This window comes from Maniola hyperantus, chromosome 11 (assembly GCF_902806685.2).
Source record: "Maniola hyperantus chromosome 11, iAphHyp1.2, whole genome shotgun sequence".
NCBI lineage: Eukaryota > Metazoa > Arthropoda > Insecta > Lepidoptera > Nymphalidae > Maniola > Maniola hyperantus.
This window is the reverse complement of record NC_048546.1, coordinates 2,724,412-2,868,590: the sequence shown is the minus strand read 5'-3', so window position 1 is coordinate 2,868,590 and position 144,179 is coordinate 2,724,412. Positions and strand designations below refer to the sequence as shown.

Here is a 144,179-nt window from a genome sequence, read left to right as displayed (position 1 = left end):
GCGCTGTCCGTCCGTCTATCTGTCCGCGTGTCTATCCGTCTGTCTGTCCGTCTGTCCGTCCGTCAGCGGTATGTATCTCATGAACCGTAATAGGTGAGAGTTGAAATTTTTGCAGAGTATGTACGTAAGAAAGAAAGAATGAAAGAAAGAAAGAAAATGCATTTATTTGTTACTAACTTATGCGACTTCGTCCGCATGGACTACACAAAATATTTCAAACCCCTATTTTACCCCCTTGAATTTTCAAAAATACTTTCTTAGCGGATGCCTACGTCCTAATAGCTATATGCATGCCAAATTTCAGCCCGATCCGTCGAGAAGTTTGAGCTGTGCGTTGATAGATCAGTCAGTCAGTCCTGACTGACCTTTTCCTTTAATATAATATTTAGATTCGTGTCAGAGATAAAAACAAAGCATACAACCGAACATTTTCATTTGTGACACCATACCACACCCATTGTGTGGTACCAGGTACAGCTCAGCATAATGTCTTGTACTTATAGGTAATATGCGTCAACACGCGTAAAATACTGGACGCTGATTTTCAGCTGGCTGGTACTTCTATTGCCGGCATTGCCACTCGCTCTAAAAATAAATAGTAAAAAGGTGCTTTGAAAATATTCAGGTTCCTACTTTTCTTTTATGTGCTGTTTTTTTTTCTTTAAAATTATATGCGTATGGCTCTGGCTAAACAAATGATATTTTTTTATTTTATTTTTACTTTATCGAATTATAACAATTCCTGTTCCGTCAAAAAAATCTGTTTGTTATTGTCCCAAAAATTTTGTTAGCGACTGATAGTTTCAAAAGTTTCAATCACTACACGTGATAGGTTTCAATGCAGCTAAGACTAAACTTGCGATTAAAGATGGTACAATAATTATTTCTTGTTTAGCGTTAAGTTATGCCTTGTGAGTTGTGACTCCTACTTGGAACGTCTTCTTAGTTTAGTTTACAACTTTTACGTTTGCAGTTTAATGCGATTACACTTTCCTACATCCTACCTTGGACGTCCTATTTCAGGTAGGTGTAACAAACCTTTAAGAAAGGGGTTTCAAAAATTACACCCAAGCGAAACCGGGGTCTGCTAGTGTCTAACATTAAATTAGATTTATGTATAAGTATGTTTTCTAGAATGCAATACTTATTAAATATTTTTACTTATTACATAATTTCGTCTGCATAGATTTAGGTTTCTAAAATTCCGTGGGAACTCTTTGATTTTTCGGGATAAAAAGTAAAAAAAAAATTGTAGAAAATTTTGACAAAATCGGTTTAGCATAATATGGGCCTTGAAAAGGTAACAGAGAGACAGACGTATACCTACTTTAGCATAATTTTAGTATGCACTGTATATATTTGGGTTAATAAATCTAATCTACCTTCGATTCAATAATAATATTAATTTTGCTAGGATAATAATTATTGTAGGTAATATAAGTCTCATTAGGTACTCAGTTACTCAAAGGCAATTTGCAATTGAATTGAATTGAATTTCGTATTATATATGAAGTGGATTTAAGTGGATGGATCAGTGGATTTGTCTTAGAAGGGAAATTCAAAATGCATCTGATATCAACATTGAAGCGTATTTGGCAATAATATACTTATTTGAAACCAGATTTTGCTCGCAATTTCGTATTTAAGTTCTTTATTAATGTTTTCAAATGATGTGTAATTTTGCCAGTCCTCACTTGATCAGCAAAGACTATGGTCTCACCTAAATCCTTTTTAGGGTTCCGTACCTCAAAAGGAAAAACGAAACCCTTATCACTTTGTTGTCTGTCTGTCAAGAAACCTAGGGGTATTTCCCGTTGACCTAGAATCATGAAATTTAGTAGGTAGGTAGGACTTATAGCTCACTTTAGGAGAAAAATCCGAAAACCGTGAATTTAAATTAAAATGTGTTCATGAACAAATATTAGTATTTTCAACTTTCAAAATAAGATTAGTATAACAAGTGGAGTATCATAATAATATTATGAAAGGACTTTACCTGTACATTCTAAAACAGATTTTTATTTATTTTTATGCATTCTTTAATGTACTAAATTTCTCTTCTAGTTTAAAAAAAAATGATAAATGAACAGACAGACTGGACGAAATTATAAGAGTGTCTTGTTTGACAACGGAACCCTAAAAATAGTAGTAGTAGGTACGGCTTTATTTCTCCTACCGCAATCTCTCCAAACTAATTCCCCTTTTTTAATCTGCACATTTTTCCAATTGGACATTAGTACTGTTCCAATTGGTGGTGCGCTGTTAGCGAGTAATTTACTGTCACGATCAGATCCTCGGAGCCTTACGTTCTGCGATACCTCTATTCCGTGTTAAGACAACCGATTATAATAGTTTTATTACGATTGTTATTAAAGTAGGTACAATCAACTCGAACAAAACGTTTTTGCGCAACGTTTCTGATACAAACCTCTAAGGTGTGGAATGCCTTGCCGGCGTCCATGTTTCCGGCCATGTATAACCTAAATACCTTCAAAACAAGAGTGAATAGGGATCTTCTAGGCAAGCGCGCTCCAACCTAGACCTTATCATTACTTTTCTAAGCATGAGTCGTCAAGCGAAAGCCCATAATAATATAATCAACAAAAGCGTGTTGGTGTCGTAGTGAGATAGTGTCATTATAAATAGCATTCCTAAAATAATTAATTAACTTTTGCTTTTGCTTGAATAGTTTAATGCTGTGAAATTCAATTTTAAGTTAGACCTGTTACATTACTTGAGCGTGTTTTCAGAATAGCACATCTCCGTAAGTCTATAATCGAATTTAAATTTAGAAAAATGCCAAAATAATCGACGCCAATGTAATGTAAGTTTTACAATAAATTTTAAGATGTGTATAAAAATAAAGTGACTATAGTTGAGCCATTAAGAATGCGCGCCTTACAAGCATTAAGGAACTCGAACATGATGCTCTTGTGTTGTGTGTAACAGTAAAAAAAGGATTTTTCGATAGTCGATGACAGTTTATAAAGAGCTAGGGGAAACAATACAAAAATAGCAACCAGCTGGTGAAGCTACCTGCGGTTGAACGGCATCCCTTTATCGATAACGACATTTGCCGAATTCTCTCCTATGATCGTAATGATTCATACATCAATGTTTATGATTCCGTTCGCACGTTCATATTGGCCCAACTATAAGAGCAATCGCTAAGAATGTCCCGACACGTAATACAATCTCTAACTCCGCTATAGTAGGTAGGTACGTACCTTGTGATTGAAGATTCCTGGTAAGCCTCACTTCTATTTCTTTTGTCTCGTGGCTTGTGTCGATATGTCAACCATTGTAATGAATTTGTTCTTTCAGCGACAGTAAGGGCGCTTACACACTAGGCCGATTCAAATCCTAGATTTTTTACCTACTACCTACGACCTACTTAGCTTATGCGTGGCACGCGTCGAATCTAACTCGCGTGCCACTGTAATTTATACGTTGATATAACCATGTCAGTACACGCAACTGCCAACAACACTTGTACAAAGTTTCAACTCAATCAGATGAAGTGTGCGCGAACACATAATATAGTAGAAACACCCAAAATTAAAAGAAAAAATTGTAGATATTTTATACAAAGAAAAATATAAAAATAAGTAGGTACCACGTAAAATTCTCTGCATTACAATTACATACATACATTTCGCTTTCCCCTTATTCCGAGAAAATCTTGAAATTATCTTACCAGGCAAACATGCAGACGCGGGAAGAGGATATTAAATTCCAACATGGCAGATTTGTACGTAAGATGCCTCAACTCAACCTGTGGCGCCCTCTGCCGCATACCTCATTCCGTTTCACAGATGTTTATACAACAACTCGCATGAATAATTTCAACAAAAGTCCGGATTATGGTAATATTGAGAAGCAGTCTGAAAGTTATTAGCTTGAGAGCCAGTCAACAGTTTGTTCACTCCTTTTTCTCTCTTTCTCTATTACACACACACACACACACACACACACACACACACACACACACACACACACACACACACACACACACACACACACACACACGCGCGCGCGCGCTTTTTTAAGTTTCATATTCTAAGCTAGCTTATGCCCGCGACTTCGTCCGCGTGGACTACACAAATTTTAAACCCCTATTTTACACCCTTAGGGTTGATCTTTAACTATGACATTTTAACATATGAGCTTAATAAAATATGTAATACTGCTAATTGCAAAAATAGTAACTATAAAACTTCTTTATAGACACTTCAAAACTGACAGAGTTTCATACAAACTTCAAACCCCTTTTACCCCTTCAGGGGTTGAATTTTGAAAAATTCTTTCTTACTGGACGCCTACGTTATAATAGCTATCTGCATGCCGAATTTCAGCGTGATCCGTCCAGTAGTTTGAGCTGTGCGTTGATAGATCAGTCAGTCAGTCAGTCAGTCAGTCAGTCAGTCAGTCAGTCACCTTTTCTTTTTATATATATAGATTTAGTTTTTGTAGAAGTAAGAGGCACCAACTAATCACAAACATGCTTCCTAAAAACATTCGAAATTCAATTGGGAAACAGTTTCAACGGGCTTCAACCATTTTGAATCAACAACTAATCATCAGATTATTTATTTTTGAACGGTTGTGAGTTCAGTTTAATTGGATCGCGAATCTTATGATGAAAATAATAAAATGAATCGAGTTGTCTAGTCTATTTTTACTTTTATGAATACTTAACTGTAAATAAATTATTTGCCTATTTTACTTTTACTTATATAATAGCTGATGCCTTCAACAGCGTGGATTTAGATCTTCAAAAATCCCGTGGGAACGCTTTGATTTTCCGGGGAAAAACTATAGGCTACTTTTCAGATCTTCAATTATACCTATACATGTAAAAATTCAGATCAATCCCTTGCAGCTTTGTAGGGTGATTGAAGGATAAACCAACAAACAACCACACCTTACGCTTTTATAATATGGGTAGTGATAATATCTTCTTACTTATTTCTATTTGAAACTAACTGATGCCTGCGACTTCGTCCGCGTGGAAGTTGGTTTTTTTTTTTAAATCCCGTAGGAACTCTTTGATTTTCCGGGATCAAAAGTAGCCCATATCACTCTCCAAGTCTTTATATATACTAATGCAAAAATCACGTCAATCCGTTGCACCGTTGCGACGTGATTGAAGGACAAACCAACAAACAAACACACTTTCGCATTTATAATAAGGGTAGGTACTGTTGGTTGTGAGTTCAGTTCATATTGGAGCACGTATCGTTTAATGAAAATAATAAAATGAATCGAGTCGTCTAGTCTATTTTCAGTTTTATGAATAACTGCAAATAAATTGTTTGCCTTCTCTTTGTCTATTTTGTCCTCTGCGCAATTTATAACACAAAACATTATTGTGTTAGCAAGTTTAGGACGGGTGTGTACTGTGTGTACAAGTAGTAATATAGCAATCTAAAGTCGAAACTTTCGTAGGTATGATGATGTAATAAGGAAACTTATGAAATGTAATATTATATTTTCATAACATTTTAGATTGTTTATAGGATACTTAGTAATGCCCGCGACTTCGTCCGCGTGAGATTCGGTTTTTAAAAATCCCGTGGGAGTTCTTTCCGGGATAAAAAGTAGCCCATGTCCTTCGCCATGATGTAAGCGAACTCTGTACCACATTTCGTCAAAATCGGTTAAACGGCTGGGCCGCTATCCCGTATCAAAAAACGAAGTGATGCTATAAGGGTTCCTATTTTCCTATTTGAGGCATGGAACCCTAAAAAAGTTATAAAATGTCAGTCACTATTGAACATTAATCTTGTCTAAATTTATTTTCCCGTAGGTAGTTGAAATAATGGATTAATAACAAAAAAAAAGTAGAAAGGCGAATATTCTGTTGATTGTGCTTGTGACATGTGAATTGATTTCCTTTGTTCTCAATGGAAAGGAAATTGTAATCAATTCCCTTTATTCGGAGCTAATACCAAAAGCTTCAAAGGAATTAGGTACAGTTCGAAGAAAAATATTGGACCCATTTATTTTAATCTACATATATAAAAGGACAAGGTGACTGACTGACTGACTAATCTATATCAACGCACAGCTGAAACTACTGGACAAATCGGGCTGAGCATGATGATAGCTATTATGACGTAGGCATCTGCTAAGGAAGGATTTTGAAAATTCAACCCCTAAGGGAGTAAAATAGAGGGTTGAAATTTATGTAGCCCACGCGGACGTAGTCGCGAGCATAAGCTAGTAGGTACATAAAAGGAAAAGGTGACTGACTGATCTATCAACGCATAACTCAAATTACTGGACGGATCGTGCTGAAATTTGGCATGCAGATAGCTGTTTTGACGTAGCCATCCGCTAAGAAAGGATTTTTGAAAATTTCTATCCTTTTCAGTGGGTACAATTGGGGTTTGAAATTAGTGTAGTCCACCAGTCGCGGGCATAAGTTAGTTACTAGTCCACGCTACTTCGGCCACTTGGATTTGTTTTTAAAAAGTCCCCTGAGAACTCATTGATTTCCGGTCCTCCTACTCATTTCTGGTATTTTGATAACCTAGAAAATTTGACATAGGCATTGATCCGAGACATGGTTGCTAACTATGGGCCTCATAAGAAAGAGTCACTCAGCGGGCGATGGAGAGAGCTATGCTTGGAGTTTCTCTACGTGATCAAATCAGAAATGAGGAGATCCGTAGGAGAACTAGAATAACCGACATAGCTCAACGAGTTGCGAAGCTGAAGTGGCAATGGGCAGGGCACATAGTTCGTAAAACCGATAGACGTTAGGTTTTCAAGGTGCTGGAATGGCGACCCCGCACTAGGTGGACGGACGACATCAGACAAGTCGCAGGGAGCCGCTGGATTCAGGCGGCGCAAGACCGTGGCTTGTGGAAGTCCCTACAAGAGACCTATGTCCAGCAGTGGACGTGTATCGGTTGATGATGATGAGAGAAATTGATAATAATTATTATGATATTATATCTGTGTGTAGCAGCTGTGGTCATGCTTGCGGTTGGATGACATTATTGCCTGTCTGATGGTCTGGCCACATTGAATTATGTCTACCTTTGAACCTACATTTGCATAAGCTCTGTGGCGGTATATATGGTATAATGTATGACCAACTACATTCTTCATATTACCACATTTTGCACGATAAATCATAAATGCATAAATATAAAATATAAAAACCTGTTTTAGAATGTACCCTTTCAATTATGATACCCCACTTGGTATAGTAATCTTACTTTGAAAATTGAAAATAGGTACTAATTATTAGTTCATGAACACATTTTAATTTTTGGGGTTCCGTACCTCAAAAGAAAAAACGGAACCCTTATAGGATCACTTTGTCACTAGACAACAAAGTGATCCTGTAAGGGTTCCTTTTTCCTTTTGACCTCAAAACGAAAAAAGAAACCCTAAAAAATGACTTAAGAACTTGTGTGGTTTCCTTATGACGTAGTACATTCTACAAAGAAAATATTTTGAATAATTCTAACCAAGCGAAGCCTGTTTTAGCAGCTGCTAGAAAGATATTCAATATAATAATTAAAACAAATAATTCCATTCAATTTAATATGAATCTCATTGGTAGAGGTGTCGTAAAAGTATCATGATAAAGATAACTAGAAGGCGATTCTGCCGAAACGGTGATGAAATTCGTCTCGTAAAATGAATAGACTGGAGACTTTATAGGGTCATAAATTCTAGGGACCGGGGACCGTCATGCCGGAGGGTACAACTTAATCTCTAAAAACATAGAGATGCCCCTATTTGCATAAGAAATGCTAAACCCAAAGGTATTCGCAAGGAGACTAGTTTGTAACGAATTTAGAACCTTTCCAGATAACCGCCTAGAACAAAGGATCAGACTTTATTGACTCCATTTGTAAAAGTATCTAGAAGTTTCAAATTAAATTTTCTACTGGTTTTTTCTTTAAAAAAATATAACTAGATGATTCCCGCGAGTTTGTCCTCATGGATTTATATTTTTAGGGTTCCGTACCTTAAAAGGAAAAAGGAACCCTTATAGGATCACTTCGTTGTCTGTCTGTTTGTCCGTCTGTCTGTCGTGTCTGACACGAAACCCTTAAGGGTACTTTCCCATTGACCTAGAATCGAGAAATAATGGGGTATTTTTTATTTATTCATTTATTTATTATGGAATACAAACAGCTTTTACATTTTTACTTAGTTACTTATTTCTAGTTTGTACATATGCCTATTAAGTGTTCACTCATTTACATTATATCTATTGAATTTTGTATTATATTTTTATGCATAACAGTTATTGATTCATAGTGTAAAATGTCGAAAAAAACACCCGAGTACGGAACCCTCGGTACACGAGTCTGACTAGCACTTGGCCGGTCTTAAATAATTCAGTGGATTAGATTTTCCGGGATAAAAATTAGGCTCTGCCCGTCTCCAAGTTGCAAGCTTATATTAAACTAAATAGATGATGCCCGCGACTTAATCCACGTGGATTCAGGTTTTTTAACAATCCCGTGGGAACTCTTTAGCGGCTATCTAAAGCTATCCCTGCATCAAACTTCAACAGACAGACAGTAAAAATAAATAAAATAAAATAAAAATCTTTTTTATTCGAATAAACTTTTAAAAGTACTTTCGAATAGTCGGATGCATCTACCACTGGTTCGGAATGCCTTTGCCGTTTTGTAACGTTAAATATGGATTTAATCCAGAGTGTGAACTTTTCGGATAACGACAGTAAGGCCCGGTATCCACCTGAGCGGAGAGAAGAGGAGAGGAGAGGAGAGGAGAGGAGAGGAGAGGAGAGGAGAGGAGAGGAGAGGAGAGGAGAGGAGAGGAGAGGAAAGGAGATGCGTCCAATCGACCAATCAGATTCAAAATAGATGACGTGAAAAAATTATCACGTCATTTTTTTAAAAGCGGATTGGTTTACTGTACCTACACATCTCCTCTCCGCTCCGCTTGGGTGGATATCGGGCCTTAGGTCGAGAAAGTGAAGCCTCTAAAGTTATTCAAATAAAATAAGCTTCGGTGTTTCGAATAAATACATACTTGAGTTTGCTTGCGTTTGCCAAGCAAGGCATAGGCCGTACACTTATTTGAATATGAATGAACTATCTCGATGTTATTGGCTCAGTGATACTATCTTTAGGTCTGTTCGTCCATCTGTTTAACTGTTTTTGAGGTTTAGCTCAGCGAGGTTTGTAAATATAGGTTCTTCCAGTTATACACACGTATTAAGTCGACGTAAGCCCGACTAGTTGTCCTTTCGTAGTCGTAGTCAACCCAGATAAGGGTTGTTCTCGTTGAGTCACACTGTGACACAAAGGGGGGGGGGGGGGGGGGAAATTGCTGTGACACAAGAGGAATTTTATTTTCCCGATGTGTCACACCACATCTGAAAAGATTTATTTAAAGTTAAGACTAAGTAGGTGGGTGGGTTGTCGTTCTAGATCCTAGACGATAATTAACAGTTTATCTCTTTTTTATTTATGCTCGAGAATGACACTTAATTAATTAGTAGTAAAAAAACCGGCCAAGTGCGAGTCAGGCTCGCGCAATGAGGGTTCCGTACTACAGTCGTATTTTTTCGATATTTTGCTCGATAATTCAAAAACTATAATGCATAAAAATCAATAAAAATTTGGTTTAGAATGTACCTACAGGTGAAGACCTTTCATATGATACCTCACTTGATATAGTTATCTTACTTCGAAAATTGAAAATACTATTTAATAGTTCATGACCACAATTTAATTTTGTTTTGTGTGATGTAACCACAAATTCACGATTTTCAGATTTTCCCCGAATGTCTGCTATAAGACCTACTTACCTGCTAAATTTCATGATTCTAGGTCAACGGGAAGTACCTGTAGGTTTCTTGACAGACCTACAGACAGACAGACAACAAAGTGATCCTATAAGGGTTCCGTTTTTCCTTTTGAGGTACGGAACCCTAAAAACATCATAATTTGGTAACTAACAGCCATTAATTAACCAAATGGTTAATTAATTTCAAATATTATGTTAGGTTTGTTTGAAAATATTGATTAAGTAGTTTTAAAATAAGTCCATCCAGTCTATTGAGTATGTCCAGCCCGTAGGTAAATGTTATAGGTGTATGTATAAATAATTAGAACTGCAGCATCCGCTGACGCTTGACTTGGAGCAACCATGGAGAGCACATCTTAAGGTACCTATACAAAGAAACAAGCCTGGATGCTCGGAATAAATACATACTGAATTCGGTTGCGTTTGCTAAAGTAAGGATCGGGGATGGGCCACTCCCTATTTGAATTCGAATCTTCGATCTCCATGTTATTGCTTCCTGCGCTTTTTGGGAAGAAACAAGGATTTTGTTCGTAGTTTAAAAAGCTTTATAGGCAACTTAAAAAAAACCGGCCAAGTGCGAGTCAGGCTCGCGCAATGAGGTTTCCGTACTACAGTCGTATTTTTTAGACATTTTGCAGGATAATTAAAAAACTATGATACATAAAAATAAATAAAAATCTGTTTTAGAATGCACAGGTGTAGAACTTTCATATAATACCACTTGATATAGTTATCTTACTTAGAAAATTGAAACTAATAATTATTAGTTCATGACAACAATTTAATTTTTTTTGTGTGATCTAAACCCTAAATTCACGGTTTTCAGATTTTTCCCCAAATGTCAGCTATAAGATCTACCTACCTGCAAAATTTCATGATTCTAGGTCAACGGGAAGTACCCTGTAGGTTTCTTGACACACAGACGGACCGACAGACAGACAGACAACAAATTGATCCTATAAGGGTTCCGTTTTTCCTTTTGAGGTACGGAACCCTAAAAAGGAGAAAGTTCTCAATTTAACAGTATGTATTTTAGCGTTCAAACTAGCGTGCGCAAACTGAGTCCCTATGAAAAAGGACCCCGGATGGGTTCGTAACTAGTTGGGCTAGCGTCGACTAAACACGCGAGTAAAGCCAGGTGTGATATACGTATGTATTTCTTGTATTGAAGCAGGTGTTATTTTGCGGAAATCCATTATAATATACAATGTCGGGGCGAAAAGTGCGTCGTGTGTTTTTGGGAATGTGTGTGGTGTGGAATGTGGGGGGGGTTTGCATATCGCATGATGCATGTTGCACCATACAGATTTGATTTGTTTCAGCGGATTATGGCAAATTGAGCTTCTGGTTCATTGTATGTATTTTGTACATTATCGTCAGCCCGTGGACGTTCACTCTTGTATACATAGGTCTTTCATACAAAGTTCCATCACACTCGGGTCCTCAACTTTTCTCATCCAGTCACTTTCCACCAGCCTCTTTATACTGTCGGTCCATCGTGCTGGAGAGCGCCCACAATACGCTTGCTTTAGGGATGTAACGAATGTCATATTTTGGACATCCGCGGATGCGAATGCGAATATTCGTTACATCACTAGCTTGCTTATACCTACGCGGTATCCACTCTAGGACTTTTCAGCTCCAATAGCCCTAGACCCAAGCATGGCCTGCCCACTGCCACTTCAGCTTGCTAATGGTCTGGGCTATATGCACCTTGGTTCTCCTGTGGATCTCCTCATTACTGATCTTATCCTCAGAAAAACTCCTAACATAGCCCTCTCCATTACAAATAACATGAAAAAGACAACAGCGTAACAGTTTTTTATTGCGTGTCAGTTTTTATCATGTTTGGTTAATTACCTACTGTCCTTTAAAAAGTAAAAGGAAATCCTTTGTTCTGTAAAAAACGGCTCTTAAATGTTAACTGTTTTAGGCATCGTTCCAAAAGCGATTCTACGACCAATGACACTTGTTGGTTTGTTTGTTGTTCATGTTTGTTAAGGTTGTATCAGTACACTCGGCAGCGGAAAAGCCCTTTTAGGGTAATGTTGTTCTCAAGTGTTTTAATAGTACTCTGAAAGCGGGGGCCTCTGTAAATGAGACAACTATAATTTTAAACCTGCTTAATTAGAAAACTGGATTATTGGAAACCCTCAATAATTGGAAAATATGTCTTGGTCCCTTGAGATCCCAATTAACCAGGTTTCACTTACCTTTACTAGATGATGCTCGCGACTTTACGTGGAGTTAAACAGATGGGACTTTTTTTATACAATCTTTATTTTAAGAGATTATTCGCTTGGCGAATATAATTATACTCTATATCGCTACGAATGGGACTTGAAAAGCTAGGAGATGGATAGACAGACACACTTTCGCATTTATAATAATATTCGTATGGATATGGATGGATACATGGTAATCCATGAAGATAAAAATAAAAAGTAGAAAAAGCTAATTTTCTATTTTGAACAAACCTATGGCAAGCCTTTGTTTTTTCAGGATAAAAATAAAGTAATTTATGCGAGAAAATATTTTTTATGTTAAAAAATTGAAAAATATTTGTCGTTTACGTCATGTGGCGTCATTAATCTCTTTCCGTACAGAGCGTGACGTTACCTAATTATTTATTCACTTAAAAAAAAATCTAGCCCCATAAACTACCGCTTTACAAAAAATCCCGTCATTTTATTGCTACAGTCCAAAACTTATTGTGCCAACATTTACTTTCCTAATCACTTACATTGTACCTACAATGAATGGCGTTCACCATAAATAAAGTAAAGTACTACATCTGGGTAGAGCCTTAGTAAATTACCGACAACTGTTTTTGTCTTTGCTCTCGTACAAAAATAAATTAGTTTTATCGTTTTCTCTGAGAAAGAAACTAGTAATTATTGTTTTGACGACCTCCCTGGCGCAGTGGTAAGCGCTGTGGTCTTATTAGTGGGAGGTCCCGGGTTCGATTCCTGGCAGGGATTTGGAATTTTATCATTTTTAAATTTCTGGTCTGGTCTGGTGGCAGGCATCGGTCGTGGCTAGTTACCACCCTACCGGCAAAGCCGTGCCGCCAAGCGATTTAGCGTTCCAGAAGTTAGGTAGAAACCAAAGGGGCATGGGTTTATTAAAAACTGCCATACCCCTTCTAGGTTAGTCCGCTTACATCTTAGACAGCATCATCACTTACCACCAGGTGATATTGATATCTTAATTTGAAAAAAAATGTAAAAGAGGGGAAAAGGGTCGTGTAAAACGACAAGACAAAAGTTTTTTCAGCGATGTAATTTTTCAATGAATCGTGGGAATACAATCATCACCTTTGTGACAAGCACTTGCATCTTCGGCCACGTCATCAGCACTTACCTTATCCGCGGAAATAAGTTTTAGTATGGCGGTCTCTCTGTTACGTAATCCCATACAAATGATAGAGACAAAAGTCTCAGTGTGCGTTAACCATTTTGAAACACCAACCAATCAAAAACATGTTTTCTAAAAACATTTGAAATTCAATTCAAAAACGTTTTTAACAAAACATTCGAAATTCAATCATAACAAAACATAGTTTCGTTTAGTTAGTGATTGCTTGATGAAGTCTCAGTTGGCGGGCACCATTTTGAGACACCAACCAATCACAAACATATTTTCTAATAAATTTTTTTTACAAAAAAAATAAAAACCGACTTCGATACACAAACACTAAAAATTGAAAAAAATTTAATTTATTACCGAATATATTATGTATACAAGAGTTAATATAGTTCCATAATAATACTTTTTGGTGCCGGTGCCAATTAGCTTTAGCTGCGCGAATCGTCTAGACTTCATATTTTTATGAGACTCCACAATGGCACCTCATTGGCACCGACCCCAAAAAATATTATCATGGAACTATATTAACTCTTGTATACATAATATATTCGGTAATAAATTAAATTATTTTTCAATTTTTAGTGTTTGTGTATCGAAGTCGGTTTTTATTTTTTTTGTAAAAAAAATTTATTTCACAATTTTTAGTGGTCCCATGGAATTATGCTATGACTGGTTAAAAATCTACTGTTTACTAAGCTATTACACTGATCGCGAGCAATTTACTCTTATCCGTTGAGGAGTTCCATTATCTATCTTCGAAGATGTTGATCAGATCTTCACCAAATTTAAATGGGACCAACTTTGAAGTATACCCTTTCAAACAAAAAAATAATTTTCAAAATCGGTCCAGGCGTCTTCGAGTAATCGGGGAACATACATAAAAAATAAAAAAATAAAAAAAATATAAAAAAAGATTCCGACGAATTGAGAACCTCCGCCTTTTTTTGAAGTCGGTTAAAAACATTTGAAATCCAATTCGAAAACGTTTACAAAACACATTCGAAATTCAATTATTAGAAAACTTTAGTTTCGTGAAGAAAATGAAAAATTTTCTTACTTGCATTGTTGGTTAGAAAATTACACTACGCTTTAGTATTGTTTGAAAAGCGCTGAAATGAAGTGCAGGGTGAATTCCTTACTTTTGGCCAAATTATTCATAATGCAAGAGCGCAGTTGCATGAACATCCGGGCCAGACCAAACGGAATGAGGTATGAGATGAGCGCCACAGGTTGAGACATCTGCCATATACGAATTTAATATCCTCTTCTTGAGGGTAAGACGAATTTGTAGAGTGGTTGGTTCGTACAAGTTCATATCCAAGAAATAATAGTCAAAAAGCCAAAAGTCAAATGTTTTATTCAAAATCCATACTGGTATTATAAATGCGAAAGTGTGTCTGGCTGTCTGTTTGTCTGCTAGCTTTTCACTGCCCAACAGTTTAACCGATTTTGATGAAATTTGGTACAGAGTTAGCTTACATCCCGGGGAAGGACATATACTACTTTTGTACCGGAAAATTAAAGAGTTCCCATGGGATGTTTAAAAACTAAAACCACGTGGAAGTCGCGACCATCATCTAGTACGTAATAAATTACACTTCTTGATGGTCGGTTGCATTTGTAAGATGATGATATTAGTGGGGATAATAATTTTCACGCGAATAATTTAAAACTAAAGCTACGAGAGTTCCAAACGTGGCCAGGTCTGAGAAGAGCTCACAACAAACTCAGATAAATAGAACTTGGATATTATAATATCTTATGTTTCAAGTTTGTGAGTTTACAATCTGCGAAAGTTTATTTAACTTTGTTATTAAATTTGAACACTAGAATACATAAACGCATGCATGGGATGGATTTCAGATTTATTAAAGTCTGGAGTTGTGTATTTTACCCGATTCAAAAAGAACTCCTTTTTGGAATGCAGAATTCTGAGATAGACGCATATTTTCAGGGTTCCGTACCTTGAAAGGAAGAAATGAACGCTTATAGGATCACCTCGTTGTTTGTCTATCAAGAAACCTATGGGGTACTTCCCGTTGGCCTAGAACCATGAAATTTGGCAGGTAGATACGCCTTATAGCACTCGTAAGGGGAAAAATCCGTAAACCGTGAATTTGTGGTTACATTAAAAAAATGTGTTCATAACCCACTTGGTATTATCGCAATCTTACTTTGAAAATTTAATTTTTTTTGTGATTTTTTTTTTGTTGTTTTAGTTCTAAGTATGGGGAACCCCCAAAAATTATTGTTTTTTTCTATTTTTGTGTGAAAATCTTAATCCCGTTCACAGAATACACCTACTTACCAAGTTTCAACAGTATAGCTCTTATAGTGGCTGTGAAATACGGACGGACAGACAGATGACGAATCTATAAGGGTTCCGTTTTTTGCTATTTGGCTACGGAACCCTAACTACGACGTTGCGTAGGTACTTGGACGATCTAACCTATGGACTTGTAACGCGCCTAATATTACGAATAAAAATTTCTGTCACTTTTGGTGCGGGACGAGGAAACACTACATAGACAACTTGACACACTCACTCAACAAAGTTTTGTGTCATTATTAACACACTCATATCTAAATTTAATTAATCCCATTTACACACACACACACATGCACACACGCTCACACATACTCATAAGCACACACTCACACACGCATACACACACACACATACAATCATACACACACTGTTGTAATTTTATTTTATTATTGTATATACCTACATTTATTCTAACTCTATTCTGTTAAAATAGTTTAATTATAATTTTAAGTAATCTCTTTTGGCCTTCTGTTATACCTAGATTTAAATTTAAATAATAATTATGTATTTACGCTGTTGATTACTTTCAAATAAACAAAATAAAATAAAATAAAAAAATCTTCAACACTACTACATTTTACGCACACTAATAAGTTATATACATCAACATACAAAGACATTACGAGTGTAAGACAGTCAAATTGATTTGCGATGCTACCGTATCGATATTTTAAAATATATCGATAGTTTTTCAGAAACAAAAGTAGAAGTAAGAATTTATTTCTCGTATTTAATTACTTAAAACCAGTGTTTGGTCAGCGTAGCGTATTCTTGCATACATTCACCTCACTTAATAGGTAATTATCCCAAAAACTAATAATGCAACGTAAAAATAAGAAAAATATTTATTTAAAAAATATGCACATACTTTTTTACTTATTTTATATCATTTTTAATCTTTTGTATTTTTTTATATAACGAAATTTTCATTTAAAATTTCGATAGTGAAAATGTGCTTATTAATGACCTTGGACGATCTAACCTAGGTTAGATCGTCCAAGTTAATGACTTATATTATTATATAATACAAAATAAACCTGACCGCGCAAAAGCCTACCAAACATAATTAGTAGTTATATCAATCAATAAAATGTTTTTTTCTTTCCAATCAATCATTTATTTATTGCACATTGGGTTTACATGGTAATTCCAATATGGTGTACTCTTTGTCCAAAAAAATTGGGACGAATCAAAGTGCGCCGAACAGATAGTACTTGTGCGGGTAGGTTCCCAACTACGTTTTCGATCGCACAATTGTGCCCACTTCATTTTAAAGTGGGCGTCTTTAGGAAATCTGTAAAAATAAAACGATTATGATAAATTATTACCTAATCCTCATCCTTGAGAAAGGTACACCTTTTAGCTACATATTACCCAGTTCAGAGACACCCTACCCCGTTTCGCGCCTATCACTAAAATTGCGTTGCTTTAATTTTTTTTTTAATGTATTAAGTACGTGAAATCACAGAAATCGACCAGTTTTATTACAAGTATAGGTAGCGAGAAAATTGTGGTAATTAATAATAACTATTCTTTACTTGACTTGAAGACGGTAATTTAGTCGTTAATAATAAAGAAAATGTTTTCATCGATATCGATAATCGAACCGCAATCACTATCACATGATTCTTAAAAATCGAACCTTATGTCCTATGCAATTAAATCTAATACTGAATTTTTTTGTAAAAATAACACTATAGTCTCGTGGGGAGTGCGGTATACTATAGACGGAGAGCCAGGGCCCAAAATACTGTTTGAATTTACTAAGGCTAATTTTTTTATAGTTCATTAGAATGGTTGCGTACACAAACAAACTGCGGTCAGTCAAGTGAACCTGAGAACAGTGACTCAGGTGCGCTATCAAAGGTGTCGTACCTGCGAGGTAATAAAATGAATTTACTAAGGCTGAAAATTCTTATATAACTTGTATATTGCATATAAATAAAAGTTGTAATGGTTAGTCAGCAGAATATGGGGACAGAGCTGGTCAGTATGCGCAAAAAATTAGCCTTAGTAAATTCAAACAGTTTTTTGGGCGCTGGCTCTCCGTCTATAGTATACCGCACTTCCCACGAGACTATAGTGTTATTTTTACTACTACGTAATTTCATGCTGTTCACGCGTATTCAAATTTTAACCTAATTTGTATATAACGAGGGTTGCAATTGTTTAGAAAAAACAAAATATAGTCTCGTGAGGAGTGTGACTCGTTTCTACCGAATTATTACGTACTCAATTACTGAATCGGTAAAGTTCTCGATTGTTATTTTATTATAATAATTTATGTAATTTAATTTATAGAAAGCGTTTATTACACCAAAAATACTTACTTATGAAATGAAATTCCATCTTTTTGTAAATTTGATGTGTTTGATTTGTTCTTGCACTCACTAACGGCACAAACAGGCATTTTTCACCCAGCGTGTAAGACGTCGTCACACATCGAAAACGATTCTGACAATGACAAAATCGATTCCGCAAACAATGTTTATAAACGCAGTGGATTAAAAATCCATTACTATTGACAGAGGGGAATAATCATGCGAGGCGCGTCCTTAGGTTAGATCGTCCAAGCGTAGGTACAAAGGATTTAAATCACTTCGTCAGAAGTCGTCGATTTGTAAACTAACTTACTAAACCGTTTCTGATTCTCAATCAGGCCTCACCAAATAAAGTTGTCAGCCACAATACTCGATCGAAATTTTAATTAATCCCTTTTAGGGTTCAATAAGATTGAAACATGGAAAGAGCAAAGGGTATTAAGCAAAGGTTTCTTGGAAAAATCATCGAGATGTAGTTGCCTTTCCTCGAATTCAGACTTTGATTTCTTTCATATCTTTTACCAGTACTAATCTATCTATATCCAGTATCCATACTAATATTAAAAATGCGAAAGTACGTCTGTCTGTTTGTCTGTCTGCTAGCAAAATTTTTCAAGGTTTTGGAACCAAATAAATCAGCGCCACCTCTAAGATACTAATGAAGGACCCGTTTGAAATCCAGGCGTCACTGAGGTTGCATTGGTGCTAAAGCACCAATGAGTCGGTGCCATTTTGTTTATTCAATGACCCTGTTCATACGAAGTAACATATAAGTCAATGTCTGCTAGCCTTGTCGTTATTATTTCGTCGATATTAGGTATAGATATCATCCCACAAAAGGTTCAAATATAATGTTATACCATTTTAGTTCACCACCGTGTCCTGCAGCAGTTAAGAGTTTTTTTTTACTTTCACATAATTGTTAATTTCATAAGGTAAAAAAACCGGTCAATTGCGAATCAGGCTCGCGCTACGAGGGTTCCATACTACAGTCGTATTTTTCGACATTTTGCACGATCATTCAAAAACTATGATGCATAAAAATAAATAAAATTCTGTTTTAGAATGCACAGGTGAAGCCCTTTCATATGAAATCCCACTTGATGTAGTTATCTTACTTCGAAAATTGAAAATACTAATTATTAGTTTATGACCACAATTTAATTTTTTTGTGTGATGTTACCACAAATTCACGGTTTTCAGATTTTTCCCCTAATGCCAGCTAAAAGACCTACCTACCTGCCAAAATTAATGATTCTAGGTCAACGGGAAGTACCCTGTAGGTTTCTTGACAGACCGACAGACAGAAAACAAAGTGATCCTATAAGGGTTCCGTTTTTCCTTTTGAGGTACGGAACCCTAAAAAAGACATTTTTACTGTATAAACCCCAATCTGTTCAGCATGCCCACGCAAATTAAGAGTACAAAAATCCAAACCCGGCTTATTTTTCGCGAGCCTTTAAAAATTGGAGTGAACAGGAGTTTTTGATAATGTCGCTACATTTCGATGTGGAGCACTCGCCATTTTGCCGCACTTTTATACAAGTTATAATTAAAAGGATCATCCAGTGCGATTCAGCGCTGATGGAATTTTTAAACAAACACTTACTCCTACCTCGCCAACTCTGCGATTTTTCAATGTATTTTTTTCAGACAATTAAAAACAGTAGCTAGGTAAATAGTAATTTTTTTGTTTGAATTTTGTACTATTCTTTAAAAAAACTTTACTATTTCGTGATTTGTTGAAAGTTAATAATATAAGTAACCCATATTAATATCCATACTAATACTATAAATGCGAAAGTGTGTCTGTCTGTCTACTGCCTTTCACGGCCCATCCGTTCAACCGATTTTGATGAAATTTTGTACAGAGATAGCTTGCATCCCGGGAAAGTACATAGGCTACTTTTTATCCCGGAAAATCAAAGGGTTCCCACAGGATTTTTAAAAACCTAAATCCACACGGATGAAGTCGGGGCGTCATCTAGTTAATAATAAATTACCCCTTAATACTATGTGAATTATTTACATTGAGATTATACAATATATGACTTGTGTTTATATCAGACCAAATGAGGAGATCTGCAGGAAAACTAGAGTAACCGATATAGCTAAATGGACTGCAATGCCGAAATGGCAATGGGAGTGGACGTCTATTGGTTGATAACAATGATGATAATCATGATGATAATATTATAACCCGCTCTAAGAAAATAGTTCCGGAAATCCGTCATCATCCTGTAATTATCGTGTAGCCAGTAGCACAAGTGTTAAGCCTCCCAAGCATTTCTTTGTACGAAAAACTATTACCAACATAATCTTTCGTAAAAATGTGGCTCAAAGGACATGTATCCGATACGTATATAAATTGGTCGGCATCGAAACCAATAAAGTGAGGGGATTTCCTCGGGCTCTTTTGTCCTTTGCTGATATCATTATCTTTTTGCGGACGTGATTGCGTTTATTGCTCAGTCTCCGCAAGAACGGATATTATTAAGGCCCTGGGTGATCGTACTTACCTACTACAAACCTACTACTTGTAGTCTAAGAGACTAGTTGTCTCCCGCGCATTCACGTGAATCCCTGTGCGATATTGAATGAATATTCTATAACATCGACCTAAGATACCTGGCATCAACATATTTCATGACTCAGCTACTGCATTCAAAAAAAAGCTCTTATCATTTTACGGTGGGTTCATCTCCTAAGTAACTTAATTATTAATTGTTTAGTTAAGTAGTTAGTTAAGTTCTTTTTATTTGTCTAGATATTTTGCAAATGCTGTGTACACATTTTATAGATACATTTATCAGCCTGTGTTTGTCTATAAGTGTCGTAGTTTGTGTTAAATTAATGTATTGTGTGTGTTCCTAGTAAATAAAATAAACAGCCTAATCCTTAGAATATATAATAATCCTGTACCAGATTGAAGATAGTTTGCCAATCCGCACCTGGCAAGCGTGGTGGACTATGACCAATCCCCTTCTCATTTTAAGAGGAGACCCTTACTCAGCAGTATGCTGGCGACGCAACGGGTTGATCATGATCACCAAGGCCCTGGGTGATCGTACTTACTACATAATACAGTACGCGGCCGAAAGTAATGTACATCGACCTTTAGAAGGAGATAGCAGATTTGTAGAGCGTTGTCTCTGTCGTTGAGACCGACAAAACGCCTTATGGGTATGAGTGAAAGAGACAACGCTCTACAAAGCCGAAATTCATGTACAGTATTTTCTGCCGCGTGCTGTACCTGATAATTGATGTTACCTAGAAAATCCTAAATACCTGCCTATTAAGTTTCATATTTTATCGCCCTCAATATTTTAGCTAAGCAAGTTAAATTGATGGGACTAAAAATAGAACGATCGATTCTTTTTAGAATATCCGCTGTGAAAATAGGTTGATTTTCAGTTCCATCTATTTGGTTCGTTAAATTTCCTGTCCATTAGAATAAAACCGGTAAATGCGAGTCGAGCTCGCATACGAAGGGTTCCGTACCATGGCGTGCCAGCCAGGCAACCTCCCAGTGTGCCTAGGTGCTGGTCCCTTTTAGATGCATCAGAGGTGAAGAGTATATTATAGCAGTATCCGGGCCGGTGCACCCCGGTAACATGGCTAATAATTTCTCTTCGGGGATATTGTTGGCTATGGCTAATGACCTGGCAGGGGGGAGGTTTTTCCGCGTGCCCCTCTAACTAGAAGAGGGCACAGTGGACGAGGCGGAGGATAGGTCGCGGGCGACGTGCGCAGGGTCTGCAGTTGTCGTCCGTTGGGTCCCCGGGTCGGCAGGTGCACACACTTTGGTGATGCGCCTCGGACATGCGGTGGGGGGACCTTGTGAGTGGGTCCCCGGTGGAGGGTTCGCCTCGGCGGATGTCGCTGGCTGGGTCGCGGTTGATTGCTTCGGTGGTCCGGTGACCCAGTCGCCAGGCGACGCGCAGGAGCGCCGCTGGGTTTTATTGGGTATTCCGGTCACCTCTCCGGTACCACATACCTTCCCTCCAGTTGGTTGGCCGGCTGGTTAACTGGCTGGCCTCCAGGAGGGGAGGACGCGTAAACGCATTTCCCAGCGTTAAAAAAAAGGTAGGTACGTAATATCGTACAAGATATGCCTATTTTTTTTTGTGTAGAACTAGATTTAATTAATAAACTGTATACCTACTAAAACTAACATATTATATGTATCTTCGGTAGCACCGAAGCACCTTTTCACCCAGTCAACCTAGCACCCCAAGTTTTTTTTCGATATTGTAAACAAGACCATTTTAATATCAACTTTTACTTCTTTACCCATTTTATTTCAAGGGAATGGAAAATTGTATCCACCCAAAGATCTCAGTAGACAATCTTTCATCAGAATTGAAACAAAATGAATGTTCAATAAAAAAAATCGTATTTCACTTTCTGTAGCGGTTCTCGAAATTTTAATATTGCCCTTTCTAACAAACGGAATACGAAATTGAAGTATTTATTAAAATGCAAATCTCTTGTACTCGTTACAAAGGCATTGTACCTACTTTAATATTACGAACGAAAAAAGAATAGAGAGCTTTCAAAGCTTAATTTGATACAACTATGTTCAATGCCTACATCTAATTCATCTCAAGCAAGACTATAATTTTATATTGCTACAAATCCTAATAATAATATTATAAATGTGAAAGTGTGGATGTTTGGATGTTTGGATTTTTGTTGCTCAATCACGCAAAAACTACTGGACGGATTTGGCTGAAATTTGGAATAAGATAGATTATACCCTGGATTAAAACATAAGCTACTTTTTATCCCGAAAAATCAAAGAGTTCCCGCGGGTTTTTGAAAACGTAAATCCACGCGGACGAAGTCGCGGGCATCAGCTAGTTAGTGATAATATAAAAAATAGTGCATACCATGACGCGTAGTAAATCCATTGAACGCCAAAATCAAAGAAGTTTTTCTTCATCTTTCTCCAATTTTTTAATTGATAAGCCAACAAAACTCTTGCGAGTACGTGCAGACAGTTTTATCTTTCAGTACTCCCTTTTTTAAGTGTCCGATAAGCGTCCACTCGTATACTAACAAAATATTTTACGGGTGAAAGATAAAATGCTTACAAAAAGTGACCTTTTCAGAGGTCAAGGTTCATTCAATTTCGTCACTCACATTTTCATTTTATCGTTGAAAATTATTATTGAATTTGAATATTTTGACATTGAGAAAAGATGCAGAATAATATTATGAATCTCATTTTATAATTTTATTCGATAACGAGGTAACGCTAGAATGCAATTTTTCAACGAATTATATTAGTCTCTGTTGCAATTAACGGTGTTAATCTTAATCTATATATATAAAAGGAAAAGGTGACTGACTGACTGACTGACTGACTGACTGATCTATCAACGCACAGCTGAAATTACTGGACGGATCGGGCTGAAATTTGGCATGCAGATAGCTATTACGACGTAGGCATCCGCTAAGAAAGTGACAGTTCAACCCCTAAGGAGGTGAATTAAGGGTTTGATGTAGTCCACGCGGACGAAGTCGCGAGCATAAGCTAGTAAACGATGCAGTCTAAATTGTATCTTAGAAGCGTGCTGACCCGCAAGAGGTGCCTATGGGTAGTTATTTTAATCTTTATTATATAAAAGGAGGAACTGACTAACAGAAAAACCAAAAAACACCTAAAAATAATCAATCAGCTCCATTTTTTCCATCCGCCTGTATGCGTCCACAGCTGGACATAAGCATTCCCAAGAGCGTATATAATAATTATTATTACCTATCAGCTTGGAAATAATCTTGTTATATTGACGTAAGTTACGCTTATGATTTAAACTAGCTTATGCTCGTGACTTCGTCCGCGTGGACTACACAAATTTCAAACCCCTATTTCACCCCCTTAGGGGTTGAATTTTCAAAAATCCTTTCTTAGCGGATGCCTATGTCATAATAGCTATCTGCATGCCCAGCCCGATCCGTCCAGTAGTGCTGTGCGTTGATAGATCAGTCAGTCAGTCAGTCAGTCAGTCACCTTTTACTTTTGTATATTTAGATTAAAAGTAAATACAAATATGTGAATAAATAAAAGGGATATCCAATCAATTTTATCTATGCCACTCTCGAGATGGATCACCCAATTCCCGACTCATCTTAATTCTACCGAGGACAATCAATCAAGTACAAAGACAAAGGCGTTTTTGTGGACTCTCCCGAAATTAGGTCCTTATGCCTTTGATGCCTACTTAGGTATAAACCCAAGATGGTCTTGTACTTGTACTTGATGGATGTCCGTAGTCTAGATTTTCTTAATAGAATATTCGAAAAGGTTTTTAGCAGTAGAAACTCGATTATCCGGCACTCGGTTATACGGATTCGCGATTATCCGGACTACCAACCGAAAATTGTTCGGCCAAGTGCGAGTCAGACTCGCGCACCAAGGGTTCCATCGGGTATTTTTTCCGCCAATTTGTACGATAAATCAAAAATTATTATGCATAAAAATCTGTTTTAGAATGTACAGGCAAAGCCCTTTCATGTGATATCCCACTTGGTATAGTTAGTTATCTTACTTTGAAAATTGAAAATACTATTATAGTGAACTACATAATTAGCACAAAACCCGCTTTTCTTCATACATTCGATTATCCGGATTTTCGATTATCCGAATCCCTAACGACAACAATTAATCCGGTTAATCGAGTATTTGGGTGAAATAAACTTATCTATGGGTTTTGTTTTTTGTCTCCAGGATGGAAGCTATGTGTACCCACAATAATTATTATGCCAAGATTCGCTGAGCGAATGGACCCTAAAACGGTAGCAGACAGACAGACAGAAATACTTCTGCATTTATTTATTTGTCGTTGAACTTTTATTTTTGTTTCTAATTTAATAGTTTGTTATGGGTTGTAATAAAATTCCTGAAATAAAATTCATTTATTTATTTATTATTTAATTATGAAGTAAGGAGTCAAACCCGCAGCAATGAGAAATACGATGCAACGCAACGAGACTAGATCCAAGTAGGTGGGAGAAATCGTACACATTATAATCAAGGTTTTACCTAACAGAAATACTACATTTCAACGAACATTTTCATCACGCTTTTTTGTGCCTACTATCTATATTCTATAGGCATAAAATACACTTATGTACTCGTATATTATACTGACATGACAAGGGCCAACAGAAATCCTTATTTCCCCCCGGAACGTAGACATTTCCACGACAAGTGTGTGAAAGCCCTGTGTATTGTTTCTAGCAAAGATTAATACATTAAATTTCAGTGACAGATAGGATAAAATCACAAAAGTCATAAACTACAAAAGCATATAAATAAGTAATAACATATTCACAAGATATAACATTTAAAACAAAAAGGGTAAGTACTAGCATGCCGACTGTAACATTGATAATTATGTAATATTCCTACCTTAAAAAATTACACACTAATTTCAGTAAGAAGCAACCTTTTTAAGAAACACAAGTGTTTAATAAATTACTTACACAAATATCACGCAGAGAATCTCCGAGCACAGCTCTCTCCATTGCCTGCTAAATGACTCTGAGCTTTCTTATAAGACCTATAGTTTGCTAAGATAGCTGCAATGTTAGAAATTAGCGACAATAATATTATTATAGTCAAAGATGAAAGGGCGCTCACCTGGAAGACAAAGTACTCAATCCAGATAAACGAGTTTTTATGACAAGTATAAAACATTAGATTGCTTTTTAATTTTTCATACACACACATACACACATACACACACACACACACACACACACACACAAGCACACACTTTTTAGATAAGATTCTCCGAGACACGGTTTCAACTAGTTCGGAAAATAGGTGCACATTTAGTAATTAGGTACAACTAAGTAATTTACGTCACAGTCATATCCATGTTTATTTTATAATATTTGAATTTTACATTTTGTTGAGCCCAATAAATTTTATCTTTATCTATAACGCAATTGGCCGCTCTAACAGTTAAATCTCTTTGGTTTTGAAGTTGTTTGTGCGTGTACCGGCCGAGAGCACATAAAGTGCGTTTCATGACAAGTGGCAACAGTCACCACAATGCATAGTGAACAGCAAGGCTTTTATATGCCTTTGACATTTAGTGTTGCACCATAGACAAGTACTACAGCAGGTGAACAAGAAAAACAGTAAATTATAGAATCCGCTAAGAAAGGATTTTACAAAATGCAACCCCTTAGGGAGGTAACCCTTAAGGTTTGCATTTTGGGGGTACTAATAAGGGTTTGAAATTTGTGTAGCCTACGCGGAAGTAGTCGCAGGCATAAGCTAGTAATAAATAAATAACTTAAGAAAAAAATTACATGTATTTAAAGATTAAAATTTACAGAATATATTAAATGTTATAAAATAATTATAAATTAATTTATTTGGTAAGGTAGGTATAATAACAGACAACTCTATAAAATCAACTTAAATCTAAATTAAAAGAAAAAAATGTATTAAATTGAAACTAAATTAAATTAAATCTAAAACCTCATCGAGAGCACCGCAGTGAGGCATTGTACCTACCCAAGATGCTGGCAGCATTTACCGATTTGTATGGCCAAGCGAATTTTTTTCCCAAGGTAGCTGCCAGCTCTCGGGTCCCCGGTTGACTCGATAACCATTTTCGAAATTCCCTCAAAAAGAGCTCGAGCCACCGGGCTTCCCGACCTCAAGGTCTCCACACCAAAAGGCACGAATAAAATTGTAACTCAGTACATATTATAGCAATTCAATCACGCATTTGTATTGTCCAAATTTCATTCCGAAACGAAAAATATTTCGGATTGTGGGTCGGTGTATAGAATTTTCTAAAAGCTAACATTTTGTTCAAAAGTGAATCGATCAAACTTTTCTGGTATTTTCAAACTAAACGCTATACAGACTGATTTTTCTTTGTTTGCGTTTTATTCCAAGCACTCAACGAATAGTCGGCAAATATTTGCAAAAACCGGCCAAGTGCGAGTCAGACTCGCGCACCGAGGGTTCCGTCCTACAGTCGTATTTTTTCGACAACCAGGACTTAGCAACCAATTGCACGATATTAGAATGAATAGTTTCATACAACATCTAGTCGACGCCTAGTAATCTTTGACTTGGACTACAGGTATGCGAGATACCTTATTACCAGATTGATCTCAGCTATACGTCGTAAACCTTTCTACCGAAAATCGAACGAGCCTACTTAGACTTATCTATGCTATATCTATGTGGTCGACATCCAACCCACTCGCACAAAACGTTTTTGATCAACGTTTCTGGTATAAGTCCCGCAAATTGCTTTTGCGCTGGAACCATGTCTCATCAACATCGAAATGACGTCATTTTGACGTCAGCCGAATATACCATCAGCTCGAAACTTCAGTCTAGTTCTGACTTCACTAAAATGGCAGCCACACGCGCATTAGCAATTTGCGGGACTTATACGAACCGGTAAGGTGTGGAAAAAAAATTACAAGTTTTACAAGTGTTGTTTATCAATAATTAAATTAGTTAAAGTTAATAATAATTACGACGTCTCTCAGGTCGTAATAATAAGGGTCATTATAATTGTGTATTATACAATTATAAACACTCACAGCTAGACATTTTTCATTTAGCCTTAAAAAATGGTTGCAAGGGAAAAATTTTTACTCCTTAGAAGAATTTTTCCAACATGATAAAAAGCGTTTTTGACATTCTATTGTTGGACATTATTTAAAAAAAAAAAAGCTTATTACAGTGCCTATATTCGCTTGGTTTTGACATTTTAGTTTGAGTTTAATTTTATGATTTGCCTGTATTTTATAAACAAATAGTCACACTCAATAATCACAACTGTTAACTATATTTGTACGCCGGCCGCCATGGCTAATGTGCTGGACTGTTTCTTAGATTTAACATCTTATGTACCACATTATGCAAATAAAGAATTATTCTATTCTATTCTATTCTATAAAGTGGGCACAGATCAAAGGGTCACTATAATATTATTATTATTAAAATGGCCACAGCTCAGATTGTTGCGCGTTTCGTTTATCTTTGTAGCCATTCTCAGAAACCAACCTAAAGTCAAGTAAAGCAACTGCTCTGCATTCTCCGGAAGTTTGAGCGTTACTTGGTACAGATCGTTCACTATAACTTGTCCCCTGCCGTCAGGTTGGCACCATTGCTTTGTATGCTTTATTCCTAAGATCTTAGGGTTCATTATTGTGTGATTTGCAATGGTGCCAACATAACGTCAGGGGACAAGTTACAGTGAACGGTCTGTATGTATGTGTATCGTATGCGTACCTACAACCTATATATGAAATTGTTTAGAATATTATGTACTAGATTATGCCCGGGACTTTGTCCGCGTGGATTTGGGTTTTTAACTATCCCGTGGGAAATCTCTGGTTTTCCGGGATAAAAAGTAGCCTATGTCACTCTCCAGGTCTTAATCTATACCCATGCAAAAATCACGTCAATCCGTTGCACCGTTGCGACGTGATTGAAGGACAAACCAACAAACCAACAAACAAACACACTTTTGCATTTATAATAAGGGTACTGATGAAGGTCATTAAGTTTTTTTCAAAATTAGAGGCATTTAAGCATTTTCATGAATACACTTAAACTGATTTAAGTAGTTAAAGAGCCTCAATAGCTCAACGGGTAAAGGAGTGGACTGAAAACTGAAAGGTCGACGGTTCAAACCCCGCCCGTCGCACTATTGGCGTACCTACTCCTAGCACAAGCTTCACGCTTAGTTGGAGAGGAATGGGGAATATTAGTCATTTAACATGGCTATAATTCATTAAAAAAAATGTTTAACATTTTGGTAACAAGCACAGACTTCATCATTGAATTATAGGTCCTTACTCCTCCAACCAGATGCTGCACATTACACTGCACTGAACTAGAGGTGTCAAAAAATAATGTACCTAATAAATTTATTAAATATATAAATGTATTCAAGATATTCGTTTTTAGATTAAAACAAAATTGAATACAATATATAATAAGTAGTGAAAATTTGAGAAAATGTTTCCTAAAAAATAACTCAAGCGTTCGATCTTTGATACGCCGCGCGCGGCGCGACCGAGCGACGATATTAGAGTAAATATTAGGTACAGCTGTTACAAAATACAAATATCGTCGCGACTCGACGGTGAATAATTATTACATCGAATTTTCGTATTGGCCTGTTACATGTTGACTGTGATGATACGAGTATGCGGCTAGTATTTTTATCATTTTGTTTGTTTCGTAATAAATTTTGAATGCAGTTTTATTTATTTGTGAACTTGAGTGTCGATAAATATTTAATGCGAATAATTGTAATGTAGATTAGGCAAAATAATGTAGATTAGGTACATTTTTGTGTTGTGATAGATTTGTGTCGCGCGTTAATAATACCTATTATAGTAGATTTGTTCTTTTTGGAAATACTTGCGTCATTTTATAAATCGTATGAGAAAATGTTTTTCAAAGTGTAGGTATTATCATACATTTAAGTATTATAGGTAATAGGTTAGGTACGTGAAGTGGTATTGTTCTTTTTAGAAATCATCATCATCATTTTATAATTCGTATGATAATAAATATGTAGAAATGTATGATAATAAATATAGTAGTTGCCTACTAAAAAGATTTTTTTATAGGTAACTAGGTAAACTTACCTACCTATTGTATTGTAGGTATCTACTTGACATTGCTTTATCGTTCTACTTGTTTTTATTTTTACATACATAGGTAGGTACTAGGTACTGTAGTCCGCGACAGGTTGAGATGGCAATCGGGGTATGAGGCGGGGGTGACACCCCGCACACCCGCACGTCACCCTCGCTCGCCCGCACTGGGTTAGCACAGGAGCCGTGCGGGTGTGCGGGGCGTTCCCTCCCCGATTGCCATTTCGACCTGTCGCGAAGGTATGGATTGGGTACCTATTAAGAGTAAAATTTAAAATTTAAATCAATCGAGTTAAATACAAGCTATACCCTAGTTCTCGACCTTATTGACGGTTATGAGAAAGTTGTTTTTTGTCATATTCTTGTTCAGTAGGTATCATTCATAGATTGTTAAAATGTTGTTCCCTATGTCAATAAGGTCGGAAATCGCTTGCACCCATTTATCTGCTTGCGCCTCATGGTGAAATCGGTGCAAGCAAATCTCGACCTTATTGACGGTTATGAGAAAGTTGTTTTTTGTCATATTCTTGCTCAGTATAATTCATAGATTGCTAAAATGCTGTTTTCTGACGTATGTCAATAAGGTTGAAAATCGCTTGCACCCATTTTTCTGCTTGCGCCTCACGGTTCAAGCAATTTGTTTTTGTAACAAAATAATGTAACGTTAATAATTATTAAATATTTGTCTGTAACACGTGATAATATTGTGATACACACATGAACCTGTATTTGACACCTCTACACTGAACTACGTATGGGGACTCAGAAAATACTTGACTAGAAAGCTTGAAATAAAAATTATTTAAGTAGGTATAGTCCGCGACAATCCGAGATGGCGATCGTGGTATGAGGCAGGGGCGGGGGGTGTGCGAGGCGTTCCCTCCCCGATTGCCATTTCAACTGGTCGTGTACTACAGGTACTTAAATTAAAATCAACTTTCAAAACCACCACAAAGTAAAAATTAATTTTTGTTTCAACTTTCAACACGTACCATGCTAAAGTAGGGTGAGCATAAAAAAAAACCGGCCAAGTGCAAGTCAGGCTCGCGCGACGAGGGTTCCGTACTACAGTCAGCCGATAATTCAAAAATTATGATGCATAAAAATAAATAAAAATCTGTTTTAGAATGTACATGACGTGAAGACCTTTCATATGATACCCCACTTGAGATAGTTGAAAATTGAAAGTACCTACTAATTCATCACCACAAAATATTTTTTTCTGTGTGATGTAACCACAAATTCACGGTTTTCAGATTTTTCCCCGAATGTTTGCTATAAGACCTACCTGCCAAATTTCATGATTCTAGGTCAACGGGGAGTACCCTGTAGGTTTCTTGACAGACCGACAGACAGACAGACAGACAGACAGACAACAAAGTGTTCCTATAAGGGTTCCGTTTTTCCTTTTGAGGTACGGAACCCTAATAAACTACAATTAAACGCGTGACGCTCACCCGGAGCTGCGCTGCACGGACGGGGAGCAGCAGCAGCTCAGCGCGGCGCCGTGGGCGAGGAGAGGCGGCGCGGAGAGATGGCGTGCCTCGCAAGCCGCACGCTGGCAGCGTGCATAGAGCTGCGGCGACGCGCGCTGGCGCGGCGCGAGCGCACCGACGGTGAGCGCGCACCCTCCGGCGGTGTGCTCTCCTCCAGTGGTGTGCCGTCCTCCGGTGGTGTGGTCAGGCCAGAACGTTCTGAAGCGTCGGGTGGTGGCGTGAGCGGGCCGCGCACTGGCTTGACGGAGTGTGCGAAGCGGAACGCGAAGCGCAGCTCGCTCAGCAGACTGGCACCGAAGGAGCCGGCGCGTGGGTGGCACCACGCCACGCGCGCCAGGTCCAGCAGCGCCAGCAGCACGCCCAGCGCGCAGCCTACGGCAAGCACCAGGAACAGCCCCCAGAAGTTGGACATGTTCAGCTTCTGCGCGTCGTGCTCGTCCGGCTCCTGGCACGCGCCGCCGCCGTGCCTCTCCTTCCACCAGCGCCGCTTCATGTCGCCCAGCTTGCCTTGCTCTTGCAGGCCCAGCAGGGCCAGGTTCAGCGCGTGCCGGTACGTCGAATCTGCCAACAAACGACCACGGTATAAGAAGAGACACAGTACTCCGACGCCTTTGATCTTGCGGTAAATAACGACCACAATGACTCTGTCATGACCTCTGCATTATAGGTCCCGGAATTACTCGGGCCGTCTCGGATCGGCTTCTCTTACAGCACGGATCCCTTACAGCACGTTTGCTTAGTATAGACTCTTGGTAGGTAATACATACTACCTTACTCTGTGACATGACGGTGTTTCTACAGGCACCATGACAACACAAGGATCGGTGTGAGTGACGGACATTACTGTTCGATCCGAGTTCATACCGTGAATTGTGCAAGGTTAAAAGTGAGTTGAGGAGTTGAGCAGATCCGCAGGAGAACCAAGGTCACTGATATAGCCCAAACTATTAGCAAGCTGAAGTGGCAGTGGGCAGGTCATGCCTGTCGTAGAAGCGATGGCCGTTGAAGCTGGAAAGTCCCTGATGGGAGACCGCGTTTAAGCAAGCGTAGTGTGGGACGAACTCCAGCACGATGGACCGTCGATATAAAGAGGCTGGTGGGAAGTGGCTGGATGAGGAAGGCTGAGGACTGGGTGTGGTGGCACTCTTTAGGGAAGGCCTATGTCCAACAGTGGAGATCCACAGGCTGATGATGATGATGATGGTTAAAAGTGAGTTGACAGGTACTCACTTTTTTTCATTGCGATGCCATAACCTTTGCTGTCTAGTGGGTCTCCCACCTGCAAAGAGACATGTAATGAGTGCACCGGGCAGACCTTAGGGGGCAAGTACATGGGCAAGTACGGGGCGAGTGACTCACGCTAGTGACGTCGCAGTTCCGCTCGGTCGTGTACTCGATGGTGGTGGACTCCGCGAAGTACGCGTAATTGCCTTCTAGCACTCTACGAACATATAAATAATGACAGCACTAAATAATTTAAATATTATACAGAAGGAAAAGGTGACTGACTGACTGAGTGATCTATCAACGCACAGCTCAAACTACTGGACGGATCGGGCTGAAATTTGGCATGAATATAGCTACTATGACGTAGGCTTCCGCTAAGAAAGGATTTTTGAAATGTCAACCTCTAAGTGGGTGAAATAGGGGTTTGAAATTTGTGTATTCCACGCGAACGAAGTCCAGACAAGACACTTCAATTTTATTTATTAGGTAGGTACTAGATGATACCCGCAACTTCGTTCGCGTGGATTTAGGTTTTTTAAAAATCCCACGGGAACTCATTGGTTGTCCGGGATAAAAAGTAGCCTATGTGTTAATCTTCATTCCAAATTTCATCCAAATCCGTTCAGCCGTTTTTGCGTGATTGAGTAACAAACATCCAAACATCTACACTTTCACATTTATAATATTAGTAGGATAGATTCAAACGACCATCTAGCAGGACATGTTGTAGTTAGAGAAACTACTTTTCCTAGGCAGCTCTTTGATTTCAACGAGAAATCACTCATTGCTCTAAACTATTTATAAGTACTTAGTTTCTATGATACAGATAGTGTACACTTCAAAGATATTTCTAAATAATTTTAAAATCCCGCAACTTTTGATATGCTAGCTATCTAATTTTTTTTAGAAATTTCCTTGAAGTGTAGGTAAAAACACTATTGTAATTATAAAATAACAGCAGTAATTTTTAACCGACTTCCAAAAATGAGGTGGTTCTGAATTCGGCCCGTTTTTTTAGACTTTTTTTTATGTATGTACATTGTACATTGTACATCGATTTTTTCCAGGTTTCTGGACCGATTTGCAATTTTTTTTTAATCAACAGAGGATGTTAAGGTGTTGGCCATTTAAATTTCTGGATCAAACTCCTCAATCCTGATGCTGCAGGGTTACTGGCTACTACTGCACGCTTTGATTTCTAGTTTCTTTTATGCTCGCCCGACTTTATACATACATACCTACACGTGTAGAAACTAGAAACAAAAGTTATGTTTTACTTTGTAGTGCCGTCTTACTTGTATAAGCCGTCGGTATTGTTGTCAGGCATCTTCTGGTCTTTCATCACTTGATACATTTTCTGGTAAAGCTCGATGTTAGATTGCTGAAATATGTCCAACTTGGATTAAAACAGTTTACTCGTAGTTTTAAGTTTGTGTAATAATTATCACCACTATATCTTACAAATCCAACATCTGACTACCAAAAAGAGTAATTTATTACCTATTTTGAATAAATCATTTGACTTTGACTTTGACTTTGACTTTAAATTAAAAAAATCGGCCAAGTGCGAGTCAAACCTCAAAAAACTTGTAAGTGGAACCGCCCTTCTTGGCGCCGTACTTGATGCCCGTGCTGTTGTCGGCCAGGTCGCGCACTCCGCTGATGATCTCGTTGGGCATCTTGGTGGACAGCAGCGTAGCCAGGTTGGCCGTGTACGAGCTGGTGATGACCAGCGCGAAGATCCACCACACGCTGGCCACGGCGCGGCTGCCGTACGCCACGGGCGCCACCTAAGCATACAGCATAATATGCTGAGTTGGGACAACCTATTTTTTCCGGTTGTTCCATACATGAGACAGTTTATTCCGGCGCTTCTGCTGCTTGAGGTCTTTTTAACCGACTTATACAAGAGTAAATAGGCATCTTCTAGGTAAACACGTCCCATCTTAGGCCGCATCATCGCTTTCCATCAGGTGTGATTGTGGTCAAGCGTTTGCCTATAATGAATAAAAAAAACTTCCAAAAAGGAGGTGGTTCTCAATTCGGCCCGTTTTTTTTATGTATGTACATAAGATTTTTCGAGGTTTCTGGACCGATTTGCAAAAATTTTTTTTAATCATCAGTGGATGTTTCCGTGGTGGTCCCATAAAAAATTCTGGATGTAGGGTACAGCACTCCTAAACTATAGTGCTTCAGAAACTGCGGATGATGCAATATTATTGTTGGTGTCATTGGTGTCAAGCATAGACTACACCATTGAACTTTGGATCCCAACTCCTCAATCCTGATGATGCGTTGCTCTTTTTTAGTTTTCAATTTACATTCAATTTACAATGTTATTATTATACCATACTCTACAAGCAATTGCAGCCCCGTGCATTGCTGGAGCGAGTCAAATCCAAGCTTTTGTTTTAGGAGCATACTTCATTAGCGGCCTCGGGATAACTTACCCGTAGGTAGTATAACTAGTAATGCGTGGCACATCTTTAATAAAAATAAGCAGCAGAAATAAAAGATTTTTCTTTGTTCTTTCACCTCCGAGCCCTGCTGCAGCACGGCGCCCAGGTTGAACCACATCGCGTTGGCCAGCGTGAACTGGTTCTCCAGCGCCGGCGGCTCCTCTATGCACGGGTATGGGTTCTGCCACTCCTCGGGGCACAGGCGCCCCACCACGAACAGCACCAGCGACGTGCCCAGGTACGCCAGTCCCAGGCACAGCCACACCTGCGACAGTCATGTTACTATCTGCCTGGCTTACTTACATAACTATAACTGACTGACTGATCTATCAACGCACAGCTCAAACGACTGGACGGATCGGGCTGAAATTTGCCCTGCAGATAGCTATTATGACGTAGGCATCCGCTATGAAAGGATTTTGGAAACTTCAACCCCTACGGGGGTGAAATTGGGGTTTGAAATTCGTGTAGTCCACGCGGACGAAGTCGCGAGCATAAGTTAGTATTATTATAAATGCGAAAGTGTGTTTGTTTGTTAATTTATTAGTTTGTTGGTTTCTCCTGCAAACACGTCGCAACGGAGCAACGGAACGGGTATAGTCAAAGACCTGAAGAGTGAAATAGGCTACTTCTTATCCTGGAAAATCATAAACCTAAATCCACGCGACTAGTGAAATACTAAATAACGTCCCCCCGACAGAATTTTGGCCACGGCATATTCAACTGCGCGGGAGATATTTTAGTGCGATAAGTATGCACACACACACACACTCTATTCCCTCACTTTCACAGCGCGATGGGACGGAAATATGACAACCAAAAAGAGATCAGGAACAGGACGGACGGATTTACGTGCTTGAGATTTTGTAACAGAAAAACCTAATATACCTCCTATTTTTGGCACGACCCGGGAATCGAACCCAGGACCGCGTCGTCCGCCGTCGAACATGCTAACCACTAGACCAACGAAGCAGTAAGCACCACTCACCCCACTGGAGAAAGGCAACAGGAAGGCGAGTAGGGCGGGCTCCGGCTTGGACGGCTTGCGGAACAGGATGCTGATGCCGAGGTTCATGAACGGCGTCGTGAAGTCCACGGCCGACTCGCGCTCCGCCGTGATCGTCAGGTCCGTGATCGCGAAGTGCACGTTCTGCGCGAGAGCATAGCACGATTACACTCCCAGCGTCCACCGATAGATGTACCTATGTATACCAGGGTAGGGGCGAGGCAGACCTCGTCGTCGATGAGGCGGCGTAACATGCCGGACCACTCGTGAGTGTCAGGGTTCAGCGAGCCGTAGTCGCCGTCCTCCTGCTCCACGAACGTGTAGTTGAAGCCCAGCACCTTGCTCAGCTCGTCGATCAGCTCGATGCAGAAACCTGTAGTAGACACCTTCCATTAGCATCGGACGGGATAGTGCTACACGTGGGGGACGTACCTTCGTAGCGCGCGTTGCCGGAGAGCCGGGTGATCGACATCTGCCGCATCACGTAAGGATCGTTCTGAAACCAATCGAGTGAAATCGTTAATAACGTCAACGGAGAAGAGGTGCGTGTGCGTGTGTAGAGGCCCGTACCCTTGCGATGAGCACGACAAAAGTGCGATTGGTCATGACGTCGTCGGGCGGCGGCGCGGGACGCGGGCGGTCGCGCCACACCACGCCACCGCGCGCGCTCCACGCTGCCGCCGCCGCCAGCCGCCCGCCGCGCGCCAGCTCCGCCACGTGCAGCGTGACGCCGTGCCGCGCGCCGCCCGCCGCCCAGCTCAGCGCACCCGTCGTACCGCTCCACTCCTCCTGCGGACACAGCACCGTTAGTATTATTTATTCTTTGACACCGTGTGAATGTGGCCGCCTGATGCGCGCCCCGCTTCGAACCTACCGAGCGGATGTAGTTAAGCAGCGAGTCGGCATGGAAGGCGGCAGTGCCGCTCGCACAGTCGCCGGCGGGCAGTGCGGGCAGCGCCAGGCGTGCTGACGCCCGCGACGCCACGCGCGCCGCGTCGTACGCCAGAAGTACCGCCGTCGGTGGGCTCGCTGCCATCTGCACAATAAACAACTCGTCATGACCGTCAATCGATTGCGAAGCGGTCCGCCTTCGAGCGGTTCCCACCTGAGCGATCTGTTCCTCATCCGCAGCGGTCTCGAGCAGCGCCGCGTACTCCTCGGCCCACGCGTCCGTCACCTTTCGCACGGACTCCGACTCGGGATCGAACAGCCGTAGACCTACGGGTGGAAGTTCGGGTGAGTTGAGTCGGTCGGCGCGTGCGCTGAAAGGCGGTCGGGTTGCGCTCACCGGTGATGTTGGCTCCTCCGTAGCTGTAAGCGTGCAGGTCGCGTGTGTGCACATCGAGTGCTGACAGCAGGTAGGAGTGGCGCGCGGCCAGCAGCCCCACGCGCTGCGCCGCATCCAGCACGCGTAGTGCGCACGCCGCGTCGCACCACACCACGAAGTTCTCGGCGCCCCAGCGCTTCAGTACCAGCAGAAGGTTGCGCAGTGCATCGTCGTCGCGCGGCGGCGGTAGACGGCGTGCGCGCAGTGCCAGGCCCTGCGCCAGCATTGGTGCAGCAGCGGCACTGCCCTCGTGAAGTAGCACAGCGCTCTGCCAGCCTTTGGCCGCGCAGAGTGCCGCGCACGCGTGTGCCAGCTCGTCAGCGCGCGGCAGCAGCTCCAGCGCGCCCGAGGCGAGGCGCGGCGCAGTGTGCGCGGTCAGCAGCAGCGCCAGGCCGGCGCGCGCCGCCGCATCCAACCCGCCCGCGTCACTCACGCTCAGCTGCACGCCCGCGCGTGCCTGAAATGCGACGACCACGAAACAGATAAGTACGGAAGGTGGCTCCGGCAAAACTTGACAGAAAATATTTTCTACCGGCGCTCAAACGTAACTGCCGCAAGCGTAACTCGTCACAGGAGAATGGTACCTGTGCACAGACGCGCTCGGGCACGGCGAGCGGCTCCCAGGGCTCGGCGGGCGCGTCGTCAGCAGCACTAGCGGCGCGCCCGCGCAGAGCCGCCCGCACCGCCGCGCTCAGCACCAGCTCGCTCTCCGGCGACGAGCCCACCACGCCTGCGATCACACGCTCACAATTAAATAAAGCTGCTGGCCTATGTTAACATTGAAAGAACGAGGCGAAGTCGAGGACTTCCCAAGTGAACTTAAAAGGACGAGGCGCTAGCCGTGTCAAGCTGCTACACTGCCCAGCCAAGTTGTATTCGGTGGCTAACCTCTTCCTGGAAATTTAACTTACCTTAGGTGCCTAGCTGGATAATGTGGACAAACACATGAGCTTGCACTGATTTCACATAAGTAATACTGAATCACTGTTTACCAATTTGCAGCGTTTGCGTGTCACCGGTCGGCATCAGCAGCGCCACGGTCAGCAGCAGCAGCGCAGACCCGCGGGCGCGCGCGCCGCTCGAGCGGCCGGTAAACATCGATGCACCTGTACGCGCGTGTTTACTTTACAGAGCGTAGAGTGCGGAATGCGCGTCCCTACTGTCGCCAGTCGCACTGCCCGCCTTGCGCCCGCGCCGCCCGCCTGCCCGCCGTCGGCTATTTACGGATCGAGAGCAGGACACGCGACGCGCGATGTTCTTGTGAGGAAAAACTGTCTGTGTCCGTCCATCTCTCACAGAGACTTTCATCATGATCAAGAGAGGGCATGTGACGATTAAAAAGTACATGTAAAAGTTTAATTGAATAATTTTTTTATTGCCGTCTTACTATACAGAGCAAGTGTCTCCTCTTAGAATGAGAAGAGTTTGATCATATTCTACCACGCTGGCCGATTGCGGATCGGTAGACTTCACAAACCTTTGTCAACATAATTATATGTATGCAGGTTTCCTCACCATTACCAGAGAGAGGCATAGGAGTGGAACAGGAAGGAGTGGGCAACTGCTAATATAGTATTTAAAGCTGAGTTTAAACTGCAATAACTGCAATAATAATTTTTAAGTCTAATAATAATTTATAAAATATCGTGTAAGGTCGAAGATCTTTGTCAGCCCTAGCACAGACTACGGTCTATGTGGCTGCAAATTGCAAACACCAGTGTCAGTTTTTATGCAGTGCTTTGGTCTAAAAGTGTGATGTAAAATATTCACTTTTCATAAATAAAAAAAAGACGTGCGTTTCAATGTGCGTTGCAATTAAGATTTTCTTGTTTCACTGTGAAACCCTAAAAACTACAGTGTTCTGTTATCCGCCCTACCTTAATAGAACAAGGGTTGTCAAAAGGTGTAATTTATAGTGGCGAGGGCGCGTTAAAAGCTTGCCTGTTTTCTATGCATTGTCGCGACTGAATAACATATCGCCGTCTGAGGATAGTGGGGGCATTATTTTACGCTAATGGGATTTTGTGTGACGTGAATGGGTAACGTAAGAATGGAAAAGTGCTAGCAGCAGTGTGAAATGTGCTAATATTTTTAAGTAGATACCGCGTTTATATATTATATTTATTACTTATCCAACGATGGACAAGTAAAGGATTATTATCAAGAAAAAAAAAAGAAGAAAATGATTCCATAGTAGGTACATTTTACCAATAACAATTACGAAGCAAATTCTACTAAAACATGTATTGTCTTGTTAAAATATAACAGGAAATTCTGGGACAAGCAAGAAACTAGCAAAATTTATGCAGCCACTCATTTGTTCAAAAGTTTTAAAGCTAATAACTCAATTTAAAATGGCTCCTTGTGAAAACGAAAAGCCCGTCTTACGCTTAGTACGAGATTTTGTCTCACCAACGTTGATAGTATTCAAGTGTCGAAACACTTCCGCGTTATAGTAAACGGGATCTTAGCGACCTTGTTTTAAAGCTTAAGTTTGTCTTCACATTTACAGCCAGCACACCAAGTGGAAACGTTGCAAAATTAAAATCAGTGGCATTCATTGACATATTACCTACTAGCTGCCCTGGCAAACTTCGTTCCGCCTAACAGTCGATTCAAATTTTTTAAATTTTTCTCTCCGTAAGAACCATCCTCGTACTTCAAGGAATATTATAAAAAAAAGAATTAGCGAAATCGGTTCAGCTGTTCTCGAGATTTGCGACTTCGTATGGACAGGGCCATTGAACAAACAAAACGGCACCGACTCAGTGGTGCTTTAGCATCAATGCAACCTCAGTGACGTCTGGATTTCAAACGGGTCGTTCATTAGTATCTAAGAGGTGGCGCTGATTTATTTGGTTCCAAAGCTGTGAAAATTTTTGTTGGCTTGGACAATATCTTGTCATTTATATCGATGGTGGCTTCGAATTTTTGACTTCAATTCAAGGCTCCGTCCATTTTACTTTGACGTTATTGTGTTTCGAATCTCGAATTCTAGCACCGTTAGTGAGACGTAAAATCTTATACTAAGCGTACTGAAGATACTATTGTAAGTGGCGCATCGTTCCACTTAATTGAAGTAATTTGGCTAGGTTTGTAACTTTGTAACTAGCTGTTAGAATAGTTATCTTTTGATGAACATGATTCGGTCTTAGGGAAGCTTTTCTTCTCTTTCCCAAAAGATGAAATACGTGATATCAGAGGCTTTTCATAAGTCAAACTGTGCACACAGTTTCTATGGGACTAGCTTATGCTCGCGACTTCGTCCGCGTGGGCTACATAAATTTCAAACCCCCATTTAACCCACTTAGGGGTGGAATTCTGAAAAATCCTTTCTTAGTGGATACCTAATCTTTACAAAAAACACACCCACAAAATTTTATCTCTAGGATCAGAGGTTTAGGTTGTGCGTTGATATATAAGTCAGTCAGTCAGTCAGGACTTTGAATTTTATATAGGTATATAGAATATAGATAAGTCAGTTTGTAAGTATTAATAAGGGTTTGGCCATAGTCCACCACGCTGGCCCAGTGTGGATTGGCAGACTTCACACATCTTTGAGAACATTATGGGAAACCTGCAAGGCATGCAGTAGGTAATATTTACTTAATTGCTTAAAACACACATAACTCCGAAAAGTTAGACCTCCTAAAGGGTTTGACTTCCCGAATAGGAGGCAAATAGGCTATTATGAACTGCATTTAGTTAGACCAAATAGTAGTTAGATATACCCAACATAACATGCCTATATTTTCTAAACGCAACTACAGGTAGTTGTTACAAGTAAAACTATCTAGATAGATAGATCTAGAAATAGAAGTAAAATACTTGTCCCACGTAGGTATTTGCACCAAAAGGCGAACAGTTCAAGTTAGCAATGTTGTTCGAATGCACAAAACTCCTTTTGAGATGCAAATTCCGATGTTGATAATCTAAACCAGGTGCGAGGTACATTTGCATTTATATAGTATAGTTGTAGAAAAGTAAACACGAAGAAAATAGTTGTGGAAAATAAAGACAAAGAAAATAGAGAACAGCTTTTTTCTATTCGATGACCTCACCGCACCCTACCGTATCCGTACGTGCGTACAAAAATAACACTAATTTTTTTTTTTTCATGTCGGCCCTTTTGAACTCTGTAAAAAATTCAACTCTACCTATTACGGTTCACGAAGTCCGCCTGCTGACAGAGAGACGGACAGAGTACGGGCAGCGGAGGCTTAGCTCGGAATTCGGGTACGGAGTTATGCAAAGTTAACGTTAACTTTGAATAGATACCAACACTAGGACCCCCTAGTCGGTTTATAAATGTGGTATCGTAGCGGAATGCTTGAGTTCGCACCAGTTTTTGGGCGAAAACCAAGCGTGTTTTTTTTGCGATGCGCGTATTGTCAGAGCAGTTAGATAGTATCTGTGGTCGGGACTCTCTCTATGGTCTTGAGAGTCGAGAATACTAAAATGTAAAATTGTTAAGAGTTTAAGAAAAGTGAACAAATAAAATACAATATTGTGAGAATGTTTTTCTTTGTTCAAATAGTTACATAGGTAACTAATTAGTGTGATACAGTAGGATACACAGTTGGAACGCGAACATAGTGGACACCCACCTTAAGAAACTGTCTGTGTCTCGGCTCCAATCCAATCAGCAGGTGGGTGTTGTATCTTACAGTATGTAGAAGTTTCGATTCACAAGCGATAGAACTTGATCAGTGTGTCTTGCTATCTAAGTATATCGAGCAACTTTGGCAAAGTTCGTGGTATTAAATCGACGTGTAAGCAATTAAGGTAGAGCTGGAAAACTATTAGTTCAAAGTCTATGGAGCGGGCTATGTTGGGTATCTCTCTGAGGGACAAAATCCGTAACGAGGAAATCCGTAAGAGAACCAGAGTGACCGACATAGCCCTACGAATTAGCCAGCTGAAGTGGCAGTGGGCAGGCCACGTCTGCCGCAGAACCGATGGCAGACGTGTTCTGGAGTGGAGACCGCGTATCAGCAAGCGCAGTGAGGGACGACCTCCAACCTGCTGGACTGACGACCTTAAGAAGATAGCGGGAAGTGGGTGGATGAGGAAGGCGGAGGATCGTGTGTGGTGGCGTGCTCTTGGGAAGGCCTATGTCCAGCTGTGGACGCAAACAGGCTGATGGATTGGAAAACTATTTTAATCGTAGATTAATAGTGTGTACAAGCAAAACTATAAAATCGCTTGGATGAGTTTTTTTGCAATGTACTATTTTATTGTAGAGATTAGGTTTTTTAAATTGTTTAGTGTAAATATTAAGTAAGTTAGTAAGAATAAAAACAAGAATATCAAGTAAAGTAAACTCTAGGTTAAATGTAAAATTAGTTAGTAAAGGATAACAATAAAGTTTTTATTATTATGTTATTCTGTTGTTGAATTATAAAATTCCAAACCCCTGCCGGGAATGGAACCCGGGACCTCCCACTAATAAGACCACAGCGCTTACCACTGCGCCAGGGAGGTCGAAACATTTACCTACAAGTTGGTAGCTTCTTGCTCTATAATCACTAATGTTCGTTTAATCAAAGGACTGATAGCGAAGCTTTGAACTCACATCAGGCTGCCTGATTCAGGCACCAGAGCCTCAGTCCTCTGCCAACCGTCGAAGCGAGTGCACGTATCGTACCGTACAATTTTCACGCCTATTTACTCAAATGAAAACTTGAATCGGCTGAAAACTGAGGTGGTTAAAGCTGTGCTTTTTGTGTGACTTTTTGTGAACATCGGATTTTTCTGTTACGCTCTGTGAGTATTTTTGGTCTTTTCATTTTTAAGTGACTAGGTTTTTTAATAAGGTTTTAAGCAAATATAAGCGGACAACGTCGTATTTAAGTTTGTTAATGCGATCAATTAAAAGTTTAGCTTTCTTCCTAGTTCCTATTTGAACATTGTATTTTTCTGTTACTCTCTGTGAGTATTTTTGGCCTTTTCATTTTTAAGTGACTGGGTTTTATAATGATGTTCATATTGAGATTAGGTTTAAAGCAAATAGTGAATTCGATCATTTAAAAGTTTAGCTTTCTTTCTAGGCTTTACACGGGTGTTCATGTTCATGTGTAACATGAAACAAATACATAATAATTATTCTATTACTTAATTGGTGAAAACTTGTACGCATTAATTACTTTTTGTTAGGATTTTTTTTAGATTAAGGAGTGTTTTTATAACACAAATTCGCCACATTTATTTTATTCGTGTAGTTAATTAAGATAATTGAGATCCTCGATAGCTCAAAGGTTACAGGAGCGGACAGAAATCCGAAAGGTCGCCGGTTCCAAGGTACCTACCTACTGGACCTTTTGTCGACCTACCTGGCGCAGTGGTAAGCGCTGTTGTCTTATTAGTGGGAGGTCTCGGGTTCGATTCCTGGCAGGGGTTTGTAATTTTATAATTTCTAAATTTCCGGTCTGGTCTGGTGGGAGGCCGTGGTTAGTTACCACCCTACCGGCAAAGCCGTACCGCCAAGCGATTTAGCGTTCGAAACCGTGTAGAAACCTGAGAGGTATGGGTTTAAAAAAATTGCCATACCCCTTTCAGGTTAGCCCGCATCCATCTTAGATTGCATCGTCACTTACCACCAGGTGAGATTGCAGTCAAGGGCTAACTTGTAACTGAACTTAAAAAAAACACACATAGTTAACTCCGAAAAGATACCTAGCTGCTAGCAGTGCATGCTCGGATCGAAACTCAGACCCTACAAATATGAGGCCGGTCTTAACGACTAGGCTTTCACCGCTTTTGTGTCAGTACACGCATGAAGAAGGGTTCCGTAGCCATACTTGTGGCTAACTAAAAACTGTCTCAGAAATCTACATAAAACTAGTTCCCCTATTATACCCTTTAGGGGTTCAATTTTTAAAAAATGATTTCTTAACGGATGGCTTCATTATAATATCTATCTATCTTGACGACCTCCCTGACGCAGTGGTGAGCGCTGTGGTCTTAATAGTGGGAGGTCCCGGGTTCGATTCCTGGCAGGGGTTTGGAATTTTATAATTTCTAAATTTCTGGTCTGGTCTGGTGGGAGGCTTCGGCCGTGGCTAGTTACCACCCTACCGGCAAAGCCGTGCCGCCAAGCGATTTAGCGTTCCGGTACGATGCCGTGTAGAAACCAAAGGGGTATGGGTTTAATAAAAACTGCCATACCCCTTCCAGGTTAGCCCGCTATCATCTAAGACTGCATCATCACTTACCACCAGGTGAGATTGCAGTAAAGGGCTAACTTGTATCTGAATAAAAAAAAAAAAAAAAAAAAACTATCTGCATGCCAAATTTCAGCCCGATACCGTCCAGTAGTTTGAGCTGTGCGTTGATAGACCAGTCTCAGTCAGTCAGTCACCTTTTCGTTTTATTTATTTAGATTTGTATAGATTTTTATAATAGTTGTGACACAAAGATAGACGGACAGATGGACTATGGATGAAACTATGAGGGCTCCTTACTTTATTGTGGAGCCCTAAAAAGGGTGTAAAGTGCCCCGTAACGACCTTTCATTGTCTTGTTCAGATTAGAGGGTAAATAAAATTAGAAGCATCAAGTGCTTAATTTATTTTCTTTATCCAATGTTGCTGGCATAAGAAAGGATCTAAATTAAGTTGAAAGAAGGATTATCAGACTATTTTGGACGTTAATTAGAATTAGTTGCCTTGTTTTTGCTTATGATTAATTGAATTTCAGCGCTTACTTGGTATCAATTACCTCCATGTAGTACCTATGTCCTATCTAATAGATAGAGAGTTGAAATCTTCACAGAATGTGTATTTCTATAAATAATTAATATGAAATCTCAAAATGGTCGCTATAAAAAATAAAAAAATAAAAAGGGATATTCCTTGTACGATGGTAAGTATACTGAACCCTTCGTGTGCGAGTCCGACTCGCACTTTTTTTCAGAACTCGTCTTACTGCCTCCTTGATCTTTTTAAGGGGTTCCGTACCTCAAAAGGAAAAGCGGAACTATAGCTGGCTTTAAAGGAAAAATCTGAAAACTGTGACTTTGTGGTCACATCACACAAAAAAAATTAAATTGTGGTAATAAACTAATAATTAGTATTTTCAATTTTCGAACTAAGATAACTATATCAAGTGGGGTATCATATGAAAGGGCTTCACCTGTGGATTTTAAAACAGATTTTTATTTATTTTTATGAATCATAGTTTTTGATTTATCGTGCAAAATGTCGAAAAAATGCGACTGTACTACGGAACCCTCGGCGAGCGAGCCTGACTCGCACTTGGCCGGCTTTTTAAAATTAGTATAAAATACATGAACACGTCTCCGCTCCGCTTTAGTGAACATATGCCCTTACCACCCACCCTTTACGTTAAAGGAAAAGGTAGATGTCAAAATTCCTGGCACCGACAACATAAATCTTTATCGGGACTTATACTGTCGACCACAAATTGAACATAAGCCGGGACCGTCCCGCAGGATTCCAAGTTGACTTCAAGCTACATTGAACTCAATCGAAAGAAAAATGGCGCCGCGAATTCCTTGCCTTCTACGTTTTAGGTGACTCGTATATTGTGGTTTATGATTATGACTTACCATTGTATTTTATACTTTACATTTGTCTTGAGTTTTAAAAATAGTCTGTATTTAAAATGGTCATATATCCCAGATAAACGAAATGTCGTATTTCGTTAATCTGCTCCTCGATTGCGGTAGGATAACATCTACAATGTCACGATCGCAATCACCTCTGATTGGTTGACGCTTGCTCATTATTGGCTACAATGTATTGTTACAACAAGAATTGCACAAATTCAGCCAATCACAACAATTGATATTGTAATAATGATTGATGCAGGTTTTACGAAATCGATCTACAGAGATATGACAAATGTAAGTGGTTTGAGATGTGTGTTAAATATTATTATCTCAGTCAGTAAATCACTGTCCATATTATTTATGCGAAAGTTTGTTTGTTTGTTGGTTTATTGGTTTACAATCTTCAATCAAGTCGCAACGGAGCAACGGATCGACGTAATTTTTCGCATGGGTATACCTAATTATTAAGGACCTGGAGAGTGACATATAATAATTTTTGTCCCGAAAAATCAAAGAGTCCCCATGGGATTTTCAAAACCCTAAACTCACGCGGACGAAGTCGCGGGCATCAGCTAGTAAGTAAAATAAGCCATATTAGTTATCGTGACTTCAGGCAGTCGACCACAAACTCTACATAAGCCGGGGTGGTCCCACGAGAGTTGCGAGCTGTTGACTTCACTACATGACAACTTTTATCTAAAAAAACCGGCCAAGTGCGAGTCAGGCTCGCGCAACGTACTCCAGTCGTATTTTTTCGCCATAACTCAAAAAAACTATGATGCATAAAAATAAATAAAAATCTGTTTTAGAATGCACAGGTGAAGCCGTTTCATATGATACCCCACTTGATATAGTTATCTTACTTAGAAAACTAAAAATACTAATTATTAGTTTATGACCACAATTTTTTTTTGTGTGATGTAACCACAAATTCACGGTTTTCAGATTTTCCGCCTAATACCAGCTATAAGACCCACCTACCTGCCAAATTTCATGATTCTAGGTCAACGGGAAGTACCCTCTAGGTTTCTTGACAGACCGACAGACAGACAGACAACAAAGTGATCCTATAAGGGTTTCGTTTTTCCTTTTGAGGTACGGAACCCTAAAAAACCTGTAAGAAATCGATTTCCTTCAATTTCTCAGAGTGCTATTTACTATATTATTACAGTGCACGAATGTAATTTCAACTGCAAATTATGTGTAATAATTGCTTTGTTACCTATATTATAGTTTTCCATCCATCCATAATATTATAAATGCGAAAGTGTGTATGTCTGTCTATCTGTCTGTCTGTCTGTCTGTCTGTCTGTCTGTCTGTCTGTCTGTCTGTATGTCTGCTAGCTTATTACGGCCCAACAGTTCAACCAATTTTAATGAAATTTGGTACAGAGTTAGCTTATATCCCGGGGAAGAATTATAGGCTTTTTATCCCGGAAAATTAAAGAGTTCCCACGGGATTTTTTGAAAACCTAAATCCACGCGGACGAAGTCGCGGGCCATCATCTAGTTTATTATAATTTCATTTAATTTGTACCAAAAACATTTACAGTAAAGAGAAAAAGAGAATAAATAATAAGAGATCTCCTACCAGTGACCCTTGCAGTGCGAGAGGTTGTAGAGGGAGTAGAATAGTTTTTGGTTTTAGGGATGATTTATGCCAACACGTGGCAGGCACGAGTCGTGCCATGTACGAGGCGCGAGCGAGGCACGGATACAAAACGTCACGAACATTTTATATGAAGCAGTTTATGCTTCACGGTGCCGTGTCCGTGCCACATGGTGAAGCATGAACTGCTTCATATAATGTTCGTGATGTTTTGAATCCGTGCCTCGTCCGCGCCTCGTACGTGGCACGGCCAGCGCCCGCCACGTGTTGGCATAAAATATCATCCCTTAATCGAATTTCACGTATCCAGGTATTTAGGTATGCTCATAATATTAAGCAAAAAGTCATTGCTATTTTTTTGGTGAGGTATTCCACTTTTATCATCTGAACTCTGAACAATTTAAGAAAATCTTAGTATTTATTTAAGAAGAAGTTCTTCTTTCAAGAAATTTTTGATTCAAGAAAACTATTGATAAGAATCACAAGGCCATCACCGCTTTTTTTTTGCCAAAAAAGCAAAATGGATTAATGCAATGTTTTCTAATCGAACTTTTTGTCATATCATAAATTCATTTTCTATTTTGACATTTCAAAGGGGGTATGATTCATTAATATTCAAAATTCATTTTTTAATCAACATTGTTCTGTTCCATTGTTCATTGGATTTATTTGCTCACGGGTGTTCATTCAATTTTCATCTGAGTCTCTTTAATTTGCATAACGGTTATTTCGTGAATAAATTGAAGTAGCATATTGTTCCTGGCTCCTGCACAGTAGAGCTTTAAGGCTGAGACCTATAGAGCGCACTTGGACTTTGCTCAGATCGAGTTAAAACGAGACAGATTTATGTGAGAGATCTAGCTGTGTCTCGTTTTAACTATGTCTTAAGTCTAAGCTAAGTCAGAGTGCGCTCTATAGATCTTACCCTAAGACTATCGTCTAGTGACAAAACGCGACGCGAGTACCTAAGGTATTTTCAATAATGCTATCTGTTTCACGCCACTTTACTGCCTTATTGAGAACCTCCTCCTTTTTCAAAGTCGGTTAAAAATAAATTGCTCGTGATTACTTGTGGGTTTTATTTCACAGACATAATCTTCATGGCGGCCATTTTAAATTTTTTAATGTTATAGCTAATAGCGGCAATAGAAGTACACAATCTATGAAAATTTCAACTCTCTACCAATTACGGTTCACGAGATACAGCCCGCTGACAGGCAGACGAACGAATTGCGGAGGCTTAGTAATAGGTTCCCGTTGGCAACCTCGCGGAACCCTAAAATGTGAATACTACTTTTATCGTAAGTATGTGTATTGTTTCCAAGACTTTTTTAATCTATCGTATGGCTTGATTGTAAATGTAGCACTCCAGTAATGACAGTAAACATAAAAACAACGTCATAAGTTAGATGCTCAAAGTAATTTGCCGATACTTCTACAAGGATACACAAACACATTTCGCTGCAGCATTTCATTAGTAAATGGGGACGCGGCGACAGACGCGCTTCATTTGAGATGAGTTTTACAGAATACCTATCAGTTTGCAGTCGTACGAGTACATTAGTGATGGAATAAATTCATACGACTTATACACGATTTTTATGCGACTCATAGGAGTCATACAACATTTTGCATTTATATAGGTAGCTACATTCTGTATATTTTATTCGACTGCTCAAAAAAAGGAGTGTAACATTTTCAGTGTTCATGTATGATGTGCTGATGTATGTGAGTTTCTTTATTCCGCCCTAAATTATAATTAATATCCGAACAGAATTGGATGTAATATTATGGGGTAACATCCAAGGGTACCTATCGTTAGAATCCATGACACCGAGTGACACTAGATATTTTCAATATGGCGGCTGTATATGGCGCCATTTTCAAATGTGAAAAATTGCATTTTTTTGTTCTATTTTGGCAGTAGAGTCGCATTTTAATTAATTATGACTGTTGCTTTTGTAAAAAAGTAACTGGTATATAGGTAACTCGTCTGATGTCGTCCGTCCTTCTAGTGGGGGGTCTTGAAACGCTGCGTCTTCCGGTGCGAGGTGGCCAATCCAGCGCCTTGGGACCCCAACGTCTATCGATTTTAGGAACTAATTATGTGCCATTGCCACTTCAGCTTCGCAACCCGTTGAGCTATGTCGGTTACTCTAGTTCTCGTACGGATCTCCTCATTTCTGTTTTGATCACGTAGAGAAACTCCAAGCATAGCTCTCTCCATCGCTCGCTGGATTCAAGCGGCGCAAGACCGTGGCGTGTGGGAGACAATCTCTTGTAGGGACTTCCACAGCAGTGGACGTCTATCGGTTGATGATGATGATGAAATAGATAACTGATGAAAAGGCACCATAGTATAAAATGATGTCAAACAATAATTATTTTAAAAGCCTTATAAACTATCCGAGGAGTAAGAAATTAGATGGGTACAGGATAATGTAATGGATTAGCTGTCATCGCCAGCCTACGCGGTACCAAAACTTGTGCTACGAGATTAATATTAAATTCACAGTCTAAAGCTAAACAATATGTGTTTATGTAAATTACTTAGTTTGAAATATTACATAATATAATAAATTAAATTAACTTGTAGGTATATACAAGCAGGGACTTCTTTATTATAAGCAATTACCTGTACAAGGATATACGTTTACTAATGGATTAAAAAGCTGTGATAGCCTTGTGATTAGGACGTCCGCCTTCTAATCGGAGGTCGGGGGTTCGATTCCGGGCGCACACGTCTAACTATTCGGAGTTATGTGCGTTTTAAGTAATTAAATATCACTTGCTTTAACGGTGAAGGAAAACGGTACTGCAGTACCGCTTCAATTTGCTGAAAAGTGAAGCGAGAGCATTTTCTTAGAGATCATCAATCAAACATGTCTGCATGAACTCGATGTGCGCTCTGTAATCGATTGTCGCGACTCGCTGCCATTAGCGAATGAGGAGACGCAGATGCATACATTATCTTAATACTGGGGGTGACCTGGAAACTACAGAGGGTGTGACATCTCTGTAATAACACTATGTGTAAATAAATTAGTAGTTCAGAAACGACTTTTTTAAATTCCGATATAAGATAGCCTTTGACTTAGGGTGAGATCTATAGACCGCACTTTGTCTTAGCTTAGACTTAAGACAGAGTTAAAACGAGACAGAGATATATCTCTCACATAAATCTGTCTTGTTTTAACTCAATCTTAAGTCTGAGCAAAGTCAAAGTGCACACTCTATAGATCTCAGCCTTAGACTTATGATGATGCAGTCTATGTAGAACGTAAACTAACCTAGAGTAGGTATCTATGGCAATTTTTCATTAAATCGGAGAAGTGGGAAAGTAAGCCAATTGAGTAAAAAAATTCTCTCTTTCACGCCGGCTCCACACGTTGCTTGGTCCCAACGCTGGCCCCAACACTGTTCCCCCAACGTGTGGATCGTATGCCAACGTTGAGGCCAATACCTATAAACTGTTTTCAGAACGAGCGTCAAGCAATTCAGTGTAATAATGTAAAAATACGGAGTCTTTTCTCGCATGTAAAATGTATGAAAATTATTGAAAATAAACGTTTTTCAGTACTAAACAAACAATTTCACAAAACCAATTTACCTTATAACAGAGAAACAATGAAAAATAATACAAAATTAATTTCTGGGAGTGAAATAACAGAATATAATTTCACGGTTATAATAACAAAGGCGCTTGTTCCGGAATTTATCAATTTAATTTGAATGACTCGTTTCTACTGTTTATCAATTTTATCTCAATTGAAGTCAAGCTCTTTGACTCGCAGCAGGTTCATTATTCATTTCGAAACGATTTTAATAACAAATCTATACTCTAAATATATAAAAGGAATAGGTGACTGATGACTGACTGACTGATCTATCAACGCACAGCTCAAACTACTGCACGGATCGGGCTGAAAATCGGGTTTGAAATTTGTGTAGTCCACGCGAACGAAGTCGCGAGCATAAGTTAGTAGATAATATTATAAATGCGAAAGTGTATAATATGTCTCTCTGTCTGCTAGCTTTTTTACGGCCCAACAGTTTGACCGATTTTGATGAAGCTTAACATCCCGGGGAAGGACATTTTATCCTGGAAAATTAAAGAGTTCTCACGAGATTTTTAACAACCCTAAAAGCGGAAGAAGTCGCGGTTATCTTCTAGTAAGAAATAATGGTTAGTCGAACGCAAGCAAAGTAACTAATGGTTGTGAATCTTTTTTAGTTTTAATTTATTTTGCAGGTTTTATGCACGAGTCACCGCACGACACGATAAAATACGGTGACGACATATTATTTCTATGAACAATTACTCATTCAACTAATGTACAGCACGACACACGTTTTATAGACATTAGGTAATATAGGGCTCTGTTTTACCCTTAGGGTACGGAACGGAGCCCAAACATACCGCAACTACCGTGTGGTTGCGGAATCATCACTCGTGGAAAAACGTACAAACGTCACGTCGTATGCAATGTGTCGTGTGTTGTGTATCGTGACCGGAAGTCGTGCAGTTGCTCGTGCAAAAACGCCCTTACTTTCATTTCATTTATTGGTTGGCTTTGGGCTGGTTAGTTTTTAGGGTTCCGTACCCTATTCCGACGAGGCGTCAAAATCAAGCAGTAGGTACACCTATAATAATGTTATTATAAATCATCAGCATATTTCATGATAAGTTACAGAACCTTTACAGACCTGAATAATAATTAGGTAGGTAGGTAAATCATTTTCAAAGTTTTATCATTTTATTATTCTTGCTATTATTCTGAGAACCTAATTTAGCAATTCATATTAACGAATATTATTAGAACCTAGAAATACAATATTATAAAACCAGACTATAAGATATTGTTATTGTAACAACCGCAAAACCTGGTTATAAAATCATGGCATAAGTCCCGCAAATTGCTAATGCGCGTGACCGCCATTTTAGTGACGTCAGCACTTGACTGAAACTTCGAGCCGATGGTATATTTTTAATAAATTACGTCATTTCTTACAATACCTTATAATACCTATTATGATTACTTCTATATAATATCTAATAGTACTAAAATATCTCGTTTGAATTTAAGCCCTTTATTATATATCCATAATCCCTTTGTTTAAATCTACATCAAAATCATTGAATCGGTTGCTCCTAAAATGATAATGATAAAATTTGAGAGGCACCTATTGTAGTCCCGAATAATATTATGTTCAAAGGATTTATGAACTTAGAAATTTGTTGAACTTAACTTCAATTATTATAAACTCTATTCAATAAATTTATTAAGGTTCATTGGGCTGTACAAGTAATTTAAGTTGGTCGTAAGCACGGACCACCCCTTTTTTTCGTTTGAGAGGAGGAAAATACTCATGGATACCTCGGTGTTTCCGACGGCATGCCCAACTCCATTGGGGTTGCGGCTTACGGACTATAAAAGCACAGACCACCCCCTATTCCGAGGCTGGCGATGGGACCCGCCTGCCAGTTCCTGGCGGGATCGCGGTAGCAATACTAGTAAGTGATACCCGCGCAACCGCTAGGCTGTCGAGGGAGGAACACAGGTTTTAATGGGTGCAAGCCCCACATAACCCCTCTGTTTCCCCTGACGGAGGGGTATGAGTCAGGCATTTCCTGTGTAAAAAAAAAATAGACCACCACCTATAGAAACCTAATAGCCGATCACCCGCGATCGCCAAGCTTAGGCAGTTGCTTAGCATAAAAGTCGGCCCACGCCCGTTCGGTACCCTCATTCTGCACATTGTCTTGATTACGTGACTTTTGAGTCCACCAATCACAACAAAGCACTCTATTGTCCCCCGCCAACATTTTACGATTATTGATAATTCAAAAACTATGATACATAAAAATAAATAAAAATCTGTTTTAGAATGCACAAGTGAAGACCTTTCATATGACCCCACTTGATATAGTTATCTTACTTAGAAAATTGAAAATACTAATTATTAGTTCATGAACACTATTTTTTTTGTGTGATCTAACCCTAAATTCACGGTTTTCAGATTTTTCCCAAAATGTCAGCTATAAGATCTACCTATACCTGCCAAATTTCATGATTCTAGGTCAACGGCAAGTACCATGTAGGTTTCTTGACAGACAGACGGACAGACAGACGGACGAAAGTGATCCTATAAGGGTTCCGTTTTTCCTTTTGAGGTACGGAACCCTAAAAACTTAGAGCAAAAATGCTTTCCCGATTTTCCTAGACACCGGAAATGAAGCAGATTTTAATTAACATTTTGTTTATCGTAAGTACGATAAACTCATGAGTTCTTTGTTTTCATATCAATCCGGAAACTTTGATGACATTACAATTTAATGAACTGTCTGTTAAAATGAGTACAAAGTAATTAAGTGCTCCGGTTTATATTTAATTTTAATTATCGTTTTCGGTCTGTTGATGTTGTTTAATTAAAATTGGAATTGGGCGGTCGGGAGTTCGATCCCGGGCACGGATCTCTAACTTTTCGGAGGTTATGTGCGTTTTAAGAAATTATATATCACCGGCTTTAACGGTGAAGGAAAACATCATAAGGAAACCTGGATGCCTGAGAGTTCTCCATAATATTCTCAAAGATGTGTGAACTCTGCCAATCCGCACTTGGCCAGCGTGGACTATGGCACTACAGAGAACGGGTCTCCTCTCAGAGTGAGAACTTTTGGCCATAGTCTACCGCGCCTATGAGAACATTATGGAGAATCAGGCCTGTTTCTGCACGATGTTTTCCTCACATAATTCCGAAAAGTTAGAGGTGCGTGCTCGGGATCGAACCCCCGACCTCCGATCAGAAGGCGGACGTCCTAACCACTAGACTATCACAGCTTACACATTATACATTACACATACACAGTACACATTATATGTACATGACGTTTAATTCCTATATTTATCTTCTTCTATATATATATATATATATAAAAGGAAAAGGTGACTGACTGACTGACTGATCTATCAACGCACAGCTCAAACTACTGGACGGATCGCGCTGAAATTCGGTATGCAGATAGCTATTATGACGTAGGCGTCCGCTAAGAAAGGATTTTTCAAAATTCAACCCCTAGAGGGGTAAAATAGGGGTTTGAAGTTTGTATGAAAGTCTGTCAGTTTGGAGGTTAGAATCGCGATAGTTAATATTTTTGAAATTAGCAGTATGACATAAGCTCATGTTAAAATCTCATTGTTAAAGTTTAAAATTTGTTTAGGTACTCCACGCGGACGAAGTCGCGGGCATAAGCTAGTGTATTATACATAGCTCACATAAAATCTTAACCAGAGCGAGTCTCAAAGCGGCTCAGGGTAATATATTAAGCAAGCCATGCTTGATGGATCGTGTCTAGTTACGGCCGAGTTGATCCTCTAAATCTTAATTGGTACTAAATGGTTAAGCGATTATTTGGACTGTGGTTTATACCTACCCTGTAAAGGGAATGGTTAAGTATTGAACATATTTAATAAACATTTATAAAAATTAATAAACAAATAAATATTCATATTTCACTTCACCGTGCTATAAATTATTAACTAGCGATGGGTGACAGTTGTAAAAAACAACCGAATGAATCAAACAGTTGAATAATCGATTTATTTTTCGTCGATTTATTTATCACAAAAAACAATCAATTAAAAAGTTTGATTTTTCGATTAATTCAATTGTCTCTTTAATTCTATTCGTTACGAATGCAGAGCGCAAGGTCTGGAACGAATAAATCGAAAATCTAAATCAATTGCGCAATTCCATCGATTTTCGATCATTTCGTCCCAAACCCGTGCCCTAAGTAACAATAATTGATCAAATGAAAACAATCGATTGTTTTTGATTGTTCAATTCTTATTTGATTGTTCTCGAATAGTAACAAAATCGAATAATTCGATTGTTTTTCGAATGAATCGCGCATCGTTACTATAAACCTACCATCAGCCACAGAAGACGTAGTGGTGAAATGACAAAAGTCAATCTTCCAGCAATTACTAGTGGTGTGGTAACGCTACGGTGGTTAGTGATTGTTATAGATGATTAAAGTGTTAATTTACATGCGGTCACTGCGGTTGGTTTCCGATCAACTAATTAAATTTATTTAAAATATAATTTATTTTAGCGTTTAAACTATCGTGAGTACCGCGAAGCGGGGCTCCTTTTTTCTGGGTGGTAAAAAAAGAAATAACCCACGAAGGGGATGGCGGGGTCTTACAGACCCCGCCATCCCCTTCTAACCTAACCGTTCCGAGTCGGAGTGCCCCAAGTCCCGAGCTCGCTTCACTCGCTCTTGATGGTGGGAGTGGGGGGGGGGGGGGGGAGGAAAGAGACCCCGGTCTCTTCCGTCGGCCCGGTCGACATTTAAATGATTTGGTGAATTCTTAAAGTATTTATCAAACAGTTCATTTTATCAAACAATTGATTTTATCAAAAAAAAGGGCGATATGTTGTTTTACTAATTAACACGATTAAGAAATCAATTGTTTGTCAAATGATATTTTATGAAATAACAATTCGTCTGGTAATTTGTTTTATCAAGTGAATTATTTGTAGAAACATAAGTTTTATAACGATCATAAAACGATTCATAATTTTGCCAGAATTTGTTTGGGTAATGAAACTTTGTCATTTGTTTTTTGTCAATTGATCGGTCACCACGCTGCACTTCGACCGCAATTCACTCTGCAGGTGAGCGTTGCACCTTAGGTTGTATCGTCACATAACTGCAATCTCGACTGAGAATCCGATTCACTCAATTAAGGAACTAGATATCAAACATTTACTTTCTATCTGCAGCAATAATTTCGTACCCTTTACTAATTATTTTATTACAGTTGATGTTGTTTGGTTGTTTATTGAGGTCAAACTGTCGGAGTACCTACACATAAAGTTGGCTTATCTTCAAAATTATTTTGTTAGAACACTCATTAAACCTTTCAGGTGGGTTTAGCAGTAAAATAAACTGTTTTATAGAATTAAAAATAATTGTTCAGTTTAAATAACGTTTTATGTTTCACAGATTTATGTTTTAAAGTAGAATTTGATTTAAACCCTTTTCCATAATAGCGTGCCAAACCTTCGTTATTTTATAAAAGCTGAAAAGTTTATCTGCGTATTGTCCCCAACACAAGGAGGAACGATCAGCGACTATGAAGTGTGGATCGTGTAAAAAATCTTACGTCAAAGTATAAAATGTATTTTTTTTAATATGATTTTCGGAATAGTATTAGAAATCACGTCATGCATTGCCAGACACTTAGTATGTCGGCAACCCCCTGCCAGACAGCCTTAAAGGGTTAAAGGTTAAAACTTCATAGTCACTGATCGTTCCACCCTGTGTTGGGGACAATACGCAGAGAAACTTTCAGCTTTTATTAAATAACGAAGCTCTGGCATACGCTGGCTCTTACACAATAACATAAAATTATTGTGCAAGTGCTACATAAATCTACGAATGTCTACAACATTCGTAGCGTAGCTACGCGTGTGTAGCATTTCTGACAATTAGGTTGTACATTATGTTTGTAGCTTCTGTAACATAAGCCTTGGATTACGGTATCAACTACGAACAATGTTGTTGGATATTAGAGGTATTTAGTTGGATTTTCAATACTAAGTACTGTTTAATGTATAAGGTATTTCTGAAGACAAGGTTCTAAATGGTTGTTTGGTTGCTGACGCAATGATGAAACGCACCTCATTGGCTGGGCAGCATGAAAACGGTCTTGGACTGCAGCGATAAAATGATGTCATTTTTGTATAGCTGTAGTTTATAGGGCTAGAATTAATAATTAAAGAGAATAATTAAAAAAAAGACATGATTTTCATTTATTTTTAAAATAATTAATTATTAACGTAACGCTGTACCAAACGCGATTAATGACGTCACATGGCGTAAACGACAAATATTTTTCAATTTTGACGCCCTTTTTTCAAGCCCTTGACAGCAATCTCATCTGATGGTAAGTGATGATGCCGTCCAAGATGGAAACTGGTTAAGGGGTATGGCAGTTTTAAACCCATACCTTTAAATTAACTTTCAGCTTTTAAACAAATAACGAAGGTCTGGCACGTGCTGGCTCTCTCTCTCTTTACCTACTCATGTACCAGTACAAAATTTAAAATTTCTAGACCCAGTGAGTTGAGTTGTACTCCTTTTTTCAATTTTACTTTTTTGTAATTTAATTGAGAATGATATATTGTTCTCCTTTTTTGTTAGGTACCAAGAAAACTGGCTACCTACATTGTTTTCTGCTCTGAATAATTAGCCATAGGCTATCCATTGCGCAAAAATTTGCCAGCCCTTCTCTCACAAGATGAGGCCATTAACCACGGGCGATTTAAATCACTATACCTACCCATATTATAAATGTGAAAGTGTGTTTGTTTGTTGATTTGTCCTTTATAATGTCGCAATGGAGCAACGGATTGACGTGATTTTTTGCATGGGTATAATTAAAGATCTGGAGAGTGACATAGGCTACTTTTTATTCCGGAAAATCAAAGAGCTCCCGCAGGATTTCTGATAACCTAAATCCACGCGAACTAAGTCGCGGGCATCAGCTAGTATAGATATAAAAATCACCGCTGTCTCTCTATATAGAATGTCATAAAAAACTTTAATTCCAATAATGGAAGAAACCAGAACAAACTATCAGAAATATAATACTCGTGAAAGCGCACCAAGCCCCTAAAGGAAACAAAACAAAGTAAGAATGCGCCAGGAAACTGAAACAAGAAGGAAAAAACCAATTGGAAATAATATTTTTTAATCCGCATTGAAGAAATAACCAATTTGTTGTCTTGTTACCGAAGAGATTTATTTAGATACCTACTTAAATGGTAGAGCAGCTACTGGGAAAATATAAATAATAAAGTTTTGATTTTATGCTTCAGGGCTACCTAAAGTTGTATATAAGTGTTATTACTTTTATTATTATTATATATTATTTCAATCAGATATTCTTTAACCGACTTCCAAAAAGGAGGTGGTTCTCAATTCAGCCCGTTTTTTCCGACTTTATTTTTATTTTTATGTAAGTATATACATCGATTTTATTTAGAATTGAATTCTAGACCGGTTGGCAGCAGAGTCACTAAAAACATAAAGAACTAGCTAATTCTCCAGACTATGTCCGCATGGATTTACCGGAATTATTTATTGGAATCGGTCTATGTTATAGAAATACGTGCATACAAATTTTCAAGTTTCCAGATCCACCAGTTTAGGCTTGCGTTGTCTGTCAGCTGTAAATTGACGCTTCAGAGAGACTAATAAAAGAGCCTTTATGTCTACTTTGACGTCATAGTTGTCGTCTCAAACTGTCTGCTGCTGGACATGTCTCTTGGACTTGCTTGCTTGGAAGGATTTGACAGACCACAGTTTTGTGCCGTTTGTATCTAGCGCTCGCGAGCTCCTCCATGTCCAAGAACTTGTTAACCAGTTCCTACTACTACTACTACTACCTACTAATTTACGAAGTTACTTTTATAACATTTCTTCTCCAATTATGTGAAAAGCTAGGTGAGCTATTGGTTTATTATAAAAGAGCGAATATTTGCCAAATAGCCTCTTTCAGATTAAATGTTTCATCATTTTGTCCTATCTGTATAATAACGTTGAAATATCTTTACTTGTTACAGATAATGCTGAGCAGGAAACGACAAAAGAAACGGCGAGCGAAGCAGAGTGCTGTGAAATGACATACAAATATGTAACTTGAAGTGTTTGTGTTAAAGTTGAAAATGGCATGCCCGGCAGCCAAGTTTTCCAATAGGGATTTGTTTGTGGTAGTCTTGTTATTGTGCCAGACAATAGTTTGCGACAGCCAGTGTCCGAAGTTCGCGGAGAGACCTTTGGAGACGAGAGTCCAAGATGCTTCCATAGTTTTTAGGGCGGTGGTTGTACAGACACATTATCAGGTGCGTATTTTTTATTTTTACTACTAATTCATCATCATCATTATCACAAATATCACTCCCTAATTTGGTTTATTTGTATTATTTATGATTAATTCCGTAATGTATCAAATATCATAAACAACATTATTGCCTCTCAATATCAAACACCTGCAACACGAAATATGATCACAACAACATTGCAATCAATACGCGATTTAATCACGAATGATTAATGCAAATACAATCACAAGCGTTCAATTTGGCATTAAATCATTTTCTAATGATCGCGAATTTGTGTTGAATACTAAATTCAGTCGCTTGAATGCCATGAATACATTATTTTATTTCAAACCGATTTTGTAGATAAATTTATTTTGCTATGTGTTTTTACCTATATTTATAAATACCGGTAATCGGTAATCGGTAGGTACCGGTAATTGGTATACCGAAATTTTCGAACAGTGCGTGTTGCCAGTGATGACATAATTTGGATCCGAGACATGGTCGCCTAACTATGAACCTCATATTATGAAAACTCAGAGTCACTTAGCGGGCGATGGAGAGAGCTATGCTTGGAGTTTCTCTACGTGATCAAATCAGAAATGAGGAGATCCGTAGGAGAACCAAAGTAACCGAGATAGCTCAACAGATTGCGGAGCTGAAGTGGCAATGTGTAGGGCATCGATAGACATTGGGGTCCCAAGGTGCTAGAATAGCGACCTCGCACCGAAAAGCGCAGCATTGCAAGACAATAGGATTCAGGCGGCGCAAGACCACGGCATGTGGAAGTCCATAAAAGAGACCTATGTCCAGTAGTGGACGTCTATTGGTTGATAATGATGCCTAGTTTCACCTAGTAGTTGATAAAAGTAGTAGAAAATGTGCGATCAGCCTAATTGATAAGCCGTTAGAGCTTTGTTTTAACAGTAAAAGCACATTAATAGCTCAATTAAACTGATAACGATGGTAAATGATCGGTCGATAGTAATAATAATTGTAGACTTGTTTTGTCACGTATCGGCGTTTAACACATTATTGGTAGTCGTTACCCTTTGAATGGCCAATCGGGAGCGCAATAATAATTTTAATATGCAATGAACATCAAAACATTTAAATACGATACGAATTAATGCAAATGTAGTCTGTGCAAAATTAGATTCGACGACCTCCCTGGCGCAGTCGTGAGCGCTGTGGTCTTATTAGTGGGAGGTCCCGGGTTCGATTCCTGGCAGGGGTTTGGAATTTTATAATTTCTGGTCTGGTCTGGTGGGAGGCTTCGGCCGTGGCTAGTTACCACCCTACCGGCAAAGCCGTGCCGCCAAGCGATTTAGCGTTCCGGTACGATGCCGTGTAGAAACGGCAAAGGGGTACGGGTTTAATAAAAACTGCCATACCCCTTCCAGGTTAGCCTGCTATCATCTTAGACTGCATCATCACTTACCATCAGGTGAGATTGCAGTCAAGGGCTAACTTGTATCTGAATAAAAAAAAAAATTATCTACTATTTTCAAGTTACCTATGTTATTACTGGTAGATATTATTATACCTAATGCGTCCGAAAGAAGAAAATGGTTCCACGCCTGTTATAAAAAAAATTCGCCAAGATTTACAAAGTTACAGGCATTTTAATTTTGGAGTGGGAGGGTCTTCTATCCCTTTCTCGCAAAACGAAAATTTGTATGAAACCGAACGAAGCTACTATGGCATCAGTAAGGTGTGACGTCAAATGCTATGTCGCTATCTCTTAGAAATATTTAAATGCTTATAACTTTAGCGTTTAAACTACCGTGAGTGATTTCACCCTCACAACGGGCTCTACGGGCAGCGGCACGCGCGGCCCGCAGTCAAAACTGCGGCGCGTGCGCGAACGGACTCCCTTGAAAAAGGACCCCGGATGGGTTCGAAACTAGTCGGGCTAACGTTGACTAAACACGTGAGTACAGCCGGGACATATATACTTTTTTGTTATTTGATCGATTTAATTAGTTTTTTCAGTTTACGTCATTATTTTTATCCTAGTTTATAATAAAGTAATAAAAAAATTGGAGTCAAATACCTGATTTATTAGGTATTGCCTACGCCACCGTACGGGTATGTACATAAAACTCGAAATCAAATATTTTACAAAGTTTAAACAGATAAGGATTGGAAATAACCTCTCATTTCCTCGGGCCGGATGTTTCCAGGCAATTTATCGTTGAGTTTCTCGTAGTTTTAACGTGGTAAGGTAAAGTTTGTTAACCTTTTTGACCTGGATAAATCGTTAATCAGTTCCATCGATTTAACGAGAGTTTGTCTATGAACGGAAGTTTGAAGTACCTATTCTAGCTTGAATTTGAGTAAATTAATACAGTGCCGGTTCGGGTTTCCTAGCTTTAGTTTCCAAAAAGCGCACCTAATTGCGCAATTTTGACTTTGACTTTGATTAAGACTTAAGAGGGAACTAAATCTATACCAAAAATCCTTACTAATATTATAATTGCGATAATCAGAGGCGGATTAAATGTCGAGAGCGCCCTAGGCAAGCATCTCATAGGCGCCCCTCTAGCAGCCATATTAAAAAAAACCGGCCTACCGCCGTATTTTTTCGACATTTTGAAGGATAATTCAAAACCTTTGATACATAAAGAAAAATCAAAATCAGAGACAAATCTGTCACAGACAGACAGACAACAAAGTGATCCTATAAGGGTTCCGTTTTTCCTTTTGAGGTACGGAACCCTAATTACTAACTAACTTCGAAAGAACGTTATAGTCCGCGACATATTGAGATGGCAATCGGGATATGAGGCAGGGGGACGCCCCGCCCACACGCACGTTATACCCGTCACGTACTATAATTGCAAAGCTGGTAGTTGGTGATTATATTAAGTGAACGAGTGAAGACTTTGCTATATTAAAACACACTTTGCTATATTAAAGAAGAGGCGGAAGAAACCCAACTCTGCATGATCGCACGCGCCCCTTCGTAATCTCGCGTCCCTAGGCTCGTGCCTAGTATGCCTCAGGGATAATCCGCCTCTGGATAATGCATTTGTCTATTCCTACTCAATTACCATCTACAGAGGTAGCTGGCATCCCGGAGGCGGATATAGGCTACTTTTATCCTTGAAAATTTAAAGGTATAATGGGGAGTGCTCTGAGGAGCTTTTTGACCTCATTCCACCCTCTTTTTTCTACAACCGCACCGCGCGCCACCGTAAGGAATTTCACCCTCACCATTTGAAACTGTGGAACCAACTCCCATCGGCGGTGTTCCCACTAGATTATAACCTGGTGTTATTCAAGGGGCGGACCAACAAATTCCTAAAAGGCCGGCAACGCATCGGCGGCTCCTCTGGTGCTGCAAATGTTCATGGGCGGCGGTAATCACTTAACATCAGGTGACCCGCCTGCTCGTTTGCTCGCTATATCTATTAAAAAAAAAAAAAAGGTTCGCAAGTGATTAAATCCACGCGGACGAAGGCGCGGCATCATGCCGTTGTAAACTTTTCACGACTCAGCTCCTGAACCGACGACGAAAAGCACAAAGTTAGCTTGTATGCTGGAGACAAAATCTAAAAAGTAAATCCACACCGACGAAGACAAGACAGGGGCTTCTTTAGCGGACCACTCAGACGACAAATGTGTCATATTCTCAACCTTTAAGCAATGCTATACCTAATCTAAGTGATCCCCTAAAGTAACTTCTACAATCTACCTTGACGATAAATTGCAGTGTGTCTTCAAAATTACACACTCTAGGTGATTCTAGTTTCACATGAATTTTCTGTGTTACCTACTTTTTTTAATTCTTTATCTGGTCAATGAAAATACCTACACATTCATTTATTTATTGACTGGCTTATGCTCGCGACTTTGTCCGCGTGGACTACACAATTTTCGAACCCCTATTTCACCCCCTTAGCGGTTGAATTTTCAAAAATTCTAATTTGACGGATGCCTATGTCATAACAGTTATCTCAATGCCAAATTTCAGCCCGATCCGTCCAGTAGTTTGAGCTGTGCGTTGATAAATCAGCTAGTCAGTCAGTAACCTTTTACTTTTATATTTTTAGATTAAAAATTTATGATGATTGAGAGTTCTAATTAATACATTTCTATCTAAAGGTTTAGGTAAATTAAGCAAAAAGTTTACTAATGTCACTTAGCTTAAAGACAAATGGGGAAAAAACTCTAACTTGAACGGTGATAAAACATCGGTGGGGCTCTAAAATGTTTTATGCGAAGGTTCATTGGCTGCCATTTATTCTGTCGCGTCATTTAGATAACATAGATTTTAACTTTTTTAGAGAATACTAGCTTATGCCCGCGACTGCGTCCGCGTGGACAACACAAATTCAAGCCCCTATTTAACACCATTAGGGTTACCCACCACCAGTCCAGTAGTTTGAGCTGTGCGTTGATAGATCAGTCAGTCAGTCACCTTTTCCTTTTATATATATAGATGAGTGTAAATTGCTAAATTTCGCAATTCTAACTTTAAAACTGACAGAGTTTCATACAAACTTCAAACCCCTATTTTAACCCTTTAGGGGTTGAATTGAGAAAAATCCTTTCTTAGCGGATGCCGACATCATAATAGCTATCTGCTCAGTGCGCGAGTCTGACTTGCACTTGTCCGTTTTTTTTTGTCGTTAATAGTTTCCCTAGCGCGCCTAAAATGTTTTATACTGGGGTTCATTGACCGCCATCCGCCATTTATTCCGCCATATCATTGGAATGACGTCACGTCTTCCATTAATTTTACTGAAACAATTTTTTTATACCTTTTGACTATTTTATTCTGTCTGAAGTCCGGGATGTGAATTGAAGAGCATGAATATTTTAAGCGAGTTGAAATATTAAGAGCTTTCACTTTTAAGCTCACTTTAAAAAGTTTTTTTTTTTTTTGTTTACAGTTTTTTCCCTTTTATAGATTTTTATCTAAATCTAAATATATAAAAGGAAAAGGTGACTGACTGACTGACACGCAGATAGCTATTATGACGTAGGCATAAGCTAGTATATATAAAAAAAGGAAAAGGTGATTTGACTGCCTAACTGCTCTATCAACGCACTGCTCAAACTACTGGACGGAGCGGGCTGAAATTTGGCAAGCAGATAGCTATTATGACGTAGGCATCGAACGAACGAATTTCTTAGAATTCAACCCCTGAGGGAGTGAAATAGGGGTAGTCCATGCGGACGAAGTCGCGGGCATAAGCTAGTTATAAGTCGTGCGAAAGAACTGAGGGTGAGATAGAGCGCACTTTGCCCAAACCACCAGACTTAAGATTGAATTAAAACGAGACAGATTTATGTAAGAGATATACACCTGGCTCGTATTAACTCTGTCTCAACATGCTGCACTCAAAAACTGCGTGGTACGATGTGTCCTCCTCACCGCAGTAGGGACAGTTGTCGCTGGGTGCTTTGCCGATGGCATGCAGGTAAGTGTTGAATACTCCGTGCCCGCTCAGTGCCTGTGTGATTTATTTATCGACTTCACCGTGTTTCCTATTAATCCATTTTCGGAGGTCCTGTATGAGGTCTCTAGTCCATTGCCTCTTTTCTCTTTCCTTCCACTCCTTTTCCCACTCTTCTAGGGTCCGTTGCCGCTGTTATATGCCGTGAATATCGTCATTCTTTCCATGACTAGCCTTTCTATAGGTATCGTCCCTGCCATGACCATGACAGCTTCTATCTCGCTTGCACTTGTGCGCATACAAGTCGCACAGCAAATTGTGCAGCTTAATGTTGTTTGCAGAAAGAGCACAGCACCAGAAAGTTATCTTAGCTGCGCACAGCACAATGCAGCATAGCTCAATGTTGCTTGGTCACCCTAATGCTAATAGGCTGTTGAGTTAGGTAAATAGGCTTTTATATGTAAAAAGCGCAATCTAGCTAGCTCCAATTGCTAAAGGAAACTTTTTCTTATCCCCAAAAATCTTTTCCGATCAAGTATCTAATTAACAACCATTTTCCTCTCAAGGGATCTATTCGGATCTTTTTTTGTCTTGATCGTCTTTTAACGTAACGTTGCCTACGTAATTAATCTAAGCCTTATTAGAAACCTTCTATTGCTACTAAAAATCCCAGATTTATTTTTTAGGGTTCCGTATATAAAAAGGAAAAATGGAACCCTTATATGATCACTTTGTTATCTGTCCGTCTGTTTGTCGTGTCTGTCAAAATAACCTATAGGGTACTTCTCGTTGACCTAGAATCATTGGCAGGTAGGTAGGTCTTATAGCACAAGTAAAGGAATAAATCCGAACACCGTGAATTTGGGGTTACATCACAAAATAATTAAAATATGTTCATGAAAAAAATATTTTACTTAATCACATATCAATTGCAGTATTCCACTTAAAAATGTTAAAATATCTTGTACGATGGATGGTACGGAACCCTTCGTGAGCGATTCCGACACGCACTTGACCGGTTTTTCTTTTTCATTGCAAGTTAGCGCTTGATTGTGATCTCACCTGATGGTTAGTGACGGGTAACTCCGCAATCTTAATAGAAACAGAGAAAGGATTATGATAACTGATAGTAAACGCCACGTATCTGTACTATTATTAGTATTTTTAAGGATCCGTATCTCAAAAGGAAAAACGGAGCCCTTATATCTGTTTGCTTTGTCTGTGCTTGTTATCTGCCTGTCTGAATGTTCGTCTGTCTGTCAAGAAACCTACAGGGTACTTCCCGTTGATCTAGAATCATGAAATTTGGTAGGTAGGTAGGTCTTATAGCAGACATTAAGGGAAAAATCTGAAAACCGTGAATTTAGGGTTACATCACACAATTTTCAATTATTAAAGTAAGATACCTAACTATATTAAGTGGGGTATCATATGAAAGGGCTTCACCTGTGCATTCTAAAACAGATTTGTATTTATTTTTATGCATCATAGTTTTTGAATTATCGTGCAAAATGTCGAAAAATTACGACCGTAGTACGGAACCGTTGTTGCGCGAGCCCGTCTCGCCCTTGGCCGGTTTTATTGGATAAGGCATCTAAATTCCTAAATAGATACAGTTCCGAAATTTTTCGCCATGCCATTAATTTTCCATCTCTGTCTAGAGAAAGTTAAATCAAAAAGAAATAATAAATTTAGTAAAATGAGAAACTTTGTTTCAAGGAAAAAGAAATATTATTCACAAGACAAATAACAGCAAACATTCCCAGAGACAAACGCATAAAGTTACCAACTCCATTCTTACGAAATAACCTTGTACCGAACCCAAGCTCAATCATCCTAACAATTTACATGACAAATCGCGCCTATCTCAACAGGCTAGCTTTGCCAAGACAATCTTGGTCCTCTTTTACTTAGATGATACTACATGATACTGTCGCAGTGTAAGGAAAACCCATACAGTAACCCAACCCTTTGATGTTCGCGGAAGAGCAGGCATTACTGTCATAGTACCTAGGGTAGGATGATGACGTATGGCGCAGAGACGTGGACACTGACAGTAGGCCTTGTCCACAAATTCAAAGTCGCTCAGCGTGCTATGGAGCGAGCTATGTTGGGTGTCTCTCTGAGGGACAAAATCCGCAACGAGGAAATCTGTCGGAGAACCAAAGTGACTGACATAGCTCAACGAATTAGCCAGCTGAAGTGGCAGTGGGCAGGCCACGTCTGCCGCAGAACCGATCGCAGACGTGTTCTGGAGTGGAGACTGCGTATCGGCAAGCGCAGTGTGGGACGACCTCCAACCCGCTGGACTGACGACCTTAAGAAGGTAGCGGGAAGTGGGTGGATGAGGAAGGCGGAGGATCGTGTGTGGTGGCGCGCTCTAGGGAAGGCCTATGTCCAGCAGTGGACGCAAACAGGCTGATTGATATGACCTAGGGTTGTCATATTCAAATAATTATATTACATTACACTGGTAGAGATCTCTTATAGAGATAACCACTTTTACTTTCTTTTTCTCTTTATTGTTATACTTTTTCGGACGTTACTGTTTTTGAAATGACGTCCATTTTCAAATACAACATGACTGAAGGTTTTTTAATTGACATGGCCATATTGGATGTGGTTTTCCATTTTTATTGGGGTGCTGATTACGAAATAGACGTCAATAATTATTTAAATCCAACGATTCCCTACGTAAAATAAAGAGCGTCAGCTCTGATAATTACGTACCCAATTGATTCGACACCACGACTAATAAAAAGAAATAATATTCAAACGTTTCATCTGCTATGTGGTAAATTAAACTAGTTGACGATTCAAAAGAACTAGTAAAAGTTTAAAAAAATATTCTATTCTATTGGTGCAATCCCTCACACCTCTCGCCTCTCACACTCCACACGATTGTTCTGTCTATTAGAAAACTGTCTGTTAAGAATAAGAATAAGAATAATTTATTTTGAATTTAGAATTTAGAATTTAGACACAAGAAACAAGTTTTCTGCCCTCTGCACTAGGAAAACCCTGTATTGCAGAAGGCAGTTACAAGTTTTTTAAAAACTAAGGACTTAATATATTATATCTAAACTTGTTGGAAGACTGTATGTCCCTCTAGACTTTGAAATTACTGTACGCCAGACAAATTACCCCATTATTGTTTTTCATTTACGCGGGAATCCCCTTCGCTAAGTTTATAGCATCCGCTTTGGCAAATGGCTTGTCTTTGCCAAGGCGATGTTGTTCCTAATTTGTGGGATTGGCCCAACTTATAGTTGTACCCCAGATAAAGCTTAATGCACAGTAGAGGCGGGCCGCAAAACACGCACGCTACTTACAGTACAAGGCTATCTTGGCGCGTGGCGAAAATTGTAACTAACGTTGCCGTCAAGTGTCCCCTTTGTTCTTGTTTGAATATTCTAAGCTTTTGTTCTCCAACAGCGCCCCCCTCTCAATGTCATTCAAGTGCCAAGGAGAGCCTTGTCGCACTGTATAACGTATTTTTTTTATTTGTGCTGAATATCTTGGCAACTAAGAAACCTTGATAAAATATGGTGGCCTTAAAATAGCTGTTCTGTTTGGCGGTCACTTTAATTACGGGTAATACTTAAAAAATGTCGTAGGACTATGAGATATTACCCACCAATCAGGAGCATCAGCACCTAAGACAAGCCATAATGCTTTACCGTCTTTAAAGGATTTTTGAATCTGCCAATTAAATAACCGCATAACGCTTTTTTTAGGAAACACCTTAGGTTAGGTTTCTAAAATTAAAAATGCGTTCTGTTTAGCGTTTTCGGCTCTAAATGCTGTTTTCGTTGGAGCGACATGCAACATGCTACAAAGGAAACATTAATGTTGCCACCTTAAGTAGCATGCGGCAGTCTATTTAATGCTGAGACGTGGAATATTTACAGTGCCATAGCACAGCTAACAATTCTTGCTACATTTTAAATTATTGTAGCTTGCAGCCCTGTGGCATGCCTCAATGTCGTACTAGCGTTATAGTACGCCTTTACTGTGTGACAAGCTTTAAGGGTTAATTGTTAAGCTTTGAATAAACTAAGGCAGTTAAGGGTTAAATGGATTTCAGGCCGTCAATGTTCTGTTTTCAGGAAAGTTTCATGTTATCTTAATGTCGATGAATTCGAGTGGTTACAGTTGTGAATTTGTAATACTGAGAACTGGGAAGTGGGAAGGAGTTGATGACGTAATTGGTTTTCAGATTGTGTTTCATTTAGGTAAGTTTTTTTTTTTTTAAGAATATTAGCCATGTTAAATGACTAATATTCCCCTTTTCTCTCCAATTAAGCGTCAGGCTTGTGCTAGGAGTAGGTACGACAATAGTGCAACGGGCCGGGCTTGAACCGTCGACCTTTCGGTTTACAGTCCACTCCTATACCGGTTGAGCTATTGAGGCACTATATTTAAGTTATAATGGTTGAAATTGTTAGCTATAGTTTATTGTAATTTTGTAGTAAGTAATTTTATACAGATTCTTATAACAATTATCTTGTAGTTAATCATCGTCGTTAATTGAGTCAAGTCTTCTCATCGTCAATTCCTCAGTGCCTCAAGACGAAAGTCTTTAACCAGTGTGTTCTTCCCGTCCTCACCTATGGTGCTGAAACGTGGACACTAACATACGGCCTTGTCCACAAACTCAAAGTCGCTCAGCGAGCTATGGAGAGGGCTATGTTAGGAGTTTCCTTGAGGGACAAGATCCGAAATGAGGAGATCCGCAGGAGAACCAAGGTCACTGACATAGCCCAAACTATTAGCAAGCTGAAGTGGCAGTGGGCAGGTCATGCCTGTCGTAGAGGCGATGGCCGTTGGAGCCGGAAAGTCCTTGAGTGGAGACCGCGTTTAAGCAAGCGTTGTGTGGGACGCCCTCCAGCACGATGGACCGACGATATAAAGAGGCTGGCGGGAAGTGGCTGGATGAGGATGGCTGAGGACCGGGTGTGGTGGCGCTCTTTAGGGAAGGCCTATGTCCAACAGTGGACGTCCACAGGCTGATGATGATGATGATAATCGTCGTAATGGATACCTTGTTACTTATAAAAATTTTGGAAAAAGTAACTGTTTTGTATCACACTAATATTATAAAGGCGAATGTTTGTGTGTGTGTGTGTTTGTTAATCTTTTATGCAAAAACTACTGGATGGATTTGGCTGAAATTTGGAATCGAGATAGCTTATATCCTGACTGATATATGTATTAAACATAAAGTTATTTTTATACCGAAATATTAAAGAAGTCGCGGGCATCAGCTAGTAGTCTTATAAATCATTCTTAACAGTGAGACTAGAATATCAAAATTATCTAAATCTTTGATAGATAGGTACAATATACAAACATAGTTCTAAAATATTTTGCGCATAACATTCTAGCTTTATATCACCCTAAACCGCAAAAGTGACCTATGAAGAGATCTCACCACGATAACGATTTTCGGTCACCTCATTTATCAAAGGGCGGATCTGAACTCTAAAGAGCCCATTTTTCTAACGCAGCTAAACTAAATATTTTTAGGGGTTTAAGTGTATTTTTTGAAGTAGGCAGGCATACAATGATCTGTGAAACCTACTTTATAATAATAATTAATGCTTCTCGATGTTAGAATCACACCAATAATAATCAATTCTTATTCGAATTTGTACATGTAACTTGAATAGGCTGGGTCCATAACCTGTTGAAAAAGGTAATGAAATCCAAATCAAAACATGAGGTGTTCACTATGAAGTAAGGCTCATTACTATAGCCTTAGATGAAGTGAGTGTGACTTGTATAATAACATGGCGATTATTCGAGTAATTTTTCAGATTTGAATTTTTCCTGAATACGTTTTTCTTACACAGCGCAATCAGGGGACAGTCCCCCGATTGTGTTAGAAAAGGGTATTCATCGGAATCGTAATCGGCAGTAAATTCTGCTCCTTGGTTGGCTGGAAAAAATGAGAATAGCAAACTCAACCAATCAAGAGGCAGAATTTGTTGTCGATAACGATTAAGATCGATACGTTTTCCTTACACACTCGCTAACTCTTTTGATTAGTTCCATTGCAAAACCCTACCCTCGATACTCACTTAAATGTAGGTCAAAGCAGAAAAAACGAAATAATACAAAGCAACTTTTCATATAAATCCAACAAAATAAGAACTGACAAAGCCACAAAAGACGCTAAGCATGTGTGACAGTCCGAAGTATGTCCTTGCTACGTCACCATTAAATCTTCTTTGTTACAAACGTCGGAACCCACAAAAATTTTAGCAGACCATTTCCAACCTTATATTACTCAGATAGGGTTGATTTTTCTAAAGCTGAAAAGAATGTAATCGGTGTGGGTTTTGAAGCATTAATATTTCTCAGCGTGTCTCCATTACTGGGGACGCGGCTGGGGAAACTATTTTTCGGTTGTTACAATAAAAAACTAGTGGGCGTAATATAGTGTGAAGGAACGTGACTAGAAATTGCTATCATGTTTGTTGCAAGTTTGGAGCGTTCCCTAATACCTACTTAACTTCGTTATAACGTACCTAGGGGATAAGACCAAATCCATTTTCTACGCACGCTTGGTAAGTGTCAAGATACAATTTTGTACAAATTACATTGGCTTTGTGTGACTGGAATTTCCGTATGAATTTCCAGTCACGCAAAACACATTTTATTTGTGTTTGTGAAAAATAGGCATTAGTCTATTACATTATGCAATTTATATAGATACATTTTCACATAGTTGGTTGTACTCTGAACTCTTTGATTTTCCGAAATAAAAAGTAGCTAAATCCGTCTCTGGGATGCAAGCTATTTCTGTCCTTACTGTGTTACCAAATTTCGTCAAAGTGGACTATGAAAACATTCCACCTTCCTAAATAATACGTCCTAAATGGTATAGTTACCGTCATACAAGCCAACTTTGCCACTCAATGATATTTTGCCCAAAAAGCAATTTATAAAAATCGATGTGGGCAATGTTGGCTAAAAGTCCGGATTACTTTGCCCGCCATCAACATCGAACAAATTTTGGTTTATATGTGAATAAAAAAACGTAAAATAAAAAAAAAAATTACAAAGCGAATTTGCTTATAAATTGCGTTTTGGGCAAAGTATTATTGAATGGCAACGTTGGCTAGTTTGACGGTAACTATATCATTTAGGACGTCTTATTTGGGAAGGTGGACTAATTTAGGACATAGTATTTAGGAAGGTAGAATAACCCCTTTATCCCTTGACCGTTTAGCATGCCAAGACACCTACTATTAATGTAATATTATACTATGGTCAAAGTGAAATATACCTATATATTTTTCTCTTGTTCCAGATAAGAACACTAGATTTGGCACTTGTATCAATATACCGGGGAGGAGTCGAACTGGCGTCCATCAGTCAGTATTCCGGTTCACCATATAACACAACTGACAGGTATTTATTTAGGTATTTTCATAATATAGTCATGGTCCAGCAGCCGCTGCCTGTTTTTTTAGTGATTAATAACGGGCGGATTAATCACTAAAAAAAGGCGGTGGCTGCAGGACCATTACACATATTGTAGATTTTATTATAAGTATTGATAAAGCATAATCTACGGGCATGGGAGTGCCCCCGCCAAGTCGAGCAAAGGCACAACAGTACCATCCTTTTCTCGATTAATATATGTTTCGAAAACTAACAGAGGTAAAGAGAACTATGAGAATAAGAATAGTTTTCTCCCTGGTAGCTGTGGCGGTGACGGTGACGGTGACGTGGTGTCATGTGACGAATTTTTCTCATTTTACTCCCCGGCATGCAATCGCATAACCCATTGTCATTAAGTGGACCACCTAGGAGGCTAGGACGACGAGTAAGAAACTTTTGTTTCAACTCATACTAAGCAGAATAAAAAATATTTGCCTTTATTTACTTGCCTCCTTTTTATTCCCTTGAGCAAAATGTCCAATTCCATTCAACAACTTAAATAGAAATAACTTCTCTCACTTTCCACTCTTTCTTTTTGTATTTACTCGATTGAAAAGGGTATCATCCCAACTCGAAACAAGAATAGCGTTCGTTAATAGAAAAAGAATACAAACTCGATAAAAGTCTTCGCTCACTAATGTCTATTCAATCTTTTTCGCGAAGTAATTTAGGTAGAGAATAGTTTGGAAACAACAAAGGCAATAACTGCTTCAGTGGTGCTAAAAGTACGAAAGTTCTTCGTGAAGAGTATAAGAAACACGCACAACTTTTGTATTAGAGGACAAGTGAAGGGACGTTAGCGTTTTTTTTTAACTACTTTTTTTACAAAAATGAAATAGACATGTAAATTTTTCATCATCAAAGACGATTTTAATGAGTAAGCTTGTCAAATCTGTGTTCTATGTCAAATGTCATTTCTGACAATTGACGTGACTTTCACACATATATTGACAGATTACGGCTAATAACTTGGATCTGTCCGCCATTATTACGTATTTATAGCTTAGTTAAGTTGCGTCACGTGGAGATAATAAATAATGTTACCACTAAAATGAAGATGAGTTCATGGATTTGATCAATCAAAAATGGTTTAATATTTTACTTTATCTTATTTTATTACTGGTACAAGACCAGACCCAAACTCCATACAATTCTGGACCGTCTCCTTTTACAGATAAGTCAAACAAATAAAAATGCTCTCTTCTGTTACTTAAACCAAACTTTTACACCAACTTCGAAAGCAAAAAGATTAGCGTGGAACCAAATTAAACGAACCAAGAGTTCGCGGAAAGATCGCGATCAGTATAATTAAATTTTCCCAGCAAGAGTGCTTGATTCGTACGTAGGCGGCACGCACTTACACCTCCGTGTGAACACCCCTTAACACTTACTTTTGTAAATTCAATTTGCTCTTTCGAGAATCGAGGCTAATGTGAAAGCTTCGTTAGTGAATGAGATTTTGCAAGAAAACTTTTGCTAAATTCTTTTAGAATTAAGCCTGTTACATGAAAGTTTTTGAATTTAGGAATTTCAGCATATAATTTGTTTTTTTTATGTTATACTAGCTGATTCCCACGACTTCGTCCGCGTGTATTGCAGATAACGGGTACAGACCACGATTAATTTGATGTTTTTATTTGTCGGTATTTCAACCCAATTGCATGGGTCGTGACGTTGGCATAAATCATCCCTTATAAGTCGACTAGCTTATGCTAGTGACTTCTTCGCGTGGACTACACAAATTTCAAACCCTATTTCACCCCCTTAGCGGTTGAATTTTCAAAAATCCTTTCTTAGCGGATGCCTACATGTGCGTACATCATAATAGCTATCTGCATGCCAAATAGCCCGATCCGTCCAGTAGTTTGAGCTGTGCGTTGATAGATCAGTCAGTCAGTCACCTATTCCTTTTATATATTTAGATATGGTGTACGACCCAGATAAAGTAGGTTCATCTTGTTTGAAAGCAATGCAAAATCGCATGCAACCAGGAAGCGGTCAGCGCACTCGAATCGAATCGAATCCTATTAGTCACAGTGATCGCATGCACGCTACAATAAATTGCATTTATGTGCTTAGGAAATAAAATTGTTTGGTTATTTGTACCTATATCCAAAATTTCACTTTCGATCAATTTGCATATTGTTTTGATATAAAACAATATTTTCGTTTAACCTATTTTTATTGCAAGAAAACTTTCACTACGTTCTAACTTTACAGCAACAAAAAGGTTTCTGAAATTAGCAGTTCCTGGAAATTTATTTTCAATTTCCAGCATATTTTTGTAATAGATATAAACTCCCAGAATAACCTTTTAAATTGGCATGTTCATAATATATTTTTTACATCAAGTATATAATTAAGTACCTATGGGATTATTCAAGGGGCGGACAAACAAATTCCTGAAAGGCCGGCAACGCATTGTCAGTTCCTCTGGTGCTGCAAAATAATGTTCATGAGCGGCAGTAATCACTTAACATCAGGTGACCCGCCTGCTCGTTTGCTCACTATCTATACCTACTATATCTCACTACTATTAATGAAAACCTACCTGTCTAAAATAAAATAAATAAATAAATAAAATTATCTAAAAAGTTCATTTTCCCCAGACAGGTGAACCTCAAAATCAGTCCACAGCTTCGAGGATGCTTCAACTGGAGCATGTTCCCTCAGAGCGAGCTGGTGGTCTTCGCGAGGGTCAGCGACCCAGCAGTGGACTTGGAGACCACGCCACCTGACGGCCCATGGTTGGAGGCCACGGCCGCTGCGGTTCCTTGGAGCCTGGGGGTCGATATAGCGATATGGAATGCTGTTGGTATGTTAATTCTTTTGAAACGTTCATAATGCAAGAGTACCTTGAGATCGAAATCGACATAATAATTTAAGCGTATGTTGCAACACGCCCAAAAATCATATTATTCGATTTATGTTTACGGAAATACCAATTACCATTCCACTAATTACTTTCACATTTTTATTACTCTTAAATTCCACTTTCCGTAGGAACTGCAAGTAAACAATAATTATAATGTTTGTTATGTGTATATTCGAACATTAAACATCTCATGTTTATTGTCTGTGCCGGGAGTTAGATCCTCTGTTTACTTTCAGCCATTTGACCTCATTTCTGAGAACACTCAAAGACGTATCCAATTATTTAACAGATTGTTTATTTTTATAGTAGAAATTTGTATGTTTGCGATGTATTTGTATGGTTTATTGGGTTAAGTTCTATCTGTCTATTTTTTTGGTGAAATGCTTTTTGGCATTATCAGATGTTGACGTTTGGTACAGAGACAGCTTATATCCCGGGGATGGTTAAAACAACTTAAATCCAGGCGGACGAAATCGTGGGCATGAGCAAGTTAATTAACACTTATAAGTCTCGCAAATTGCTATTGCGCTGGAGCCGTGTCTCATTAACATGGAAATGACACCATTTTGACGTCAGCCGAAATAAAAATATACCATCAGCTCGAAACTTCAGTCTAGTGCTGACGCGACTAAAATGGCGGACACGCGCATTAGAAATTTGCGGGACTTATACCATATAATCATTGTGCTCTTCCGTGGCCAGTGGTATCCATGATGGATTTTCCGAAAAAAAAGGAACTGCAAGTAAACAATAAGTATTATGTTTGTTATGTGTATATTCGAACATTAAACATCTCATGTTTATTGTCTGTGCCGGGAGTTAGACCCTCTGTTTACTTTCAGACATTTGACCTAATTTCTGAGAACACTCAAAGACGTATCCAATTATTCCGTTTCTGGTTAACAGATTGTTTATTTTATAGTTGATTTGTATTTGTGCGATGTATTTGTATGATTTAATTGGGTACCTATTGGCTATATCTTAAGTTTAGTGACATTGGACGTTTACCTTCCCTCGACATCGTGTTAGCGATTTTGATAAAATTTGGTAGGTATGTAGAAATAAATTCGACTGTATAATATATCCTGGGAATAGACATTTTATCCCCGAAAATCAAAGAGTTCCCACGGGATTTTCGAAAACTTAAATCCATGCGGATGAAGTCGCGGGCATCATATTGTAGTTACTCATAGTAATACATTTTGTGACAGGAAACGCGAAACTAATTATGAGAGGGACATTATTATAGTATATTGTTCCAGGTTGGGCGGGCTGGGGCGAGTGGGGGGCATGCAGTAAGACCTGCGGGGGAGGGAGGCAGACCCGGCGGAGATACTGTTCGAGGGCCACTTGTGAGGGCTACGGGGAACAGGCGCGGTCATGTAACTCCTTTGTCTGTGAAGGTTAGTTTACTCTGTCTTGTACTTATTTTATCGTACTCTAAGTCTCCGCGCGCTAGTCAGACTGGCCGTGGCAGGCAATCCAATTTATGTAATTCGTGTTATATTGCAAAAATCGGATTCGGATTGGCTGCAGCAGCCAGGCTGACTAATCTGGCTAATGGTGGCTCATGGGAATCCGCGAAAACAAGGCAGCAGCTGCGACAGCCGTTAGAGTTGGCTGTCATGTACGATTACATGGCAACCAATTGCCAGACTTCTAGGCTGATGCCAACTGCCAGAGCCAGAGCGAGACAAGCTGCCAAGTAGGCTGCCTTCATTCTTCTTACACTTGTTGTAATAGCTAGAAGTATTTCGTGTTTCTAAAAACCAGATTCTGCTCTAGATATTGAGAGTTGCTAAGACCTGCGAGATCTTCGCGCACTTGTCAACCTGGCCGTGGCAGCTAATCTAAATATATAAAAGGAAAAGGTGACTGACTGACTGACTGACTGATCTATCAACGCACAGCTCAAACTACTGGACGGATCGAGCTGAAATTTGGCATGCAGATAGCTATTATGACGTAGGCATCCACTAAGAAAGTATTTTTGGAAATTCAACTCCCAAGGGGGTGAAATAGGGGTTTGAAATTTGTGTAGTCCACGCGGACGAAGTCGCGAGCATAAGCTAGTCCAATCTATACAATTAGTGTCTTGTTGCATAGATCGGATTTGGATTCGGATTGGCTGCTGCAGCCAAGTTAACTAAATCTGATCAAAAGGTTTGTTTGTGATTGGTTAGTGTCCCAAAATGGTTAACACCCACTTAGTTTTTCGTCTTTGTCATTTATATGGAATTACGTAACAGAGAGAGCCCGATGCTAACTTCTCTCCGTGGATAGAGGTGTGGGAGGTAAATATTCGCATTGGGTTACTGCGTCAGCGAAATACGAGAACGGAATTATAGTAGACTGAAATTTACTTGAGTTGATTGGTGGACCTCCCTAAAGGCTAACTTTCATTGAGTAAAAAAAGAACGCGCCAAAAATACGGATGACGTCATCATCTTACCGCTTTCATTCTAGGCGTGAGCCAAATTAGGAAAAGTTTTTGTTAAACTGACCCAAACGAGTAGGGTGGGTCGGAAATAGTAGCTACTCTTAGTACAAGTTCGTAGTTTCGTACATCTGAAAGACTGGCGGTTTACGCGAGCTTTGATATTTTGTGGGCCCTAGCGTAAGTTTTTAAAGGGAGGTCCTCGGGACCAGATTTCTCATCATGAATTATTTTGTTTATGTTTTATGAGAAAGAGCACAATTCTCAGCAATAAGGTTATTGTGTTACTTTTAACTAAAATAATGTGATACCTGAACTACGAAATCTGCTTTTGTATGGATATTTTAAATCACGTTTGTTATAATTATTTCGTGTGTTATAATGTGCTTGGTAAACACTTAAAAAAATTTATTACAGGTTTACATTCAACACAAATGTTAAGTAATTTCACTTGAAAAGTTAGATCAGAAGTTAGGACCTCAGAGTAGGTACAATAGATCTTGGTTTAAAATCAAGCATGTGCCAATGTGTAGTATACATAGAAGTCATTAGCATGTGCCGATATTTACTTTTATTACTGAGATGATTGAAGTAACTCGATATCGAATTTCTTTTTCGAAAACTATGAAAACTTGTATTAGGAGTACAGATGAGTTAGTGGTTCTTCTCAAGGGCTACTCGCAAGGATGATCATGTACCTACCTACAAACTCCTTTGACTGAGAAGGTCAGTTTGTTTTGTTAATTGGAAAAGTTTCTTTTCCGAATCGATTCCAATTGCCAAATACCGTGAGAAATAGAAAAGAAATTGTGACTTTCAATTTAAGTTTGTTTTGGACCTTTGTTTCAATTACTTATCATGTTTCGGTGTTTGATTTGTTGATTGGAGACCGGAGTTGATTGAAATATAAAATGAAATGGATATTGGAGTTCCTGGCTTTTCAATTTTATTATATTTGTTTTTCTTTTTAATCATCATCATCATCAGTCCATCACCAGCTCAGTACTGAAGCACGAGTCTCCTCTCAGAATTGAGTGATCGGATTGGCAGACTTCATACCTTCAGAACATTATGTATAAATCTGGATGCAGGTTTTCTCACGATGTTTCCCTTCATCATCAAAACAACTGATACGCAATTGTTAAAAACGCATATAACTCAAAAAGTTAGAGGTGTGTGAATCGAATTCTGGACCTCCCGACTAGGCCAAGGTTTTAACCACTATGCTATTAGCGCTTTTGCTTTTTAAGATTACATAAAAACTGGTCAAGAACACGCATTAGGCAGAATTTCGTAGCCATGCTAGTTTCTAAAAACTTTGACGGTCATCGTGTCTAAGCAGCAGTTTTATTTAATATCTTTAAAAACCTCCATCTCGAATTCTCTCCACGTTGCTCGTTGACGAGATGTAAAATCTCATACTAACCCTATTGAAACCTAATCAGTACCCATATTATAGATACGAAAGTGTGTTTTTTTGTTAGTTTGTCCTTCAATCACGTAGCAAGGGAGTAACGGATCGACGTGATTTTTTGCATAAGTATATTTGAAGACCTGCAGAGTCACATAGACTACTTTTTATCCCGGGAAATCAAAGAGTTCCCACGAGATTTTTAAAAACCTAAATCCACGCGTACTAAGTCGTGGGCATCAGCTAGTCTAAATATATAAAAGGAAAAGGTGACTGACTGACTGACTGACTGACTGACTGATCTATCAACGCACAGCTCTAACTACTGAACGGATCGGGCTGAAATTTGGTATGCAGATAGCTATTATGACCTAGGCATCCGCTAAGAAAGGATTTTTGAAAATTCAATCCCTAAGGGGGTGAAACAGGGGTTTGAAATTTGTGTAGTCCACGCGGACGAAGTCGCGAGCATAAGCTAGTTAGTTAATAAATCTTTAGTAAACGATGCGCATAGCCAAGGTCATAAAGTTTCTACAAAAAGTCTAAACAATGATTTCTTTACAGGCACCATAAACCCTCTCGCCCCAGGCGCAAGGAGGAACTTTCACCCCGCACAAGCCAGATGGGGTCCTGTACCAGATAGGCCGCATGCATTCAGCTTGCGGCCCAACTCATACATATGGATCGCCTCCTCAGAACTCTTCGCCGCAGGGAAGACGTTTCCCAGAGAGTTCACGCTCTTCATTTCGTTGAGGCTAAGGCCTGAGGTATGTATGAAATATTCATAATGGGTTTGTTAAGTCTTTGCAGCGCAATCGAGGTACCAAGTTTAAGCGGGTGCAGTTCAGTACTTTCTTCATACAAACGTAGGAGGGTGATTACTACATTATTTTATATTGTACGCTCAAAACTATTACTATACTAAGTATTATATCGGTTTGGCTTGCTATTATCTAGGTTTATCTAAATATATACAAGAAAAAGGTGGCTGACTGATTGACTGACTGCCTGACTGACCGATCTATCAACGCCAGCTCAAACTATTGGACGGACCGGGCTGAAATTTTGCATGCAGATAGCTATTATGACGTAGGAATCCGCTAAAAATTTAATTTTGAAAATTCAACCCCTAAGGCGGCGAAATAGGGGTTTGAAATTTGTGTAGTCCACGCGCAGTCGCGAGCATAAGCTAGTTGATATATTATAAAACATAAAAAAATATTGATTGACCCTCGAAATATTCCTATTTTAACAATAAATTAATGACAAATTTTGGCATATATAAATAAGATTAGGAGTGTGAAAATTCTAAAACAATTTAACTTTGAACATAGTCTTTTGGTTTACATTAATTATTGGTTGAAATATCTTTACTTTGCAAACATACGTTTAGTATTTTTTCTCAAAAATACTTTTCCTGAGTCCTTTTCGCGCGCTTGATTTCGGTGAAAATTATCGTGCCATCACCTTTCTCATACAATGTTAGGTGAAAAGTTACCCACGTACGCCGGCAATTTCAGTCGAGCGTACTGCGTCACCTTAATATCTATTCATTTTAAACCTTCGTTGGTATTGATTCTAATTGCAGCTTTTATTTTTTTCTACGAAATTAATCATCATCATCATCGTCAACTGATAGATAGACGTTACGGAAATTGTCATTACCTATATGTATATAATTTTCACAAAATCCAACGCAAAAATTAACCTCGCTAATTTCGTTACAAAAATGTTACTTAGTAAACATTTATTTTAATTAGGTAGTGTATTTTCATTATCATATAGGATTTTCAAATAAAATTCCGCTTTCGTGCGAAATTCTGTTTGCAAAAACTTGCCATTGTCGCGATACGCTCCGAAAAATCTGCACGCTCCCGAAAAAAATGTTGTTTCGTAATTTATTTTAATTAGAGCAATGTAAGTGTAAAGAATTTCGACGTTACGACTAATAAATTTTCACATTATACAGTCGGTAAAGGTTCGCATTACATAAATAATTATGTTTTAACACGATCCAGGTTTGTATTGCGAAAATAATTTCACCGAATAATAATTATTGCTATTAGCGCGTGTTCACACCTTACGTTTTGTCAGCCGCCGACTGTGAGCGAGTGTTACGTAGGTACATCAGCCTTTAGAATGACATTGCGGCTTTGTAGAGCGTTGTCTCTGTCACTCATACCTATGTCTCAACGACAAGGACATTACATTCGGCCGCTTTTCCAAACATATACAACTTTTTGTTCAACACCGAACCGACGACAGCTAACACTACGATAGAGTCAAGTACTACAGTAGAGTCGAGTAGATAAATAATAGAGTCAAATTTAAATATTTTTTTCAAAATAGGTAATAAAATTACTCTTTTTGATTGTCAGTTGTTAGATTTGTAAGATATAGTGATGATAATTATTACGCAAACTTAAAACTAAAGCTACGAGGGTTCCAAACGCACCCAGGTCTGAGAAGAGCCCACAACAAACTCACATAATGTAACTTTATAGTTATATGTGACTCGCGGCGTATTATGGTGACCAATCGACACTGAGCTATGGTGCGCTGTGCTGTGCTATGCTATGCTCTATAGCTTCTCTTAGATTACAATGAAGATACAAACAAACCCTGCTTTTTTATAAATATTCAATTAATTTTCCGGCAAATTTTTCGCCGGTAAATTATTGTTTTTTTTTATTGCATCAGCTTAAACTCTATGTGCTGTTGCCATTAAATTCAGTCAAAATTCAGTTAAATCAATCAAGACACACGATCAGTGTGTCGAAGCCAAGTTCGAATATAAACATTTCTTATATATTTCTTATATAAATTTGACGATCACAAGCTTGTTGTTTTTATTTAGTCTATACTAGCTTATGCTCGCGACTTCGTCCGCGTAGACTACATAAATTTCATACCCCTATTTCACCCCCTTAAGGGTTGAATTCTCAAAAATCCTTTCTTAGCGGATGCCTACGTCATAATAGCTATCTGCATGCCAAATTTCATCCAGATCCGTCCAGTGGTTTAAACTTTAAGCTGTGCGTTGATAGATCAGTCAGTTAGTCAGTCAGTCACCTTTTCCTTTTATATATTTAGATTATTATTATTCAAATAACAAGTCATTTATTTTAATACAGTTCGTATAAAATGAGAAAACACTCGTCGTCTTAACTCTGTTTCAACTGTCATGTCAAAAGTACGGTTCACAGGGCGATTGTCTAAAACCTGCATCAATCATTATTACAGTCTCAATTGTTCTGATTGGCTGAATTTGTGCGATTTTTGTTGCAACAATACATTGTAGCCAATAGTGAGCGAGCATTAACCAATCAGAGATGATTGCGATCGTGACATTGTAGCTGTCAAACAACCGCGGTAGGGCCACTGGGCTCACCTTTAAAATAAGGACTAAAATCGTACTTTTTACATGACAGTTGACACAAAGTTAAAATGGTTAATATCTACAGAGATGGGCTGCCGAGGCCGATATGCCGTCGGGATGACATGACATTATTATTATTTATCTATGGAATAGGTCAACTAGTTATAAGTCCCGCAAATTGCTATTGCGCTGGAACCATGTCTCATTAATTGCTCATTAACATGGAAATGACGTCATTTTGACATCAGCCGAAATAAAAATATACCATCAGCTCGAAACTTCAGTCTAGTGCTGACATCACTAAAATGGCGACCACGCTCATTAGCAGTTTGCGGGACTTATACCTACACATTTATGATTTCATAATAATAATTTTATTATTTGTTTCTAGAGCGGAGGGTATGGTCAAGGAACCCTATTCTCCCTCCGTTCCCGGCGTCGGACGGGTTCCTTCCTGTCCCTGGAGCTGGCTGGACGAGGTGCAGCTAGGCTGGTGCATGCAGGCGCTGGCTCCTCGAGATCCATCTACTTAGCTGTGCCGTTGTATGACTTTCGGTGGCATCATATTGCGATTAGGTGAGTTACATTACGCACTCATCCGATCCGAGTCCGTGAAAATACGGATATAAAAACTCGGACCGAACTCGGATATTGTTACTCACTAATCTGAGTCCGTGAAAATACGGATATAAACGGAATTACGGATGTTATGTAATAACATCTCGTTGTAAAATGTTTCCGCAAATAAAGAATCTTTGAATCTTTGAATCTTTGAATAAAAACTCGGACCGAACTCGGATATTGTTACTCACTAATCCGAGTCCGTGAAAATATGGATATAAAATCTCGGACCGAACTCGGATATTGTCACTCACTAATCCGATCTCTGATCCAAATCCAAGCGTAAGAGCGGTTACGCACTGCACCCTATCCGAGTCGTGAAAATACGTTCCTTTTTTGTTTTGTATGGTAGCTAATGACAATGTCGTAGATAATCGCTGGTATTCTCAAGGATGGCGGATAGAACTAAGATGACAGAAGTGCAGTGCGTAATCGCCGTAATGCAAGCAAGCAAGCAGTGGACATCTTTGACATATTAATCTACGTCATACACCTACCGGACGTATCTGAATCCGAGGCACATCCGAGATATTCTCACGGATGATGGAGAGACCTCCGATGACGGAAGTTGGAGCTAGTGCGTAAGCTATTATACAAACAGTTCAATCTATGGCTACTTCGGAACATATTTTCACGGATTCGGATCGGATGCAATACGGAAGCGTCCTAAATCGTAAGGCGAGTAAGTGGCTACCGCTGGCCGCTGCCTATTTGCAGCACCAAAAGAACCGCCAATGCATTGCCGGCTTTTCGGTAGACCCGTCTCTTGCATAACCCTGAATGTTGAAATCTAGTTAGGACATCGCTGAAACAGAAGTAGGCGTTACTTTGCGGAAGTCCATGATATACATGACTCGTACCTACCTATAATATGAACCGTACCATAGAAATATTTTAAAGAGAAGTAATCACTATTCCTCCTCCACTCCTCACCTATGGTGCTGAAACGTGGACACTGACAAACGGCCTTGTTCACAAATTCAAAGTCGCTCAGCGAGCTATGGAGAGAGCTATGTTAGGAGTTTCCCTGAGGGATAAGATCCGAAATGAGGAGATCCGCAGGAGAACCAAGGTCACTGACATAGCCCAAACTATTAGCAAGCTGAAGTGGCAGTGGGCAGGTCATGCCTGTCGTAGAGGCGATGGCCGTTGGAGCCGGAAAGTCCTTGAGTGGAGACCGCGTTTAAGCAAGCATAGTGTGAGACGTCCTCCTCCCATCCCCCACAATGGACCGACGATATAAGAGGCTGGCGGGAAGTGGTTGGATGAGGAAGGCTGAGGACCGGGTGTAGTGGCGCTCTTTGGGGAAGGGCTATGTCCAACAGTGGACGTGTGGAAGTCTGTGGCTGATGATGATGATGATGAATCACTATTAGTAATACCTGTTAATACCTGAACGTAATGTTTAACTAGTGTTCACGATGACAATACGGTGCGAGTGTACGTGGACTGTCGTTGGTTGCGGACAGACGTGCTCGAGAAGGATGCCTTGGACACTCCTAGAGACGCCGATCTCATTATTGGATATCTCTTTTCTGTGAGTAACTTTTTCTATCTACTAGTCTACCTGGCTATAGCCATCACCAGGCGGGTGATCCGTCTATAATAAATAGGACCATTCCAACCAATTCCTCGTGTTTGGTCACAGCTCATTAGTGTCCTGGCAGCCAAACCCTCTCAAATATATAGTTCTTGCATCTCACGAGGGCGAGTGGCTCATGCTTGTGTTGAAGTCGCATCGGTATAAGTAAGGCACACTAAATGTGTGCGTTTGCGAGCGCTTGCTCGCGACTGATTGATCCGATATGCACGCACACTTACGCAATCCCAAGTAAACGACGTAACCACAAGTACCTAAAGTTCACTCGCCTTCGTGAATTGCAAGAACTGAACCTTCTTTCATACAGTACCTGATAATTATGCCTATTATCTTGGTAGTGCTGCTCCTCTTAATAGAATTGTCATATCCTATAACAATGTGTTCAGAAAAGCTAACCTGGATATTTTTCAACACTCCGCTTCATTATTTAAAAGCAAAATTAAAAACCACCTAATGAATCTTTAAAATATATTCTATAGTAAGTCTGCTATAGAATATTTAAAGATTCATTTTGAAATTGTAGGGTAGGTACTATTGTTAGTCTTAATTGTAGTTTTTATTGTTAGTTGTAAGAATCATCGTAGTTTTAACTTATTTAGTAATTAATGTAATTGTTATAGATTTTAGGTACGCAAAGAATGTCTTAGTTTAAGTTTTACTATTTAGAAGTTCTAGTTAAGGATGTTGAGTTAGCCTGTAAGTGAGTATACATTGATAGTCCTAAGTTTATATAAGTCGTCATAATTAGTTTGCTTTGTATACCGTTGGCTTCCTATTAAATAAAATAAAATAAAGACCTTCTGCCACCCCTATTTTTTATGCTAAGGAGGTTAAAAATCAAAATAACGGTATTTTGTTACTTGTATTATTTTTAGGGAATTGCCTGCGGGCTTCACTAAGTGCTAAATATAAGCGTTAGCATACCATGAAAAAGGGACCATTCCAAATATTTATAGAGGCTCAGTAATTTTTTATACACTTAATGTTGGCGTAAGGCTTCGACGACAGCGAGAAGCGGAGCGGGACCACGAGCGGGGCGTTGATACAATTCGCAATCATCTTTGCTGCTGTCCTGCAAGGCAGACAGCAGCGGTGCAAATGAAGGGCGGCAAATGCGTATTGAATCGTCGCTCAGGGCCCTTGTATTAGACATTTATCGTTGTTAGAATTTGAGTATTGAAACACTTCAGCGTTAAACTTGAATGGCCCTTAATTGCCTTGCTTTAGAGTACAAGTTTGCCAATGCATCTACAGGCAGCGCTCCGATGCGGATATTTTGCGAAATTAAAATTAGTGGAACTAATTTTTTTTTTCAAAACAAGGACCTTTAAGCCCATTTTAACATGACGCTATTGTGTTTCGATGCTCAAATTCTATCAATGTTGGGGATATGCAAAATCTCATACTTTGCCCAACGCGCGCGGCGGGCTCCTGCCCCGCCCACTGCTGTCGTTGAGGCCACGGCCACAGAATATATAATCACGGCTTTAGTCTGTTTTTCTACATGTACAGATTTTGTTTTTTATATCAATTCCATATTATTTACTTTCGAAGACTTTTATGTTTCTGGGACATCACTATATGGCAACTGCTCGGCAGGATATCAAGATGGAACGCTTACACGAAGTAATGCGCGCGAAACGCTCGTAGCTTTAGTTTTAAGTTCGCGTAAAAATTATCACCACTATATCTTACAAATCCAACAACTGACCATCAAAAAGTGTAATTTATTACTTACTAGCTGATACCCGCGACTTCGTACGCGTGGTTTTAGGTTTTTAAAAATCCCGTGGGATTTCATTAATTTTCAGGGATGAAAAGTAGCCCATGTCCTTCCCCGGGATATAAGCTAACTCTGTACCAAATTTCATCAAAATCGGATGAACGGTTGGGCCGTGAAAAGCTAGCAGACAGACAGACAGACACACTTTCGCATAATTATAATATTAGTATGGATATTGAACAAATTATTTAATTTGATTTGATTTTGATTGCAAGAGTGCGGCTGCAATAAGTTCACAGATTAGTACAATTTCTTGCATACTTTAGTGTTCCTTAGCTGATTTAAAAGATAAAAAAACCGGCCAAGTGCGAGTCAGGCTCGCATAACGAGGGTTCCGTACTCCAGTCGTAATTTTTCGACATTTTGCAGTTCATGATTCTAGGTCAACGGGAAGTACCCTGTAGGTTTCTTGACAGACAGACAGACAGACAACAAAGTGATCCTATAAGGGTTCCGTTTTTCCTTTTGAGGTACGGAACCCTAAAATCGCAGAAACCTCCTAAGAGAAACGCGTAAGCGACGCGCATTGCCCGGCGCTTTTGACCTTCTGGAGTAACATTTTTCGTTTGTCGTAACGTACAGTGCGCCTCCACGCATTGTCAGCGAGAAGCTACCTTTGAAGTCAATTAAGGAAAAGTAGACTACTTATAAAAATATTCTTGTAGCCGCGATGCGTTGCTGTCGTCGCATCCAGTCTGTATTCCAGACTTAGATGTTTTTTTTTTTACAAAAAAGAAGCGAATAAGATTTATTTACGAATAACGAGTTCTCTTTGACGTGAAATGAAAAAAAAAATGTATCTGATATGAATTTCCATTTAATTTTATTTCCAAAATATTCTTATGAATGGCTTTCTTTTGATCAAATAATTCAGCGTACATTATAGTCATAGCAAAGTCGCTCTTTGTAACAATTATAACTACCAACCCAAAAAATAATTTCAATTAACAGATCTATAAAATAATATCTAACCGACTGATCCTACGCTTACTAAGTATATTTTATTCCAAGAATACGTAACAAAATAACAAGATCGGAGATCCTATTGTATTACATTGTTAAATAATATTCTTCAGCCCGAGGAACTTGGGCACGTTTATTTTGATGGAACATTTGAGATAGCGACTCATAAATCATAACATTTTAATTTGTTTATGGTTTATTCCTTCTATTTGATATAATAATATAAATATATAAATTGCTATTGCGCTGAAATCATGTCTTAAATTATTAATTAACATCGAAATTACGTCTTTTTGACGTCAGCCGAAATAAAAATATACCATCAGCTCGAACTTCAGTCTAGTGCTGACGTCACTAAAATGGCGGTCACGCGTATTAGCAAATTGCGGGAATTATAAATGACAAGAATGTTTTTCTTTTTAGAATTACAATAGAAAAAATCGGTCAAGTGCGACATAGACAGACAGACAAATAACAAAGTGATTCTATAAGGTTTCCTTTTTTCCTTTTGTGGTACGGAACCCTAAAAAGAAAACCTTTACCGCCAACTACAAAGCGACTAGCCATCGACTATTTTCTCGCTCAAAAAACATTAAATCGATAGTAAATAAATTTGTTTCTTGTTTTAAGCGACCCGCTCTGGCTTCGCACGGGCAGCTTATAACAATTTTCGCAGGGATCTCTAATATTTTAAATAAAATATAGCCTGTCGGCTGTCACTCAGGAATAATGTAGGTTTCTACTAGAGAAAGAATTTTCAAAATCGGTTCAGTAGTTCCAGAGATTACCCTCCCCACAAACAAACTTACAAACTTTGCCTCTTTATAAGATTAAGTAGTATTAGATGTATGATTCCGTGTCTGCCGTCTGGTGGTGAATAAATACCTATAGAAGTAGCATTATTGTGACTTTTACTGTTAGAGCGAGATAGCTAAATGGATTTAAGCTCTTATTAGAATGTGAGGAAATGATCATTTTTTGTCCTTATCACCGTGACTACTTTTTTGTTTGTCAAGATGTATTTTGTACGTGAGATCTTGAGAAACAACATCAAGTAAGGTTATGTTGACTCGATAATTAAAAAAAAAAGATTTGTTCTGTTGTTTTTTGTTTTTGATGTTATTGTGCAATGGTGGGTTGCAGTATACTAGGCTACAATAGCCGAAGCGAACGTAAAATAGAAGGAATAACATTTCACAAGTAAGTACCTCTGCTCGAGCGAGAGGGACTGAGGGGGCCACGCTAGTTGCATATCTGTAGGTATATATCTGTGGCTGGCCGTTAGATAAAGTGCACTCTTTTAGTTCTAAAATGGGTATGAAGTAGCGCTTTAAAATATAGAACTCCGTATAAAAATGCTTTATCCCATTGTATATTCTCATAACCTCGTCTCTCTCACGACAGGGTGACTTAGAACAAATGGTGCTCGTGCCGAAAGCCGGCCAGGCGCACAAGCAGTGCTCAAGTCTTGCGGTGGGGGTCACCCCCTTCGTTACACTCCAGGACACCTAAATCAAGTAAGAAAGAGGTAAGAAAATATTCCTATCTAAACTTAAACTAATCATTGTCACGTAGGTACTAGATGATGCCCGCGACTTGTCCAGGTGGATTTAGGTTTTGAAAAGCCAGTGGGAACTCTTTGGTTTACCTGGATAAAAAGTAGTCCTTACCCGCGATGCAAGTTATCTCTGTATCAAATTTCGTCAAAATCGGTTGAAGATGGGCCGTGAAAGGCTAGCAGACAGTCAGGCACACTTTTGCTTTTATAATATTAGTATGGATTTTAAGTATTTAATTTAGGTTTCTGTTGTTGGCCTAGGTCAGTTGGTTAGGCTTGTGATTGACATTACCTCCAAACTATCTTCCGGTTCCATTGATTTTTTGCGCACTGAGCGGGACTACCAACCCACACATGGCCAGCGTGGTAGACTATGGCCAAAACCCTTCTCACTCTGAGAGGAGACCCGTTCTCTGTAGTGAGCCGGCTATGGGTTGATCATGATGATGATGATGAGCGGGACAATTGAAGATGCCGCCTAGATTCAGATACAGATACAAGTTAGCCCTTGACTGCATCTCACCTGGTGGTAAGTGATGATGCCGTCTAAGATGGAAGATGTATGGCATATTATCATAATAATAAAAATAAGTGTCCTCTTTGTATTTCAAATTTTCTTATGGTTTCTTTCAACAGGAATGCTTGAAGTGGTCAAATCTGCAGCCAGTGTTCAAGTTTTAATGATTTTAACCCCAAACATCACACACCGAATTTGTGATGCATGAAATTTACTCGATAACTTCTAAAGGATGTCTCAAAATTCACGCAAGCAGTATATTTGATAGGAAACACAGATTTGCAATTTATTTTTAAAATACTGCTCAACAATGAAAACACGTTGTTCTTTCGTGGAGTGCTTTAATAACCCTAAACTGTCAGCTATCACGTTGGCCTTTTTTCTCGGCTTTAACTTTACCTGACAAATGACGATAAATTCGGATCTTACGTCAATTCTGGGACACCCTTTATTTTGTATCTAGGTACGTGTTTAAAATCCCTCGAATTTATTTCTAGTTACATTTTTACATCAAATATTAAGTTTATTGGTGATAAATTAATTCATTTGACTCAAGAATAATTTATTTATTTTAATAATAATATATTCAACGTATTGAAATAAATATTAATTCCTCATTTTGAGTGAAAAACTTGTTCAGTCAGAATAATATTCAAATTAATTGATTTTCGTAGCTCTATTTTTGGAATGAAGTTATTAACTAATTATTTATTATTTCTTTAAAGTAGATAACTTTGTAAATAACCTTAATTATTAATACGAAGAATACCTGTACAAGAAAAGTAGATAATAAAAATGAAGGTTAAGTACCTACTTAATTCATAAATAATAATAATATTAATTATAGCCTTAAAGCTTTTGTTGATTTATTTTACATAGTCAAAATAACATCATTGAGCTTCTTAAATTCTAAAATTTTACTTTGGTGACATGAAGTAAACAAAAAATACTATTAATAATTCAGAAGAAAAGTGTACTTGTAAATGGTTAGATATTTATAATATTATTTTATTATCATTGTTAGAAGTATCTAGCTAAACAGTATTATAAGAATTTTATTCAGACAATTCTGTAAACTGTGTTTTATAAAGCATTTGTAAAATTAAAACATTAAAAAAAAGCTTAACTTTCATTTCATGTTGTTAAAATAAAATGATACATTTAGGTGGCCTAAAGTGTAAATAAATTTAATTACATATAATAAGTATTTAGTTATTCTTCAATAGAGTTTGTAATTAATAAAAAATTATGAATTTCTTTCACTTGTGATTATTTTGATCTCTGTGTATATTAATAATAAATAGGTAGGAACTTAGTTATAGAATGTAATAATATGAATACTGTTTTAATTTTGAAAAATGTAAAAGAAACGTAATATTATAATATGTTATTTATATTTCTCGTGCATAAGATTAAAGAGACCTATGCCACAATTTAATTGTATTTTATTATAATAATTTAAGCTATTACAAAGAATTTTTTTCTTAAAAACCAGCTAAATGTGAGTCGGACTCGCGCACCGAGGGTTCACAGTCGTATTTTATTGAAATTTTGCACGTGCAAACTGTCGAAAAAATACGATTGCAGTACGGAACCCTCAGTGCGCGAGTCTGACTCGCACTTGGCCGGTTTTTTGGTATGGAGCCCTAAAAATTCCAAATTTACCTACTCCTGGCCCGACCCGGAAATCAAATCCAGGACCTGATCGTCTACAGTCGAACATGCTAACCACTAGGTAAGCCAACGAGAAAAATACCTTGAATACATTTAGTTGTTAGCCCGTATTCGAATGTTGGCGGGGCACAGGGGAGAATGCTTTGTTGTGATTGGTTGACTCATAAGTCACGTGATCAAGACAATGTGCGGAGTGAGGGTGTCGAACGGGCGTGGCCCGACTGTTATGCTAAGCAACTGCCTAAGCTTGGCGTTCAGGGGTGTCCGGCTATTAGGCGTCTATAGGTGGTGGTCTGTGGCCACCTCTCAATAGATTCCAGGCCATACCTGATCCAATTTAGAAACTTACTATCTTATGCCCGAGACTTAGATATTAAAAATCCCCAGGGAACGCTGTGATTTTCCGGAATAACAAGTAGATGATATCACACTCCAGTTCTTTAACTAGAGATGTCTATGGAAACAATTACATCGATCAGTTACTTCATTGAGGAGTGATTGTAGGAAAAACCAACAAGGAAGCACATTCACATTTATAATTTGGATAGTGAATAGTGATTTGCCTCAGCCAGGAATGGAATTCTAAACCACCCATTTAAAAGAAGCTCACCACTGCGCCAGTTTGGTAGTCACGAGATATTGAATCTATTCTACGGCAAACAACAATTTATCAAACACAATCTCAATATACAAGCTTGTTTATTAGGTATCATTCCTCAGTCGGCATTAGAGGGCAACAAACTGACGTCACAATAATTCACCGTAGTTGCAAGATATAGATGCAACACAAACGTTAGTCAGACTGCAACATGAATGGCAAGTTGCCAACCGGTAATATCGTCTCAAAGCAACTGCGTGAAATGATAGTTGCAACTTGGCTTTAAAAATTACATAAAGCTTTATGCCGATGTACAGTATGCTTAGTATGAGATTTTAGATCTCGCCAACATTGATAAAATTCGAGCGTCGAAATACAACAAGGTCAGAATAAAATGGATCTGAATTCTGAAACCTCTTGATTTAAAGTAAAAATAAACGGTCAAGCGCGAGTCGGACTTGCAAATGAAGTGTTCCATACCAAGGGTGCTACGTATATTCGCATCCGCATCCGCAAATGCGGAACATTCGCATGAATTCAGACATCCGCATCGGGTGCGGATGCGGATTATTAGATGTGAACTTCTAATAATCCGCATCCACATACACGGATGTCAAAATATTAGCATCCGCAACAATCCTGTTCCGTACCATCGTACAAGATTATGTAAGTACTTTTTTTTTATTTTACACGGCGGCCGGTTTATAACTTTTATTACTTGCTGTTACAGCAGCAACAGAAATACAAATTCTGTGAAAATTTCAACTCTCTAGCTATTATGGTTCATGAGATACAGCACGCTGACAGGCAGACGGATGGACGGACGGACGGACAGTGAAGGCTTCCCGCAAGAGTAACAGGGTCCTGTTGGCACCCTTTGGTTACGGAACTCTAAAAATCTGTACTACCAATTTTAATTTCGCAAGGTTGGTACGCTGGCTGTAAATGTATGGACGAATTTAAGCATTAAAACAAGACTGTTAAGATCCTTTTTATTTTAACGCAGAAATGTTTTGATGCTCGATTTCTATCAACGTTGGTGGGATGATAAAACTCGTACTAAGCATATAGGATTTCGAGCATTATTTATGGTTTCAGATCCAATTACGCTTTCATTAAAACTTTGACCGAATTTATTTCGTTTGGTTTAAAATTACAATGTATGCTATCATCGCTATTCGCTATATATCCGTCCACCACAGTTACTATCATAACTCATATTATGAAAATGTGAAAGTGTTTGTTGGTTTGTCTTTCAATCACGCTGCAACGGGATAAGCGGTCGGCGTGATTTTTGCATGGATATCGCTAAAGACCTGTTGTGGTATGACTGAAGGACAAATCAACCAACAAATACACTCGCATTCATGGTATGGGTAGTGATAAGCCACAGCAAAGCGGTGACAGTCTTCTATTCGAAGGTTCAGAGGTTGGATCCCGAACATAATTAATATTTTCGGAATTATGCGTGTTTTAAGTTTTAAGCAATTAAATATCACTTGCTTTAACGGTGATGGAAAACATCGTGAGGAAACCGGCATGCCTGAGAGTTCTCTAATGTTATCAAAGGTGTGTTAAGTTTTCTCATCCGCACTTGGCCAGCGTGATGGACAATGACCTAAGCCTTTCTCATTCTGAGAAAAGACCCATTCTAAGTATTGGACTAGCGATGAATGGATAATGATGAGGTGATAAAGGCAAAAACAAAGAAATTAAATAAGTATCACATTGGGGCCGATTCTCTTGTACACAATCTCTAAACTAAACTAAATTAACAGGTCTAAATCTAGTGCCATCGACACTCGAATACTATCAACGTTGGTGAGACATAAAATCTCGTACTAAGCGTACGGAATCATGGAAAATAATATGACGTGCTAATAATAATGGAAAAATGTTTTTACGAAACAATTACGAAATCATTTTTTAAATGTGATGAGGGTCCCGCGGGAAAATAATTTCAAACTTTAACAACCAGTATTATGCTCTCACATAAACGTTGTTTGAAGACCATTGTGGTGTTTTTAGGGTTCCGTACCTCAAAAGGAAAAACGGAACCCTTGTAGGATCACTTTGTTGTCTGTCTATCTGTCTGTCAAGAAACTTACAGGGTACTTCCCGTTGACCTAGAATCACAAAATTTGGCAGGTAGGTGGGTCTTATAGCTGACTTTAGGGGAAAAATCTGAAAACCGTGAATTTAGGGTTAGATCACACAAAAAAATCAAATTGTGGTCATGAACTAATAATTAGTATTTTCAATATTCGAAGAAGATAACTACATCAAGTGGGTATCATATGAAAGGGCTTTACCTGTGCATTCTAAACAGATTTTTATTTATTTTTAGGCATCATAGTTTTTGAATTATCGTGCAAAATATCGACTCGCACTTGGCCGGTTTTTTTCTAAAACATTAAACACTGAATTAATGTGCCTCGTAACCTGGTTCCGACCTGAGGTTTTCTATTACAGTTCGAAAAGGCTTTAAATTAGAAACATTTGTTCGAACAAAGTTAAGCAATGTTCTCAACAAGCTTTTGCCAATCCAGAAATGAAACGGCACTGCTTGGATATTAGCCAGCGTTTTGTACGACGCGAAAGTAGGTATCTATAATCTTAGATTCGATAAGGCTTATTTATAAGAAGACTTGCATATTACATGCGGCACTGCAGTTATATACCGCAACATATTTCATGTACTTGTTGAGTGTAATTCAATGATATTTCCTATCACAGCACTTCGTCGGACGGTCCACTTTGGGTGTACTCTTGTACCCAATACCGTGAAAAACGAAAAATACACAGAGTTCATCCATACTATCTCTACTTCCATACTAATATTATAAATGCGAAAGTGTGTCTGTCTGTCTGTCTGTCCGTCTGTATGTCTGTCTGTCTGCTAGCCTTTCACAGCCCATCCGTTCAACCGATTTTGACGAAATTTGGGGCAGCGATAGCTTGCATCCCAGGGAAGGACATAGGCTACTTTTTATCCCGGAAAATCAAAGAGTTCTCACGGGATTTTTAAAAACCTAAATTCACGTGGACGAAGTCGCGGGCATCGTCTAGTTTTGTGTAAATAAGTCAAAATTGATTTTTATCTCATTAATAAAATCTCATATAAATCGGTTATATGCAGAGGAGGAGCCTTTAAGAATCCCGTGGGAACTTTTTGATTTTCCGGGATAAAAAGTAGCTTATGTCCTCCCGGGACGTAAGCTAACTCTGTACTAAATTTCATCAAAATCGGATAAACTGCTGGGCCGTGAAAAGCTAGCAGACAGACACACTTTCGCATTTATAATATTAGTATGGTGATAGATTTTCTCAGTTCGAAAGCATTATTTGACTGCTCTAACTTTGCTCAAAATTAACCCACCAAAACCCAAAAGTCAAAGTTTGCCAGAATGAATGCGGACAAAGCCGTAGAGAAAATCTAGTATAACTTATTTTAAGTCATACTAGATTTTTCCTACGGCTAAAAAAAAAAGGTTTTGTTCACCATATTTTATTCATTTGTACGCATTAAATATCCTACATGTTCCCTCGTAACATTAAGTATTAGATTCCATTGAATTTCACCGCGAAAGCCTCCTAAATCTGGTCTCGTATTTATGAGAAGCACGTGTTTACAACCTCGAGGGGCAATATAAGGGAAAAATACGTACACCCTACTTATGGTGGTCTGACTTTTTAACTAGTTTTCATAGGAAAAAAGGTTCAGCTGTGGAATGCGATAATAGTTATTGGAAGGCATTAAAAAAAGTCAAAAGTTGTAATAGCTTAGTTGGGCGGTACGAAGTTCGCCGGGTCAGCTAGTCTCTATATATAAAAATTAATCGCTGAATGTATTGCTGATCGCAAATCTCGACAACAGCTGAACCGGTTTCGCTAATTCTTTTTTTATAATAGTCCTTGAAGTTCGAGGATGGTTCTTACTAAGAGAAAAATTAAATAAAAAATCCTGAAAAAGAATCGACTGTTAGGCGGTACGAAGTTCGCCGGGGCAGCTAGTACTTAATACAATATCATCATCTTTGAAATTGAAGATTTTAAAATTGAAGGCAATTTAAAATGCGAATGTATGGTAGTCTAGTCTATGATAACTATGTAAGCTTTTCTATTGTTTAATAATTTAGGCTGAAATATCGTTTTGTTCAAACTTTGAAGTGAGATTTAAGACAGGTTTCAAAAGATAGGTTTTCAGCGAAATTATTTTCTTTAATATATAACTTATTTTTGTTTTGTACATAATACATTTTAGTAGTGCTTTTCTCTATAACTACACAGTTAATATTGTAAGAAGTTTGCAATAGATATAAGATTACGCCTGTCTAGAAAGTTTTATAATAAGTAAGAAGAAACAATAAATAGAAAGCCCAGCTTTAATAAAATCTTATTGGGAAGTAAAAATGAATGTTTGGGCAAAATCGGCTATTGTTTTGTGGAGTAGGTATTGTCACAGTGGCACATTATATTATTATTACTGTACGTTCCGTATATTTATAAAACAGTTGAAATTTTTGCAATTTACAAAAAATAACTTGATTACCGAAAGGCAACTTCGTTAGTAAAGTCGGTAATCATTTCAATATAGTTATTATTATTAGATACTTATCATGATTAACCCATCGCTGGCTCACTAGTTATTATGGGTCTCCTCTCTGAAGTAGAATTATTAGATAAGTATAATAATTAATCCTGCCTGTTAAATAAATCAAAATAGAAAATCTCAATAATGTGTACGGCTTAAGAATTCCAGACTTCTATTATAGAAAGGGAAGCTCCGCTGTCATTAATATTTTCTAGCGAGCCTTAGCACGTGATTTATTTGACGTCGATCTTCCTTATAAGATCTAAATCTCGCCGAGAATTCCAATTACGATAGACGCCTGCATGAGGGGAATAAAGCTCGTCACCTACTTATAAAAGACCTTGTTCATCGCAATCGATGCGATGCCGAGAAGATTTATTACGCTTACAATCTGAGAAACCATACTTTTGACATGACAATTGACACATAAAGCAAATATGGCGAGTCCTTTCTCAGATTGAACGCGTGATATCAACTATATCTGAAAATATTTTTCTGATGAGCTCTTAGGTCATCTTTCTGGAAGAATTTAGTTAAGTCAGTTTAAGAATAAAGCTCTGACCTGATCTGGCTTTGGACGTGGCAGAAAAGTTCGTCATCATCTTCATCAACCAATAGATGTCTACTAATGGACATGGGTCTCTTGTAGGGACTTTTACACATCACGATCTCGCGCTGCCTCATCCAGCGGCTTCATGCAATTCATTTGATGTCAATATTGAAGATTGTATAATAGCTTTGACTTAATAAGTGTTAAAATTGTAAAGATATTGGTTGGTTGAATGTTAGTTACATTCGCGAAAATTCAGAACACGTGGAATACAAAAGATTTGCATCTTTAGACATTACCATTATTTCCTAAGATGCAGACATGTTCCATTTCACGTTAACATTTATAGCGTTCTGCAGAATTCCGCAATGAAAGCATTAAAATGTGAGAACTTACGACGAGCACGTTCAACATGTGTTGCTTCACTTGCTGGGAATGGGCGAAACTCGGTTCCGATTTCATTTTTAGGGTTCCGTACCTCAAAAGGAAAAACGGAACCCTTATAGGATCACTTTGTTGTCTGTCTGTCTGTCTGTCTGTCAAGAAACCTACAGGGTACTTCCCGTTGACCTAGAATCATGAAATTTGGAAGGTAGGTAGATCTTATAGCTGACATTTGGGGAAAAATCTGAAAACCGTGAATTTAGGGTTAGATCATACAAAAAAAATTAAATTGTGGTCATAAATTAATAATTAGTATTTTCAACTTTCGAAGTGAGTGACTATATCAAGTGGGGTGTCATATGAAAGGTCTTCACCTGTACATTCCAAAAAAGATTTTTATTTATTTTTATGCATCACAGTTTTTGAATTATCGTGCAAAATGTCGAAAAAATACGACTGTAGTACGGAACCCTCATTGCGCGAGCCTGACTCGCACTTGGCCGGTTTTTTTTTGCAGTAAGTATAATATTAAAAACTCAAAATGGTCAAAAAATAATTCTTTTTGAAAAATAAAGCTTTGTCTACAATTACGAGAATTAACTGTGTGTGTTTTTTTAGGATTCCGTACCCAAAGGGCGCCAACGGGACCCTATTACTAATGCGTTTGTCTGTCTCAAAGGGTGGTAATTTTTTTACATTTTCGTGAGGTAGTAAAAATATCTGCAGTTCAAGCATACTAGAGTAAAGTTTATTATAGAATCAAAACATAACAGAGTAAGAAAGTAGCTTGAAACGTGTACGAAAGAAATATAAAACTTTTAATGCAAACCGCACAGGCGCTTGAAGGAAATGTATTTCTTGCTCAAAAGTTTTAAGACCTATTTCAAAAGTTCGTGCCTACATAATAATGAAAGATGAAAAGGTCTTTCAAACTTAACTCGTAACAAATTGTATGTTAAGATATTTTGAGACTTTCATTTAACAAAAGTTAATTTGGATGTAGGCCGACACGACGCATACTTTTCTCGGGTAAGTAGGTATTTTTTGTGTCTTTTATATCTATTTGCGCACTTGTGTATACTTCTAATACATTCTATAGGATAACATGAAGGGCTTTCATAAATATTTTATTTTCATAAAATCAATGCAGAAATGCAGCCAATTACCTACCTATTCTTAGCACCATTCCACGCGAATTGTACAGTACTTAGATTAGTCTTAAAAATACCATTCCTCTTCATTAAAAAGATCGTAAAATATTTTGACTAAAATATTCGTAATTAACATCTTCATTCTTCAAAAAGACTTAAAATTTAAATTAAAATAGCATTAAATAGCAAAATAAGCTGTGCAACATTTTAAGAAGACGGTGATATTTCTGGGTATAAAAAAGTCGGAATTTTTTCAACGCCTTTCATAGTAAAAACTGTTTGAGCTAATAGCTTTAACCGCAGCGGAGCTATTCATTAAAGATTCTTCGTTAAAAGCTCTACAGATTCTTTTCAATGTTTTACAAGTTTGGTATCTATAAAGGTCAACGCTAATTTATTTCTTGAAATATCAATTTGCTCGTTCATTTAAATCTGAATGATGCCCGCATCTTCATCCGTGTTGATTAAGGATTCTAAAAATCACGTGAAAATTCTTAGATTTATCGGGAATTTTCAAAAAGTGGGTAAGCCTATGGCCTGTCTCCGGGATGCAAAGTGCAAAATATCTCTGTACCAAACGTCAAAATCCATTGAACAAATAGGCCATGAAAAGGTAACAGATACACAGACACACTTTCGCATTTATTATATAAACTAGCTTATGCTCGCAACTTCGTCCACGTGGACTACACAAATTTCAAACACCTATATCACCCCCTTCGGGGTTGAATTTAAAAAAAAATAACGAATTTAACGAAACGATTTGGTCAATACCCACAGTTGATATTACCACTTCTGGACAACTTGCTATCATCAATACTTATAATAAAACTGTAACAGGTCAAATTCTGTACATTGAAGATATTTTGAAAATTTTTTTCGAGGGCACTCTATAATCGATACTGAACCCAAAACTGTAATTTTTTTCATTTTTGTCTGTCTGTCTGTCTGTCTATCTGTCTGTCTGTCTGTCTGTCTGTCTGTCTGTATCACGGCCACGCATCACGCTGAAACTACTGAATGGATTCCAATGAAACTTGGTACGATTTGAGGTCATACTATGAGGAAGAATATAGGATACTTTTTATCCCGAAATTCAGCATGGTTCTCGTAGGAGAGGGGACGAAAGTTAAAATGTATACTGAGTTGTAATTCATTAACGCGTTGTCCGATTTCATTCATTCTTTTTTTGTTAGAAAGGGGATATTTTAAAGATTGTTCCGTAAATATTTCAAGGTCATCGGGTTTTAACCGACTGTCAAAAAGGAGGTGGTTCTTTTTTCTACATCGATTTTTTCGAGGTTTCTGGACCGATTTGCAATTTTTTTTTAAATCAACAAAAAAAGTTTACGTCGTGGTCACATAAAAAATTCTGGATTCAACTCCTTAATCCTGATGCTGCAGGGTTACTGCCCGCCTGAGTTCTTTTTCTTTCTTTCTTCATTCTGGGCTGGTTTCCGCACTTAAACGTTTCCGTCTGTTGTGCGTGCATCACCCCTCCCCGCCGAAGTCTTCACTCCAGCCATCCAAGCTCGCTCCAGAAGCCAAGTCGACCGCCCAGGTTGCCGAGGGCTTCTTGGAGTGAGGTCGGGGAACCTAAATGGCGTTCGCGTTGATCTGCTACGCCCGTGCACTCCAGGAGCACGTGCGTCGGTGTTTCATCGACCTCCATGCAGGCCCTGCACAGAGGACTGTCGGTGACACCTATAACGAAAAGGTGTTTGTTTAGTGGGCTATGCCCTGTTATGAGTCCCACCACCTTCCTAAGTTTACCTCTGTCCAGGCGGAGTAGTTTGTTAGTTTGACGTTTGTCTATGTTAGGAAAAGCCTCTTTGGCTTGCCTACAGTCTGTTGTGTTAGCCCATAGTTTGGAATGTTCTTTTAGTGTTAGTTCATGCAACCAGGTTTTATACTCACTGAAGGGTATGGGTACGATAGGTTCTGGCCCTGTCACCTTCAGTGTCGTAGCCTTTCGTGCTAGTGCGTCTGCCGTCTCGTTTCCCTGGTCTCCATCATGTCCTTTGACCCACCTTAAGGTGATGTCGTTTGTCATGGCAAGAGTTTCCAGAGCCTTGTGACAGTCTTGTATAAGTTGGGAGGTCGTCGAGAATCTAGCCAGTGCTTTAAGAGCAGCTTGACTATCAGAGTTAATGTTAATCTTACAGTTTGTTACCTGTCGATTGGCCATGGCTATAGCCGCGGTCATAATGCCCACACACTCTGCTTGGAAGACAGAGTTGTCCTTACCGAGTGCGTGACTTATTCTCATGTTTAGTTCTTGGCAGTAGGCTCCAGCTCCTGTGCCCGTTTTCGTTTTGAATTATCAAGTTTTGAAGCCCGCCTGAGTTATCAAGATTCAGGAAGTGTTCATAGTGAATTCATATTGTAGGTACCAAGCAACGACAACAATCCCGAAAAATCAAAGAGTTCCCGCGGGATTTTAAAAAACGTAAATCCACGTGGACGAAGTCGCAGGAATCAGCTAGTAATATAATATATACCTATTAAGCCTATCGCAAAATGTCCCGTGCACAAAGACAATTGATTCTAATAGGCAATATCAATAATATTACTACAAATCGGCTTAGAATTTCACGCAGCTTAGCTCCAGATCCGACGTTAGTAAACGCGGATGACCGGACAGTGGCCGTCGATCGAAGCAGCTTTTGCAAATTGAACCGTTGTATTATACTGAAATTTCTATTCAGCATCTAATAAAACCCAGGAGTGAGTATAATATAGAAATAATCGTATAATTTAACTAGGATAATTTTTTTTTTTAAAACAATAAGTGAAAAAAACCGGCCAAGTGCGAATCAGACTTGCGCACCGAGAGTTCCGTATTCGGTTATTTTTTCTGATATTTTGCACAATAAATCAAAAACTATTCAAATCAATTTTCAAAGAAAGATAACTATACTAAGTGGGGTATTATATGAAAGGGCTTTACCTGTATATTCTAAAAAAGGAGTTTTTATTTATTTTTTGGCCATTAAAATTTTTAATTTATCATGCAAAATGTTGAAAAACTACGACTGCAGTACAGAACCCTCGGTGCGCGAGTTTGACTTGCACTTGGCCGTTTTTTTTTCTGCCCGTTGACCGTTATTTGCATTCTTTATCTGCTTTTAGCAAAAAAAAATATTTATTGAACTTAATTTGTTGAAAAACTAACCATTTTTTACAGTAAAATTGGAAAAAGCAACCCACCAGCTTTTATTCACCAACAAACAAAGATCTTTAGTACTCTACTAATATACGAGTACGAAACAAAAACTCTATTCTCTAAAACTAATTACGTTCGCAGTACGTTTTGTCACATAAACATCATTTGCAACAAAACACACGAGCTATAAAAACTTTTAACGCTAACACACAACGAAATAGAGCTACCAAGTAGAAATAGTGTAAGAAACGCGATGCAAACGTAAAATATTATGCCATTTTAAACGTCCACTTTCCGTTATCGTTCCACACGGTTGCATTAAAGTTTTATTACTCGTTGGCAACTCGCCAGTCATATTGTAGTCTGAGTAACGACTGTGTTGCCGACATATCTCGCAACTGTGAGCTACTGTAATGCCAGTCATTCTGGCTATAATGGTAATGGTTCTGGTAGTACCGATGTGAATTGAGAGGGTTATTACTGTATAGTACCATACTTTACCGGTATTGATCAATGTGTTTGGGCAAACAGCCTTTGTCTATAAATTACTACAGGGATTGAAAATCTTTTTACTACTGAAAAATAAAAGCATAAATAAGTAATATCTGCAAAATAATACTAAAAATAGTACGTATGCCATTTTAAACGTCCACTTTCCATTATCGTTCCACAAGGTTGCATTAAAGTTTTATTACTCGTTGGCAACTCGCCAGTCATATTGTAGTCTGAGTAACGACTGTGTTACCGACATATCTCGCAACTGTGAGCTACTATAATGCCAGTCATTCTGGCTATAACGGTAATGGTTCTGGTAGTACCGTGGTTATGTGAATTGAGAGGGTTATTACTGTATAGTACCATACTTTACCGGTATTGATCAATGTGTTTGGGCAAACAGTCTTTGTCTATAAATTACTACAGGGATTGAAAATCTTTTTACTACTGAAAAATAAAAAACATAAATAAGTAATATCTGCAAAATAATACTAAAAATAGTACGTATGCTATTTTAAAGGTCCACTTTCCATTATCGTTCCACAAGGTTGCATTAAAGTTTTATTACTCGTTGGCAACTCGCCAGTCATATTGTAGTCTACTATAATGCCAGTCATTCTGGCTATAACGGTAATGCTTTTAGTATTACCGTGGTTATGTGAATTGAGAGGGTTATTACTGTATAGTATCTTACTTTACTGGTATTGATCAACGTGTTTGGGTAAATATCCATTGTAACCATCCATATAAACTGCTATTGGAACTGTAAAATACATCACTGATTATGATTAATAGCGTCTTTTTTCATTAAAAAACAACTCTAGCCTTCAATTAAAAAATATATTCATGAACTGAAATAGAAGCGTAAGTTTAGTTAAAACTATTTTTGAAAGTAAACTCTAAAAGCAAAAGTAAGTAAGAACTGCGAAATGGTAGTAAAATAAATTATGCCAATTTAAACGTGCACTTTCCGTTATCGTTTCGTTTTCTGGTTTTATTACAAGTTGGCAACTCGCCAGTAATGTTTTAGTTTGACTAACGATTTTGTTGCAACCGTATCTCATAGTTGCTTTACTGCTAGTAATTTTTTATGTATAGAGTGTAATAAGTTTAGTGTAATATTACTGTAAACAAGAACATGACTTAAAAAACTTTTTTGCAAAAAACGAGGCGGTTATTACATTGGTTGTTTTCTCAATATTTTTGTCAAATTTGAACCAGTTATTTATTACTATGCAAGAAAGCACTGAAATTATTAAAAGTTTCCAAAACTAATTCAAAGTCATAAGACCTCTTGATCTAAGTTCAAAGTATTGGACTAAAGAGAATTGTTATTATATTAGTTTGTTTGTAGAATTATGTTTCTATTAGTTTCTAATCTAAAGTCTATATTGATAATGTTCAATATTATTACTCCTAAACTGTTTAGATACGAGAATAAGCATAATATTATTATGAAGAGGGAATCCTGACCTATACAAACACGTGAGTAGGTATCTAGGTGTTATAATAGTAAAAGACTTATTCAAATTACTATGTAGGTAATTACATGGTAATTTGATTACATTATTTAATACTAGCTGATGCACACGACTTTGGGCGCTTGGATATCCGTTTTTCAAAAACCCGCGGGAACTCTTTGATTTTGCGGGATAAAAAGTAGCCTATGTATCCAGGGTATAATCTATCTCCATTCCAAATTTCATCCAAATCCGTGCAGCCGTTTTTGCGTGTTTGAGTAACAAACATCCAAACATCCAAACATCCAAACATCCACATTTTCACATTTATAATATTATTAGGATATTAGGATTAGGATTAGGATTAGGATCTTAGCTTATCACTTATTTGTAATATTATTATGTACAAAGTTCAATGTAACCAATTTGTACCATTTTATACAGGCTGTTACCAGAACGCTAGCAAAAACTTAGCATTGTTGTTATACTACCTATACTCCAATACCAATAACCATATGCCTCATTTTGTAATTTTAGTGATTTAGAGTTTAGATCCGCAATGTATAACGTGCAAAACTCGGGTCAATGCCCCGCCTACGACGCGGCATTGACTCGTTCTGTAGTCAGATGTTTTATTTGCAATACATCATAAACTTTTACAAAATTATAGGATTTTTTAAATATAGTTTTTGTGGTATGATATCAGTACTCAATCATCAGTACTACCACCTGTCTTTGTTTTTGCCAGCGTTCTTGTCAAACCCTGTATTATTTGTACGTAAATGCGTAAAATGTTTCACTTACACGACTGGTAGGTAAGTATACGAAGATACTAATTTGTATTAAGTCGAGTGAAATAATTCACTCCCAACATTATGTGCATGAAGTGTTGAATGTTCCATCAGGCTAATGGTGTCTAGGACGGTAATAAGGAGAATTACGAACACAATGTTACTTGCAGAAATATAACATAGAATAATAATGTTAATGGGCTTATTACATTAATTCGCAATAATACCATTACGTATAACAGAGACCAAATGTGTAGAAGTATCCTCAACACTCTCTATCTATTCAAAATAATGACAAGACACAACAAAGTATATTAAAGTAATCTAAATAATATATAAAAGGAAAAGGTGATCGCTAGAAGTATGAATACTGAATTATAGAATACCAATACCCAAAGATATCCAAAGATGGAGATATTTTATGGAATGAGCGTCATAAAAGTATGTCCTCCATTACAGAATTGGTACAATGTTTATTGAAATCTATTGAATACCTATTTCGCAAGGGATTTGATATTGTACTTCATTTTTACTACATCGTATATTACCTGATTGTCTCTACATAACAGTGGTTTGCTCCACTTTTAAGATTGTTTTTGATAAAATAAAGCCTTGAAAGTGATGAACGTCGATGTTTTTTTTTTTTTTAAAGAATATTAGCCATATTAAATGACTAATGTTCCCCTTTCCTCTCCAATTAAGCGTCAGGCTTGTGCTAGGAGTAGGTACGACAATAGTGCAACGGGCGGGATTTGAACCGTCGACCTTTCGGTTTTCAGTCCACTCCTATACCGGTTGAGCTATTGAGGCTCGGACCTGACGCTCGGACGGATCTTTAGAAGGAGACAGCAGATTTGTAGAGCACTGTCTCGGTCGTTCAGACCGACAAAGCGTCATATGGGTATGAGTGACAGAGAAAACGCTCTATATAGATGAAATGTCATTCTAAAGGCATGTATGGAAGCAAGGATGTTCATCACTTTCGGCCTCGTACTGTACCCATAGGTAGGTACTTCTATTGTCCATACAGAAATATTATAATTACTGGGAAAGTTTGTCTGTGTATCTTTTCTTGTATGCTCCTCAATGAAGTGCGCCTCTGGAGTCCCGCCCGGGGACTCAACAGACTGATCGCCCGAAGCCCCCGCCAGGGCGGCAGGCGACGGTCCCGCACACGTCGTCGCCTGCGTCCCGTCCTTCGCTTTCGTCCACTGTGCCGGACAAATCCAAAAGAAAGCAGCAGCACCCGGACACACTGGGAGGCTACCTGACTAAATGTAAGAAATCCTTTCTTAGCGCATGCAGCGCCATCTTTATCCTATTGGATTAGAATAATGGGGCCCCTATGATCTTGACAGAGTAGGTACTATTTTCTTAGAATAGTGTGGAATGGGAATAGGCAAAGAAAGTAGATAAGTCGAGTTCTAGATTTTCGGTAATGAAATATCCGGTCGGTCGGTTATAGTTTGGTGATCTGGCAGAGACTAGTGGGCCCCTATCGATCGTGGGCCCAGGGCACGCGCCCATAGTGCCCAGTGGGAAAGAGGGCCCTGAGCGCATGCCCACGTCATAATAGCTATCTGCATTCCAAATTTCAGCCCGATCCGTCCAGTAGTTTGAGTTGTGCGTTGATAGATCAGTCAGTCAGCCAGTCAGCCACCTTTTCATTTTATATATTTAAGATTATGGCACAAAATATTTATTTTTCATTGCATGTAGGTATGTATGTATAAGTAATTGTAACCTCACTGACTCATCCTAAGTAATGCAGAGGAGATAGCCATTTAGCCAACTAGCCATTCCCGGAATGTCTCTACAAGGTATCAATTAATCTAATACATTAAATAGATTCAGTTCTGTGGAATTCTGTACGTCATTCACATTCCACGTATATGTAACGTGTATGTCAAACGTTTCAGCTTTAGAATACATACTAGAGATTAGGATTTCTAAGTATAAATAGCTTTCAAGTATTGAGAATTCTGGTACAGTGGATCACACTGTTGAATGTAACATACCTATCTATTGAAATGTAAAGGAGAACGGAGAAAATGCCGAAGAAAATTTTCATGCACATTTTTGTGTATAGATTATCCAAGAATATCTAGATTTGTCTTTGCACTAGTAACTAAATACTAATAGGTAGGCTAATTATTAGGTACTTACATTAAATAACAGCAATTTTATTTGCAAGTTCTTCATAATGTTCTCAATAATGTGTCAAGTCTGCCAGTCCGCACTTGGCCAGCGTGGCGGACTATGGCTTAAACCCTTTTCATTAGTAAACTATGTTCAGTAGTGGGCGGGCAATGGGGTGACCATGATGATGATGTAAACAGTTAATAAATTTATCCATCAATTTGAAATAAAACATTAATAAAATAACAACAGATTTATTTCTCACAATCTCCCAGCCAACTATAAATCATTGGAGCCAGGGCCTCGTCTTTCAGAACAAAGCGTTAATATGAGTTATGGTCATTGTTATTGGATGCTGATATTTCTAAGCTGATGCTAATCTACATTTGAACGTACCTCCTGAGCCTCAATAGCTCAACCGGTAAAGCAGTGGGCTGAAAACCGAATGGTCGACGGTTCAAACCCCACCCGTTGCACTATTGTCGTACCTACTCCTAGCACAAGCCTGACGCTTAGTTAGAGAGGAAAGGGGAATATTAGTCATTTAAAAAAAATGAATGATAAATGTTCGCGACAGATCAACATGGCAATCGGGGTATAAGGCGAGGGGACGCCCCGCACACCCACACGTCACCCGCGTTCTCCCACACCAGGTTAGCACTGGGCTGCGCGGGTGTGCCAGGCGTCCCCACCCCGATTGCCATCTCGACCTGTCGCGTAGATACTGTAATGGTAGGTACTATACTTGTTTTGCGGGTACTGTTAGGTACGTTGTTGCAGTCAATTTAGATTAAATCTGTAACTTCAAGGATGCTGCTTCCATGGATGTAGTAAATATTAATTGTTGCGCCTTCAGAGTTGCGGTGACAGCTGTTGCAACTAGCTACAAATTGTCTTGAGCGTTCAAGATTTTGGATTGAATTAGTGCAGAATTATAATATGCTATGCTACGAGACTTGCAGAGATTTGTACGAAGAAGCTGTGATAACACAGTGGTTAGGGCATCCGCCTTCTAATCGGAGGTCGGGGGTTCGCTCTCGGGCACGATCCCGTAACTTTTCGGAGTTATGTGCGTTTGAAGTAATTAAATATCACTTGTTTTAACGGTGAAGGATAACATCGTGAGGAAACTTGCATGCCTGAGAGTTCTCCATATTGTTCTCAAAGATGTTTGAAGTCTACCAATCCGCACATGGTCAGCGTGGTAGACTATGGCCAAAAACCTTCTCACTTTGTGTCAGTCAGAGCTGTTTTCAATAAAATATCTTGCATTATAATATTATGTACCTTTTATTATCAACATCATTATAATATCATCATCATCATCATCAGCATGTGGACGTCCACTGTTGGACATAGGCCTTCCCTAAAGAGGACCACCACACCCGGTCCTCAGCCTTCCTCATCCAGCCACTTCCCGCCAGCCTCTTTATATCGTCGGTCCATCGTGCTGGAGGGCGACCCACACTACGCTTGCTTAAACGCGGTCTCCACTCAAGGATTTTCCGGCTGCAACGGCCATCGCCTCTACGAAAGTTATGACCTGCCCACTGCCACTTCAGCTTGCTAATAGTTTGGGCTATGTCAGTGACCTTGGTTCTCCTGCGGATCTCCTCATTTCGGATCTTATCCCTCAAGGAAACTTTAGGAAACATAGCCATAGACTTTGAATTTGTGAATAAGGCCGTTTGTCATTATAATATACCTAATAGTTCTTCTTTATTAATATTTCATACCTACTCGTATTTCCTAAAGAGTAATATTATTATCATACTTGGCGTTACGTTCAGCAATAATGGATATTACATTTTGTCGCTTCATGAATTCAATATTTTTGAGCACCTAGCTACTTTTCGCTCTCGTTTATTATTGTGTGAAATGTTTTTCATTTTAACAAATTCATTGTGTATACGGAGAAAGTAATATCTGTTACTCATCTAACATAATGTTTTGCCGCGATATTTTGAGCGTATTAAGTTTTGTGATACTTTAATATGAATATTGCTCTTGATAAAATCACACTATCTACTTATAGGCTTTTTGTAAGTATTCAATTATCTACCAATTCCTGAGATTTAATTAAAAAAGAAAAAATATATCCATAAAACTAATTTTGATAAAATCTTCTAGGAACAGATTTTTGCGTAAACATTTTCTAAATATACATATTTAGAAAATGTTTGATGTCCATAAAAAATTCTATCTACATATTAAGTCGAGATTTATTTTTGTTTCATTGGAATACAGTTCAGATATTAATTAAAAAAGTGGTAATTGACCAGTGGTTAAGACGTCGGCCCCATTCGGTAGCTCCGGGGCATAACTCCTAGAAATCAGAGGTCCGAAACCTCTGATTTCTAGGAGTTATATGTGTTTTATGCAATTAAATATCACTCGTTTCAGCAGAGGAAAACATTGTGAATCGTCGTCATCGTCTGTATGCCTGAGAATTCTTCATAGTGTTCTTAAAGGTGTGTGTGAAATCTGCCAATCCGCATTTGCCCAGCGTGGTGGACTGATCTAAAAAACCGGTCAAGTACAAGTCGGGGTCCTACATCGTACAAAAATAACACTATATTTTTTTTGTGATGTAGTTAACAACTTCTCGGTTTTCGGATTTTCCTTTACTATTGCTACCTACCCATGATTCAGCGGTAAGTAGGTACCCTATAGGTTTTGATTCCCGAGTCTTGACATACACGACAGACTGACAGACTGACAGACAGCCAGACAACGAAGTGATCCTCATAAAGTTCTTTTTTTTTCTGGAGATACAAAACCCTAATAACTGTTGAAAAATTTAGTGCCTTTAGAAAATAGAAAATACAAAGTCAACCGTAGCATTGTACGACCTAACTGAGTCAGGGACATTCTCGAGACCTAATTTAAAGCCCTCATAATACGTGACCGCCGCCCGTCTCTTATGAAGCGATTTAGAGAGCCCTCTCGCTTCATACAAAAGATTTTCTCCGTTCTCTTTTATAAGATCATGCTTCTAGTAGAGTAAAATATAATAGAGATTTTTGAAGTAAAAACTTCAAGGTCGCGTCAGCAATATGCTAATTTTTGACGTAATTTCTAATACCATTCCCAAGAAAATATAAAAACTAGCTTACGCCCGTGACTTCGTCCGCATGGACAACACCTAACTCTTATTTTAGCCCCTTAGGGGTTGAATTTTCAAAAATCCTTTCTTAGCGGATGCCTACGTTATAATAGCTATCTGCGTGCCAAATTTCAGCCCGATCCGTCCAGTAGTTCAGTCAGTCAGTCAGTCAGTCACCTTTTATTTATTTAGATTACACTTTATACTTTGATGTAAGAATACCTTTGTTATCTGTTGTCTCGGAAAGCCACCACGTGTTGAGGACAAACAGAGAAACTATTATATCTAAAATAACGAAGGTCTGGCACGCGCTGACTCTTTCTCTAATAAGTACCTATCTACCTACTAAGACGTTATCAATTTGGTTTTTCCGTAAACCTGGACAAAAAGTAGCTCGTGTCTGACACCGGAATGAACACTATCTCTGTAAGTACTAATCAAAGATACTCTTTGAAGACAGACGGACGGACAGTGGAACATTAGTAATAGGGTACCGTTTGGCACCCTTCGGTTACGGAATCCTAAAAAGTATAGGTAAAGATAAGTCAAAGTAACAAAAATATTACAGAAATAATTTCAATTCCAGCAATCGATCGGTATAAAGAAGCTTTGCTGTTGCGGTGGCAATTATTCCTTCCTAATTGGCTTCCTCCTGAAATGCTAAGCGATGAAAATAACTCACTATTAGCGGAAATACGAATTAATTGTTGGTTTTAAGATGATAATAATTATTATTTATTAGATGATAAATGAAATTAAACGGGTCACTTATAGAAATATTTTGAACACAAAATAATTAAACAGTATTTATTTATTTTTCATGCGCGCTTTGCCACGATGATTTGTATAGTTATAAGATAAGGCTAGCTTTAAGTTTTATTATAATATTATCTAGAAACAAATATCTGTGCCTCTTGTTATCCAGATTTCTATAAAAATGTGTAGTTTTTAAGTTACTTGTACCCTTGAGCCCATTGAGGTCTTAGAAACTACGGTTGTATGGGCAACGCTAGAGAAACTTCTCTTAATGTTACCGAACTTTTTAGTATTTAATTTTATTTATTACAAACTATCCTAAGTTAATATAAATTATAGATAATGTTACCGTTACTTCGTCCGCATCGATTTAGGCTTTTCAAAATCCCGTGGTTACGTAAATAGTAAATACTACCTATAGGTATAATTTCCTGAGAAAAAGTAGCCTTTGTCACTTTCCAGGTCTTTAATTATATTCTTGCAAAAATTACACCAATCCATAAATTAATGGCTTATAAAAGTCATAAAATAGTAATTTGTGTAATCACTAATTTAAATTAACAAATTAAATAATTAAATTACAATCGATATAAATACCTAAATAGAGGCCGTAATTTACGAATTACAATAATCAACCAAATATAATCATTCGATTTGATTATCCAAAAACAATTATAACAGTTATTGGATTTATAAATTAAATCAACGTCTAATTATTTCTGTGAATATGCAATTAATTTATATTTGTACTAATAATAACATAATTAATTTGATCCATTTATTTTGCTGATTCTCTACGGTCGAAAGCCTATTAGAAATAATTAAAATGATGATTAAATGTAGGTATGTTTGATTAAAATGTATAATATTCTGCTGATGATAATAATTTAAACGAATTGTGGCTTGTGACTTCTGTTCTTCAGTCCCGTGGGAAACAGGACACCCTTAGGTACCCTAGATGTATCCTGGATACTGTATAGGTATATTAAAAGTGGAGGAGAAAACTGATGTCGGAAGGGCAATATATCTAATTATTATCCATCCATACTTAATATTATAAAGTGTATCTGTCTGTCTCTCTATCTGCTAGCTTTTCACGGCCCATCCGTTCAACCGATTTTAATGGGTACAGAGATAGCTTGCATCCCGGGTAAGGACATAGGCTACTTTTTATCCCGGAAAATCAAAGAGTTCAAAGCACAGCTCAAATTACTAGACGGATCGGGCTGAAAAGCATGCAGATAGGTAGCTATTATGCTATATATAGAATAGCGGCCCATCCGTTATATGCTATAGCTATATAGCTATTATGACGTAGAAATCCGCTCAAAAAGGATTCTTGAAAACAAAATTAAACCCCTAAGGGTTACCCCTAATAGTGGTTTAAAATTTGTGTAGTCCTCGCGGACGAAGTCACGGGAATAAGCTAGTTTTACTAACAAGATCTGGGTCAATATTTACGAGATCTCATTTTACGGTATGAGAAATGTGAATATCAGTTTTGTGGTGCGAAATCCAAAAGCGAGTGATTTCAATTCAAACCCATGTTCAAATAGATTTTATAGGAATGTAAAATGAATAATGATGCCTTGAATTCTACTCGTATTAAACACGAAGTTTGGAAATATCTACGAAAATTATATGTCAGTATACGTTATTAAAGAATTGGTGATAGCCTAGTGGCTAAGACGCCTTCTATTCCGGAGGTCGGGGGTTTCAATCCCGGGCACGCACATCTAACTTTCCAGAGTTATGTGCGTTTTAGGCTAAATATTCTGTCACTTGCTTTATCGGTGATGGAAAGCATCGCCTGTAAGTATGCCAGAAAGTTTTCTATAATGTTCTGTAAAGGAGTGCCAAGTCTGCCAATCCACACTTGGTCAGCGTGGCTTACGTTGGCCTAAGCCCTTTTCATTCTGAGAGAAGATCCGTGATCAGTGGTGGGCCGACGATGGGTTAGTCATTATGGAACTAACTAGCTAACGAGTTTTTTTTTAATTTTATAGCTTTATCGAAATAAAAGGTGGGATTCAAAAGATTTGAATCCCGTCACACTATAAAAGGCCTAATCGTCGAAGTTGCGACGTACAGAAAATTCGCAAGTCATTTCCAAAATGAATCGCTTAGGTGACTTGGTCATTTATATTTCACGATTCCTTTAAGATTTTGTATTTTATTGTACAGAAGCAGGCGTTACTTTGCGGAGTCCATGATATTATACAATGAACCAAAAGCTTAATTTGCTATAATCCGCTGAAACAGGTCGAATCTGTATGGTGCAACTTGCAGCATGCGAAATGCACTGCCCGCCCTCCCACTGCTAAACATGCAGGAAAAAGCAGCCACCAGGCAAGCAAATCCCAAAACACACGCGACGCCCCCATAGCAAATTAAGCGGTTCATTGTATATTATTTAGGATTTTATCAACCTAACCTGACGTATAATCTAGCCGTATATAATATGCTCTAAAATGCAAATATGATTGCGAATATTTAATTAGGTACCTAAAATCACAGCATACAAACTGTCGATTAAAACGATCTGCCTTTATTATTTATTATTATTTTAATACCCGGCTGAGTTTGTTGTGGGCTCTTCTCAGACCTGGGCGCGATTAGAACCCTCGTAGCTTTAGTTTTAAGTTCGCATAAAACTTATCACCACTTTATCTAACAAATCTAACAACTGACAACCAAACAGTGTAATTTATTACCTATTTTGAATAAATTATTTGATTTGATTTGATTAATGACGTTGTGGATACGAAAAGTAATTGACTTGAAAATTGAATTTTCACTCATTTTTGTTGGCATCCAAGCATCACATTATCTAAATGATTTAATTTTAAAAAGTTTAATCTGTGTATCACAAACAACAGGAATCAGAGGTTTGTCACAGGCCTTAAATGAGCAGAATTAATCAATCGATATCGTTTCGCTTTCGTGTCGTTGGTTCTAAGTTGATTTTGCTTTTGTGACGCAACAATAAGCCAGGGGCGGATTAGGTCGCATTGTACTGTAACACTTAATACTCGTTTAGGCTTTAAGTAATGGTGCAAGCGTGATTTTACAATAAAACGATCAGCCTTGAAACGTAACTTAACGGAATATTAATGACGTTGTGGAATACAAAAAGTTGAAAAAAAACAATCACGCGTTTTGTTGTTATTTAAACATCATACTATTTTAACTCTGTGTGGACTCTACTGTGGTCTGATATATAAAAGTAAGTGAAATCCTACTAATATTATAAATGTGAAAGTGTGGATGTTTGAATGTTTGTTACTCAATCATACGAAAACGGCTGAACGGATTTGAATGAAATTTGGAATGGAGATAGACTATACCCTGGATTAACACATAGGCTTGTTATCCCGGAAAATCAAAGAGTTTCCGTGGGATTTTTGAAAAACTTAATCCACGCGTACGAAGTCGCGGGCATCAGCTAGTACGTTTATATGAGAAAACAAACGTTAGATGCAACACACCCCCGCAAAGTGTAGACGAGATGCAGCATCTTTTAAGATAACAACTCAATTACTCAAAAATACTTAATGTTATGACGTGATTGAGGTTTTCTTGTAAGACCCACACGAAGTTTTCCACCTGTTATGAACATGTAAGCTTGAGCGAACAAATAAAAATAGTCTCGCCTTCTTGCGGCTGTCTGGGTTGAAATCATAGACTAAACGATAAATATAGAGTAATTTGACTGCTGATTAATTAATGAAATAGCGTATAAGTCTCGCAAATTGCTAATGCACGTGCCGCCATTTTATATTATAATGTTTTTGTGGCATTTCGATCACGGCGGCGATCTATCAACTACTCCGGAAATATTATAATGCTCAACACAAGTGTGTACGCACATACAGGTGTACTCTCTATTTCCTCTTTCTCAATAAGACAATCAGAGCAGACGATAGTACGTATACGATTAGGTATACTTGTATAGGTAGGTAGGTTGAGTATGAACTCAACAGATGACAAAATATTATTAAGATTTTATTTTCGATACTGAAACATGCGTCATTTGGTAAGCGTATTGTGATGTGCGATTACATTTCATGTTAGAGAGCCATTTTAATGAAGGAATACAATCACCATATTTTTTATATTAACGTAAATACAGAGTCACAGTCATTGTAAGAAGCCGATTTTAAAACATTGTCCCTATCTGTAACGTAACTGGCTTCATTTCATCGATTTTTTTTTTGTTGGCAAGGGCTCCATCCACATTTTTCCTTAGTCTGGGATAAGAATGAAATTGGAAAGGAAAATATGATATGCTTATATTGTATTGCTCATAATATCAAAGCGTTTTGTATTACTTGTACTATAATAGAAATGATGAGCAGAATTTTCCACTCGGCTGCCAGCCGTACCTATACAATTGTATTTTTTCATTTAATAGTTCCTTTTTTATGATAAACATAAGCAATATTACATGGTTATATATTAAAATGGCTTCACGAAAATCCTTATTTTAATATTAACATTTTAATATGTAAGGTAATCATAAGGGAGGTAATACTTGTTATTAATTTTATACCTACTTTTTAAGTTTTTTTTTTGTAACCTGTCATTTGTGTTTTGTGGTGCAATAAAGAATATACATACCTTACATTAATATTACTAGCTTATTCACGAAACCTCATCCGCGTGGATTTAGATTTTTCAAAGATCCAGTAGGAATTTCTCAAACCCCTGCCATACCCCTTCCAGGTTAGCCCGCTATCATCTTAGACTGCATCATCACTTACCATCAGGTGAGATTGCAGTCAAGGGCTAACTTGTATCAGAATAATAATAATAAATAAAACCCCTTTCTTAGTGGGGGTTTACGTTGTACTGTTTGAGCTGTACATTGATGCGTTAGTTTCTCCTTTTTTTTATAATCCAGTGATATAGATTCAAAGTTATTATAAAACCCCCGGTAGACAAAGCTCATTTACATTTGTATTTTAAATAAAACCGGCCAAGTGCGATTCAGACTCGTGCACGAAGGGTTCTGTACCGTCACTACCGCTGCTGCTGTCCCTTTGGTTACGGAACCCTAAAAATGAAGACAAATTCATTCACTTGTGTATAAGAGACACGCATGCGCAATGCGCATGGCAGCACAGACTGCATAAATACTGGCGCGGTCTTAACACACCTTTGGGTAAAAACGACACCTACAAGTATGCTTCAAAATATGGTGGCCTGTTACCAGTCTATATACTGTGCGACAAGGCTCCCTTGGCACTTGAATGACATTGACAGGGGGGCGCTGTTGGAGAACAAAGGCTTTGATTATTTAAACAAGAACAAAGGGGACACTTGACGGCAACGTCAGTTCCGTTTTTCGCCACGTAATTTTAATCTTATTCCGTTACGAACTCGGATACAATATTCTTGATTTATAACCAGTTACGAAAAGACAAAATATTAATCTTATTTCGTAGCTGGTTACGAAACATTGGTTACCAACATGGACGGAACCCTCGTTTCACGGAAAGGAAAACATCTCGAGGAAATGTGAATGTCAATTCTGTGGCACTTTCGAAATGTGCCGCAGAAGTGACTTTAAATCCTACTTTATAAAGATTGAAGAGAAATGTAAAATGGCGCGCCGCTGCAGGGACGACCTACATAAAAGTTATACAACCTACTTATAGGTTTCTATTAGAGGTAGAAATGGGGCTTATAAGAATAAATATGATAGAAATAAGGCTCTTGATACGGCATAAAGAAAATTGTATTTTACCTGATAAATAATTAGATAAGTATTTTTATCTATATAATTTTTATCTAATTAGCCCCCGCCTTACCCACTTAGGACTTACTCGCCCCAAACTGCCATGAGTTTTCTACTATTTATGTTTATGACCTTATTTCTATTTTTAATCGACTTCAAAAATTCTCTGGTTCTCAATTCATTGGAATCTTTTTTTTTTTGAGAATGCAAAGCTTGTTTTTGCTTTTCAGTTACAAACTACTATTTATTAGCAGTCGGGTTGTTTAGTTTTTTTTATTACGTAATTTTATTGTCTCATTTTATTGAAATGGAATCATACATCGATTATACATTTCTTGATCGAGAAAATAGTCAGTCAGTCAGCGGTAGGGTTGAGTGCCTTTATTCTAAATTGACGCTTATTCTAAACTAGCAACTTGACCGCAACTTTCGCAAGTTCATCCGCGTGGATTAAGGTTTTTAAAAATCCCGTGGGAATTTTTTGATTATCTGGGATAAAAAGTAGTCTATGACGCTCTCCAAGTCTTCAATTAAATTTGACTAGCTGACCCGCCCCGGCCTCGCTTGGGAGGAATTTAGAAAATCGGCGTGAGAGTAGAATTTCCAAAAATCCTGAAATAGGGAATCCTGAAGTAGGTACCTATGTATTTTTCTTTTATAACCGAAAACACAAATATCAATTTTCATGGAAATAACTTGAAAAATGACGGACTTTCATACACACTTTCATCCCCTATTTAACCCCCAGTACAATTTTCAAAATCGTGAAATACATATTTTTATTCTTAAACGAATCCCTGAATACCAATTTTCATAGATGTACCTTTAAAAATGATAGAGTTTCATACAAACTTCCATTCCCTATTTAAGTACTCCCCTTCACTTCGAAAAATCCTTTCTTAGTGGATACCTACTCTTTACAAAGTATACACCCTCCAAATTTCATGTCTCTAGGACCAGCGGTTTAGGCTGTGCATTATAAGTCCGTCAGTCATTCAGTCAGGACTTGATCAATCCATTTCTATACATTGCGGGTTTGAAAAATACTAAATCTCTACAAAATGAGGCGAATATAGGTCTTAGATTGTGTTTAATGTGCAATAACGCTAAGTTTTTGCTGGCGTTCTGGTTACACCCTGTATACATACATTTAGGTATTACATAGAATTGTAAACTCGCTTTCTATGATTTATTCCACGTCAACTTATATTTGCTTTAACCGTTCACGGTTCGTGGAACCCCTTAATTAAAAAAAAAACCTTTGTGCGTTTTTCACCCTTTGGAAATAAATATGGAAATAAATTCAGGGCGGAATTAATTAAATTTCACAAATGCGCCCTATTGTTTCAGGTGTTGTGAAGCTTACAAAGCAATATCTCTCTTTGCTCACACTCCTCATTTCTGAGGGTCATGATTTTTTCATTGATCGCAATGAACGCACTCAAATGAATCGAAAACAAAACGTAGGTACTGTACGCGGCAGAAAGTAATGTACATCGGCCATTAGAATGACATTTAGGCTTTGTAGAGTGTTGTCTCTGTCACTCATACCTATATGACGTTTTGTCGGTCCCAACGACAGAGACAATGCTCTACAAATCTGCTATCTGCTTCTAAAGGTCGATGTACATTAATTACTGCCGCATACTGTAATTACCTATCTTCTGGACATAAAAAGACTTGTCCTGACTGACTGATAGATGAGAAAGATCTGACAGTAGATTCCTTTTATGACGTAGGTGTTCATTAGAAAAGATTTTTAAGGATTTGAGCCCTGAGATTTTTAATTCCAACTAGCTTATGAAAAATGAAGCTTCGTTGTATAGGTACGTACCTACACTGTCTAACCGAATTATTTTGTCTGTCGGTCTGTCAAGAAACCTACAGGGTAGGTACTTCCGGTTGACCTAGAATTATGAAATTTGGCAGATAGGTAGGTCTTATAGCAGGCATTCGGGGAAAAATCTGAAAACCGTGAATTTGTGGTTACATCACACAAAAAAAATTAAATTGTGGTCAATTAGTATTTTCAATTTTCGAAGTAAAATAAGTATATTAAGTGGGGTATCATATAAAAGGGTTTTACTTGTATATTCTAAAACAGATTTTTATTTATTTTTAGGTATAACAGTTTTTGATTTATCGTTCTAAATGTCGATAAAATACGATTGTAGTACGGAACCCTCAGTGCACGAGTCCGACTCGCACTTAGCCGGTTATCTATATATATAAAAGGAAAAGGTGACTGACTGACTGACTGACTGACTGATCTATCAACGCACAGCTCAAACTACTGGACGGATCGCGCTGAAATTCGGCATGCAGATAGCTATTATGACGTAGGCATCCGCTAAGTAAGAATTTTTCAAAATTCAGCCCCTAAAGGGGTAAAATAGGGTTTTGAAGTTTGTATGAAAGTCAGTCAGTTTTCAAGTTAGAAGTTAGAAGTTTTGTAGTTAATATTTTTGCAATTAGCAGTATGACATATTTTATGTTAAAATCTCATTGTGAAAGATCAACCCTAAGGGTGTAAAATAGGGGTTTAAATTTTGTTTACTCCACGTGGACGAAGTCGCGGGCATAAGCTAGTTTTATTAATATTCAAAAAAGGAATGTAACTGCATTATAAAACCATGCTACCATATTGCAACGACAGTCCTTAGAGAATAATACGAGCTGACGATCAGCACTTTTTGCAAGAAAACAAATTTCATTTAATGCTACAATTTTCCCTCGGCTGGAAATGTACCTATAAATAAAAACATTAATATCTCCAGCAGGAAATGGGGGCGAATGCGAGCGAAAGATATTGAATTCGTAAACTAAAATGACACGAATGTAATATTCTCTTTTTTTGCCCATCATACACAGCGCGGCTCATAATAATATTATTACTCTGCCGGGAACTGAAGCATAATATCGTTTTTCTCTACATCTGGGTTATATTAACAAAGTGGTACTTTGTTTGAATAGAATTGGCGGGATCTCATACTTAGTGCAGATAGGTATAAATGACTAGTTGATGCCCGCGATTTTAAAAATGCAGATAGCTATAATGACGTAAACATCTGCTAAGAAATGATTTAATGGGGTAAAATAGGGGTTTGAAATTTGTGTAGTCCACGCGGATGAAGTTGCGACTCGCGGGGATAAGCTAGTCTAAATATATAAAAAGAAAAGGTGACTGACTGACTAACTGACTGATCTATCAACGCACAGCTCAAACTACTGGACGGATTGGGCTGAAATTCGGCATGCAGATAGCTATTATGACGTAGGCATCCGTTAAGAAAGTATTTTTGAAAATTCAACTTCAGGGGGTGAAATTAGGGGTTTGAAATTTGTGTAGTTTACGCGGCCAAAGTCGCGGGCATAAGCTAGTTAAAAATAAAATTACAGTCAACAGTACAGTCATACAAATATTATACAAAGGCTTAATAATGACTTTTATAGCTATAAGTTTATAAAAATGTTTTGTTAGTATACCACAATGGTAAAACCGCTTTTTGAATTCATGCAATAATGGTTCTCTACATTTTAATAGTTCTCTGAAAACTACGTTACTTTTTAGGGTTCCGTACCTCAAAAGGAAAAACAGAACCCTTATACACACGAGTAGAGGATAGGATCACTTTCTTGTCTGTCTGTCAAGAAACCTACAGGATACTTCCCCTTGACCTAGAATCATGAAATTTGGCAGGTACTCGTAGGTAGGTCTTATGTCAGACATTAGGGGAAAATCTGAAAACCATGAATTTGTGCTTATACATCCACAAGAAAAAAATTAAAATGTGTTCATGAACAAATATTTTCTATTTTCAACTTTCAAAGATCGTGCAAAATGTCGATAAAATACGATTGTAGTACGGAACCCTCAGTGCGCGAGTCTGACTCGCACTTGGCAGGTTTTTTTTGTATTTTAATAATAACAAAAGAAAAATTAACAGGGGAAATGTTTGTACCTCTGTTTTCATGAGCACTCTTTTGTTAGCTTGGTGTATTATTCTATTAAAACTTTGTAGTTAATGTAACATTATTATGGAACTACCCGGGCTTTGTGAGTTTAAACTGTTAAATTATAGGTACTCTTATATTATAGATATACAAAAGGAAAAGCTGACTGACTGACTGATCTTGCAACGCAGAGCTCAAACTACTTGATCAGGCTGCAATTTGGAATGCAGATAGCTATTATGAAGTAGGCATCCGCTAAGAAATAAGGAATAAGCTAGTATAATATATTAGCTTATGCCCACGAATTCGTTCGCCTGGGCTACACAAATTTCATACCCTGTTTTACCACTTTAGGGATTCAATTTTCAAAAATCCTTTCTTAGCGGATGTCTACGTTATAGTAGGTACCTAGCTATGTACAATGTGTTTGCCTTTTAGCTGCTTTCAGTACGATGCGCTGTGCGTTAATAGATCGATCAGTCATTCAGTCAGTCAGCTTTTTTTTTTAAATATATATAGACTAGCTGATGCCCACGACTTCGTACGCGTGGTTTTAGATTTTTATAAATCCCGTGGGTACTCTTTAATGTCCCGGGATAAAAAGTAGCCTATGTCACTCTCCAGGTCTTTAACTATACCCATGCAAAAAATCACGTTGATCCGTTGCTCTGTTGCGACGTGATTTAAGGACAAACCAACAAACCAATGAACCAACAACCAAACACACTTTCACATTTATAATAATATGGGTACTGATTTACTAGATGATGCCCGCAACTTCGTGCGCATTGTGTAGGTAGGTATGTCCCCAGTAGCGTGCACGTCATAGAGGCATAAATGCACTGCTTACCCCAGTTGTAAGCTCAATGCATATTTTTCATTATGACCTGCCAGTAAACAGGTTCCTACCTAACTAATGCCTACCCTAGCTTCAAACTCTGTGCACGCCACTGTATGTCCCAGGCTTTAGATTGTGACCAGCAAACTTTTGTTAAACGCTGTGTAGAATGATGATTATGCTAATCGAAACTTAATTGACTAAAGACTCTGAAAATGCAAATTAAGCTAAATGTAGAATATTAACATTTACAGTCAGCGATATAAATGTTCCACTAGATGCGGCGCTTCATAGTAACAACATTTGTTCCAACGAACGTCGGTGTCCGCACTCATGTCAACCGTAATCCGCTACGAATCTAGATAGATAAGTTAGAAAAGACTGTAGGTATATTACGCGACAGGTCGAGATGGCAATCGGGTTCTGAAGCGGGGGGACGCCACGCACACCCGCACGTCACCCGTGCTTGCCCGCACCGGGTAGAATGACATTTCGGCTTTGTAGAGCATTGTCTCTGTCACTCATATTATGTAGGTATCTGACATTTTGTCGGTCTCAACGACAGAGACAGTGCTCTACAAATTTGCTATCTCCTTCTAAAGATCGATGTACATTACTTTCGGCCGCGTACTGTACATCGACTTTTAGAAAGAGATAACGGTTTCATAGAGCGTTGTCTCTGTCGTTGAGACCGACAAAACGTCACATAGTGACAGAGACAACGCTCTACAAAGCCGAAATCTCATTCTAAAGTTCGATGTACAATATTTCGTGCCGGCTAATGTATACATGTTGTTACTATGAAGCGCCGTATCTAGTGAAACATTTATATCGCGGTAAGTACAGTTTACACAGAGACTAGAATGGGGGTGACTAATTTCATTTCGCAAATCTCGTGAGGTCGTGTTTTCATTTGAATTGAATGCGAATATTATTTCGAAAATTGTTCATGTAATTTTAGAAATAAAGTATTTTAGACTTTCGTTAGTAACGCAAATGAAACCTAACAATTACGTCTGAATTTACTTAGTATGTGAATGGCTTCGTATTATGTAGAGTTTAATAGGCTTTAACTATAAAATCTGCCTAATCCTAACTACCTATCTAGAAAAGTATTTTAAGCCCATTAAAAGTTTTTTAAAAGAGCAACCACCGAGTTTTTTTTCTTCTTGCTTGTATCATCATCATCATCATGGTCAACCCATCACCGGCTCACTACAGAGTACGGGTCTCCTCTCAGAGTGAGAAGGGTTTTGGCCATAGTCTACCACGCTGGCCATGTGCGGATTGGTAGACTTCACACACCTTTGAGAATATTATGGTGAACTCTCAGGCATGCAGGTTTCCTCACGATGTTTTCCTTCAAGAAGAATTGTAAAATTGAAGTTTAACGAGAAAAATACTCCCATCATCTAGTAATTTAATACACTTGCTTAAGTTCTTCCAAAGATATTATCAACTCCAGATAGACACAACTAATAGGTACAACTGTATTTTAAAAGGTGACGACAAATTCGTACGCTAGTGTTTGGGACATAATATGTACGCGTAGACTAGGTTACTACATAGATAGCAAGGGTATACGCATTTGTAGAAAGAAAGAAAGAAAGAAAAAGCAAATTTCAGCCCGTTACCAGGGTTGTAGGTAGGCACCTACGTCTAGAAAAGCAAAGTTGCAAAGTATTATACAAATGGTGTAATAAATATTAAATTGCAAACGTATGTATTCCTAAATACCTAGGGTATCTCTAATCGATGGACGCATTAGGGCCCAAATGCGTCCATTGTAATTCGATCTCATTCACGAATGGCGAATGAACTCAAATTGCCGAAATCATCAGTACCTACCCTTATTATAAATGCGAAAGTGTGTTTGTTTGTTGGTTTATTGGTTTGTTGGTTTGTCCTTCAATCACGTCGCAACGGTGCAACGGATTGACGTGATTTGCATGGGTATAGATAAAGACCTAGAGAGTGACATGGGCTACTTTTTATCCCGGAAAATCAAAGAGTTCCCATAGGATTTTAAAAAAAACCTAATTACATGCGGACAAAGTCGCGGGCATCAGCTAGTTAGAGAATAAAGTCCTACTTAATACCGTTGTTATTATTGGAAATGTATACCCGCATGTACCTACAACCGCACCGAGCGCCACCGTAAGCAATTTCACCCTCACCACCTGGGTGTCTGGTGCACTTCGACCGTCCGTTGTGCCAGATCCTTCTTTCCACGCACATGCAAACTTTGGAACCAACTCCCATCGGCGGTGTTCCCATTAGATTACAACATGGGGTTATTCAAGGGGCGGACCAACAATTTCCTAAAACGCCAGCAACGCATCGGCGGTTCTTCTCTTGCTGCAAATGTTCATGGGCGGCGGTAATCACTTAACACCAGATGACCCGCCTGCTCGTTTGCTTGCTATCTCTATTTTTAAAAAAGGTGCATTCTCTATTCCCTCACTCTCATAGTACAACAGGACAGTAATACGACATGACCGGAGAGAGATCAGGCGCAGGACCAACGACTTTACGCGCTTCCCGAGGCATGGGGTTTAACTCTATACCAATGGGGACTTGGACTGTAGTAATAAAATGAAGTGATTTTTTGTATATCGGTAGTTTATGGGCTAGCCCCATTTAATTCTCTTAATGGGTCTGGACAGACACGACAGACGGACAGATGGATAACGAAGAGATCCTATAAGGGTTTCCTTTTTCTCTGGAGATACGTAACCCTAAAAATGAATAAAATTCTATAAAATTTCTACTAAAAGACATGTCCAAAAATAAGCATGGCTGTCGCTATGGATAAGACAAATATGTCTTGAAAAAAGCACTTAAATCTAATGCTCTCCGGTCTCAAGGATTTCGGAGAGTGTCTCTGTCAGACAAATAATTATAATTATCTACCGTTCCAGATTTGAGTAAAAATCACCGACAATTTTTTGTTTATTTTTTTACTGACCCAGTTTTGCGAAAATCGGTGATGATGTACAAAATAAATCGGTACATACTTTTGTAATGATTACAATCTTCTTCTAAATATATAAAACGAAAAGGTGACTGACTGACTGACTGACTATCAACGCATAGCTCAAACTACTGGACGGATCGGGCTGAAATTTGGGATGCATATAGCTATTATGACGTAGGCATCCGCTAAGAAAGGATTTTTGAAAATTCAACCTCTAAGGGGGTGAAATAGGGGTTTGAAATTTGTGTAATCCACGCGGACAAAGTCGCGAGCATCAGCTAGTTTACAATAAAACTTATAGCTTAGCATACTTTTAAAGGTCATCACTGCGTTAAATAAATAAAAAACTTTATCCCAACAAACATGTAGTTATTGACAAGCTATGTGAGGCCCCAAAATGGCCTAAGTATCATCATAAATTATCATGATCCACCCATCGCTAGCTGTGAACCACCCCTGATAGCTGTGATAGCCTAGGGGTTAGGACGTCCGCCTTCTAATCGGAGGTCAGGAGTTCGATCCCGGGCACGCACCTCTAACTTTTCAGAGTTATGAGCGTTTTTTTATTAATTAAATATCACTTGCTTTAACGGTGAAGGAAAACATCGTGAGGAAACCTGCATGCCTGAGAGTTCTCCATATAATGTTCTCAAAGGTGTGTAAAGTCTACCAATCCGCACATGGCCAGCGTGGTAGACTATGTCCAAAATCCTTCTCACTCTGAGAGGAGACCCGTGCTCTGTAGTGAGCCGGTGATGGGTTGATCATGATGATGACCCATCGCTACCTCACTACTAAGCGCGAGTCACCTCTAAAAATAAGAATGGTTTGGGTGAAATATAACTTTATTTGGTTGGTGGTTTAAATTGATGGAGACGGCTCGATGCTGACTTGTTTAGTAAGTGATGTCTTATCATCAACCAAACTTATGGATTTAACAGTAATTATAATGAAATCTTACATGCTATTGTTTTAATAATATTTCTTATCTAACCTACATAATTTTGCATCACCTTTCTTCTTATTTGATGTGTTTGCAACATACATATTACTTGGCCATAGTCTAGCACGCTGGCCAAATGGGAATTAGCAGACTTCACACACCCTTGTGAAAATTCAACATCATATCAACTAGAAAATATGCAATAGACTTAATTCTTGTAGGAGCATAAATGAAAACTGAAGTTTATTTTTACAAACAAGCATCTCAACAAGCATAAAAGAATTTCATACTAAGCTTCTCTTGACTCGACTTGAAGACAGTCTAAAAATATTTTCCGCTTACAAGAAAGTCGGGGAGAGTTCATGTCAAAAAATATAAAAGAGAAATAATGTTTCAGTTTATTCATAGGCGCATCACGAAAAAAACCGTAAACAAACTTAAACACTCTAAATATATAAAAGGAAAAGGTGACGACTTACTGATTGACTGGCTGACTGACTGACTGACTGACTGATCTATCAACGCACGGCTCAAACTACTGGACGGATCGAGCTGAAATTGGCATGCATCTGCATGTCAAAATAGCTATCTAGCTATTATGACATAGGCAGCTGCTAAGAAAGGATTTTTGAAAATTTAACCCCTAAGGGGGTGAAATAGGGATTTGAAATTTGTGTAGTCCACGCGGACGAAGTCGCGAGCATAAGCTAGCATGTTATAGTATTAAAAATGCGAAAGTGTGATTGTTTGTTTGTCCTTTAATCACGCCGCAACGGAGCAACGTAACGGATTTACTTGAATTTTCGCATGGATATACATGTACCTACTTAAAAACCGAGAAAGCGATTTAGGCTACTTTGTATCACGGAAAATCAAAGAGTTTCTACGGAATTTTCAAACACCTAACTCCATGCGGATGAAATCACGGTTTGTTCTCTCTACATAGACGTAAAAGGTACGTTGTGTTTCAGAATTTCCAGAAAATCTGAAACGTATTACAAATACGTATCACCATAGTCTGCCAATCCGCAGTGGGCCAGCGTGGCAGACTATACTTATAGCTTACCCCTTCTCATTCTGAGATTAGAGCCGTCTCAGTAGTGGGCCGGTGATTGCCCGGCCCACTTACGTTTTTAGAAAAATCCACTTGGAATCCAGCCTTCTGAAACCTGGTTTCGCTTAACATTGCCCGGATCAATTATTAGGACCGATGTGATCCAATAAACCCACACAAACATACACGTACACACACACACACATGATTATCAAACATTAACTATTCCCTAGTGTGAGAAAAATAGAACAAAAAGCAGCATTCGCGTTGAAAAAGTCTGAATACCGCTACAAAAGTGCTTTCCGCTTACACGAAACTCGGGGAAAGGTCATGTCAAAAAATAAACGCAGCGGATAAGTTGGAAAGACTGATATTATCATGAAAAACGTACTCAAGCCTTATCCTCTCCACGCCTCCAGGATTATAGACGGGGCACCGAGGTCGACAATTGTCCCAGATTTCGACGGAATTGCCGACACCGGCTGTTTTTGGAGTGAGGTAAACGAAAAATTTGTGTTTGTGACTTGTGGTGAATTTTGATGGTTTATAAAAACCGGCCAAGTGCGATTCGTACTTGCTCACAATGAGTTCCGTACATGGACTTATATACTACTTCGTATGGACATGGTATGTAGGCACAATGCAATTTTTAAATGCAAATCGGGCAATTGGAAATGGAAGGCGTTGGAGCTGCTTTTACTCAGTTTCTTCCTTATAATTATCTTTAAGGGACTCAAAGTCAAAGTCAAATGATTTATTCAAAATAGGTAATAAATTACTCTTATTGATTGTCTGGTATAGTGTTAGATTTGTAAGATATAGTGGTGATAATTATAACGCAAACTTAAAACTAAAGCTACGAGGGTTCCAAACGCGCCCAGGTCTGAGAAGAGCCCACAACAAACTCAGCTGAACCACTGAACTCAATGAATGATCGATAAGCATTCTTATATTGCCCGCGCGGCGCGCCTTCGTTCGCTTACAATTTCTAACTTCCCATGAAATTAAGAATAAGAATATATAAGATTTTCCCATATACATATACTTTCACCCCCTTAATGGTAGTAAAATTATTACTCTAACTCAAGTGATAATGTAACAAACAAAATATAATATATAAATATAGAGACCAAATACACATCACATTGGTTGGTCACATAATAAAATAACTCTATGTATCAAAACTAAAACAGCTGAACTTGCAAGATATTCTGAAAAATGTTATTTTCTTGAAAATAATTCTTGCTCCCGCCTCGCTTGTGGATTATATGCCAAGTCTGTCAGAGAAATGCCCCGGATTTGCTCAAAATCACGGAAGCTGTGTTTGTGTAATATTTTCATGAATAATATTTAGGAAAATTCGTTTTAAATTGCAAAACTACGAAAAATCTTTGAAATTAACTTATATTTGGTTTTTTGTGGAGAACTCTACAACAGTTAGTCAGTCTTCCATCAGTATAGAATTAATCCATACTATCCATACTAGTATTATAAATGCGAAAGTGTGTCTGTCTGTCTGTCTGTCCTAGCCTTTCACGGCGCAACCGATTTTGACGAACTTTGGTACAGAGATAGCTTGCATCCCGGGGATGGACATAGGCTACTTCTTATCTCGTTCTTTGTAAAGAGTAGGTACTCTTTACAAAAAACACAATCTCCAAATTTCATGTCTCTAGGACCAGCGGTTTAGGCTGTGTGTTGATATATGAGTCAGTCAGTCAAAACTTTTAATTTTATACATTCAGATGGTAACTTGTCAATGCTTATAAATCATGAATGCTTATAAAATCTCACTAACCCTGCTGGACCATGGATAACAAATGAGCTCCCTAATACGAGGCGCTTGGACCGCCATAATGGGTGGACGCATTACGGGTTCAAATGTTCTGCTCTAAGAGCTGGTCCTTAATTTCAATTAAGGGTTTGCAAAGAACTCGTGCTTGCAGACCCTCTATACTACGTCGACTACTCTGATTCTTCAACGTATCTCCTAGTTTCTGATTAGTTCACAAGTTCAAATCATGATCATCATCATCATCATCAACCTATAGACGTCCACTGCTGGACATAGGTCTCTTGTAGGGACTTCCACACGCCACGGTCTTGCGCCGCCTGAATCCAGCGGCTCTCTGCGACTCGTCTGATGTCGTCCGTCTACCTAGTGGGGGTCTTCCAACGCCGCGTCTTCCGGTGCGAGGTCGCCATTCCAGCACCTTGGGACCCCAACGTCTATCGGTTGTACGAACTATGTGCCGCCCTGCCCATTGCCACTTCAGCTTCGCAACCCGTTAAGCTATGTCGGTTACTCTACGGATCTCCTCATATCTGCTTTGATCACGTAGAGAAACTCCAAGCATAGCTCTCTCCATCGCCCGCTCTGTAACTCTGAGCTTTCTTATGAGGCCCATAGTTAGCGACCATGTCTCGAATCCATATGTCATCACTGGCAACACGCACTGTACAAATACCTCCTGATAATTTAGACTCAGCTCTACAACTATTCCCTTTGTAATTGAGGCTCATTTACGAATGAAATGAAATTGTGGGGTCATTTGAAACCTTAACATTAGGGTTGGTAATATAAATTGGAGGGTAGGCAAATCGTTCGTTAACTGAAGTGGTCCGTATAAAATACCTCGCAAATATTTTAATAGCTAATTAGTTTAACTACTTACACTGGTGTATAGAAACAGGCGTTAATTTGGTATTATGTATACCAAATTTTTTATAATTTGGCGGAATTCTATGATATACAATGAACTAAAAGCTTAATCTAAATATATAAAGGCACCCTAAAACACTTTCTTAGCGGATGCCTACGTCATAATAGCTATCTATCTGCATGCCAAATTTCAACCCCATCCGTATAATAGTTTAAGCTGTGCGTTGATAGATCAGTCAGTCAGTCAGTCACCTTTCCTTTTATATCAGTAAGCAAATTATAAATGCGAAAGTGAGTGAGTGAGTTGATTGGTTTTTTGGTTTGTCCTTCAATCACGTCGCAACGGAGCAACCGATTGATGTGATTTTTTGCATGGATATAGACCTGGAGAGTGACAAATTATCCCGGAAAATAAAGTTAAAGATACAATAATTTTTATTTCATAAGTAAACAAGTTACGTAAACTTAAAGCAGAAAGCCTATAGTCAGCATAGGAAAACGGGGTTTCCATTATACTAATCTTGGTAACCCTGTCAGCGGGGCCTGTCTCTTTCTTGGCACGATACCATGGAGTCAAACATCTTGCGATTGTAGCAGAATGTCGACACAACCTACCGAAATTCAGGGTTGCCAACTACAAGAAATATTATTTTATTACTAGCGTCAATCCATCAGGTTTCTTGCCATCATCCCGACTAATTCCTACCGGCTCAATGAGCGCAGGAATATCTATGGTGGCAAGAGCTCTTTTAATCGTATCGTTAAGAGAGCCATGCCTAAACAGCCTACCAGAGCTCCTTTGGCAAGAGAGTCCGTGGATTCCAAATTTATCAACCTTTTTTCACATTTGGCACGAAATGACACTCTAACAACAACACAGGCTTGTATTTCTGTTATTCTGTTGGCTCTACGTTTCAGCTGTCAACATCTGTCTACGTCCGTGTGTTGACTCTTCAACGGTTGAACAGCGCTAAATCTACTGCATTGCGATATTGATTGACGTGTCGATTGGCGGGTGGGAATAACTAACATTTCTTGTGTGGCACAAAATTTCTAATGTTAGTGTTTTGTGTCAACCCCAAGAGGGAAATTATTGAATCAACGAAAATATCGTCATTTTGACGTCATTTGACGTATATTTAAGTAAAAAATGTACCATCAGCTCGAAACTTCAGTCTAGTGCTGACGTCACTAAAAAGGCGACCACGCGCATTAGCAATTTGCGGGACTTATATCATATTTTAATACTCTTCAAAATCTAGCAAAAAAATATAGATACTCATACCGAAAAGCACTCGTGAAACAAAAGGAAAACGCTCCAAGTAAAATTTATTCTCTTTTTTTAAAACTGATGTTTTTCACAATTCAATCTCATATTTCATAATTTCCAGAAAGGTTCTCTACTAACGACATTACGAAGATTAATATTTCCTGCGGAATGTTCCATTTCTCTTTATTCAAACACGCTTTTTGGCGGGCGTACGTCATTTGGCGCGGCGTATTTCCGCCCTGAAATTGGATTCGCATCGGACTGCAAAAATACGTCATATTTTAATGCCTTTATCAGAAAATTACGGGTACATTAACACTGGAATTCATAGTGAAGATATGGGCTTCTTTAGAGGACGATTCAAACGACTCTAAAAGAGACGATCTCTAAAAGAGCCCTCAGCGTGGAAACCGCTTTTCAACGTTAAGACAACGTTGTCTTCATCAGTCTGTGAGACAGGGCACCATTAGTTCCTCATGCCTGGACTACGGTAACAGCGTCAGCGATGAAGATCCACAGGAACTGTCGGAAGTACGACGTTTTCCTTCGCTGTTATAATTCAAGTGATATTTAATTGCATAAAACACACGTAACCCCAAAAGCTTGAGACCCCCGATTAGGAGACCAACGTCTTAACCACTTTTTTAACACAACAAGATGGCGGCTGAGATTTTCCCCAAAACTTCCTCCTGTAAAATTTTGTGTGAAATTTTGTCCCGCACCGACGAAGTGCGTGCACCTCCCGACCCGGGGACCCAACGGGCGACAACTGCAGACTCCGCGCACGTCGCCCGCGTCCCATCCTCCGCTTCGTCCACTGGGCCCTCTGCTAGTCAAAGAGATACGCGGAAAAACCTCCCTCCTGCCAGGTCATTAGCCATGGCCAACAATATCCCCGAAGAGAGATTATTCGCCATGATACCGGGGTGCACCGACCCGAATACAGCTCTTCCTCTCGGACGTATCCTACGAATCCAAAAGGGACCAGCAGCACCCAGGCACGCTGGGAGGCACCCCAATATCTTAACCACTAATCCATCACCGCTTTAGTCAGTATCAACAAAATGAAAACAAACCTGAAATTTGAGAATATGTAAATTAGTTCCGAAATTAATTTCTAACAAATTGCCGTAATAATACAACCAAATCCCAGTGCCTTGAAATATTTCAATTTCCCCAAAGATTTATCTGACCTTTAATTTATATTACCCGCGGTATTATCAAGGGTCTTAAATGATCTACGCAATTCAGTTCATTCGTGAACGCACTTCTATTTCAATGGGAATATTCGGGTCTGAATTCGTTCAACCGTTATGGGGGTCCAATCTGCCCTGTATTCATAGGACTATTCGTTAGTTAAGCACGGGTTAACTCCATGTGTACCTAATATTAATTATTTAGAATTTGTAACCAAAGAACTATTGACGCTTACTTATCATAAACTAGCTTTCATCACAGAATATAATTATAATAGCTTTCGTTGAGAATTTAGTCCACTCTACAGAAATCCTAATAAAAAACACCGCCTTACTACACACACAAACATAGTTCTACGCAATCACGCAAACACATTTCTGTTTACTGTTGTGCAGACAGAATTAAGCCGTAAGATTAGGGCGTTTTAAGTTTAAAAATGCGTCACATCGTTCGCTTACCGCACACACCGTCGTATCTGACTCTGTTCGCTTACCTCACACATCGTTGTATCTGTTCGCTTACCTCATACATCGTTGTACTTATTCGCTTACCTCATACATCGTTGTACTTATTCGCTTACCTTACACATCGTTATATTTGTTCGCTTACCTCACACATCGTTGTATCTGTGCGCTTACCTCACACATCGTTGTATCTGTTCGCTTACCTCACACATCGTTGTATCTGTTCGCTTACCTCACACATTGTTGCGCTTGCGACGTCCACGTCCTCAGCACGCCGACAAGGTCACGCGTACACAGCATTTCTAGTGCCTTATTATTAGGATTTCTGTGGTCCACGCAGACTGGGTAGTTTTAAAATACCAACTATGATATTCTGAGAGGAGACCTTTGCTTAGTAAGTTTTACAAAATTAAAAATATACTCGTATTTTTCCATAGTAATGCCAATAGGATCATTCCAACGCCATTACATTCATACGCTCGCGACTTCCACCTTTATACAGGTGGATTTAAAATCACTCCTTTGGGCCATTTTATTCGTGCTATAGCATTGTGGAATAAATATAATGGGCTATGTTACCTTGAAATGGTTTTCCTTGTCGTTAAACGAGAAATATGAATACAGGAAATAGTAAAATAAATTCAGGAAAATCGACACCAATAAAATTATGTAGAAAAGCAGTCGCTTCTACATTTAGCAATATCTCTTTTCCTGAGTTTGTAGAGGTCTCAGAGGTCCTCAGCCTTTCTCATCCACTCGCTTCCAGCAACCTTCTTCAGGTCATTGGTTCAGTGGGCTGGAGATCGTCCCCAAAAAAATATAATCATCATCATCATCATCGGTTTTGCGCCGCTGGAATCCAAGGCTCCCTGAAACTTGTTTGATGACGTCTGTCCATTTAGTACCAAAATTCTTCAGTGCTCGAAGATCAAAGCCTTCGAACAGTACGTGTTGCTGATCCGAGACATAATCACTAACTATGGGTCTCATATGAAAAATCCATACTAATATTATAAATGCGAAAGTCTCTGTCTGTCTGTCTGCTAGATTTTCACGGCCCAACAGTCAACCTACAACCCGGCGACGGACATAGGCTACTTTTTATCCCGGAAAGAGTTACACGGTATTCTTAAAGACCCATCCATTTAACCGATTTACATATATGTTTGGTACACATATAACTTGCGTCCCGGAAAGTGACATACATTATTGTTAGCCCTAACTGTCCGAATACTGGGCAAAAGCCTCCCTTTCTTCCTTCCATCTGTCTCTGTCTAGAGATATTTGGGGCCAGGCATAGTGACATAGGCAACTTTTTATCCCGGAAAATTAAAGAGTTCCCACGGGATGTTTAAAACACAACCTAAATCCACGCGGATGGATTCGTGCCCATGATCTAGTTGTAGCACATAAATAAATATAATATTAAACTCAAATATACCTTACAGGTACGAGTATCTCCCTATAAAATTTATCACTATTACGGGATATATTTTTCAATATACGAGCTATACCCACCAATAGGATGCAATGCCATTTACATTTCCGTTCCATCTTTATAAAGGTGGATTTAAAATCATTCCTGTGGCGCGTTTTATATGTCCCACTGCGCTGACATTCGTATTTCCTTGAGATGTTATTCCTTACGTTAAACGAAGCACTTTTACGTCTAGTGCAGACGACTATTTTAAGGCAAGTTTTGAGGGAACTTTGTGTGAAAATAAACTTAGCAAATTACGAAAATAATGAATTTTAATCATTTTAGTAAATACCTACTAAACATCTTTTGCCTAAGTATAATTTATTGTTTAGTTTTGTAAAAAATAATAATCAATCAGTACCCTTATCAACTCCTTATTATAAATGGTAGTGTGTTTGTTTGTTGGTTTGTCCTTCAATCCCGTCGCAACGTACGTAGTCGACATTACACTGATACGTACCAAGCGATTTTCCTCAGATTTGGAACACCCTTCCAGCATCAGTTTTCCCCTCCAATTATAATATGGGTACCTTCAAGACAAGAGTGAATAGGCATCTTCTAGGCAAGCGCGCTCCATCTTAGGCTGCATCATCACTTGCCATCAGGTCTCGTTGCAGCCAAGCGCTAGTCTATAAATTTAAAAAAAAAGTAAGAACGCAATGTAACTCGACTGAGGCAAGGCCGAGGTAATATCTCTCAAAGCTTTCGCACTTAGAACGACCTCTGCTCATGATGTCCTACTCTAGGACGTGATCAACAGCAACTAAAGTAGCTCATTTGAAAATCGATAGTCTGTCTTAGTCCTTAGATTTCTGTCTGGAAATATTGGTAAACTACATAGACGGGATGACGGGATGGTTGGAGAGAATTAAATTTTTCCTTTCATACGCGAATTGGATCCTTTGCTAAAGCCTTGAGAATTTTTGAAAAGCTTAATATAATATACTTACTAGCTACTACTACTATCGCGACTTTGTCCGCGTGGGCTACACAAATTTCAAACCCCTAGTTTAGGGGTTGAATTTTCAAAAATCCTTTCTTAACGGATGCCCGATCTGTCCAGTAGTTTGAGCTGTGCGTTGATAGATCAGTTAGTCAGTCACCTTTTCGGTTTATATATTTAGATTAGCTCCGGACTCCTGAGTCAACTTAGCACTCACTCAATACCTAATTTAAAGTGATTAAAATGGTTATGACTTCCATTTCCGATATTCGGATGTGCTTTATACTCGTAAATCAATAATGCCTATCTAAAATAATTTAACTGAATTTTAGATAGACAAGATTAAAATAGTAGATTAACGATAGGTACTTACTGTTGGGTTTTAACCAGTTTTAACTGTGGATGGATACTGTTTGAATTTTGATACTCTAATAAATAAAGCTTCGCAGTAACCCGAAAGGGGCTTTTTTACAAATTGGATGGCTTAAATGAAAAGCCACCACGTTGGCGGACGTTTATTTAGATTTAGCTTGTTTTGACACACTTTTCAATTTGGAAACGTTTATAGATTGTTTTGGAATTGAAAACTGTATTCACACCGATGTTGACACCCTGTTTTGTAAAATTCAAATTTTTACCTAGGTAAAGCTTCAATGATATTGAAGCTATATTACCTAGGTAAAAATACTGAAAAGAAAAAAGGTAAAAAATACTGAAACGGTAAAAGGTACTGAAATAAAAATGTTTTAATCAAACTATTTTACCTCATTCCACCCTCTTTTTTCTACAACCGCACCGCGCGCCACCGTAAGGAATTTCACCCTCACCACCTGGGTGTCTGGTGCACTTCGACCGTCCGCTGCGCCAGATCCTTCTTTCCACGCACGTGGAAACTGTGGAACCAACTACCATCGGCGGTGTTCCCACTAGATTACAACATGGGGTTATTCAAGGGGCGGACCAACAAATTCTTAAAAGGCCGGCAACGCATCGGCGGTTCCTCTGGTGCTGCAAATGTTCATGGGCGGCGGTAATCACTTAACATCAGTACCCGTAGTATAAGATTTTACGTCTCACCAAACTTTGCTAGAATTCGAGAGTCGTTTGCTCGCTTTATCTATTAATAAAAAATAAATAAAAAAACTATTACTTATCTAAGAGCCAAATAATGATGAGTGAAGAATGAAATTTACGTTTTGGACACTCGCTGAAACCAATAACCTGACCAATTTTTTGCCTCGGAAGCTTATGGAGTAATAATTTACATTATTATACTATTTTGAAGTATTGACTTGTTTATTTATTTAAGTATATAATAACTATTAATAAAAAAGTCTGTCTGTTAATGTTCATTAACAATTATTATTTAAATAACTCCACTATGGTATTAATGTAATAAAATAGTAACATAGTACCTAGCACATTTAATATTTCTTAAATTTTCAGGGAATATTCAAAACAATTACCATTTTCAAAGAAATTTCGAACATCTAAAAGGAAAGTGGGGTAAGAACTCGTTCTCACACAGTTTTAATTTCGACCTTTATAGTTGAATGTGCTGAAGCTTTTAAGTAACTTTTAATATTATGTTACTAGCTGATGGCCGCGACTTCGTCCGCGTCCATTAAGATTTTTAAAATCCCGTGGAAACTCTTTGATTTCCCGGGATAAAAAGTGGTAAAATGTGTCCCGTCACGTCGCCCCCCCCCCCCCCCCCGTGACTTCTAAAATAAAAGAATGATAAAACTAAAAAAAATATATGATGTAGTACATTACCATGCAAACTTCCACCGAAAATTGGTTTGAACGAGATCTAGTAAGTAGTTTTTGATTTATCGTGCAAAATGTCGATAAAATACGATTGTAGTACGGAACCCTCTGTGCGGGAGTCTGATTCGCACTTGGCCGGTTTTTTAATCGACTTCAAAAAAGGAGGAGGTTCTCAATTCGTCGGAATCTTTTTTTTTTAATATTAATTTATAACATTGTACAAAACGCACAACCCATTAATAACCCGTGATTCGACGCATTTTCCGCGTCGAGGAAACCCCTCCGAACCCTCGGTTTATTCTATTGTCATGAAAAATTACATTTCATTTGTACTGAAAGGGGTATGGGTTTAATAAAAACTGCCATACCCCTTCCAGGTTAGCCCGCTATCATCTTAGACTGCATCATCACTTACCACCAGATGAGATTGCAGTCAAGGGCTAACTTGTATCTGAATAAAAAAAAAAAAAAAAAAGTACTGACATGTTTGGTTGACATTGCTGTAATTATTCCTATTGCAAGTGGCAAAAAAAAACGCTTTTCACTCCTAATGCTCCTAAAATTTTTGCCTGCGCACATTGATTAGTAGGAAGTGCATGTTAGGTATGTGTTTAAATGTGAATTGATTAATAAAATCAGCGTATACGCTATTAAATAATAAGTGAGTGAAGTGTGTGTAAATAATATTTTTGACAACCTCCCTGGCGCAGTGGTAAGCGCTGTGGTCTTATTAGAGGGAGATCCCGGGTTCGATTCCTGGCAGGGATTTGGAATTTTATAATTTCTAAATTTCTGGTCTGGTCTGGTGGGAGGCCTCGGCCGTGGCTAGTTACCACCCTACCGGCAAAGCCGTGCCGCCAAGCGATTTAGCGTTCCGGTACGATGCCGTGTAGAAACCAAAGGTGTATGGGTTTAATAAAAAAACTGCCATGCTCCTTCCAGGTTAGCCCGCTCCTACCTTAGACTGCATCTCGTCACTTTCTTCTTCATTCTGGGCTGGTTTCCGCACTTAAACGTTTCCGTCTGTTGTGCGTTATCTCGTCACTTACCATCAGGTGAGATTGCAGTCAAGGGCTAACTTGTATCTTAATAAAAAAATAAAAATAAAAAAAAATATATACATGTACCTACCATATCTGAGCAAAATAAATAAATGATTATGATTATTATGATTATGTGAACGTTTAGAATTACGTTACACTTAATACTTAACAGTTAATAAACAAACCTGTTGACCATTGATGTTGGGATCCCCTCTTGATATATTCTGTGCTGTTAACTTTTATTTTTTATTTTTTTTATTCACATACAAGTTAGCCCTTGACTGCAATCTCACCTGGTGGTAAGTGATGATGCAGTCTAAGATGATAGCGGGCTAACCTGGAAGGGGTATGGCAGTTTTTAGTAAACCCATACCCCTTTGGTTTCTACACGGCATCGTACCGGAACGCTAAATCTCTTGGCGGCACGGCTTTGCTGGTAGGGTGGTAACTAGCCACGGCCGAAGCCTCCCACCAGACCAGACCAGAAATTTAGAAATTATAAAATTCCAAACCCCTGCCAGGAATCGAACCCGGGACCTCCCGCTAATAAGACCACAGCGCTCACCACTGCGCCAGGGAGGTCGTCATACTAACAACTAATCACTTGTCACCTACACCTGTCCCCTATAATATGAATCTTGTTGAGTTTTGCCATCCAGAGGGATAATGCTGCCAGCATCTTGGGTACAATGCCTCGCTGCTGTGGTCTTGATGAGGTTTTAGAATTAATAATTAATAATTAAATAGAGAATAAGAAAATAAATAATTTTAATTATTTTAGTCTTAATTTTATGTTTTTTTTACTTTGAATAGAATAGTCAAAATATAATTGAATAATAAATGACTAATAAATATTTTCGATATAAATATATTCATATGAATCTTGTTAGAATATTTTTCTTATTCGAACTTGGCTTTGACTGACACATTGACGTGTGTTTTGATAAGACTGCGTCTCTGTATCACTCTACTAAGCAAGTGTGCGTTGCACTTTATGCATACTAATCAAGGTTCAACATAATCCCCCCCCTTCACAGCTTAACCGCAGTCCCCTATATGCACTTGAACAAAAGTTGAAGCAAGTTTTTCTCTCGAGGGTCGATAAAAGCTAATGGCTGTGTCGTTACATAGAGTAGGTACGTAGTTTCTATTATCCTAGCAGTATATCGGTGTGTCCTGCATATACGGTTACCTACTCGTATACCTAGTCTTTTAGATGGCACCTTATTGCAAGACAACGGATCGATACAATCTATTGTCAAGATAACTAGCACTTGCTGTTCCTAACCTATCTGACCGTTATAGCAGCCTTAAATGAAGACCCGTTTTTTTTTTCTTTTTTTTTTTAAAGAATATTAGCCATATTAAATGACTAATATTTCCCTTTCCTCTCCAACTAAGCGTCAGGCTTGTGCTAGGAGTAGGTACCACAATAGTGCAACGGGCGGGTTTTGAACCGTCGACCTTTCGGTTTTCAGTCCACTCCTTTACCGATTGAGCTATTGAGGCTATTACTATTACTACTATACTATATACTATCTCTATTTTAATATGCAGTAGTATTTTTTAAATAACAAATTATACCACTAACAGCTGAAATCATCAACATCATGGTCAACCCATCCCCGGCCCACTACTGAACACAGGTCTTCTATCTAATATCTATCTCAAAACGATACCTAGCTATATAGTCCGGCGTAATTGAAACTTTGTAACGACACTGCTGTTATCTTTTATCGCCACTTGAGTGAAAAACTATTATCGCAACTCGTATTCGAGCTTACAGTGCATATGGAAGGCTGCAGATAAAGATGAAATGGGAAAAGAGAGCCTTGCAGTTACTCTATGACTAATGATCTTATAATAACCCAAGGTGCTGAAATAGCAACCTCTCACCGGAAAGCGCAGCGGTATGAAGACCCCCCTCTAGTGGACGGACGAAATCAGGCGAGTCGCAGGGAGCCGCTGAATTCAGGCGGTGCGAGATCCTGGCGTATAGAAGTCCCTAGATCTATATCCGACGGTGGACATCTATCGGTTGATGATCATCTTCTATATATAAAAGGAAAAGGTGACTGACTGACTGACTGAATGACTGACTGACTGACTGACTGACTGACTGACTGATCTATCAACGCACAGCTCAAACTACTGGACGGATCAGGCTGAAATTTGGCATGCAGATAGCTATTATGACGTAGGCATCCGCTAAGAAAGGATTTTTGAAAATTCAACTCCTAAGGGGGTGAAATAGGGTTTTGAAATTTTGTAGTCCACGCGGACGAAGTCGCGAGCATAAGCTAGTTACTTTATAATCATCATCATCAACTCATCACCGGCCCACTACTGAAAATAGGTCTTTTTGAGAATGAGTGGGGCTTAGGCAATAGTCCACAACGCTAGCCAAGTGTGATTTGGCATTCTTTGTAATAATTATGACGTAGGAATTACAATCAAGTCGTAATTGAAAAAATACACAACTGTATACTGTAACTGTATGAAAATGACGCCAATGGTAAGTTATATTTTTGAATTGAAAAAAGTCAAAATCGATTCATATTGAAGTGATATTTAAAAAAATTGGTCCCATATCCCGAAGGAACCTTTTGATTTTCGGGATTAAAAAATACATACTAATCTACAGTATTAGCCATTCAGTAGTTTTAGTGTAATTCGTGAACAAAGAGACAGTGGAAAATTTAAATGAATACCTAAGTACTATAGGAACACATACTGAATACTCAAAAGCACTAATGCTTTGAGTATTCAGTATGAGTTTCTATCCTTCGATAAGCTTTCAAATTGCCTTTGCCGAGTAACGAACTCAGGTTCTCCGGCTTTTGAGACACCACAGATTTCACCACTGCGCTGAAGGTCGTCAAAAAAGTTGTTTTCACGATTTTCCGTTATGACATACGGATCCCTTAAAACTTACTAAGTAATAATAGTTTTTCCCTCGTAAATTTGATGGGTTCGGACCATTGACTTATTTATATTACTTCGTATGGACAGGGCTATTGAACAAACAAAATGGCACCCATTCAGTGGTGCTTTAGCACTAATGCAACCTCAGTGACTTCTGGATTTCAAACGGGTCGTTAATTTGTATCTAAGAGGTGGCGCTGATTTATTTGGTTCCAAAACCGTGAAAAATTTTGTTCGCTTGGGCATATCTTGTCATTTATATCGATGGTTCGGACACAAAACATCCATTCTGAAAATGCATTATTTATTTATTCGAAAGTAATCAGATTCATGAATAATTTACTGACAGCTCGCGCCACCATTTGTGTAACTTTTTATCTGCGATCAAATTACGTATTTATAGTTCGGAACCTATTTGAATTTCATAGTATGTTTCATATAAAATCATCTTTAGACTATTATTTTTGAGTAGTTGATGCCCACGACTTCGTTCGCGTGGATTTAGGTTTTTAAAAATGCCGTGGGAACTCGTTAATTTTCCGGCATAAAAAGTAGCCTATGTTACTCTCCAGGTATTTGACTATACCCATGCAAAAGAGTCATCAAGTCAATGTGTTGCTCCGTTGCGACGTGATTGAAGGACAAACCAACAAACCAGCAAACAATCACACTTTCGCATTCATGACTCTGCAAGAAGTATTTCCCCAAGTATTATTTCATACGTGAATAAAAATGGTAATGTAAGAAACAGACGAGATGACCGCTAGTTTGACACATCGATAATGCAAAATATGATTTGTGACAACCCTACTATCCCTCACGGATCAATTATACCGCATTTCTGATATAAAAAGATAGTGAAGTGAAAGTAATAGGGTTGACGCCTGATGGTTAGGTGTGGTCCAAAAACAATGCATTGAGTAAGGCATTGCTATTGACAGACGCGTAACATGGGTTCATATTGTTTCTGACGTTTTGATGTATGGCTTCGTAAAACTGAAAACAATGGAACAGTATTTTTCGGTATGGCTTTATTAAAAAATATTAAGGGTGTGTGCGCTACGGGAATGAAATCATTCAATACGACAGATGTGTTGTAATTTTTTACTTCATCTGTATATATACATATAAAATTCAAAGTCCTGACTGACTTATACATATATCAACGCACAGCCTAAACCGCAGGTCCTAGAGACATGAAATTTTGAGAGTATTATTCTTTTTAAAGAGTAGGTATCCACTAAAAAAGGGTTTTCCAAAATTCCACCCCTAAGTAGGTTAAATTAAATGAGGTATGGAAGTTTGTTCGAAAGTCTATCATTTTAAAAGTTACATCGATGAAAAACGAATGAAAAAAAATGCGTACTTCACGATTGTTTAAAATTCTACTGCCATGAGGGTTAAAATAAGGGATGAAGGTTTGTAAGAAAATCCGTTATTTTTCAAGTTACTTCATTGACAATTTATTATTGGGGTTTCGATTACAAAAGAAAAAAATACGTAGGTACCTATTTCAGGATTTTTGAAAATTCTACCCCCTATTTTCTAAATTCCACCCAACCGGGCGGGTCGGCTAGTAGATAATAAGAATACTCTTCATATTTTGGTCTATACAAGAGCACTAAATTAGAATGCTACATTAAAATGCTAGTAGAAATGTTACCAAAATTTTGTAACCAAACAACTCTGGATGCCACTACACTAGACTCTGTTACCGATACATATTTCGTTAAACAGAAAGACCATTTTAATCCCACAACATGCAAAACCAGATAACCATATTACCCACCAAATAAGTGTTCCGGTGCGCCAATTACGGACACCGTTTCGCTTAGGTTCCACACAAATCCCCATACTACCCATTTAGATCGAATAATTCCCATTTAGATCCAATATAATTCGAATTTGGATCGAATTCGATCCAGGTGCATTCGGGGGTGAATTAAATTCGAAATTGACCATTAATGCGACATGTCTATGAACTAAATAAAGCTTGCACCTGCTTCTATATCGAAATTCAATTAATTTATTTGGTTACTACCAGAGTTGGCATCACTACCCCTATTATAAATGCGAAAGTGTGTTTGTTTGTTGGTTTATTGGTTTGTTGGTTTGTCCTTCAATCACGTCGCAACGGAGCAACGGATTGACGAGATTTTTTGCATGGGTATAGTCAAAGACCTGGAGAGTGACATAGGCTACTTTTTATCCCGTGATATCAAAAAGTTCCTACGGGATATTTAGAAAACCTAAATCCACGCGCATGAAGTCGCGGGCATCAGCTTGTATGTTATAATAAACGTGAGATACAGTACAAGGCTCTTTTGGCACTTGATTGACATTGACAGGGGGGCGTAGTTGTAGAACAAAGACTGCCAGCAAATAAAATCTCAATTTTACGGAATATATTGAAAATGTCAATGTCGAAAATCAAGTAAGTTTTATCTAATTTTAACTGAAATAGAAATCGGTAAAACCGTCCCTGTTTCCAAATCGAGAAAGAATAATGTAAACCAAACCATTGGACATGCAACTTAACTTAATGCTAAATCTATACTAGGTAATGATGGTCGTTAAGTTTGTTTGTAGGGGGTAATCTCTGGAACTACTGAACCGATTTTGAAAATTCTTTCACCAATAGAAAGCTACATGATTCCTGAGTGACATAGGCTATATTATATACACGCGGGCGAAGCTGCGGGGTTCAGCTAGTTCAGCTATAAGATGCAGACACATTTATCAATCAATCAATCAGCCTGTTTGCGTCCACTGCTGGACATAGGCCTTCCCAAAAGTGCGCCACCACACACGATCTTCCGCCTTCCTCATCCACCCACTTCCCGCTACCTTCTTAAGGTCGTCAGTCCAGCGGGTTGGAGGTCGTCCCACACTGCGCTTGCCGATACGCGGTCTCCACTCCAGAACACGTCTGCCCCAGCGGCCATCGGTTCTACGGCAGACGTGGCCTGCCCACTGCCACTTCAGCTGGCTAATTCGTTGAGCTATGTCAGTCACTTTGGTTCTCCGACGGATTTCCTCGTTGCGGATTTTGTCCCTCAGAGAGACACCCAACATAGCTCGCTCCATAGCACGCTGAGCGACTTTGAATTTGTGGACAAGGCCTACTGTCAGTGTCCACGTCTCACGACACATTTATGCGTAGTTGTAATTATAAAATTACAGATACACCTCCAATTAGAAGGCGGACGTCCAAACCACTAGGCTATCATAGCTTAACGAGCCAATATTGAATGTCAATTTGCTTAGTTTTTATAAAAATGTATATCATTTTAATTTGAACTCGGTAGAAATCCCATTTGGATTGTATTGAAGCAGGTTCATCCGGGGATGAGCGAAATTATTAATTGGAAGGCCTATATTGATAATTACAAATTAAATAATGTTTACATTTAGTGTTCAGTGCAATATTCAATAGTCGTTTATTTAATCGTTTCAGTTTACATTTACCTACCTAATCAGTACCCTTATTATAAATGCGAACATGTGTTGGTTTGTTGGTTGCAGAATGACATAGGGTGCTTTTTATCCCGGAAAATCAAAGAGTTCCCACGGGGTTTTGAAAAACCTAAATCCACGCGTACGAAGTCTCGGGCATCAGCTAGTCAGGTAATAAATATAATCTGGCTTATTTTCACGTCATAGTATACCTGTATTGTGTAGCGATCTTCATAATCTGCCACGAACAGTTTGATGACGGCTTATCAGGCATTATCCTACATTATTACCAGCCGCCCACCACTGTCAATGCCTTTATCAGAATAATTTAATGTCAAACATTGACTTATATATTACTTCGTAAGGACAGGGCCATTGAGAAAGCAAAATGGCACCGACTCATTTGTCCTAAAATGTTTATTTAGCAGCAATGCAACCTCAGTGACGTCTGGATTTCAAAGTTGATTACTTCGTAAGGACAGGGCCATTGAACAAGCAAAATGGCACCGACTCATTGGTCCTAAAATGTTTATTTAGCAGCAATGCAACCTCAGTGACGTCTGGATTTCAAACGGTTCGTTCATTAGTATCTAAGAGGTGGCGCTGATTTATTTGGTTCCAAAACCGTGAAAAATTTTGTTCGCTTGGGCATATCTTGTCATTTATATCGATGATATCAAACGTTTTGTGTTCATAATTCAAGTGTATTATAATACTTTAGAGTTCTTAGAAATTCATTTATTCATGTGAGGTATACTATAGAGTGAACCAATATCGGGGTATGAGGATGCTGAATGAAGGGACGACGATCTTGAACTTTTTACCTGTATCTACTGGGAAGAAGATTTACAAAATCAGCCAAGAGCGAGTCAGACTCGCGCAGCGAGGATTCCGTATTAGAGTCGTATTTTTCGATATTTTGCACGATAAATCAAAAATTAATATGCATAAAAATAAATAAAAATCTGTTTCAGAATGTGCAAGTAAAGCCCTTTCATATGATACCCTACTTGATATAGTTATTTAACTTTGAAAATTGAAAAATACTAACTACTACTACTAGGTACTAATACTACTAAAATGAACACATTTTAATTTTTTTTTGTGATGTAACCACAAATACACGGTTTTAGGATTATTACTTTACTTGCGCTATAAGACCTGCCTAACTACCAAATTTCATGATTCTAGGTCAACGGAAAGTACCCTGTAGGTTTTCTGGACAGACACGACGGATAAACGGACAGACGAACAAAGTGATCCTATAAGGGTTCCTTTTTTCCTTTTGAGGTACGGAACCCTAAAAATATCCTGTACCCGTAGTACAAGATTTTACGTCTCACCAAACCAAACCAAATTCGAGAGTCGAAACACTTCCGCGTTACAGTAAACTGGATCTTAAATGCCTTGTTTTAAAGCTCAAGTTTGTCTACACTTCTACAGCCAGCGCTCCAAGCGGAAACATCGCGAAATTAAAATCAGTGGCATTGAATATTTGACTTCAATTCAAGGCT

The 144,179-nt window shown here is 38.5% G+C and overlaps 2 protein-coding genes across 2 annotated transcripts; one reads left to right on the top strand and one right to left on the bottom strand.

Annotated features, from left to right (window-relative positions):
* Window positions 1-28,837: 28,837 nt before the first annotated feature.
* Window positions 28,838-38,121, bottom strand: LOC117986655 (glutamate receptor ionotropic, kainate 3-like). Its single transcript, XM_034973529.2, has 15 exons — window positions 37,998-38,121; window positions 37,590-37,735; window positions 36,967-37,462; window positions 36,784-36,896; window positions 36,553-36,714; window positions 36,249-36,467; window positions 36,111-36,174; window positions 35,906-36,051; window positions 35,661-35,822; window positions 34,749-34,937; window positions 33,791-34,003; window positions 33,509-33,594; window positions 32,346-32,427; window positions 32,217-32,265; window positions 28,838-31,547 (listed from the first exon to the last, which is right to left on the bottom strand). The coding sequence occupies exons 1-15, from the start codon at window positions 38,101-38,103 to the stop codon at window positions 30,985-30,987; spliced, it is 2,796 nt and encodes a 931-aa protein (XP_034829420.2). The 5' UTR covers window positions 38,104-38,121; the 3' UTR covers window positions 28,838-30,984.
* Window positions 38,122-42,624: 4,503 nt separating this feature from the next.
* Window positions 42,625-90,518, top strand: LOC117986395 (uncharacterized). Its single transcript, XM_069501936.1, has 10 exons — window positions 42,625-42,771; window positions 58,824-59,102; window positions 71,808-71,908; window positions 74,551-74,756; window positions 76,079-76,219; window positions 79,229-79,431; window positions 82,435-82,619; window positions 84,078-84,201; window positions 88,415-88,538; window positions 89,205-90,518. Exons 2-9 carry the CDS (start codon window positions 58,926-58,928, stop codon window positions 88,520-88,522), a joined length of 1,245 nt encoding a protein of 414 aa, XP_069358037.1. The 5' UTR covers window positions 42,625-42,771; window positions 58,824-58,925; the 3' UTR covers window positions 88,523-88,538; window positions 89,205-90,518.
* Window positions 90,519-144,179: the final 53,661 nt, after the last annotated feature.

What these genes read in the sequence shown, in the direction of transcription:
- LOC117986655 (XM_034973529.2), bottom strand. Translation starts at nt 38,103, where the DNA reads ATGTTTACCGGCCGCTCGAGCGGCGCGCGCGCCCGCGGGTCTGCGCTG. An exon ending in CCACTTACAAGTTTTTTGAG is followed by an intron (nt 33,595 to 33,790) that starts GTTTGACTCGCA and finishes GACATATTTCAG; the next exon opens with CAATCTAACATCGAGCTTTA. An exon ending in GGAACTGCGACGTCACTAGC is followed by an intron (nt 32,266 to 32,345) that starts GTGAGTCACTCG and finishes GTCTCTTTGCAG; the next exon opens with GTGGGAGACCCACTAGACAG.
- LOC117986395 (XM_069501936.1), top strand. Translation starts at nt 58,926, where the DNA reads ATGGCATGCCCGGCAGCCAAGTTTTCCAATAGGGATTTGTTTGTGGTA. An exon ending in TAACTCCTTTGTCTGTGAAG is followed by an intron (nt 76,220 to 79,228) that starts GTTAGTTTACTC and finishes ATTTCTTTACAG; the next exon opens with GCACCATAAACCCTCTCGCC. An exon ending in TTATTGGATATCTCTTTTCT is followed by an intron (nt 84,202 to 88,414) that starts GTGAGTAACTTT and finishes CTCTCACGACAG; the next exon opens with GGTGACTTAGAACAAATGGT.